The 111,304-nt window shown below is 31.7% G+C and overlaps 8 protein-coding genes across 10 annotated transcripts; 3 read left to right on the top strand and 5 right to left on the bottom strand.

Annotated features, from left to right (window-relative positions):
* Positions 1-3,915: 3,915 nt before the first annotated feature.
* LOC124531173 (integrin beta pat-3-like) lies at positions 3,916-51,542 on the bottom strand. The gene is made up of 7 exons (XM_047105658.1): positions 51,232-51,542; positions 31,834-32,019; positions 29,941-30,245; positions 27,820-27,898; positions 26,928-27,309; positions 23,460-23,672; positions 3,916-6,502 (listed from the first exon to the last, which is right to left on the bottom strand). The coding sequence occupies exons 1-6, from the start codon at positions 51,376-51,378 to the stop codon at positions 23,464-23,466; spliced, it is 1,308 nt and encodes a 435-aa protein (XP_046961614.1). The 5' UTR covers positions 51,379-51,542; the 3' UTR covers positions 3,916-6,502; positions 23,460-23,463.
* A 3,110-nt stretch (positions 51,543-54,652) lies between these two features.
* Positions 54,653-61,096, bottom strand: LOC124531424 (integrin beta-PS-like). The gene is made up of 8 exons (XM_047106009.1): positions 60,923-61,096; positions 59,694-60,091; positions 58,668-59,166; positions 57,990-58,327; positions 57,161-57,277; positions 56,582-56,756; positions 55,781-56,159; positions 54,653-55,024 (listed from the first exon to the last, which is right to left on the bottom strand). The coding sequence occupies exons 1-8, from the start codon at positions 61,049-61,051 to the stop codon at positions 54,810-54,812; spliced, it is 2,250 nt and encodes a 749-aa protein (XP_046961965.1). The 5' UTR covers positions 61,052-61,096; the 3' UTR covers positions 54,653-54,809.
* A 2,000-nt stretch (positions 61,097-63,096) lies between these two features.
* Positions 63,097-67,013, top strand: LOC124531303 (integrin beta pat-3-like). The gene is made up of 8 exons (XM_047105819.1): positions 63,097-63,289; positions 63,393-63,799; positions 64,113-64,611; positions 64,684-65,018; positions 65,404-65,505; positions 65,579-65,786; positions 65,976-66,348; positions 66,728-67,013. Exons 1-8 carry the CDS (start codon positions 63,155-63,157, stop codon positions 66,928-66,930), a joined length of 2,262 nt encoding a protein of 753 aa, XP_046961775.1. The 5' UTR covers positions 63,097-63,154; the 3' UTR covers positions 66,931-67,013.
* Position 67,014: 1 nt separating this feature from the next.
* Positions 67,015-79,391, bottom strand: LOC124531301 (sporulation-specific protein 15-like). Its single transcript, XM_047105818.1, has 21 exons — positions 78,855-79,391; positions 78,542-78,583; positions 78,423-78,455; positions 78,306-78,329; positions 78,213-78,236; positions 78,117-78,137; positions 77,495-77,518; positions 77,330-77,411; positions 76,854-76,939; positions 76,665-76,784; positions 75,717-76,580; positions 75,453-75,642; positions 73,862-75,273; positions 73,662-73,790; positions 73,383-73,581; positions 70,621-73,274; positions 70,285-70,551; positions 69,690-69,837; positions 69,065-69,209; positions 67,950-68,064; positions 67,015-67,339 (listed from the first exon to the last, which is right to left on the bottom strand). The coding sequence occupies exons 1-21, from the start codon at positions 79,200-79,202 to the stop codon at positions 67,220-67,222; spliced, it is 7,047 nt and encodes a 2,348-aa protein (XP_046961774.1). The 5' UTR covers positions 79,203-79,391; the 3' UTR covers positions 67,015-67,219.
* A 349-nt stretch (positions 79,392-79,740) lies between these two features.
* Positions 79,741-83,790, top strand: LOC124531200. The gene is made up of 6 exons (XM_047105689.1): positions 79,741-80,035; positions 80,225-80,344; positions 80,698-81,441; positions 82,847-82,967; positions 83,250-83,419; positions 83,692-83,790. Exons 1-6 carry the CDS (start codon positions 79,820-79,822, stop codon positions 83,713-83,715), a joined length of 1,395 nt encoding a protein of 464 aa, XP_046961645.1. The 5' UTR covers positions 79,741-79,819; the 3' UTR covers positions 83,716-83,790.
* Positions 83,791-83,796: 6 nt separating this feature from the next.
* LOC124530929 (lipase 3-like) lies at positions 83,797-91,281 on the bottom strand. The gene is made up of 5 exons (XM_047105301.1): positions 91,165-91,281; positions 89,924-90,122; positions 89,048-89,409; positions 84,963-85,121; positions 83,797-84,191 (listed from the first exon to the last, which is right to left on the bottom strand). Exons 1-5 carry the CDS (start codon positions 91,279-91,281, stop codon positions 83,811-83,813), a joined length of 1,218 nt encoding a protein of 405 aa, XP_046961257.1. The 3' UTR covers positions 83,797-83,810.
* Positions 91,282-92,644: 1,363 nt separating this feature from the next.
* On the top strand, positions 92,645-96,404 carry LOC124531346 (sex determination protein fruitless-like). Its single transcript, XM_047105879.1, has 6 exons — positions 92,645-92,928; positions 93,017-93,208; positions 93,288-93,437; positions 94,066-94,444; positions 94,874-94,988; positions 95,410-96,404. Exons 1-6 carry the CDS (start codon positions 92,746-92,748, stop codon positions 95,633-95,635), a joined length of 1,245 nt encoding a protein of 414 aa, XP_046961835.1. The 5' UTR covers positions 92,645-92,745; the 3' UTR covers positions 95,636-96,404.
* Positions 96,405-98,654: 2,250 nt separating this feature from the next.
* LOC124531266 (neither inactivation nor afterpotential protein C) lies at positions 98,655-107,872 on the bottom strand. Of its 3 annotated transcripts, none has more exons than XM_047105772.1 (17): positions 107,792-107,872; positions 107,141-107,460; positions 106,941-107,045; positions 105,310-105,689; positions 105,138-105,228; positions 104,780-105,061; positions 104,309-104,697; positions 103,633-104,181; positions 103,264-103,556; positions 102,872-103,176; positions 102,337-102,626; positions 102,106-102,255; positions 101,921-102,024; positions 101,781-101,849; positions 101,518-101,702; positions 101,108-101,307; positions 98,655-100,938 (listed from the first exon to the last, which is right to left on the bottom strand). In XM_047105772.1, the coding sequence occupies exons 2-17, from the start codon at positions 107,429-107,431 to the stop codon at positions 100,092-100,094; spliced, it is 4,530 nt and encodes a 1,509-aa protein (XP_046961728.1). In that variant the 5' UTR covers positions 107,432-107,460; positions 107,792-107,872; the 3' UTR covers positions 98,655-100,091. The 3 variants fall into 3 exon arrangements, with proteins under 3 accessions (XP_046961728.1, XP_046961729.1, XP_046961730.1); XM_047105774.1 differs by lacking the exon at positions 107,792-107,872 and having other exon boundaries at positions 100,308-100,472; positions 100,550-100,938; XM_047105773.1 differs by lacking the exon at positions 107,792-107,872 and having other exon boundaries at positions 98,655-100,869.
* Between the last annotated feature and the right edge of the window lie 3,432 nt (positions 107,873-111,304).

Below are 111,304 nucleotides of genomic sequence, written 5' to 3'. Positions count from 1 at the left end.
TACGGATGTCTGAATTTATTAGTGTTTATAGTTTCTTACTCGCCGAGGAGTGGACCACTGGCCGACTGGCTTCAGTCGGCGTTCTCATTTACGATAAATTTGTTTCGAGGGGAAAGGATTAATGTCTAACTATTTATTAACGCTGGCAATATTATGGTGTTGGTGATGCGAAAAAACTATAAGAAAACGAAATATAATCTTTTATGTTTAAATGCAATAAATGTACGATTATTTTATAATAACATTTTATACCGGTTTTTGAGTATAACTAACGCCATAATTGTGTTTCGAAGATATTGTATGATTAATGTAAATTTTTAAACATAATTCAGTTAAAATGTTTATACTTCAATAAGCGTTAGTCACGCGTTAGTTTGAAATTCGTAACTTTCATTGTAACGTTTATTAAATACATCATATTCTTTGACCACAGCGAAATGTAACCGTCGCAATTTAATTCTAAAAAAAAACATATAATAAGATATATAATATATATATTAAAAGAACAAATTCTATCCACAATCCGTCTTCTAGTGACCTTACTATACCAATCGTTTGCTAAAGTACCACTTATGATATTCGTATCTGTGACGCCAAGTTGCTATGCCATAGATAAAAAATATAAACACTAAAAGTTACGTCTTCAGATAGAATATTCATTTTTCATGTAAATATTACCTTCCTCTAATCGTGAGACTAAATTCTCACACAAATTGTAACAAAAATATTACCTTTTTTTTTTTAGAATTTATTGAGTCGTTTCTGTTAGAAGGAATTCGATAGCGACTGTTTTGTATGCGTGTTCGTTTGTTTGTAATACTTTCACAGTTAATTTATTAATTATCGTTGAGGACTCATTAGCTACACTTGTCCAATATTTTGCCATATTTTTTTTTTGTTTCTAACATGTTTTGTATAGTGGCCTGATAGTATTGGGCGTCGAAATTCTAACGTATTCGTACTAAAGATATGTTGAAATTTGGTAGTGTTTCTTTAGTGTCATTCCAGACAAAAGACAACATTGTCAGCATTTATAGATTTATTTTTCTTCGAACTTGATTTCGTTCTCGCTGCGGAGTTGATCATAGTGTGCACCGTGACCGTTTCGAAAAAGGTTATTAGTTTAGATTTGAAGAACTTAGTTATAAATCTAATTCGGTTACTCACCGACTTTGTAATAAATCTACGACTAATGAAGATGTTTTAAAACATTAATCTAATATTTGTTACAATTTTTTTTATCTTAATTTTATTTCGTTTAGATAATACCGTTGGAGGCGAAGCGAACTTAGTATTCGCGAATGAAAGTATTCCGACGCCGACGAGCGGTGTCGTCACTTGCTTGATATGCGACAATATTTAGCAATCGGAACTATATAGAGTATATTATAATGAAGACTACAAAACAATTATTATTGCTGTGTAAAAATGTAAACCTATTATAAATGTGTAAATTGTGTAGTATAATATAAAGAAAACAGTTTATGAAGTGTTCTTATAAGCGTATGGAGGATAGCTGTGTCCGCGTCCCGGGAGCCGAGCCCGCCAGTTCGTAACCTCTAGTTTAACCTTTCCATTCTTATGCTAAGTTAGGAAGCACTAAATATTGCCTCTAAAACGTAGTCGTAAGGCGGCGGGCTCCGCTCCCGGGTCGCGTCGTGTTCTGCCTTTTATTTTTTGTTTTGCCGTGCGGTTAGCACGGGAGATGTTAAGTTGATTTCGTGAAGAAACAAAAATTATTTTTCCACTCGATGGTATTATATTGTAATGCGTGTAGTGTTAGAGTTGGGCGAAAATTGTTGATTATTGATTAAAATTAGGTGTTTGTGGCATTGGATCGTAGTCGAGGCGCGTCGACCGCGGTCGCGCTAGAGGTTGTAGTTGTTGCCTGCGGGGAGTCGCGGATTGTTCACGATCGCGTCGTTTGGTTCATGGGTAATGTGATCATAATTACATAGTTAATATAATATATATAATTATAATTAAAAAACCGATCGTAGTACTGCGTGAAACGTTGCGAGCCGGTCCGTCGCCTGTGCAAGCAAATAGCATGTCGGTTATGAAACAACGCTTTACTGAGTAACTGTGATATAAATATACGGTGAATCGTCTTGGATGTTAGCGGATAAGGCATGCGGTCGCGTATGTGCGCACATGGCGCACGTGACGCACATGGCGCACATGTGCGCACACGCGCGCCGCGGACGGGCCGGCGCGGTGAGCGCGTAACGAGATGTAACCCACTCATGCACCAGTCGAAGTAACAGCTCACGACGCGTACCATTAGTGCAATGGTCAATTAATGTTACGGCGTCATTCTAACACGTTTATGTAGGAAACAAATTTGACTCTGGAATAAAAGAAGTTATTTAATTTTGGATGTATTCGTTTTATTTATTTCCAAACCCCCCATTAGTATAACTTAGAAATTATTAAAGTGTTTTTGTAATAGTTACAATAATCAATATTGTTAAAAGTATTGCTACTAAAAGATTATTTTAAAAAACAAATGAATAGATTGACAGTTTCTTTTCACATGGATAAAAATAAAAGAACAAATGAATACTTAAAATCGCTCCTTCAGTTGGGGTGTGAATGAAGTACTTTTGAATGAAACAATGTGTTGCGTGTATAAGACAAATTTAATAAAAAAAGGTATTTTATACAAATTGTATAAAAAAGCGATTATAAAACCTTATTTATGAACAATACAATACATGTTTTTCTAGGATGGTAACAATTTTTTTTGTATAGCTTTAAATGTGACATTTCGAAATATTGTTTTAAAATTTAATTACATTCAAGAATTTCGATTCAACTATGAACAGATTAATAATGAAAATTCAAAGAAATATTCCCATATTATTCATTCATACTTTTAAATAAATAATATTAACTAATATACGGAGCAAACAGTACAAATGACGAAATGAAGTCACTAAAATACATATTCCTCTTTCCAATTAATAAGAATATTTTTATGGGATTTAAAAAGCTCTTATATGTTTTAAAAGATGAATTACTCGTCGTGTTTGTAATTGCGTTATTTTTTCAACAAAAGGAAGATGGAGTGCAGAACTTTATAAATATAATACAAAGTCGCTTTCTTTTGCAATTTACCTAATAAGAATCAAATTAGAAATATTTTATACGGAAGGTATTTTTTTCAATAAAGACAACAATCTCATTTTAATAAAGTAGAACTATCTATAGTATTGATAATGTATCAGCCCCGCAATAAAATTACATCCTGGGATGATCTCGTTCTTCAAATTATCGCTGAATATCCTTCCACGTACATCATCAAACCATGGAAGGTATCGATATTCTAGACAGCATAAAACAAAACCATAGATAAGATATAAATATAGTAATTTGCCGGCGGCTACAGTAATTTATCGATGATTGGCTTAAAAAGGTGGTGGTCGTGGAACTATTGACCTCTCACGTGAATCCGCCTCACAGGCGCCTTGTTTACTATATATATGAAACAACCAAGTTGTACGTGAACATTTTATAGACAAGAAGTAAACAGATTAAATTAATTTTGATACTAATTATTACTCAAGTAAAATAAAAAAACATCGTTAGTTAAGGTATATGTTACTTGGCCTACTAAATTATTTATTGTATTACTTGAGAAAGTCATTTTATCCAATCACTGGCTATCGATAACACATAACCACCGAAACTAGTGATATTATCGACAGGTTTTGGTTTAACTGATAGTTTTTGCAATACTATCGATAGTATCAATAATATTGCTCATGGGGAGCTATCGATACTCTCGAAAATACTATCGATATTCTAATTATTGAAAGTTTTCTAACACTGATTTATGTTCCATCTTGTCATAAGTTATAAAGTTTAAAATCCAGATTAAAAAATACACTTAGTATGAATGAAATAAAGAAATACAATCGTCTTTGAAAATTTATTATCTGTTTAGTTTTTACATATAATACTTTCCGGGTACAAAAGTAAACAAATCATTATATTCAACATTATCATTAAGTATATAGTTTTCCACAGAAATCTTTACTATTGTAAAAATAGTATTGACATAAACGGCCAGTCCCAATACACAGTTCCATTTCTTTTTCTTTATTATGTTTCAATAATAAATTATATTTCAAACATGATCAAGTATAGTTAGTCACATTAGGCACAAAACTAAGTATAACAATTCTATAAATATTTACTAAATTAAGTATAAAGAATGGGGTTATTGATATATTTACAAATAACATTATCAAGTACAATGCAGTCGTAACCTACTTTATACAAACACTTACAAAGCTTACTTATAATTACAGTAATCAAAAGACAACTATTTAGTAGTTTAGATTCTGTCATAATTAGGCTTATCTTTATTTGTTGTTGGCAATCCTAATGTATTGAAATAATTATTATCACCCATGTAACAAAACTATATATAGTCTATTCCAATCTATGTAGGAAAAAAGATAAACAAACCTTATTTCATGCGCATTTCAACTCAACTATATGCACTATTACGAGGTATTAGACTATAACTGTTTACTACATTTTTTCTATTTACAATTTTTTTTCCTAAATCTGACAACAATTTCGTCGACGCTCGAAATGCCATTTTTTCACAAATCTTTATTAAGTATCATAGATCAAGCTCTCGACCAATAATATCGCGTCAATTTGCTGGCAAATGATGTTTTTTTGGCTTTTCTCCTACTATGATTGGAATAGAGTATAAGTAAATTTATTTATAATTAATTGTTCTTGCTGTTTTATTATTATGAGTTATCATATTATATTTATATGGAATGACATAACAGAATGTGTATTTATATAACCTTACAATTAAATTAGCATATAAAACATAGACTCGTTTGTGTTTTTATTTCAAATTAAAATGTATTTGTCAAATTATATATATATCCTTTATAGGAACTTTAAAAAAAAGCGATAAAATATACATTCGTAATAAAATTAAAACCAATCTTAAGGCCTATCATCATTTACGGTCAATTACAAAATAATTGAAACGAATTATAGACATCGATGTTTGATTTACAGTTTATAATAATTGTTTCCAGTAAAATTTTCAAGATCACATTTAAATGTTTTGAATTTAAATATTTGTTACGAAAACAAAAACATTTTATACAGAAATTGATGTAAAAAGACATTTTAAATGAATTATAATAATTTAAACTGCATGACTAAACAATAAATCGTTAAGAATATTTCGATAATGATATGCTGGGTTTTTATTGAATTCACGAAACACAAGATGATTCGAATTTTCGATTAGAAATTGTGTGATTATAAACGAGTTGTTTGAATGTGTCAGAGTTCGAACGGAACCCGTTAGTCAACTCGACGCAGTTCCGTTGGAGCTGAGATTCTGCCCACGAGATGTGTACCACACCCACGGGCATTGCACGTAAAAAATCAGTACAATATCCTACTTTCCTTGAACTTTCACTTTGGAAGTAAGATCTATATTGCAATGATATTCTAATAAACAGATATGTTATACCCATACTAAACAACAGAAAAAAGTGTGCTGCGCCGGGGACCGTTTATTTTACATTTCGTTACAAGTAAAAAGGATTGCTTGATAAAAACAATAAGTAAAAGGGATAACTAGATGTTTTAATACCGCAAAACGTATTACTACATAATTATGATGTATTATAACGTATTACTGGCATAATTATGATGAAAACGACTAAAGGCAAACGTCCCAATTAGGACGTTTTCTATTCTTCACCTCTTTCGCGTTAATAACATATCTGTTTACTAGAACATCATTGTCTATATTGGCAGTTCATTTTCAATTGACTACAAATATTTATATATTTTAATTTTAAATAATATCAAAATGGTCGATGTATACTACGATAAATTAATACAACACACGGTATCAGTTCTATATTTATCGACTCTATAATAGTTTTGTAGTATTATTTTTTATATTTCAAATGGAATTTATTGAGATCAATTTAAATGGGCAAAAGTATTTTCCACGTCATGTTCGAGTACACAATTAAAAAAACATGAGATAACGGATAGAGTGAAGTCATTTGTAAACGTCTCCACATTCACAGAAGTCGATAAATAATTTAGGCCCTAGTTATCTACAAAAGCTATTTATATGTTTCTTGTAGCACGGCAGGTGTGAAAACTTAAGGTCACACTCCTTATTCTGGCGTGCGTCAACCGCGAGATTACTAATCAAAACACACGATAGCGCGTGAGTCATCAAAACATATAACACTTATTACTTAATCATCTTAAATATCACAGAGGCATTACATAAAACGCACTATTACTATAAAGATATACATATAGTTACAGATTGCGACGCTGACACCGGACGAATCCAATTTCTTCATCATACCGTGTTGATCACAGGCAGTGTTGGAATGGGTAGCGAAACGGGACATCGGGGCCGATCTGTGTCCCCTTCGTCCCGTTGACCCCATGGTCTCAAGGTTCACGATGATTCAGGTAACATCTATGGGGAAAAAAATACATTTAAGTGAAACGCGTGCCATGGTGAGTCATGTAGGATTTTCGTGACGCAGAATGTGAGTCAGTCGCATTAGCGGTCACAGCCCGAATGCCGATTGACGACTTCTGTTTGCTTGATATTATATAAACCTTACTAAATGACATATACATCAAGACTGCGTATTGGGAATTTAATAAAAACATTTGAATATACACTAAAATATTTACAGGAAAACGTCAAACTTTCGTTTATCTGCTTAACATTGAATACGGGACATTGGACGAGAAGTGTTTAAGGAGCTAAATTAGTAGTAATTGAATCAATAACGGAAGTTGCAATTTTATAGTTGCTGATTACGTAACGTCTAAGAACGTAGATCTTACAAGCTCCGACCGTGAATTCATTCACGTAGCTGGCTATGAATGTGTTTTTGAGATTAATCCTCGTTGTTGATCCAGGATATATCCTATCAATAGGCGGGTTTCATAAACTTGCATCCTGTGCGTTCGGTGGACCACACTGACATCAGACAGACCAAAAGATTCATTTGTTTTTACGTTATTATTAATAATTGCTATATTGGGCGTAATTTAAAGAATACAATATTACATAACGAGTATCAAAAGTGTCCATAAGTGTGTTTATATATATACGGTAAATGATTCAATGCAGAAAAGGTCTTATAGCGAACGCTCACGAAGTATTATTCGTGAAACATATTTGGTAGAAAAACATTTTAGTTTTATTATGATAGCAGAAAACAAACTAATGTATAAATATTTTTTTATATTAAATTATAACAATATATGCATCCCAATAAAAGTAATTACAGAGTACATTTTATTTCCTTTCTTGTCATTTCAATAAATAACAAGTATTTATTTTGTCAGATTTTACGTATAAACACGAGCCGATTACTAATTATTATATAATTAATATTCCGTTGTAAGTAAATTGCTGACGTCACAGAAATACCATCTGTTTATACATTTCAGGTCCGTTGTTATATTATATGAAATTATCCAGTACTATAAAAAAGTAATAAAGTTTGAAGTTCAATGAAATAAAACAACGTCCTTTTATGCAGTACGAGGCTACTCGTTATCAGCGTTTCGAACGTACCGTGACCGTAACGTATCTTCAATTATTTATATGAGTTGTTTCATTGAAACCTTTAAAGGAAAGACATAGAACATAACTATGTTGAATTACGACCAACAATGATACTTAGGTGTAATAAAAACCAGTATTGATAGACAACTTGATAATTCTGACATCCTCGATACTCTGGTCGGAAGGGAGTCGTTTGTGCCTCGCTACAAACATGTCCTTTATGAGACGATATACCAGGCGGAGTCTTGACCTTTTATCGCGGTTCGTATCGACGCTCCTGCACGCATAAATGACCCACGTTCATTCCAATCTAGGGTTGTAATACGAGACATTTTATTTATGCGTGAAGTGCATTTATCTGATATAATTTTCGTACAATATTTATATAACACTTAACTCGTAGAGAAACAGCGTGATGGACTCCGTTCCAATTCCCCACGACTAGTATAAGCTGTCGCAGATAATACGATTGTATTATGACCAGTAGCGCATGGAGTGTAGTACTGCACATTTTAATACGCATTAAACAAATATCTATTAGTTTATAATATAATATTCGTCACTTTCTCTGTCTGTCTGTGTGTCGCTCTTTCACGACCTGAATGAATCGAATTTTATGAAATTTGGTATGAAGCAAACTCGAACTCCAAGAAAGGACGAAGGCTACTCTTTGCCTAACACATAATAACTAACACATTACTTGTTGGTAGGGCTTTGTGCAAGCCCGTCTGGGTAGGTACCACCCACTCATCAGTTATTTTATCGCCAAACAACAGTACTCAGTATTGTTGTGTTCCGGTTTGAAGGGTGAGTGAGCCAGTGTAACTACAGGCACAAGGGACATAATATCTTAGTTCCCAAGGTTGGCGGCACATTGACGATGTAAGGAATAGTTAACGTTTCTTACAGAGTCATTGTCTATGGGTGATGGTGACCACTTACCATTAGGTGGCCCATATGCTCGTCCGCCAAACTATACCATAAAAAAACACTCTAAAACGAGAGCCAAGCCGGTACTAAAATTTATATAAAAATCCTAATTTGATATTAATTGTTTCGTTTTTGGCTATCGGTCGTATTCAAGTGTAATTACTTGTTGTTTAGTTAGTCATTTGAACGTATTGCTTTAGTAACACTCGAACAAATACACTGACGGATGACTCAAATCGGTTGGTCAAATATGTAAATGTTTGTGTCTGCAATCCGTACGTTTAAATCGAACCTTATCTTCGCCTGCTGGAATCGCATTAGAATATCGACCTTGTTCAAATTATTATTAAGAATATTTTCTTGTTATTATTAATTTCGAAGCTATCTCTCTGTCCACACGTCGCTGTTTGTTAATTACGTGTCAGAATGAGTCTTTGTTTGATCGATTTTGAACATCTACGCCTGACTTATTCTGTACGTAATAAAAATATTCGAACGCATAAGGATTTGCTGCAATGTACGTAATAAGATAAATTATTATCATGGTGGTTTATTCATATGCCGAAAGTTAGTGCCAGTGGTCAATATACGTAAAGCTTAATCGATGATAGTCGTTCAGAACACTTCAAACTCAAGCTACCATTAAATTTTCATGTGTCTAATATATATAAATATACAATATATATTATGAAGGGAGATTGAGCCAGTGTAACTATAGGCACAAAAGACATAGCATCTTAGTTCCCAAGGTTGGTGGCGCACTTACCATCAGGTGGCCCATATGCTCGTCCGCAAACCTATTCCATAAATATATATATGTTTGTCTCGTTTTTGGCGTTGAAAGAAAACATCAACAGTAAACCTACTTGTGTCGGATGAAAATCTTCCAAATCTCTATAACTCCAGTATAAGGATTTAGACCAGAAAAGAAAATTGAGACAATAACACGCTATATATATACTAAGTTTAAAAATCACATATATTGAGGTAAATCCGAATGCAATTGTAAGACGTCGTCCAGTAGGTCCTCCTACACACTATCTAACGGGAAGCAGTTACAACATAGCACTGATACAGTTTACTTTCCAAACGATTATGTAAGGAATGTGCTTTACAATTTTATAGTTCAATTAATTTATAATATTACTAGAAACCTATCGACTTCGTGCGGGTGCATTTATGGAGGAATATGTTATGCGATGTAAATATTATTTATACTCTATAACACTGTGATTATTGGCTTCTTTAATTAATAGTTCTACAGATTTTCCATACGTATACACAAATATAATAATAATATCAGCTTAGGTTTGTGTTTATACAATATATAGATTTATAATTCTGTAAATACATTTATTTTTTATTATGAAATAAATAGTAAAAGTTAGATTAAGATTAGAGTTATATTGAAATAAAATGAAAATGCATGAATAATTGATTAGCTTATAAAAAATATATAAAAGTTGACAAATCATTAATGAAATATTTAATATATGCTATTATCTAATTATGAACAAAGTAAACACTTTTTAAGATAACCTTCTAATTGTTTATTTATTTAACAGTAATTTAAGTGAATTATTATCTCCCCAAACATACAAATATATTAAGTAATTACTATTTGTAAAATATATAAATGATTAAAAGTTACTTTCATTTAACAAGATAATTACTGTTTAGATATTTTTGTCGAATGATTTTATATTTTTTGTATTGGGATTAACGTTATATACGTACTTGAACATATCGTTTAGGTTCAAAATACTGTGTTAATATCCTTGTTAAATTTGTGTAGCATCGTTCGATTTCCAAGAAAAATCATCTAATTTGGATTTCCATACTAATTGGGATGATATAATGAACAGATTTTTAGAAGTGATGACACATTGCGGTGACATATTTTTGATACAATTAACATTACTTGGCTTCCTTACATATTATTTAACAAAAATATATATTTGGTCATTAAACTAACAAAAAAAAACTATTTCACGGATAAAAAAGTAACAGCCAAGAACTACCAACATAACAATAAAAAAAATTGCAAATTTATTTTTCAAATGAGGTTTTATTGTTGATAAATTCGAATCTTAAATAAACCAAGACCTTTTCTTTGTACATTGTTTACTTAACTACCGTTATTTTTCATATCGACCGAAACGTTCGAATACCGGTAAATAAACTGTAAAAATTAATGAAATTGAGATGATCGCGGTATGAGATGACAGCGATGAGTATCAACTTGTTTATATGCTATAGGTATAATGCATGTCAACGTAGCGAGCGAGACAAGGGGACTGATATAACAGAGGTCAACAAAGGTCGCACGAACTGGCCTTCGTTTCTTAATCTTAAATCTATCGGTCAGAGGATATCACTAATTAAGCAAATATAATAACAAATTAATTAGAACAAACAGAATTAGATGACGTAATTGCAGTTTAGTACAATATCTGACCGATACAGAATTAAGGACTAACTTACAACAAAATAAAAATTACTTTGTATTATTAGTTAATTGAAAATGAGATAAAGGTTGCGAGTTCAAACTCGGGTAAGCAGAATTTTTATATGCACAACTTGTTGTTAGGAAGGAAAATATCGTGAGGAAACCTGCATGCAGACTGCCACATATTTACTCATCTCTAAGCCTCTACAAAAGGAAATGAGACCTTTGCTTAGAAGTATGACATTTATGGACTATATTAATAAATGTGTATTATTTTTCAGTGTTAGAAGGGCAGACAAGCAAAAAGATTTCGATTCATCCAAATTTTAGGTAACTACAATGAATATAAAACAAATACCTATGCTGTTAATATGTGATAGGGTTATGTGCAAGCCGGCCTTAATCGGAACTATTTTGCACTCATCACTTATTTTAAGCAGCAATATCTTAGTATTGTCGTGTTTCTATTTGAAAGGTGAGTGACCCAGTGTATTTACAGATACAAGGGATAACTTCTAAATTCCTAACATTTGACATTGACAAAGTTAGCAATGGTTTCTCTACCTTTTATTATAAATGAAATAAATGTGCGATTGTGTATGTAATTCCAATATCAAGGATTGGTGATTAAAAATAACGTGTTTTGTTTTTTGTTAATTACACAGAAGCGTATCATTTCTCGTTATTGTTTTAACCGCAAGTTTCAAACATACGAGTTAATGGCACCAATAGGAAATAGGTTGTGGTTGGTTTAGCTTGGGCGGTGACATCAGCCTGTGGTTGTCATTCGACGCATTCCAATCGCAATTATAAGAAATGTTGACAGTTTGCTGACAATTTTACGTTTTTAATGAAACTCCTACGCGACGACAGTAGAATTTCAATGCAAGATTTCCATCGGAAACGTTTCCATTTTAACGTTCGGGTAAAACGTATCTGATAGAAAATAGGTTTTTTTTATGAAATACGTAGGTGAACGACTTAATGGTCCGCCTGATGGTAAGTGGTCACCACCGCCCATAACGCTGTAAGAAATATTAACCACTTACAGCGCCAATGCACCACTAACCTTGGGAACTAAGATGTTATGTCCCTTATGTTTACAGTTACACTGACTCACTCACCCTTCAAACTGGAACTCAACAGTAATAAGTACCGTTATTTGGCGGTAGAATAACTGATGAGTGGTACCAGGCGAGTTGCATAAAGGCCGTGTCATATAAAATCACGTTTCCAGAGTTGCGAGCGATTATTTTTTTTAATTACGGGTTGATGAGAAAAAATAATTTACTACCTGTATTGTCTTTTAGGGTGTTGTAATTATATGAATGGCGGTTTATATTTTCCGTATTACATTTCTGCTTGTGTATGTAATAGTAAATATAATTATAATAATTCTTGTCCATTATCCGTCCGGGAATTACAAACACATCGGAAAAACAATTTTCGTTTAGCACGGTATATAAATATTACACGACCCTACTTCAAAACTTTGTTTAGTTATATTTCTCTCATTCTGATATATTTAATTTGATATCCGAAAGAAGAAGACAAAGTATTATTAAAACACAAAATAAACAGCATTTATCGATAAGTCGATCATAATAATTTTAAAAATTACATTTGAAAATTTCACCCTAGCTTGTTTAACGAAAAATATTTACACAGAAAAAAGGACGCATTACGCGGTTTAAAAATATATGATTTTGTTAGAACCTTTTATTAGTAACTATGTAAAATCTAGTATGCCTTACTAATTTTTCAGGAGATCCTCACAGGTCATGCGAGCCCTAGGCGGCAGTCTGTAGGCTTCAGACATCTATATAAAATCACGCTTCATTTTAATAATTATTAATTGAATTAATTAATTCAAAATATGCCTTTTATTTAAAAACATTTTACAGGATATAAACTTGCTTATATTTAAATGTGATAACTGTTCTCTATGTATGGAATTTGTTTAGGCTAATTTGAATAATCGCGTTATTTTAATGCGCGCAAATTACACGGTATGATGGTGTTATGTATACGGTAGTTAATGATGGTAGTTACAGTGATTTGTTATTCAAGGTTTATCGTATAGCTTAGCCCGCGACGTCGTTTCATTTAGCTTTATACTTTACAGTTTTCGACTACCTAGTCAGCATTGTGTTAACAAAAAGTTTTTATATCGAAAAATTCTCAGCATCTTCCATAATTCGAAATAGTTTGAATTTGGAATTTATTCCGGTTTTTTTTTAAATATTTGTGTCTCTACTTTTTAGTGAGGTAGTAGACTACACATTAATTTACGCCCACACTTGTTAACTGTAATATGTCCTGGGCATTAACTATCTCTTAAAATTGCCTACTGTTGTCGAAATCAGTCAGGACATCACGTACAACTATTGATATGAATAATATGAATACGAATGATATTTACATTCGTTTCTCTTATGCTATTTTCTTTATTTATTAATTTCTATGTTGCATCACTATAGATAGTTGGCCTCCAAAATTATTCAGGGTATCGATTGTAACGATAGCTCTCCGTGAGTGATTTTGGACTATCAATACGCAATACTAATTAATTCTATATACTGAATCTGAGTTGAAATCTTAATCCAATCCTTTGCTATATTATTTCACTTTTGCTGTTTAACAACATGCTTGAGGGGCTTACTACACGATTAATAAATGTCTTTAATAAAACTTGACTCAGTCGAGATGGGGGATTGGGTTTTATACCACTTTGATGGAATCATTTACATAAATTTTGATTAATTTCTATTACTATTATTTATTGGGGAGTTTGTCGTATATAATTTACTTTCGTTTGGTACATAAGTTACCACATATTCTCATCAATTTTTTCACGGATAAAATTAGATATTTTATATAGATGTTTTTTATTTAGAATTTTTTGAGTCTGTAACTTGCTCAATCCACCCTTCAAACCGAAACACTAAAATACAGAATATTGCTGTTTGGTAGAATATGTGATGTACTTCTATCTATTCAGACCAGAACTATTGATATTCCTTTACAAGTAAATATTATATTTCTAAGTATAATAGTCTGTGGCGAAGTGCTAGACAGCTTATGTAATAAATCTATGTGATTTAGACTTCATATACAACAAACTGAACTAATTAATTGTACATATATTATGTTTTAGATTGCGAGACACAATTCAGTGTTTAAATTATAGTCATTGTTGGGTTTCAATTTAATATTGCTCGCAACGGCAATAGGTATTTTAAATACGTCCTTGTCATTATTTCCATGATTACAGTGTTTACAGCTATTTGACGACCTCCATGGTCGAGTGGTGTGTACACCGGTTTTCATGGGTACGCCACTCTGAGGTCCCGGGTTCGATTCCCGGCCGAGTCGATGTAGATTACCATTAGTTTTCTATGTTGTCTTGGGTCTGGGTGTTTGTGGTACCGTCGTTACTTCTGGTTTCCATAACACAAGTGCTTCAGCTACTTACATTGGGATCAGAGTAATGTATGTGATGTTGTCTCATATTTATTATTATTTATTATTATTTGCTATTTATAAATATAACTGTATTTGCTTTTTTTAAACGGTTACCTTGAAATTAATAATACTGTTTTCGAACAATAATGTTAAACGCTTATAAGAGTTAATAGACGATGTTATAATAATAACTAATGTCTTAGAAAATTACTGTATAGTTGTTTCGATAAATGATATCTTCTATGCTTATTTCTGAGATCATTGAATACAAGAACTTTAACAGATACTTGAAACGTCAATTTTGAACAAAAAAATCAATGTTTATGAAAATATGCTTCGACGAATTATATTTTTTTAATAATTACAGATGTAATTATGAATTTAAACTATATTTATTTACAACCTTGGTATTCTTGATTCGGTCCTTTCCCTTTTGAGACTCTACATTTAATGTAGAGCATTTGATATAAACGGCAAGAACGGTTTGAAATAGTAATCCGGAAAGAAACCATTGTAGTTTTAAGCAATTTGAGCGTCTTCATAAATGTGGGCGGTGTAAAAATATAAGTGACCTAACCTGACCGCGTTCTTTGACGGATCTATGTATGTATTTAGTGTACGTGTTTGTAACCTTGATATTACAATATGCCTCTCGCTTGAGGTCAAACCTGGTACTTTCACAATGCCCAATATTTTACTGACTAATAGTGCGTTCATTTGATCATTTTGCTTAAATTTAGACCATCTTTTTCGACATTGATATTTCTGTCACTTTGAACTTTCATTTGAAGTAACTTTTGATAAGTTGTGCGCTGATAGATTCTGAATTACTTCTAAATTTCTGTCTACTAAGTTTTCCATTTATATCATGGATATAGAGTTTAGAAGGGGTAGAAGTAATAATATATATATAATATTACAACAGTTCATTTTTTTTGGTACACCAAAAAACAGGACATATAAAAAAAATCTATTTTACTGATCGATGCATATAGAATATTAAGATATAATTATAAATCTGAATAAAGAAAAAATAATACCATTATAACCCCATTTATCTCTTTATAATTTTTCTACTACATATTTAGTATAGTTATCAATAGGCGTAAGTGGTTTTCAATAATAAATAGCCTCTTGTAATGAGAGAAGAATGTAAATTCTTTAATAAATTAAGTACGATTTGAGTTTGATAAATCTAACTCATTTGTAGTTGTTTGTAACTCACTAATAACATCCGTTGGGTTGTCGAGTAGCTAAAGAGTGCTACTGATAAGCCTATAGTAATTCGGTTCAAATGTGATTTTATCTTACCGGTATTTCAACTAACTGTTCACATAAGATAGAAAAGTAATAAATACCATATAACATCACACCTTCTAATATAAATATTTTATTAATGATATAGATTGATTGCCTACTAATATTATAATTTATAAACCTGGTATGTACGTTTGTTACTTAATCGGCTGGACAGTCCAGCGGATTACGAGAGTACAGTCAGAGTAAAAAAACCTTCATCAGCTTTCAAATTCCCTTATCAAGTCTTCAACTCTTATTACCTTTTGAATCTAATCATCAAATCATTGCGACGCAATATATCGTTCTCGATCGGTAAAGCAGATATATCGCTCAATCTGAGCACACGGAAATAAATCTTAAGGTGACGAATCTTTTCCTACCCGGACTTTACATTGAATGTATGTATTTTATACTTATTTTTACATAAATATTTTCAAATCAAAAATATCTTAATTTTGACTTAAATATAATAAGATTAAGAACATCATCGTGCAATTTCATTAGTTCGCATTTACTCTTCAAAGCTCAAAAGAAAACATGTCGTTATATCTAAATATAACGCAAACAAAGAAACAGCGATCAGACCACGCACGCACAAGTATCTATACGGAAATAAAAAAAAAGTATAAGTTAATAATTCGCGTTAACCATGCGCCAACCGGAAGGCGCCGAGTCTCGACATTTCTGAGGATACGCGCTGATCGGCCGAGTAATAATATACGGATAAATAAACATACTCTACATGTCCTGCTGGACAATAAACTTGTCCAATATGAGCGTATTATTAATAATAATACAATAATAAAACTTTTTATTTCGGAACTAGCCCATATAGAGTTAGTACGATAATGTATTCATAAGAATCTAATATTAAGACAATTACAAAAATTAACAACAAAACAATTACATCTTTAGTTTAAAAACTTTAAAATAAAGTACAATAGTAATTTTTTTATTTTTAAAATTATTTATTTTTTAATGTCAATAATAATTGTACTTAAGATTTGTGATATACTACCATTGTAGAAAGGTAAAGGACTGCCAATGTCCCAATTCTACAAAGGACCCGCTCTTTGATAATCTTTGGAGTTTCTAACAAACTTCTTCAATACTGGTTCATAGAGACACATTAGGTACATCCGTCACCGCTTAATATGAAGTTAATAAGTAAAAATAGTATACGAAACTTGAATTGCAATTGTCCGGATTAGAACTTGTTATCTTTGGTCAAGATTCACTACTTCCTACCCCTGAACCATCACTGCTATCACGGAGTCTAGTCAGGATCGAATATAAAAAGCCATTACGTTTATCTGTAGTGGCCGAATGATTTATTAACGAGATTTATGACCAACGAAATTTGTCATTTCATTTAAAGGAAATTTTGTCTCAAGCGTGATTTATACGTTTAAGTTGTACAGCTTTATGGATAATAATGTTTATCGTTTCAATCGTGACAGTGATCATACGCGTAGTAAATCGATCTATAAATAACATTATATCTTTAATGGATCGCTCTGTGTAAATTAGTTACTTTGAACAGATTACTGAAGTTGTTTTGACATAGTATTTGCTTACGTTACTTTGTGAATTGACAGCGTGCTGATAAGCTCCAAATCTTTGTCCAGTTATAGGCCGTTACTTATTGGAGTACTAGAACTGTTTGTTGCCTTAAGTTAATGTAAGTAATAGATAATAGACCGTAAATTAAATTATTGCAAATATTAAACTATGGATGTGAATTATAATTCACTTCGAGGAAAAATGGTTCACATTTATATTTATGGCAAATTGATTGAATCGATTTTAATTTAACTTGTTATATTGGAACCCGCATTGGAACAGCGTGGTGGAATATGTTCCAAACCTTCTCCTCAAAGAGAGAGGAGGCTTTAGTCCTCTGGAAATTTACAGGCTGTTGTTGTTATTGTTTTTATATACAAAATTTTGTCGTATCGTTTTTATTGTAACATATGTTTATAAAGTAAAGTACAAAATTAAGAGTAAAATGATAATTTCATTAACGTATTATTATATAAATTGAATATGACACCTTGATAATATAATATATTCTGGTTTTGACCGGAACGTACGTGATGTTTTGCAGCTTATGTGCTGAATATTTTCCTTATGTATATTCCTGCACGTAATGCGATCATAAGCCAGAATTGAAAATGAAAAAAAAATAGGTTAGTATGCGGAACAGCGATCATTATTCACAACTAATTTTAATTAAGTGCAGACGTACAGTAAGACACAACTTAGGTATAGCATCGGCAAATTCAATAAAACCGATTACTTCCGATTTATATAACTATAGGAATAGCTCCCTATCGCACCATTCGACGATATTCTCGCGTCAGTTCAACCCTAGAAAGAAAATGTAAATCGACGTGTCAAATTGACGAATATATTAGGTCATAAGTTATTACGTTTGTGTAAAGATTATATTCATATAAGAAGTCAATATTGGTAATTTGGGATAACGTACTTAATTCGGATGTGATCGGTTTTACGAATTTTGCCGATGCTACATCTAAGTTATGTCGTACTATATAGTTGTATATATTTATTAATTATGTAAATTTGTTTTGTGTAAAACTACGGAAAATAAAAACTCGTTTGTAATATATGGTGAGATCGACAAATCATTTGTGGTTTACTCGAAGTCCATGTCGAGAAAATGTGATGTATTAATACAATGGCATTAAGCCCTTATCGGTTCATGCAGTGACGCTATTCCACATTCAGTGATAATTGATTTATAATGCGTAATAAATTACTTGTATCATATGTAGCTTTACTTGGATATGTAGGAACCATCAGTCAATATTTATGTATTTTTTTTAATTTATTGTTTCAAATCATGCACAATTGCAATGAAGTAGGTACACGGTATAGGTAATTATTGTTGTATGACACTGAGTTATTAACTCATATTATATTTAATGCTATAACAACAAATGTACAAATTACGGGCTTAATTGTACAAGTATGATCTACCAAATAACCTTAGAAATAATGTATGCATGTGTGCAAAGCAATATAAATAAATTGAATATAAAGAAATTACTCATCATTTCAAATATGTGTATATTCTTGTATATATGTACATATATAAAAATGTATATTAACAATGATGTGACATCATGGAAATCAAATACTGGATATAAATATTAATATAAAACATTAATACTACATTAAAAGCAAAATATGTTTATTTATTATTTTTACACACTTCGATTATTTGTATTTATATTCAGATTTATATTAAGTTTTATTCATCCGTATTTTTAATAAATCTCTAAACAAATTAAATAAATTACTTAATGAAAATGTTTACATTCAATAAAAAAGAGATTTCATTGTCTTTGAAATCACATTTTGAAGAGTAACGTTGTGTTTTTAAGTATTAAAGTATACTGTTTTTAAATTAAGAATCAATACGAGTATAACCGTTACGTTTTATGACTCAAAAAGAAATACACAATTGACGCTTCGAACATCTAAACGATTACTCACACCGAAATTCCGATGATACATTGATTTAGTATATTCCACATTTCGATCTACTTTTAACTAATACCCGTTCATTCAGTTTAATGACCAATTACTTGAAATTATATAGAAATGTAAAGGTCATTGACGTTGCAACTTGCAGCGTGTGAAAAAAAATCCGACGAGTACTGCAGATGACTGTACTTGATTGTCGGTTAAGGATGTGCCGAAAACAATACAGCGTGTTTGTATTTTTGCTGATTGACAATACAAAAATTGTTACGAACAAATCTTTAGACATTTCATTTATTATAAATTATGTGAACATATTTTATTTTAAAATAGTCAAAGTTCTATCTTTTTTATTTTTGCTGATTGACAAAAAAAAAAAAAAAATTCCGAACTAAGTATTATTTATTATAATGTTAAAATATTTTATTTTAATAATGTCAGACTATAAGTATAAAATAAGTTAATTGAGTAATTTTCAAAGAACTTATATGAATTGAATTAAATTCTAAAAGCCGATATCCAATCAATGTAAAAAAATGAATTTATTATAAGTCGTTCTCAACCCTACTGACGCGCTGCCTGGAGTCACGTAATCCAGTCTGCGCGGGCGCAGGCGGCTACGCGCTAACTGCGAATACGTACCGTTCCAAGTTCTCGTATAAATGACCGACATATCGCAAGGCTGTTGACAATTGCAATAGCTATTTGGATCATGTTTTTATGTTCCTTTGAGTTCTTTAGTTACTCAAGATATTTTGTTAGCAAAAAATGTAAATAAGAATCTGTATAGAAAATCTGACAGTTTGAATTTAATAAAATTGAATTGAATAATAATTCAGGTCGGACAATATACCGGAGAATAAGATTATCAGTAAAAGAATGAGATTTATCTCTTAAATAGTTCATTAAATAAATTAAAAAAAACAACTAGGAAATGACAGTAGGTACCTACATATATCTAAGAATACATACAAGTTTAAGCATCGTTGGGATAATAACTTAATTAGTGTTTAAATCCGGGTCACGAGTGTAGTGACCATTATGCGTAAGTCTGCGCCGAGCTTAAAATATCGCGTTACTTTTAAATGTCAAGAAGATAAAACATGAATCAAGTTACTACCACTTGATAAAATCTTACATTGCTCTTTATGTTAAACTAGCTACCTGAACGCGACTTGGGATATAAATAAGCTTATAATAGCCCTTTTCAGATAAAATTCTGTATTGATCAGAATAGGTAAATAAATATTGGACAACATTACATACATTAGTAAGTAGCTAAAGCACTTGTGTTATGGAAAATCAGAAGTAACGACGGTACCACAAACCAGACCCAAGACAACATAGAAAACTAATGAATTTTTTCTACATCGACTCGGCCGGGAATCGAACCCTCGGAGTGGCGTACCCATAAAAAGTAGTGTACAGCTACTCGACCACGGAGGTCGTCAAAATAAATTATATGTTAATTGAAATCTAAATAAATTAATTATTCAATATATAAAACTATAAACAGTTTCGAAGTTACATGATATTGTTAAAGTATTTTCTTGTTTATAAATTAAAAAAAAAAATATTTTAATTTTTTTGCTATAAGTGTGTATGAATCTTTACTTTTCGGTGTCAACTGTTATTAAAAACTGCCTTCTCGTTTTATATACAGGTGGTAACAATTAGCTTCTTTTAACTGTCGGGGTTTTAACTACTCATATAAATTTTTTGAGACAGATAATATAAGACGTAAATATTTTCTAAGTTAATATTTAGTGTGGAAACATTTGCGTATTAAATTCTCGCTGTAATTCCATAAATTCATGACGCCCATCAATCATTATTCAGTACGTGCTTTGTTCAAAACTATATTGAATTCGATATCGTTCTCGTCCATCTTAAATAGGTTTCAAGTAATTTAATATCATACAAATTTGTCTAAAGTATTTGAATAGCGCTTTCACGAGAAAATATTTGATAACACGAATTAAGAATTACATACTTAGTTTTAGGCAATATCTTTACGATTTACATTATATTCAACATTATAACACGATGAAATAAAGTGTTTTTATTGTATTTAAAGATTTTTAATTTATAAAGATAATATTAAATTGTGAATTTGTTAGTCATTGGTTGTATGAAGATTCAATTTAAGTATTATATATATATTGATTCTATTGTTTTTCCTTGTTGGTAGAGTATTGTATATGAATCTGTTCCAGGAACAAGTGTACATTTCTCATCTCATATTGCTCATTAAAAATATTTATATGATACTAGTTTTCGCCCGCAGCTTCACTTGCGTTTTATGAGTTTGATTGTCATAAAGTAGCCTATGTCCTTTCTTATAGTTCAAATTTGCTTCATACCAAATTTCATCAAATTCAATTCAGCGGTTTGGTAGTGAAAGAGCGACAGAAAGACAGACAGACAAAGTTACTTTCACGTTTATAATTAGTATAGAAGTATAGATTAGAATACAATATATTTTTAGAGTATAATTTATAAAAAGTCTTTCAGTATTTTAAGGCAATTTGTATTTAACGTGGTAATGTTTAGAGTATATTTCGGAAAACAGGAAAACTCTCAAAGGTCAATGCACTCCTATTGAGACCATACGAATACAAAAACAAGAATTCCGAATTATTTTCCTATCATTTATCTGTACTTGAGTGGACAGCGTGTCTCGGAACTTGTACACAAAAATATCTTCCATTTGTTCGTCCAAATGTTATCATATATTTTTAATGTTTAACAGTAATAGTAATCATTAAAGAGAGGGTATGAAACATATTCCACTGTTCCAATGTGGGTTAGTGGAATACACATGTGGCAGAATTTCAATGAAATTAGACACATGCAGGTTTCCTCACGATGTTTTCCTTCATCGCCGAGCACGAGATTAATTATAAAAACAAATTAAGCACACATATATAGTGGTGTTTGCCTGGGTTTGAATCCGAAATCATCGGTAAAGATGCACGCGTTCTAACCAAACGGCCATCTCAGCTCAACTCAGCATTAATGTTTATTGAATTGTTTTTGTAAACCATTTTCGCAGCATCAGCTTAATTTGTTTTCGTCTTTGAAATACAAAGGGAAAACCCGAATTGTTTTCCTTAATGTTAGTCATCTGCGCTTGTATTTTATTTGCACGAATACGGTAAACTCTATCAAAATAAACATTAAACACATAGAAAGTGGAGTATTCGAGAGTATGAGATCATTACACACTTATACCCGCCCGCGCCTTTGCCTTCGCGTGTGTTACTGTTGCAGGTACCTTATGTACAATCAGAGTAAGAAATCCTTCGTCAAATTTCAAATCTTAAACTCTTAGTACCTTTTGTATCTAAACATCAAATAACTGCGACTCAATGTCATTCTCAATCGGTAAAGCGGATTGTCGCTCATACTGAGCACACGAAAATAGATCTTAAGGTGACGAACCTTGTCTTACCCCGACTGTACAAAAGGACTGATGTATAGAGGTAGTTTTTGTAAATATCATGATGATTAATTGAGTAGTTAAGACGTTTTGGCGTAACACAAAAACATACTTTCGCAATTCTAATATTAGTTAGAATGATTATTATAGATTTTACGATTCTTTTATATTCATTCATGTCAATCAGATTGAGTTTGTCTGAAGTGAAAGTTTGACCGATTTCATGTAAGTGCTTTTTTGTTAATTATAAAACAATTATTATTTGCCAATTAATTACTGTTAACTCTACACAGTATAAAACAAAGTTAATTCCGCTGTCCGTATACTTGGATCTTTTAAGCTACGTAACGGATTGATTAAATTTTCTTACGTAAAGAGAAAAAATCTCTTTATATCTTGTTTTGGTTGCAACCGTTACAGCTGGGATGGATAGCTAATACATGTTGTCTTTAATTTTCGCGATTATTACACATTTAAATAAAACTAATTATAACGGATGAATCGCGTATATTAATTATTTTTAAACATCCCGACGTTTCGAGCACTTTGCAGTGTCACGAACACTGCAAAGTGCTCACGGGTAGACTAAGATGACATTTGTCTATTTGTATAATAATAGCTAATACATATATACTGTTCGAAAAGTAAAGTTTATGCTTTAATTACTATATAATAATTAGAGTTAATTATTAAAAAAAATTAACCGTTCAATTCACAGTTACTTAACTGAAGGTAAATTATGTTTAACTGACCTGATTACCACTTGCCGTACGTGGGATTCTTAAAGGAAGACGTGGGTGGCTTGTACAGAGGGTTCTCTCCAGTGCAGTCCTCAGCGTCGATGTTCTGGTACATGGGGTCAGCGAGGGGAACGGGTGGGGGACGGTTCTTCCACATCATGTAACCAACAGTGGCTGCCGCCGCCACCACCAGCGCGATAACTCCGAGGACTATCGGCAGGGTCACTGGAATAACGGGTGCATTTTAGAATGCTTATAATATGATATAAAGCTGAAATCAGCCGATACACGAAAGTTTTCCTAGTAGACATTAAGAACTACGTCTATCTTGCCTACAATTAATATATAAATACCTCGATTAATCTCCTAGATCCTTATCAGGTCACGATAGCAGCTTAATGGTACCATGTAGGTACAAAGCTTTAAATACACGTTTTGAAATGAATGTGTTAACATAAGTGCAAATAGAGAATAATTAAATGCGTTAGTACTATTCAAAACTTTGATTCATTTAAAAAATCTATTCACCTTGGTCTATTTTCAAATACAACTGCGAAGGTATAATGATTACAAAAACAAGTGACGGTTAATATAAAGGAAGATTAGTTAATTACGTAGGATTTTCCGGATTATACTGAGATTTTTTTTTCTATATCTGGGTTGAACCTAGAACCTCCTAACTGTGGCTAAAAACTAAAACTAGGCAGTTCTGAACCTAACATGTATAATCAATGTTAACAATAATATAATATTAGGCATGTCTGTTTCTTCCTTAGAACATCGAGTATTTTGGAAATGGCATCGACTTAAAACTACACTTCAATCATTATAATAAAATGTAGTTTAAGGAAAACATAAGGTTTATTAACTTTGTTTCGTATTTTAGCTGAGAATGCTGCTTAGGGTTATTTTCCTATACAATGCAGTCTGTACTCTTTACGAGGTTATTTTTTTATATAAAACTTTTTTTTTCCGCAAATTACAAATAATGCAAAATTCAATAAATTATATTTAGTTTCAATAAATACATAACAATTTAAGCAACAAGATAAAAGTCTCTATAAACAAAGATATTAAATTAGACCGCTTTACATCCGACTATTATTTATGTTCAATTAATATACTGAGACGAATTTATATAGCACTTAAAGTGTACAGACTTCAATATAATTAATGTTTGAAAGCATTTCAAAATGCAGGTGCAAGATTTCACTAATAAAACCTGTTTATTTGATCTACAAAGTCATTAAGTGCTGTAACTTATATTACGTCATTCGTAGGTATATTAAGCGTGTCATATTTGTAACGTATGCCACTTTCATCGTAGTCCATATTCCGTGTCATTCGAGAGTGAAAAGACCCGTTGAATGATGGCTAATTATTTATTTAGGGGAGAGATAAACATTATGATGTAAAACATATGCTGTATTATGAAGTGGAGTGAATTAATGCAACTGTGTAAACTGGACGGTTTGATGTTTTCATATTATAATAACAGCCACTGTTGTGTCATCGTTAAAATCGTCTGTATTCTATCATGCTGGCTGTAAATATTACTAATTCGGCGTTTTGTTCTGTATTTATTTAAAAAAATGTTTTTTTTAAATTCGAACGGCGAATTCGAATTAATTCTGCTTTGTACCCTACCTATCTATGTATCTGTATCTTTCCTCCACTTTTAAGTTTGCTTGGAAGAAATCGTTTTAGCGATAAGGCTGGCTCTTATGTATCTTTATTTACACTTGACTTAACTATGTGTTGTATTTGTGTACAATAAAGAGTATTTTGATTTTGAATTCGAGTTATAAACTGTTAGTATCTTAGCGCGTTAAATAGGTATAAAAACTCCTCAGGCTTTTTAAAAAAAATATAATAAAGTAATGTAAACCTGATGGTTAATAAGACTTTTTCAGTTGCATCGATCCAATCAGATCAGTCAAGCTTTAATATAAATAGTTATAATGTATTTTAAATATATTAAATAAACAATATATTAAAGTTTTAAATCTACAATATATTTTAAAGTTGGATTAATTAGCTCCTGTATAATAAATGTAGTCATCCGAACTAAGATAAAACCAACCAACATTGTGAATGTACGGACTAATGTTGCATATTCTATTTTAGTATAAACTTCTGAGAAGGAATTGAATACTATACTTATTCCCTTTATTGAATGAGCGAAATCGGGGATTTTGTGTTTGCAGATTGATGCAGTTAATACTGGTAAGAACCGGTTTGTGATGTTATATATATAACTATGTAATACGTTGTATAATAGGTTTAAGATTGTTATTTGAACCAATTATTGTAACACCTCGACTCATTGCCTCCACTGGTGTCAGGAGAGCTGGTTCGATTTTTGTCCAGAGGATCGGAACTGCGATTCAACGGCTAGCATTTTTTTACCATTCCACGCGGTCAAGATTTCTACAGTAACTAGATTTAGTTCATATTTGTATATATTTAAGCATTTAATGTTATTAATTCTTAGGTTATTGTTGTAAAACTAATGTACCCAAAATTTCTACATTTTTTTTTTAGTTGAACAGCAAAGACGGGTTGAGTCTGATTCCGTTCAGTTCATGGTTAATTATATAATAATGAGAGTTTTCATTGGTTTAATTAATTCTATTATTGCTTAAATTGACCAATCAGGAAGTTTGGTTTCCTATTTGCTGCTTGTAGTGGTACACTGTTCTAAATTTGTAATGGAAATAATTTCAATAAATGTACGTATATAGTGCTTCTGAAAAATGGTTTCTGACGTCAGTTTAACTGACATATAAATGTATTCAGGAACAGATAAGAGTCCGCTTTGGGAGCTATGAATAATCCCGTTGCGGAAAAAACATATGTATTTTACTGTCCTTACGTCAACCGGTATTATAAGTATGTATATTGACGTACAAACGTATAACTGGAGCAAATCTTAATGACGTTTTATAAATTTAGTGACGTAAAATCTAGCAATAGTAATTAAAGGATAACCTACTAATATGTCGCACGCAAAACTTTATTCAAAAGATTTTTTAGGAATTTTGGAAGCCACGACGAATTTTATGTTTATTTAATTTCATTGTACACTGTAAGTTACTCATCAAATTTTAACGTCAAATAGATGCATTACTTCAGTTAGAATTGGAGTTTATCGATAACAATTATCATTTTTATGTTTACGTTTTTAATTTTTTACACTTTCTTATACAGCCGTATTATAGCTCTCTAACCAGCCAGTAACTTTTTCCGCTCTCTAATATTAAATCTTTGTTAAATCGTAATAGTTTACTAAAATGAAATCAAGAATCTTCTTTAATTCTGCACTATAATATCTATGGTATACATTTATTTGTCTTGCTAACATGAAATTTAAATGACGTCTACTACGGTTTAAGTATCGAATGCTTATAACGAAATACATTCGCCTCATATTGCATGACGTTATGAGCCTTACGAGTTAAAAAGTAAATTGATACTCACGACTGACGGCACCAGCTTGTCTCTCTTGCACGGGATCACATGACTTGGTGACCATGAAGAAGGTCTCATCGTTTTCATCCCTCATCGCCGCGTATTCGTAGTTACACTCGTTAATGGTGCCATTGCATCTGACCCAGAGGTGTCTATTGAAGTCGTCCTTTAGTGTCATGAAAGTTTCGTTGTAGTTCTGTCTGAACAACGCGAAGTGACACGTGTTACATCTGCCCGGGGCCGGGCTGAGGAAGCAATCGTCGCAATCGTTGATCGTCATGCAAATATCGGCGCAGTAGTTGTCCCTGTCGAAGTATCGGGAACCCTCCCTGTCGGTGAAACACTCGCACTTGTCGCAAGGACCGCACACGCCATTCCCCGAACACTCGATCTGATAAATATTGACCAGTTACAGATGCCTTATGAACGTCATAATTTTGATAGCGAATATCGTTGTTAGTACATTGAGTAAGGAATGCACTGGTGATCATTATGAATACAGATAACTAGTGAATATATAATATATACTTGGATACAGTTTGCCTCGAGTGTCGTGAAAATTAAACCTGTAGTTTCGATATAATTTTATATTTTACCGCTGTACAGGTTTACTTGTAAGTATTTTCGTTCTAATGATAAGTTATAACAATTGAATCTTGTGATATAATTAAAAAATATGTACTAAAAAGCATAACATTATTGTCTGCTCTGTTGATAAGAGCTGGTAGATAATTAGTCAAGATAATTTTGCATGATTACTATAGTTCCGTAGATTGGTAAGTTGCTAAGTTTTAATTTTCATTAGTACAAAACTATCTACGTTATATGTATTGGTTTCTTTATTCAAATGAATTGCACTTTATCAGTTTAGGACAAAAATAAATTACATAGTTATACTTACATTATCTCTACCAGAGTCCGTGCAGGGGACATCTCCACGCTTCACTTCGCATATAGGTGTTTCACAGAATGCTCCTTTCCTATAATATTAGGATTCGTTAAATATTATGAAGTATCAATATAAAACGATATTAACATGTGTCTTCCGTCGTTTTTTAAGACTGAATATTAGTACTAACAGATTGAAAATTTGTCAGTCACCTAAACCTCTACCATAGCTGGTTACGGGCGAACGAATAATTAATAATTATTGTCCTGTTTACATCTGTAACTTTAAACGTTTAAGGAGCATCGTGTGAGTGTCCTTATTAAGTCCTTATTAAAAATGGGACATGCTGGGCGGTTGAAATAGAATAACTTTTTTTTTTTAAATAGTGAAAACAAATAGCATGTCAAATACAAGGATAAAACCTTCAGGATTCAAAGAAGAACCATTCAAACGAATTTGATAAATTATAAAATTCGGTGTAAGTAGTAAAGTAGTTTAGGTTAAAAAATCTGAATACCGTTTGTACAAAACAACGATAAAACATTAATAAAAATTTCGATATATTTTTTATTATAAATAAACTAATCTTAAGGAGACGAAACCGATTAGCACACTTTACTTAATTTATATTCCTCTTACGACTTTTAGTTTATCGAATATTAATGCGTCGATGCGTAAATCTGATAAAATGTTAAACTAAGAATGCATAAAGTTACTTAAGTATCCACTTCAACGTATTTTTCTGTCATCGTCTGTTTCATAAGTATTAAGCAAGTTAGATAAGCTTTCAATGTTACTAAGGCGATTTAAACTAAATGTGTCGAAAACGAAATGTTTTTTTGATAACTTAAGATTACGTTTAATTAATATTTAATGCCCATTAAAATTTTCTTAACTCTAACGGACTATAAACATGTTTTTATGATTATTTGGGTTAATTTCTAGTAGGCTTATGACATTTTCATGTGTTATGATGATAATTAGTTAGGGTAACACGAATAAATAAACACAGTATTTGTATGTATGTGTGTGTTATATACACACCGTTTAATAAAAATTGTATTATTATTTTTTATTTATATCTTAAACAAGAATATTTCGTATAAACTACTTCATTGTCTAATTTTTAAATCGAAGATTACGTTTTGTCTCTTTTGTCGGCTAATCTTTGCAACGGCTGGACCGATTTTGACAGGACTTTCACAGGGACATAGCTCTTGTTATCTATTTTTAAGATAGCTCTTGTAAGTCGTGGGCACAGCTTTTTGTAATATTCTTCCATTCAAACAAAGCATTGACTTTATTTCTATCCCTATTATATTTTAACTTGAAATCCAGCAAAGGTGTAATATTATATTCACATTGAGTAAAAAAAACAACAATTAGAAACAGTAAAGTAATTGTGTCAAGTGTAATGCAAAGCTCAGAACGCCGCCGTCAAGAAAGTAGGGCTCGCAAGTCTATAATTAACTTTGCAGCGCCCGACGCCACGCACAAAGATGTATTTGTTTGGGTGCATTCGTTATTCTGATATATCTAATTGATAATGCAGATACATTAACGAATAATATGATCACGAGTTTTATTAACATACAACCTCCTTCGTTATGAATTATGTAACCCGTCTGTTAAGTAGTGAAGTAAACAAATTAAGACATAGAAACCCAATGAAATGTATGGTTAGTTTTCCTTTACTGTTTAGGATAGATGACTGAAACTATTGTTTTATATATATTGTATAAAAAAGCTTGGAATTAATACCTGTTGACGACTTCCAGGCAGGATACATTACATACATATATTGTGTTTAATTAATATTATTGTATTTTTTAAATGTTGAAAAAGAGTAACTACTGACTTTCTTGCCGGTTCTTCTCGGTAGAATCTACTTTCCGAACCGGTGGTAGCTTCACTTAATTGTTAAATGACGATTCAAAAGTGCTTGTAAAAGCCCACTTGAATGAAGTTTATTTTGGTTTTGATTTTGATTTTTTGACTTATTTCTTTTATTGTTTATGCCTAAATATAACATACTTAAATAATTGTATAGAAGGATTTAAATTATTTATTTTAACAATAAACTTAATTGTATAGTAAACATATGTATATAGATTTATAATATACTGTACTTACCATCCTTCATTACAAGTGCAGACTCCACAGGACAAACTGCCCCTTCCATTGCATACCGGCGATCTTTCCTCAACTTTCGCGCTACATGCGCACGCGCAGGGCACATGGAACTTCGTCACTGCTTCTTCTTTAATACCCTCAACTGACAGTTTGACGTTGAAGTATTCGGATACGCCACCATTAGCGGTGCAGAAGTTTGTTTCTGGGTTTGCTTTGATCGTAGTAGTGCAGGTTGAATCGTAGCAACTTGTCTTATTATCAACTTGGAAGTTTGATGTCTGAGTCGTATTGACGACTATCACAACCTACGGACAATACAAATTGTAGATTTTACATGATCGAACAACGATACATTCTCAGTTTCATTGACAGTTTCATGACAAAAGTGTTATTACGTCACAGTCAATTTACTAAGGAATATAGTAACTAAACTTTCTACGAATCTAAAAAATGCAGCGTTCACCAACGTAAGAGTGTGTACACTGGTTTTCGTGGGAACGCCATTCTGAGGTCCCGTGTTCCATTCCCGGCCGAATCGATGTAGGAAAAGATTATTAGTTTTCTATATCGACTTGGATCTGGCTGGTTGTGGTACTGTCGTTACATCTGATTTGCCATAACAAGTGCTTTAGCTACTTGCTTTGGGATCAGAGTAATGTATGTGATGTTGTCCAATATTTATAATAATTTATTATTGTTATTAAACTAGGCAGAACAGATATATGATCTAAATTGAACGCAGCTAAAACTTTAAACATCACCTAGTATTCGAAGAAGGTTTTTAAACATATCATTTTGAAAACAACGATAGCATGCTTTGAATAATGTGTAACATTTCAATTCTGGTGAGACGTACGTTAGATATAATGATGAACTTATATACATTCACACGTTTAAATTGATAATATTAAGCGAAGCGAACAGATAATGTATTTATGTTATTCAACTGATCGATCGACGTCCTTTGCATATTGTTATTGAAATGTATCACATTGTTTTATTGTCTCGTTATATGCGAAACGCGTACGAGATTGATTTGTTTCAGATTATTACTAAACGATACTATGGATATCTGACAGTTATTCAATGGAACTAAACAATGACAGACTATGCATATGTATGATAATCATAGTTTTTAATGTATTTTTTTTAATCTCTACATATTTAACACGATTATGTCTCCTTTGTCTTGTTATCAATATTTAAAAAAAACGCGGCTGTCATTTTATGTCAATTTCGATATACATAATGGCTTAGTTGTTTGATTGGAATAGATTAATAATTTCATACTAGTGTAACAATTGTATATAAGGGATAAGAAATTGTACACACAAAGTCTGTATAGTAAATACGTTTCTTCGTCTGCGAATAGATCGTCCAAGATTGACGAAATTCAGAATTTCAAAAATTCATTCAGAACATTATTACTAAGAATATGTTACATTAATGATTACGTACTTTTATGATAACGTGAAATCTCTGTTTAATGTAGGCTTGTAAGTTTTTATTGTTAATTACATTTATAATTTCATTTTAATGATGATGAACATCGTCAAAACAAATGCCGAAACCACTTATGATAATACCTCCCATTTCAATATAATCTTAAACACTTGCGTGTTAAGAATGATCCATATTTTATATGCATATTTTTTTAACTAGATTATAAACCGGGTAATAAACTGTGCTTATAAACCGACACATTTAAAACGTCGTCGAATCACTATAAGATTAATAGAGGGAAATGTAGCTCACTTGGAACAGTACTATCAATTTTAGTCAAACTTGTATTGTAACAAGTAAAATTTGACAAGTGAATTCTATAGACATTCAAAAAGAATTATTTCTTAATTTTATCAGGATTTTCTCATCAAATTATTTAGTGTCAAATACCTTCGGTTCCTTAGACTTGGACGGGTAGCTGATGTCAAATCGATCGTCCATCCCGATTGTGAGCGTCCTCAGTCGGTACTTGGGCTGGATGGATGTTCCATCTTCATCCACGTTAGTTAAGAACATTAATTTTTCTTGTTGTCCTGGACACCAGTTGTCGTAACGCATCGCAGTGCAGCGTTTCTCCTGAAATAAAAATATATAAATAAATAAAGTGTTTTAACACTCTATTAAAGAATTAAACTTTAACATCGAAAACAATAGAAAATATGAAAGCAATAAAAAAAACACGCAGATACAATTTAATATTAGAAAAAATCTCCTACTAATATTATCGTAATCAGCGTGGATTACGCTAATATTATATGTCATGCCATGTCAAGGACAAAGAAAAAATAATTTATAGATATTCGCATTTCACGCACACATAAACAATACTGGCTGTATATCAATCAAAAATATATTGAACCTTTATTATTCATATTGTTTTAATCTGTCATGGATATATCTATTGTAGTGTAACTACGAATTAATTTGAATGGTTAATTCAAAATAAATATTAAAATATTTAATTAATTGCATAGAATTAATATTATAATTAATTAATTAAAATACGTTAGTCTATATATGAGCTTTTTGCGTTGGTAGGTAAAACAATTCGCATATTCTATACTGATTGTTTGTTAGAGCGTACTAATATTATATAATACCTGTCTGATTTTTTTTAAATTAGATATCCAATAAATATAGAACGTTTGGAGAATATTCAACATGACGCTAAGATAACTGGGGGACAGTAGGCTGCAACGCGGGTAGAAACGCACGCAGCAACATGTATCCTTAAATCCAAACTAAGATTCATCACGTGATTTCCGAAACCATAAATCAGATTAAAGTCGAAAATATTTTCACAAAATTTTAACTTCAAGCTTTCTGACTTCCGTTTTCCCAAATGGTGGGGGGGGGGGGGAGGTGATATGTAGGGCTCGCCGGAGCCGAAGGCGCCAGAATATCCACTAAAAAATTAGCGGTACCCACTCAGTCTTTTCGGAGGATTTGCGCATACTACCGTGGCTGGGGAGAATGGGATAGGGTAACTTAATATGAATAATATATTAATATGAACATAAGTATATGTCGGTACGGTAGCCAGTAATATACAAGGATGATATTATGTGCATTTATTTTAATGCTCTATAATGATGGTTTATACTTATCCAATTACCAAGCTTCTCTATGATACAAATATGGTAATGTGAGAACTGCATATAGTCTTTATATGGATAAAGTCCGCAGTCTAGTTACCTAGAACCACCTTAATTGCTACGTAGCTTTGCAACTAGGATTGATGAAAAAACAGAGATATATAATAAGGGCATACTTTTCTTGCTGGAAGAGACAATCTGATCATAATTGGCTGACTTGTTTTATTTGTAAATGCATTATTCAATTACCGATTACATTGTAAAACTAAACAAAAAACTATACTTGACTAATGAGGAAAAATAATAAAAACAATAACGCGTGCTATTTATGCAAGTACATATTATATGTGGTTATGAAAAAATTCCATTGATCTTAATTATGATTGTAGAATTTTACATTGGCGCCAAGAAGGAACGTAATTGAATAATAGTGGCACCATGCATACAAAATAGCTGCAAATATTCTCATATTTTATCTTTAAGTGGCATGCAGTCGGAGCCGGATTGAGCCACGTAGAGGCCCCTAGGCGATGCAAGCCTCCGGCCCCTAGTCCACTAGGCATTTAACCGGCATTTATAAAAAAGATATCTACAACTAATCTTAATATATCCGTACTAATGTAATTATTAATGTTAGATGTTTAATTTTCATTTTACAATTACGTAATTGTAATTACAAAAGTAATTTCACGCAAGTGAAGTGAAGTTCTTTATTTCTGAGCTAGACATATAGAATAGAGACCCAAAGTCCGAGATGATGCTGGGCCCTCAGACTTGAGAAAAACTGGCAAGAAATTTGTCTCTTTTCCACCAAAAAATAATAAATCGCTGTTAATATATTGTTTATAATTTATATTGATAATTCTAATGCACGATACAAAAAAAATTTTATGTAATACTTGCGCGTTTCCGTATATTAATATACCTATTAAGTGGTGGCGCCGCAAACGCGTGTATAACTATGTACATTTTGCTTGTAAATTGTGCAACTTTAGTTATAGTTGTACTTAATGTTTCATCATAATACGATTCTGTATGATTGAATTCAACTCTCTATCTTTAATATCAGTTATAACATTTTAGTGTAGGTTTAGAATGTAGCCGAGTTCAGATTATACGCTCGTGTTTGTCACAGGTTCTTCGTTTTATAAATAATACTCGCATTATTTACGTAATGTATAGATACAAGTAGATAGACTGCAATCGCCCAACTGATGGTAATTGATAATAAATATTCATCCCTGTTTACCTTTCAAGCCAAAAATTAAGATAACACTATATGCTATCATCATTATCATTACATATTATAAAGTCGCTTTCTCTGTCCCTATATCCCTATGTATGCTTAAATCTTTAAAACTACGAAGGATTTTGGTGTGTTTTTTTTTAAGACAGTGTGATTCGAGAAGAAGTTTTTTATGTTATATATGGACTATGTAAGAAAGAAACCCTGATAATTTTAGAAGTTTCTACTATAATGTCATCCGTGCGAAGACGGGGCGGGTCGCTAGTCTTTATACATAAACCAGTTTGCGCAGTAAAACGCGTGCGTATGAACGATTAAACAGAAGCTCTATTGCGTAAGTTTACGTTTCTATGCTCTTCTATGAGGAATAATTACTGACACACTCATTGTTAACTATTGTCTAATGTTTAGAAGATAAAAGTTTGTGCGTTTTGACAACGCACACATTGTTTGTTTTAGCTATTCAACTGTATAAATACAAACTATGTGAGTGAGTCATTTTATGTTAAAAAGAGTAATGATTAACTATAAAAATGAAACTATTAAAGCAAAGTATTAAAAACACCATTAAGATATAATTTCTTATGTATACCAATATTGTTGCTTTCAATGGAAACTAATTATACATAACTAAGTAGTATTCGTACGTTAGTTTGTCATGTGCTAGGCAGAAAAGTATTCTATGCCCTTTCTTGGAATTCAAGTTTGCTACATACTAAATTTCATTAAATTTAGTTCAGCGGTTTGATCCTGAAAGAGTAACAGATAGACAGATAGTTACTTTCACATTTATAATATTATAATATAGAAGTATATGTTCTATGTTGATTCCATGAATATACACATCACGATTTAATATGATACTAAATGAAGAAGAAACACAAACAGGTTTAATTTAAAACATTCATTTGTGTTTCAAATGACCATTCAAAAGAGTTATGTAATATACATACATAAATAAGCGATTGAGCTTGTTAAAATCGAATGATTTTCATTCAAATCGACCGGACAGATTTCATAACTACAGAGAGTTAATTCGAAAGGTAATTTTAACGTGATTCAAACAGAGATGGCTCGAGGTCACGTCGTACTTTAATGATACTTTGAATCAAATAATCACATCATAAATATTTACGTACTTACATTTATGTTAAGATAAATTTGGTCCTGATATGAAAATAGTTTATAATGGTTGATGTTTATATTTACTGTTTATTATTGTTATAACAATTTAAAAAAAGAAACGGTTTTATTGAAACGCTAATTTACATTTTTTTTTTATGAATATAATAATGACTGTATTTTATTATTTTCTTTGCTACTGCATTACATGCATGTAAGTCAATTAGGTTTAGTATAATTATAATGACACTGCTATATATATTTATATATAAAGAAGAAGCAACACAATTGTTTAACAATACATTTATAAGTAAGGTATTTGTACAGTTTACAATGAAGAAAATTACACGTAATTTTTTAATATTTGTTATTTAAGTTGTATATTAGCAAATTTCGTAAAACGTAGACACATTAAGTTGCAATTCTTATTTTGATTGTGTTTCAAAACACTTAATAAGAAACCATTTATTAATTTATAATTTTGTTTGATGATGTAAACTTGTAAATTGCATTTATACGAATTGCTAAATGCATCACTTTGTGCCGTAAGTACGATTTGCTGTTATAAGTAAGCTCGTTCTATTTATATCATTTCAACTTGAATTATAAACGACTCAGAGTTCAGACAGCTCTCGATGGATTTATTTTAAAAATACACACATTTATCGGAATGGTTTATTTTATGTTTGTTAAGATTGTGACTCTTGTTTGGACCAGGTTTATAAAAGATACTTGCATTACGTTAACGTTATGTTTTCATAATATTTTAGGGGTTAAAATACATTTGTTTAATAACAGATATATTATATAACTTGAACATTTTTTTGGCACTTTTAATTATTGATTTGTTTCGTTATTAATAATTACGGTTTTCATGGGTACGCCACTCGGAGGTCCCGGGTTCGGGCCGGATTCCCGGCCGATTTAGAAAAAGTTCATTACTTCCTATGTTGTCTGAAGTCTGGGTGTTTGTGGTACTTTCGTTACTTCTGATTTTCCATAACACAAGTGCTTTAGCTACTGACATTGTGATCAGAGTAATGTATGTGATGTTGTCGAATATTTATTTATACCAGAGAAGTACCTTGCCTTGCACAACATTAGGCATTGATGAATTATTGTGAAATGTTCGTAGGTGCATGTGTGTGTGTGTCCAATATAAACCACAGATAAACAGCAAATAAGAAGTAGATGAGAAAGTGTGATAAAACTAATAAAACGTTCCTATTATGAAGCAACAGTTAAAAGGGCAATAAACCCTCGCGGGGTGTGTGGGTTGCTATAATAGCAGAGATGTCGGTGATTATTCTCCCTTATGACTTATTCTGATTTCAAAACATATTATAATGTTTTCATTATTATAATAAACTTTATATTTTTTTATTTATACTATAATAAAGTTTTAAATATTCCCTGTGTGGATATGAAGTTGAATAAATACTTTTTAGTATTTACTCAAGAGCAATTAAAAATTGCTAAGATTTATGTTATTAAAATTTTCGCACATCGATACATAGATAAATATTTATTATGTTTGTGTGTTCTTTATAAATGTTTTATAATTATGAAAACTGATTTTTTTTAAATATAACATTACCTTACAAAGCATTTTCATGTGATACTTTTGGCAGGCAGTTTTTTTTTAATACATTATAATTAATTTATAGTATAAATAACATTATTTAATAAGTAATTCACATACTGAATAATACAATGTATATTTATATTGTTTACATCATATGTGAAGATACAATAAAAAATAATTGTATTTAATTAACGTTACTATGTAATTCAATTAACGGCGATGAGTAACTATTGAGTTACTTGCAAATTCTCGACAGGATCTACATTCCATTACTTGGTATAAATATAATTAATAATAGTAAAATCATCCTTATTCTATCACAGCTTTTAGTTTAACGTAAATTTTATATTAATAATTATAAATTTGAAATTGAATTCATTTTATAGTAAGAATCCACGTTTACGAATGCGTAGGTTGTTTCCATAAAAGCATTCAACGAAGCCTGCAATCAGAATAAGCTCGTTCTAAAGTGTGGGTGGTTGGTACATTAAACTCAATACTTATGTATAGGGGAGATCATTGCGACACCTACTAGTTAGGTGCGAGTAACCGGTCCTACTCGTAGTATTAATATAAAAAAAGTAAATAGAACCGGTACTTCGGTGTTATTATTCGTTTATGGGTTTTTATTATTCGGTATGTATTCGATATTTTTACTACGCCGATTAACGATTGGTTACTTGATATTTATACTTATCTGATGTTGTCTGTGTACATTTCGTTGAATAAAATTAGCTTATCTGTTTAATAACGCAAACGAATTAAAAAATATTAATGTCATGAAATTATATATTATTAAAAATAATCATGCTGTTTTGACATTTAATGTGTAATTTTGTATTCAAATAGTTTTTGGCTGTATATCTTAGGTTCTTAATCAGTTGGTAAGATGCTTTAAAAAAAAAGACAAAAAACATAGATTTAAAACATATGCAATATTAATGACTATAAATCTTTGACTTTAATTGGTTTATATTAATAATGCTAGTATAATAAGACATTAGTTAGTGTTCTTTATGTTTCCAATTTCACTGATTTACCCTTCATACTCGAACAATGAATATCTCTGAGTGGGTAGTACCGCCCATCCGTACCCACAGCCTGCACAAAACAACGGTTTAACTTTATATACGTACATACGTAGTTTGGTCTCGTAAATCTAGCCATAGATATAAAAGCACAACGTCAGCCATCTCGAGGTACTGAGTTGAAACCCCATTTAATTCCGATAAAAAGTTAGTGGGTTTTGTAAATTTTTAAAAATAGTCCAAAGTTTGGACTTTGAATCGTTGTGTATACTTTCATGCCTCGGATAACACGCCGCCTTTTGTGCTCCTGAACTCTCTCTGGTTGGGTCTAATTGGATTATGAGAGTGAAGAAAAATAGTGCATCTGTGTTTGTGTGTGTCTTGTGCAGTTGGATGGTCCCAGGCGACTGCAATCGATAATCCATTTTAATGCAATAAATAACAGTAAATATTTTAATGCCATAAATTACATGAATAATTTTAAGCTCATTGCAAATGTAACGTGAATCGTGAAGATGCATGTGCCACACAAGCTTCATTTTATTTTTAATATATTCTCATTGTTCCGCCCACACTAACAATATCCGAGTGTAAATAAAGCCGATTGTAGAGACGATGTTCTGTTTTCATTTTCTTTTATGATTCGCGTTTATTGTTTAATAACTTTCACACACGATACTTGGGTTGAGCTAAATTATTAACTCCTTCTTACATTATTGAGAAGTTTTTTGTACCTTATTCCAGCAAGTCCCTAAAATTTTGTTTGGTGAATAAACACGTGATAGAACTTCATTCGACTCTCGCTGTTTTTCTGAACCATCGACCATGTGTACTATGAAGGCTCAAGCCGGGAATTTTAAACGATGATCCTAAGTTCAAACTCGGGGCAAACATCACTGAATTCATGTGCTTTATTTGTATTTTATTTTTCGCTCGGTGGGATTGCTAAGAAAATTGTGGTTTAGGAGAATCTTTCTGGTGTATCCACTGACCCTTATAGAGCAACGAGGCGGATTATGCGCCAAATATTCTCCTCAAAAGTGAGGGTGTCCAATGTCCATCAAAAATTAATTTCAAAAGAACTCAATTTTGTAGTAATTCCGACTACAATAACTACTACGTACTACGGGTAGAAAATTTATTTAAGATTCACTATTGGGTCGATTCGTTTAAATGCAATTCCATTATTCCGTAGTCAGCACAATTTAAAATGTTGTTGCCAGGCTTTTAGTGGCTTATTTTAACTGCAGACGATTACGTTTAATATTAAGCCGGATTTGTAAATCCTACTACTATTATAAAGGCGAAAGTTTGTAAGTATGGATGTTTGTTACTCTTTCACGTAAAAACTACTGAATGGATTTGAATGAAACTTTACCACAATATAGCTTATACATCAGAAAAACACATAGGCTACAATTTTTGAGGTTTATAATGTGAGGTCGTAAAAAAAACACATTTTTTGCGCTTACATTGCAAACGCTGACTGAATCCTTCAAGATAGTTCAAAACAATGTACTACAGTATTGTACAACTTAAAAAGGTCTACAAAAAAGTCCGTGATGGTATATGTTTATCTCTTAGGAATAACCCACAATAACCATTTTTTATCCTTTACTTTGTAATGGCTTATTTACGAAGCGATTTTAAGCGATTACTAGACTAGACGGGACGAACCTGAAGTCCACGCGAACGAAGTCGCGGGCAAAAGCTAGTATATAATATTAATTAGATTAAAGTCAAAAACATTTATTAAATAATTAAACAGCGGTTATTTCCCCAGTATTTATATTTAAACAGGATAAAAATGTATGCCTTTGTTTTCCCGAACAATGACATCACCCGCATCTTATGGACATCATGGTAACTCCACACCGTTGACTCAGTAATGTAACAATATTATTAATATAATAATAAGTATATTAAATATTCTTTATTGTTAACCGACAATAAATAATAACATAGTGTATGTCACTATGTTCTGTGTTGTTATGTATTTGTTTATTGACAAATGTATTCAAAATAATATAATTAAATATTAATAGTTACTAAAATTTAAAGGTAAATAATGATTTCTTTACTACATATAATTTAGTGATTAATAATTTATTAATAGAAGAATTGATAACATTAAACGCTCAAATATAGAAAAATATGAACAAAAAATAGTTACTGTACAAATCTTGACCGCATGAAATGGTGGCAAGACCATAGCATTTCCCGTTGAAAAAAAAACAAAAGTCTATGTGTATATATAATCTACGTGTAAGTTCTTGGCGATAGCTTCATACTCGTAGAATTTTGACACTGATTATTACGGATACTTTAAAAATGTTAATATAAAATTCAAGAGGTCATTGTCCCATGTCTCAAACAACAGACAGTTGAAATGGTCCGTAGAAAAATCTATACGACGTTGGCGTGCCTCCAAACGATTTTAAGTACAGTTAAAAGTTTGATCGTATGGAAGTGAGTGTTCAAACTTTGCCAAAGTTTATTTGTTAATTCAGCACCCGTAACAGTAGTTTGTAAAATGTTATTATCAATTCTGAATTTACGTTTAGAAAAAATATTATTAATCAGATATGATTAGTAATATTGATAAATAAATAAAATATATACATAAAATAAGTTGTTCTTCCTTATAATAAACACAAAACGTTTAAAAAAATAATAGTTATAATGCATTAGAAACTTCTAAAATTGTCAGCATTTCTTTACTACATTGTCCATATATTATATACATAGACCTTCCTCTCGAATCACACTATTGAAAAAACTGCATGAAAATCCGTTGTCTAATTTTAAAGATTACAGTATACATATAGCACACACAGATAGCGGTAATCGACTTTGTTTTATGCTACATAATGATAATAATGATTATAATTGTGATTTTAAAATATCAGAATAACTATTTTCTTTAATTAACAAATAATACAGTATAAAATGACATTTTAGTATACTATATCGAAATACATACAATTTATTTTAACTTAGTAATAATAATACTTTTTTTTTGCCAATTTGGCTGATCTCCACAGTATTTATAAAAATGTAAATAGAAACAGGTCAAGAAACTTTAAAAAGATATTTTCAAGTCATAAATACCCTGAATTTAGTAGACCATGTTACACTGGTTATATAAAGATTTGTCGTTGCATGGTCTATTATTCTTGATACTTTTACGAATAGAGCGGACGAGTCACAAAAGTTCGACTGAAAAATTGTCTGCCAACTTCCGGTAGTTGATCGCATTCCGCCAAATAAAAGTAAAACGTTTTATTTTCTGATGAATCATACCTAGACCACAGATATACCGTCTTATTTTAATCTCACCTTTGTTAATCGAGAGTCGAGATGGCCCAGTGGTTAGAACGCGTGCATCTTAACCGATGATTGCGGGTTCAAACTCGGGCTAGCACCACTGTATATTGTGTGTTTATAACTCATCTCGTGCTTAGTGGTGAAAGAAAACATCGTGAGGAAACCTGCACGTGTCTAATTTAATTGAAATTCTGTCACATGTGTATTCCACCAATCCGCATTGAAACAGTGTAGAGGAATATGTTCGTAATCTTCTCCTTAAAGGGACATCTTAGCCCAGCAGTGGAAAATTTACAGGCTGTTGTTGTTGTTTGTTAATCTCTATATTAGTAATAAGCTACTTAATGTTAAAGATCAATATAGAGCAGGTCAGAAAAGGTTTCCCTGCGAGAAAAAAGGTCAGATTATGTAATGTACCTTAAGCGAGCTAATGAAATATTATACCCTTTTTACATATAATTACCAATTTTTTAAAGTTCATCTTGCGTAACAGCACTTTATGTGTTATTAATGTTTTGCAGTGCGGATATGTAGAGCAACGATAATTACGCTAATTTATAGTACAGCCTGACATTTTTTTATCTTTTAAGGTCAACATTGATCTACACATAAATATCTGCAGCGGGACCTCGTTTGTCATAAATTATCTTTTGGAAAGATTTATCTTAACCTATATGACATTTTTACCAATAGAGATCAGAATAACTGAGAACTGGATCTATACTTTAATCCTGAGTAATAGCGTAGTATTGTAGGTTGGAGAGTATTCAAAATGTAGCATGACATCACAATATTTCAAGATTTCTTAATAAAAAAGTTCGTTTTTCACTCATATGCTATAATATGCGAGTTAATGTTTTTTAAAGTACATTTCAAATGTCGTTTCAACTTGATTACGAGTTGTCAGTGTCAAATTCAGTCAGTCAGACATTTTGAACTTTGCCATTTAGTAAATTCAAATCGTTTGTAAAAAATATATTGGTAGAAAAAGCATATTATTCAATACAAGATTCATAGATGGAGCTAATATCTGTTGACTTCCACGCAGGATATATTAATTTAAATAATTGTATTTAACTAACATGACTTTGTATTTTTAAATGTTAAAAAAGAGTAACTACTGAGTTTCTTGCCGGTTCTTCTCGGTAGAATCTGTGTTCCGAACCGATGGTAGCTTTACTTGGTTGTAAAATGACGATTCAAAAGTGCTTGTAAAAGCCTATTTGAATAAAGTTTATTTTGATTTGATTTGAAATTTTAAAGTAAATTAATACGCATAGGCAAACGAGATTTGATTAGATTTAATAAATAATTGTCTTGTAGTTTTTATATGAAAAAAAATCTTAAGACGACTTTAGACGTAAGTTTTTTATAGCGTTCTTCAAAACGTATTTAATGAGGCACGATAGTAATTGCGAAATTATTTCAATCTCGACCAACGGTTCAGTGTCGGTCAATGCCGTTTTAAGCATGACCACTTTTTCATGCACGCATAATATAATCTGACCAAATCAATGACTACGTCTTCATTGCTTTGTAAATTACCATAGTTAATTTTGTTTGGTATCTACGAAAATACGTATTATATATTCATAAGAATTTATACTTTTTGTACTAAATGCCTTTCATCTACTTTTAAGAGTAAAATTATAATATTATGTTTTATATAGCTACATTTAATTTGTAATAATAATTATTCATGTAATATTATTATCATAATAAAATCGATCTGATTCTACAGTAGCGAATATACATATATTATGATAACGCTGCTAATTCTTATCAATTTGTAAATTTTGTTATGGTTATTTAATGCAAATTTTAGGAACATATAAACGCAAGCGTCGATACAATTTCATCGATAAAATGTTTGTAAATAAACCTTTTGATTCCGATAAAATCAGCTACATATTAATGTTCAAGCTTTGTACAAGTTTATAGAAGCAAATATTTTCCGCTTCCGTCTGTAATAAGGTCAAAATAAGGCAAAAATATATTAACATATATCAATTAATAGTCAAACCAACATTAAAAACAGCGTATGTACAAAACATTATCACGTAGAATGGTGGAAATATTGCTAGCAACCAATCCTCGGGGCGACAAAGGGTATACCTCTTATCTTCAGAGGTAATACGATTAGGTTGGTGGTAGGGCTTTGGCTGTGCCTATCTGGTAAGGTATAACGCATTCATAAGTATTATTTCGATTTTAAGTGTGCGCGAGCCAGTAGTACAGGCACAACGGACATTGCATTTTAGTTACATTATATCTTAGTAGACCCAAAGCTGGTGGCCTTTTTGCTCGTTCGCCTACAAATATCATGAAAAAACTACTAATAAGAAATTATATATCATCAACATTTATATACTAATAAATTCAATAGCAAAATCCATTTTTATGTAAAGTTTTATTTTAGAGTACGTGTGGAGTATTATCATTAATGTATTGCTTGGCCGAGCCGGTTGAATGTCCGGATTTTATTGGCTTCCAGACACACTCAAATCGAAATACGGATTGTAAATTGGATTAAGTCTACGTATCGGCTTAGAACTCTAGCTGTGTAAATAATATGTTGCAACCAACATTCTATATGTTTTTTCTTTTAAACAATTAAGAAATGTCTACTAGTATGGTGCACAGATTTATTTGTATGTAACGAATACTTAAATTTTTAACTTACTGTATCTAATTAAATAATATGCATAATCGATTTTTTCTAATCGATTAATTTTAGGAAGAATAAAGTTAGGTCGTTGCCATTAAAAAATGTTTAATGATTAATGAAACCAACCATTTCATTCATTAAGATTATATTAGTGAAAGGTTACGACCCTTTATAAATACCAACAAGCTGACACAGCCCTTAAGCAAGTCCAGCCCACACGATCAATCATATAACATGAGCTTTATCATTATCCTCAATTACTACACACAGATATATTTGTTTCGAAACATTGAGAAGTTCACGTAAATGTCTTGTTGGAAATCACTAATTTAAAATGTTGACTCAAAAGTAATTGCATCGGATTCCCGTGTAAATCAGTGTTACTTAACCGATTAAACGGTTGATTAATTGTACGGTCGTTGTTGCTTGTGACTCTTGTAATTATTATTGAAGCGAATATATATTGTCATTACGTGTTGTGGTCAGTGTACCCGCCTTTTTTATTTTGGAGTTTTCCATTCAAGCTCGTTCCTACTAAGACACTTTAGTCGCAGATACTTATTTTACAATAGGTGGCGTCTGCGGTTTCATAGTTACTTTCGTATTAATAATATTAGATACATTAAGAATCCTTGAGCTAATGAAATAATTTTTTTAGGCGTATAAATAAAATATACAGTAGAGATACTATTATCTCTTAAAGTCCATAATGTAATTTGTTTTATCATATGATAAAGATTATTTTTACATCAGATCATTATTAATAATACTCTTAACTAACGTACATATTTCGTATCGTCGATTACTTCGGTCAAGAGATTCAAGATAGTAATTAAGGTTATATATAATACGTTCAACAGTCCTGCGATTACACCGCACCGTATTAAAATTGTGCAATATTTTATTACCAAAACAGGATTCGATATAGGTCAGCGGGTTATATTTATAATTTCTCGGTAACGGTGTGATTGTGCGGATGTTTTGAATCGCACACTTTGCCGCACACGATGCTAACTTATTTACCCGTTAACTGGAAGTCTATACATGACGGATTACTTTGTAAATCATGCGCGAGTAACTGTTTTGTAAATCAATGCTAATTGTAAACGAAAATGTTTATAATTATCTTGGGAAGTTTGAGAAGCGTATACATTTCATAACAAATGAACGTTCTAATCTCTGATGATGTTTGTGTAAGATCGAATGAGATATGCCTATTTGTTTTTAGTTATTCCGGAATGTTGAAAGTGTATTAAGGGCCTATTATTCTATCTTAGTTTTTGATGATAAGAGAAACTTTAATCTATGGTTTTATAAAGATTTATATTTTTGTTTTGTTGTGAGAAGGCATTGTGAATGGACCTTTAAGTAAATAAAACAGGAATAAACAAAATTCAACAGTTTAGAAAATATTTTACATTGCAAGAATATGTACGTGTTTCGATACGTAGTTTTAGAATACGAAATTTACCTAGTTTCTTGTTTAATGTTATTTAAATTTTATAAAACGTCAAACCGTGAATGTTTAATAAACATTTGGCACGTGACTTTCGTATATGAAACTAAATGACAAATGAATATTCGAGTCAGATGCGACTTGTTCAAACAAATCAATAGTCGATTTAAGTATTCAGATGTAAAACGAGATAGAACATGCAACGTGGCGTTAATATGCTTAAACGTCCAATTATTTTATGCAAATACTAACAACAAACAAACTGGCATAATCGAATGAGAATGGCACAGAGCCAGCAATTTATCCTCTTATGATTCACCACATCCTTGTCAGGAATGAAATCACATAATTCTTAAAGCTCGACGACATTAAAAAAGGGTGAAATTGCGTTATAGCTGTGAAAGTCGGTATTCTTCGTTGGCTACAAAGAGAAAAATTGAATGAGCGGCTATTTACGAGACGTCGAGGGTCATAGGCCTTCTCCTGAAAATAAACGTGATCTACACGTTTGATTTTGCTTCAATTTTGTATTTGTCAAATACAAGTTAGTGCTTAGAAGTTTGCATTTTCATTATGTTTTTTTTTAAAGATTACCACAACTACTAACTGCTAAAGTATAAATATACTTCTTATTTCTTTACTACATTGTCCATGTATTATATACAATCTTTTTCTCTCGAATCACTCTATACTACTATATATTAAAAAACTGCATCAAAATGCATTGGACATCATACAAATGGACTTACAGCGGTAAGCGACTTTGTTCACTACCATGTAATGATTGCAAGAATAGACTATAAGATGATAGGAATGGACTATTCGTTATATTACGTTTTATTATTGTATGTTGATTTTCAAATTCCTCATAATTTCCCCTCAGCAAAATTCTATTCAGCTGATTTGTTTAGCTGCACCGGATATTGGGAATTAGGGGTAGCTCAGGAAATTCGTTCATCGACCCACTCCCCTGTGTTCCACGACCACTTCAGCTGATTGTGTAGAATAATCAAAATATAGAATCGTGAAAAAATATAAAATCAGCTTAACGGTATTCTGGCCTAACGGAAGGCGAGATTGCCTAGTGGTTAGGACGTATGTATTTTAAACGGTGATTACGGGTTTAATCTTAGGTAACCATTGAATTTTAATTGGTGTTTACTTTTCATCAACTTGGCGATGTAGGAAAAATGTATATGTCTTATTTTTAATATAATATTTCGACTTGGGCAGAATTAGCTCTAAATCTTACTTTAAGGAGAAAAACGAAATCATTGCCAATTGTTTTGCCGTCAGTATTTCTCTTGACACTGTTCTCGCCGTCCTTTAACCCTGACAAATAATAAGCGACATTTCGACATTATTGAGTAATAACATCCTAATTTTACCCATTTATACGAGTTACGTGAAAATTAGACTCGGAATTAGCGAAGGGCAATTAGCTGGTCAGGTTCATATGTAACCAAACGCGGGAAGCTAAACGAATTCGTTTAAAGGAATATAAACTTTATTGCTCATGTACATAATTTTTAAAATGGAATAACAGTGAGGCTTGAGTTTACGGTATTAATGAAAAATGGTTAGAAGAGGGTCAAATAAGGCAATTCGGTTCAATTATTAGCGAAAATGTAACCTTTCACAATAGACAATAGTAGAGATGTATGTTTTTATGCATCTGCCCATAATTCGCATCCATTTTTGTGTAAATATTAAGAAATATTATACAATTGGATTGATGTCTCATTGTGATGTTAAAATCACCGTTTTTAGTAAATGCATATATATGTTTGTTCCGGCTAATCTCTGGAACGTCTCGACCGATTTTGACGGGACTTTCACTGGTAAAACGCTGATATAATAACGAGTAACTTAGACTACAACACAGCAATATATTTTTTTAAAAATTGAAACGCGAACGTAGACGCGGGCACTGCTAGTTTGTAATATGCATAAGCATAGTTACCTTAATTTTAAGACTAGAAGGTGATACAAGACTCTTCTTGAGACGGATTTGAATCTATGGCATCATACTGTCCCAATAGGAATCTGTCAATTGACAATATTGTGACAACTTTTTTCTCATTGTCGATTACTAAAGACATAATAACAACATAGCTATTGTGTCTCATGTGTACAATACGTATATTTGATTGAGATGTTTGACTTTGTATGATAGCTGTCGATGATACTTTCGTGACGTAGTACATGGTACGTAACATCAAAGTATTATATTATTTTTTGTTATAGTCATATATTTATTTTCTAAAAATTCTAAATACATTTCACAGGCTACTGTCCCAAAATGGGCGATATTACAAGCCGAAAAAGTTCAAATAATTTCTAGCTAGTTTTCACAATTTAGACCCTAAAGTCGAGGAAATAGAACAGAAATTTGTACGATAAGAATTAACTGCAAACGCATCCTTCGAAGTCACTCGTATACTTGATAAGTACTTATCATAGGAAATGCATATCAGCGCGCCTAATGGAAGTCTATTATTAAAAGTTGACTGTCCAAGGCAGGACATACTAACGTGTGAAGACCTCTACATATACATATATCATTTCAATGATATTTAATTTCTACCCGTGACCACGAACGCTGTAAAGTGCTCGAAACGTCGGGATGTCCAAAATAATTAATGTACGCGATTAAAATCCGTTATAACTAGTTTTATTTAAAAGATTTAATTTATTTATAAAATATGACAAAATGTGAAAACTGTTTAGATGTGCCCGCGACCTCGTATGCGTTTAAATTTAACAAAAAAAACATTATTGTAGCCTATGCTACTCCTTATATCAGTTATCTGCCAGTGATAATCCCGTGAAAATCGGTCCAGCCGTTCTAAAGATTAGCCGTAACAAACAGACAGACAGACAAAAATTGTAAAAAAATAATATTTTGGTATATGTACCGTGTATACATACGTACCTATGCATTGGGTAAAAAGGGACGATTTTAATATTACAAACAGACAATCCAATATTATTATATGTATAGATGAAAACCTTGGGATAAGGCTTGTTTAATACTATAAAGGGTTTCTCTGGCTTTCATGGTTCAACGCCTGAATCAATCATCGTGAAATTTAGCACACGGATAGTTTGAGATACGAAGATATTTGCTGAAATAGAAATATAATACTAGTGCGAATAAGTACTAATTGTATGACAAAAAATTCGCTTCCTTAATACAGAGAGTCGAGATGGCCCAGTGGTTAGAACGCGTGCATCTTAGCCGATGATTGCAGGTTCAAACCCAGGCAAGCACCGCTGATTCATGTACTTAATTTGTCTTTATAATTCATCTCGTGCTCAGCGTTGAAGGAAAATATCGTGAGGAAACCTACATGTGACAAATTTCATAGAAATTCTGCCACATGTGTATTCCATCAACCCGCATTGGAACAGCGTGGTGGAATATGTTCCAAACTTTACAGGCTGTTTTTGTTATTGTTCCCTAATACATATGTATATATGTGTTGTAGATGATTATGTCTTAATTAAGGGTTAAGTTATTGACCCGGTGACCAGGACATGCAGTCAATAAAGTTCACGGCTGACAGGATCAAAAATAGATACGAATGTACATCAGCCGTTATTGACTAAATTGTTTCCTTCCGTTTGTGGTCTTGCTTTTTCTTTAATGACGGCACAATTTATTTGTTCAATAAGTGTCCTGGGGTTTTCCGTTATTCATGTATTCCTATATCACATGTTAAATGGAAATAATTCAATATCAAGGTAATTAATTCATATAATGTATTATGTTTATCATTTATTTGTAAGTTATGTGCAATAGTTAGGATTTTCCTAAATGTTGAAAGATGTGAACATTACGAAGAATTCAATTCTATGTTTTATCGTATGTATGTATTTTTAACTATGTCTTTGAGGTCGCAGGTTCAATTTCGGGATGCTCATAAATATTCAGTAGTAGCCTACTAGAAAGTTGACAGTGTGATGCTACCTCGAAGAAGTCTTTGATCATTTTCAGTCGTGTCTTGTTACTAGCTCGTTTGATTATAAGTGTGCATATGTATTCGGACGCATAGCTATGAAACTATAACGATAATTGTCTGTAACCGGTCAGAAGTGTGATCATAATATAGTCATGGCTATAAGTGTATGTCGTTTGAGGAATATTGATATAATTCACTATTTACATATTATATAATTTGTCACGTTTTATCTATATGTTTTTGTTTCTGATTATAACAATACGTTATTCTAATATAGTAACTAGGGTGACCTAATGTGTTAGAAAAATGTTAGGACACGGTCGGGATGGTAGATACACTGACCAAAGTGTTAGAAACAATATTGTTGTTATAGAATAATTGGTTTTTGAGTAATATCAATGAAAACAGTTCGCTAGAGATTTAATACAATTATTAATTAAACGTTAATCTAAACTATAATTCGGACCTCAAAATTCGAGGCAAGTGCAATTGATTCAATTATAAATTCATCTCGCGTTCGGCGGTGAAGGAAAACACCGTGAGGAAACCTATAAGGGGCGAATGAGAATCTACCAGAGAATTTACAAGAATCTCGAAAGGGAGAGAAAGCCTTAGTCCTCAAGTGGAAGATGTTACTTTATTTTACTTTATAGCAATGAAGTAGAATATATGGTATACGCACACAAAGCAATAGAGACTGGCATAGTGGAGAGTGGATATGAAGGCATTAGCGAGTGACATGAGCCGTTTGTTCGGTCTAACCCCTAAGTCGCCTCAATAGCGGTCTCATATCAAAAGAATGAAGAAAGAAACAATACCCTATGCATTGTTCAAAATATAATGAAACAATCCATTTATTTACATAACATAATGTATCTACACATTAATAGCAAGGCACAAGTTTTGAAGTCGAAGTTGATCGCAACTTTGTAGTATTATATGAAATAAGCTATCCGACTAAAATTATCATCATCATTGTTTTTTTTAAATTTGACAATAAGGCAACACATTAAAACATAATAAACAGTCCGAGTGACTACCGTGCACCTGGTAACCCTGGTATTGGCACGTGCTTTAAAATGATATTAGTTAGAATACATTATAAAGTTTCCATTGATAAACGTTCGATATGCCCCTTGTATATGCTGAGTAGAGTTAAACAGTACGATAGACAGCATATGTCATGTACAACTAAGAAACAAATAGAAAACATTTAAGAACCATAATTATCGTCTATAAAGATCGATTTTTAATTGTTACATTCTTTTTTTGAATTTTATATATTGCTAGATTTATTTCATTAAAATTAATTGGCATTTTATTAATAGTCAAAAAAGTTCCTTATAGCGTCAGTCACGTTTTTTATTAAATAAATAAACGATATTATCTTTATGTTGAAACGTGATGCAAAAAATCTATCAATATTCAATACCGTATCTGTTGTGAAATGTTAAATTATTATCTATAATTTTAGTATTTAATCGCATGGTTCGATTTTTAAAATCTTAATTAATCATTAAAATAGAAATTTACGACATGAATCACACAACAATGTCCTTAAAACAGGAAAGCGTACATTAATTGGGAGATGACAAAGCATACTATACTTTTTTGTATGTTTTTTTGTTTATTTTATTAATGACGATGCATTTTCTTTTCCCCTAACAAAGGCATTTTAAGTTCAATGTTTTTTTTTTGACAAATATAAAAATAATTATGTATTAATAAGCCTCTACTTGTCTACCCGCTAACTTATATTTTATATGTTATAATTTGCAGTTAATATTAATTCATACCTCATTCGGATCGTTGCACCAGTGTCCCCCGCATCGTATGCATTCGTTGCAATTTTTTAAACTATCAAAATCCGAACAATCGCGATAAACTGCGAAAACTTGCTGGACCAAAAGCAAAACTATCACCGAAAACCTCACTACCGCCATTTTATCAAAGAGTATTTTATCAAATATAATTTAACGTAAAAAACATTAATAATATAATTTGTCACAATCACTATTTATTTAAGTAGCGTAAAATTCGAATGTAGAAGAGAACGCGTTCGAAATTCAAATTATGGATACGCGCGCACGTCCACACGACCAGGCACAGACTGTATGAACGACCTCTCTCGCTCACTTGATCAGACAGTTCACGAGATGAATCATCGCTCTGAGGAAATTCGCGGAAATAGAAAATTTTTTTTTCCGAGAATTTTTTATATTTGAATAAATTATTATTACTTTTTTAAGACATCCTTGTAATGATTATTAGGCTTAAAAGATATATGATCATATTTTTTTTTCTGGTCCAAAAATCTTTGACATATATGTATATTATGTAGCAAATAAATTTATAAATATATAATATACACAATTAAGTTAAGGAAGTTCTCAGTTATATAGGTTGTGCATATGTTTTCCACATATATAGATACGATGCCTCTTTCATTAAAATATTATTTTACAAGAATTAATGAGTTACATTACACTTTTAAATAATATGTTTACATGGAATTGAATGCTTTGTACAAAGTAACTGTAGATAGGTTCACGAAGAGAATTTCTTTTTTAATTTATAATAATGAGTTTATGTGACATACATATATGAATAAGCGTTGTCGGAACAGCCGTTTGAGTCTTATACTCGAGAAGGTTTGAAGTTTTGTTATAAATAAATAAATATGAGACTACATCACATACATTACTCTGATCCCAATGTAAGTAGCTGAAGCACTTGTGTTATGGATATCAGAAGTAACGACGGTACCACACACACCCAGACCCAAGACAACATAGAAAACTAATGGTAATCTACATCGACTCGGCCGGGAATCGAAACCGGGACCTCAGAGTGGCGTACCCATGAAAACCGGTGTACATACCACTCGACCATGGAGGTCGTCAAATGTTATCAATGGTCCATTGGAGAAATGCCAAAGAGTTATGACTATAGTAGCCCGCTTGAAGGACACGCGGATTTGTCATATTTATTTAGTTTCTTTCGTAATCTTATAACGGCCAAGTCCGTTTGGTTTTGGATTCACGACTAAACAAAGAGTATATATGAGCTACTATGAAACAGATATAGGATTTTCTTTATTGTTTTTGGCTTGTATAGCTCGTGCATTTACGAACAAACTTAATCTAAATATTATATGCATAGGAGTTAAAATTATTTAACTTTAATAAAAGGATAAAATTAAAAAATAACGACAAGACGTATTTTACATAGAAATTTTATATAAATACAAATTATAACAGTGTTATGTAAGAAGTTGTACAAAGTAGTTTTTTATTTTAATTTAATAAATTAAATATTCAGGAACATACATTTAATGAATGCCGAATCGAAAGCGAGATGTGACATTATTAATAGAGTCAGTAGCTCCATCTAGTGACGACGTGTAACATTCAAGATCCTTCATTGTTATAGATAGCACGGGTAGCGTTGGTTTTTGACGATGATGTTATAATGCTTGTTTTTTTTTATTTATAGTTTAATTGACAAAGAGATAAGACAATTAAATTTTTATTTCCAGACCAACGGATTTCAGCTATTCGTGTTACTATATAAAAAATCATATCGCAAACACTATATTCGTTTCGCCTAAAAACTTACAAATTTCAAATTTGAGTTTAAATTATACTCATAGTAATACAATAAGTAAGATGCGTCAACAATTATGGTTTGTTGTTACATATGTGATATGAGTAACTCATTATATAATGAAAAATACTTTTAACTATGCTTAAGCATCGTAGGTCAAATCAAATATTTATAAATAAAATAAACAAATGACATATTATGAAGCACAAGATAAGTATGGTTATTGGCATCTTTTTAATAAAGTTTAAAATTTTCGCAAGATACAAGAACATATACAAATAGTTTCACATCCGTTATTTATCCGCCATGTTTAATTAATCAACCTATGATTGCGTCCCAACGACCAGCGTAGCAATGGTCACATTTTCGTGGGTCATTATTTCCATTTCATTACTATAATTCAATCTGTAGAAGATCGTGATACTTGTAACAAATGACTTGGAATTATCCGCCACTATCCTCTGGTCTATTTATATCAAGCATTCGTAATTGTTGACATTAGGATAAGTACATAGTAAGAGGGTGGTCCCTAACGACCTTTAATGATTACAGTAAGATTGAAATTCCTAATGTTCAGACTTTTACTAGTATCAGCGTCGAATTGAACAGTTATATCATTTACTATATAAGTATCGTCCGCAGCTTCGCTTGTGATAAAAGAGTTGGTCATCATGTGTTTGACATAAAAAAAACCTATTTCCTGGTTAAAGTTCAATCTTGCTTCATACCAAATTTCAATTAAATTCAATGGTTTGGTCTTGAAAGAACAACAGAGAGACCGGAGTTACTTTCGATTTTTTCATAGTAGTAATAGATTATGCAGTGTTTCACTAACGCCTGTATAAAAATTTTAGCAATTGTATAACGAAATACAAATTTGCCATTTTTTTAGAATGATAAAACAGCTCAACTAACACAACTTGATCGCATACACATACAGCGTTAATAATGGAATTTGGAAGATGGTGAAAATAAAAAATATTATTTACTCTATATTTCTTCAGTTTCTGATTACCAAAAATGTTTTTTTATTTTTTTTTTATGTTTGAAACACACAAGTTTTAAACTAAACATAATAAACAGTTACGTTTTTATAAAAGTGAAAAATAGATTAGTAAAATACTCAGAATGAATACAAGTTGCGAAATGCTGCAAAATATAACTGATATTTTTAAATGAAAACCCAAAAAATTGAGAGGTGTAGAACACTCAGTTGCTTTTCAACCGACTTCAAAAAGGAGGAGGTTATCAATTCGTCTGTACTTTTTTTTTATGTTTGTTACCTATAACTTTTTACTGGGTGGACCGATTTTGATAATTTTTTTTATTTGAAAGGTAGTGCTTCCCGACCCCACGGGAAGCACTACCTTTCATTTACATTATTACACCGGCTCCAAATATACCAATAACTATAACTACGTTATATAATCGTAAATCAACTTTTAAGTAGTCTAATACTTTTCATTTCATTTTACTTAGTAGGACTCTAAAAAATATGTTAAATACGCAATTATTTTTATTACTTTTTAGCGCATATTCATTTGTTTTGAAATAGTGTTTTGTTAGAAGTCGGTTTTTCTTTTTGTTAAAATTTTTATTTATTATATTGTTATTTAAAATAATTTTAAAATAAAACTGTACATAATTTAAAGATATAGAGAAAAAAAGAGTCAAAAGTTGCTTCGCTGGATTACGCTTTTTTATTCCGTGACGACTTCTACCACTTAACTAACTGTTATACATATATTTAATTTAAAAAAAAATGACATTATGAGACAAATGATCTCTTTCTAAACGCTGGATTGTGAAACGTTGTAGTTGCTGGCTCGTAAATGGGGTTGTCGCATGGCGATAGCTGGGCGGCTGCTTCTTTAACGAAACGCTCATATTCCCGACGGTCTCGTTTGTCCGTGAGGTACTTCCAAGCTATGATGGTCGCCAGGCCGATTAGAATTAGCAACGCTAAACATGTCCCACCAATTACTGTGAACAGAAATAAGATTCAGATTAACATACTTAATTACAGACAAGATATAATCATTACATAGTATAAAACAAAGACGCTTAGCGCTGTCTGTCAATATGTATGCTTAGATCTTTAAAATTACGCAAATAATTTTGATCCATTTTTTTATTTTTTTTATTTCAGAGCTGAGATAGCCCAATGGTTAGAACGTGTGCATCTTAACCAATGATTTCGGGTTCAAACCCAGGCAAACACCACTATATGTATGTGCTTAATTTGTGCTTATAATTCATCTCGTGCTCGGCGGTGAAGGAAAACATCGTAAGGAAACCTGCATGTGTATAATTTCATCGAAATTCAGCCACATGTGCATTTTACCAACCCCTTGAGAGGAGGCCTTAGCCCAGCAGTGGGAAATTTACCAGGCTGTTACTTTATTTAATTTTTTATAATTGGTAGAGTAATTCGAGAGGAAGGTTTTTGAATATAATACATATAGGTAATATAGTAAAGAAACACTGATAAATAATTTTAGAAGTAATTTAAAGAATTTTCTAGTATATTTAGTATCAGTATAGCAACCGCGGGAACCCGGGCGGGTTGCTAGTACTTCTTAAGTTGAATAATAATTATTAATAAATTTATCACGAATGTCATAATATATAATTTTTTTTTAATTGTTACAAATATTTTTGTTTCAGTGTTTCCTTTTTGTCTGTTTTTTAATTTATGTTTAGTAAAAAATTTATTGAACTTTTATGTTATATACGCACCATAATATGTCTCAGCGTAATCAAATTCCGATTGAATTTTCATCTCAAGTTCGTATTTATCTTTGCTGTAGCGATATATGAATCTCGTGTAACACCCTACATCGATGCGTAGCTTTGGGCATTGATACCAATCGTCGCTCTCATTATACGCTGTTAGATTCTTCTCAGTGGTAATTATAACATTTTCATAGTTCTTGCAATACGATTTTTGTAAATAACACAATGCTAGCGGTTCAAGATTAAGACACTGGCGTTCGTGGCAGGACTTTTCGCCACAAGTGAGTTTACAATATTTGCTAATGACAGTTCTAGCATCCCAGTCGGCTATGTCCTGGCATTGACAGGCGCCACATTCGCATATACCACGATTGTTGCATATCTGAAATGAAAATACATTATTGATAAACGTTATTTGAAATTCTGCAACTGCATATAAGTAAGTAATAGTTATGTATCTGTAACTAACATTGTCTCAAATTGAAAACGGAAAAACTATTAATTATTATGTCATGCAAATAACACTGAATTCTTAGTCGAATGTTACCTTACCGGAATTTATGAAAAAAAACTCAGGAAACAAAATGTAAATGTCAATATGAAAGTATTATATTAAATTGATTGGCTTTAAATATTTAAAGCAATATATTGAGGTTTTACAATTCAGTCATTCTCTACCCGAATATCTTTGGGTTAAGTAGACAAAAGAAACGAAATATTGATATACTGCTCGTAGCTTAATCTTTAAAAGGAGAGGAGCTTATGACTGTTACTATTTTTTAACTATAAGATACAAAAACTTACGTTATTTCCATCCGTACAGTCTGTTGCATTTGGACAAGCACACACATCTCCGACCCAGCCTGGGCTACATTTGCACACGCCACAGTCGCATTTCCCATTGGGGTAAGAGCACAAAATGCCATTAGCGTCTTTCAAGCAGCTATCTCGAATGCATTCGCAGTATTCACGTTCATATCTAGAATTGAAATTACGAATTTGTATTTAGTTTAAATAATCTCATACTTCATATCTATAATTTTGGTACTACTTGCTGGTAGGGCTTTGTGCAAGTCCGTCTGGGTAGTTACCACCCACTCATCAGATATTCTACCGCCAAACACAGTACTTGGTATTGTTGTATTCCGGTTTGAAGGGTGAGTGAGCAAGTGTAACTACAGGCACTAGGGACATACAATTTTAGTTCCCAAGGTTGGTGACCTATTGGATCGCACTTATTGGATATGAGAAATGGGTAATATTTCTAACAGTGCCAATGTCTGTGGTCTATATACCCATGTGGTCAATGATGTGTGGTGGCCCATATGATCATCCGTAAACCTATAGCTTAAAGAAATGGACGTTATAAAGTGATATACTTACCCGTCTCTGCACAAGCATTTCCCACGTATGCAAGAGCCGTGACCACTACATATAACATCGTCATCAGGCGCTATGCAAGTCGAATTGTCATTCGGGTTGCTACATTTATCACCATATCTAAAAAAATTGATGAAATAATTCAAAAAAAGAACGATGGTTAAAATACTAACTCAAGAATAGCAAAAACGTAGAGATGTAAAATCGATTTCTCGTTCTCCAACCATATTACCTACGTCAAACTTAAACTCAAATTCCTTTATTCAATATATAAGCATTACAATTACTTATTAATGGTCAAATTAAACACTACCACCGGTTCGGAAAAAGGAACACCCTGACCTGAGAAGAACCGACGAAAGAAATTCAGCGGGTCTTTTTTTGTCAAATTATTCAATTGTATTTATTATAACTCGAGATTTTATTACATAATCTAAATTAAAAATCATTACTGGTATCGCCATCCGATTTCCGGTTAAATTATATCTCAACGGATGGCAACACCGTGCAAGCAACGTGAAGTTCCTAGGAGCTAACTTCAGGTATACGCTAACTGAATCTTTTAACTTGGAAAAACTGTATTGGACATCGTACTCATCTTTCGTTACCACAGTTATTGTAATAGAAGATATATTTTTTATGACATAGGTGACAAACGAGCAGGAGGCTCACCTGATGGAAAGTGACTACCACCGCCCATGGGCATCTGCAACACCAGGGGGCTTGCAGGTGCGTTGCCGCATAGGTATAATAAGTCATAAATGTATATCGTGTTATATTGTGTTCCATAATAAAGTAGTTAATATAACCATTATAATTTATTTAACTTTACCTATCCTGGTAGCATTCACAAATACCACATCGCCGTGTCCCGCCATAGTTACAAAGCGACGAATTATGTTTTGTCTCACAATCGCAAGAGCTCAACACATTTATGTTTATTTTCAAGTTCTCTTTGATCCCTTCAAATACAACAACTATATTGATATTCTCAGTGCCAAAGTATCGCAAGAGTTTGACGGTACCAGTGATTTTCTTTTCTTCGCTTCCCATTACACGACAATTACGATTTTCGCTGTGTTTATAGCAATCAGGATTAAATGATATTTGTATATCGTCACGTTGATCGCTCTTCATGTGCACTTTCAACTTTAAGCTGCGAATCATTTGCTGTAACAATTGAGGATTGCTTATTTAAGACTACATGTGACCCGAATACGTTCGCGTTTACAACAACGACAACAACAACAGCCTGTCAACTTCCCAAAGCTGAGCTAAGGCTAAATCCTCTTCTCCCTTTGAGGAGGAAGTTTAGAGCATGTTAAACCAATCTGAAATGCGTTCCAGCTATTCCAGAGATAAGCCGGAACAAACAGCCAGATAGACAGACAAAAATTGGTAATTTTTTTTTAAATTTTAATATAACAAGCAGACACTCCAATTTTATAATATGTATAGATTTCTAGAATGTATGAATAGCTATATAGATAGATAGATAGTTATTGGTTACCTTGTAGATCGATTTCAATATGACAGCCATTTCTCTTCCCTTGTAAGTCGTCATTTTAGAGCCGCTTATTCTTTGACTTAAAGACTCATATATGTTTTGTACGTCATTTCCAACTGCAAATATTATTGTTATCTCGTCTTCAGCTGCTAGTTTATTTATTATGCCAACTGAGGGATAATCCATTTCAAGTTCCTTTGTGTAAACACCATTTACTGTGTAACATTTGCCATCGTAAGGTTGAAAGATACCAGCCCATTTACCATCACCGGCTGCATGATAAGATTGATCAGTTAAAACTATTATTATCTTTCTGGATTCGTTTCTCCATCCTATTTCGTCTTTACAGACTATAACCTGCGCAAGAGCATCTAAAGTTCCTTCTTGTACATCATAGTTTGATCCAAAAGCAGAGTCCTTTACTATATTCTTAAAAGTCTCAAAATTATCAGTCAATTTTAGTCTGTTACGAAAAGAGTAAGTCAGTGTACTATTTTTGAATCTGAAATAATTAAATTTTTTAACATTAAGAAATATTGTACATCACATACATTATTCTGATTCCAATGTAGTAGCTAAAGTACTTGTTATGGAAAATCACAAAACAAAACACCCTAACCCAAGATAATATAGAAAACTAAAGAACTTTTTCTACATCGACTCGGCCGGGAATCGAACCCGGGACGAGATCTCTCTAATCTCAGAAAGGCGTACTCATAAAAACCGGTGTACACACTATTCTACCTCGGAGGTCGTCAAAGGTCAATAGGTGTGTTGTCAATGCTTTTTTACTAGCTAGTACCAGCTTAGAGTAAAAAATGCCTTCTGTCATCGTCGCCCTGTAAGCGTCGGAGATATCTATGCTAGCACCATAATGATCCGCATATCCATTCACATTTTGACAAAACATATAGGCTACAAATTTAAACTACATTAAAAAATTTCGTACTCTATTTAAAAAGTCTAAATTAGCTTTAGTAGTTATAGCATTTGATGTTATTAAAAAAGTAATTATAAGGAGATATTTACTGTGTGTATGGTAGTGCATTTTTATCTACAAAAGTTCCCATTCCCAAAAATACATTGTTGGTCATATTCTGCATCATTCTGTATATATCCTCACTTTTACTGGCAGTTTTATTCTTAATCTGTTCCATTGAAGAAGATCCATCGAAAAGGAAATATAGATCGACGGGATAGTTGTCGGCTTTTTTAAATGAGAATGAAAAATTAACCGTTTCACCGGGTCTCATATCGATATTTATTTTCTGCGGTTTTATTTGTACAACTTTACCGATTTCAGAATTGAAATCAAGATTTTCCGTTATGGTAACATTATGTTTTGGATTTATTATATGATCAGCTAAACACCAACTATCTAGATTTTCTTTTTCCGACGTGCACCTGTTAGTGCCAGTGAAATTGTCCTGAAAATAAAATTTTGTTTTGTTATAATGTAACTTATCACTAACTGAACTCTGATAATTTTACCAAATGGTTCGTGTAAAATTACACACGGTGCTACTCGCCAGTTCTGTTACCTGAACTTGGCTGACACGCTACCGTGTGTCTCGATTCGATAACTAGAGGCCCGTCCCGACTTCACACGGGTAGACATAACATTTTTTTTAATATTTTTACATTGTTTTTGTTGCTTTTTTCTGACAATTTTAATAATTGTCGTTCTATTTCAACTTATTTACACGAAAACCGTAATAAATTATAAAACCAAAACTTCCTTATGAATCCTTCGGTCTGTTAGAGAAAACCTCGTGAATATCTGTTTAGTAGTTTAGGAGTTTACCGCGAACGTACCGACAGATAGACCCGGTCTTCCCCTACCCCAGTTCCCCACTTTGTTTTATAATATAAAGTGATAGTGATGGATGCGAAAACGTTTGCTGTCTTAATAAGCTTTTAGCTCTCGCGTAATAAGCATAAGTATAAATCAATTTAAGTCACTCTATATTTAAATTTTATAATGACAGTATTTAATTACAACACAAGTTTTAATAATTCACAGCCGACATTTATTTTAAAATAAGGTACACTAAGGGCAAAACAAGCGTGAAATACTCGTCGGTATTTCCTCCAAATACCCATTTTTTTAAGAAACCTATTAAGCATTATTTACTAACATATGCATAACACACCATAATTTATATGATAGTGATAAATACCTCAGTATTTTTTATTAAGTTTTACTCACTTATTAAATTAGTGTATTATTTTAAGTATCCAATGAAATGTTCACTTACCATAGAACACCACGAACATATACTGGTATCTCTAATACATTCATTACAAGTTTTATGCTGTTTACACGAGTTTGAAGTTAACACAATTGGAATGAAAATAAACAAAATTGAATACGAAATAATTATCATTGTGATCTGAAAATGTTCCGTCGTATTAAAAAACGTTTAAATATTCAGAACATTACTCGTATTAAAATGTTAAATTAAGGAAAAATGTGCACGTGCTGTGTGGCATTTAAGGGAAGGATACAATAGTGTCTTATCATTATTAAAGTTATTGTTATTTAATGATATTCAAATACCCTTAACCTATTACAATACAATTGCGTATTTTTCGGTGATCTGTATTAAGTACAGAAACATAGGCAACTTTGAAGATAAGCGAAAAAATTGTTAACTTCTGCTCATAACAAATCTGAACATATTACGTTGTCGAAGATATCATAGATTCGTTCTAAATAATTGCAGTTTTGGAAACAAAAAGCAAGTAAGCTTTATTTTAAAAAATATTACTGTAAAACTCAGAGAACTCATTAATTTTCTTTCTTTAGCGCTTCGAATGTTTTAATAAAAAACCATAATTACTGAATGACAGAATTATTAGGTGTGAGCTGTTTTGTCACGACATGATTGCTTATCAGGTACTTGAAATCTTTTTTAACAATTTTTTGTTGCCTATTCGTAAATTTATTTTTTAGTCTATAAATTTACGCTTTTTAAAAATATTATAATATGAACTGCCCCTTTACATGAGGATAACTCAACCAGGAAAATATAAATGTCTAATTACGTTGAAGCCGGTATTTAAATATCCAGACTTCATTTTGTTATTTTATGATTATATTTTTAAATTAATAAAAATATACCTCCTTTATTAATCTCATATACATTATTAAGATCAACTGTTTTAAAGATAACGCAGTATTATAACAAACATGGTATATATGGTTTTATGTCTTTTTTTATTGTTTGGCATATATTTTACCGTAAGCTGTGCATATCATCAAATTAATATGTAAATTCTCCGCTGTATTCTATTAAAAAAACTTCGTCAACCTTTGAATGTATGAGAAGATTTTGCTCAAAAATATTGTTTGTGAACTTCGAAATCAATACATGAAATCCGAGATAGTAGAGCTTAAATTAATTTTCCGTCATTAGTTATTCATAATACAGTCGATTATAGTAGCGTTAAGCTCCCTTTCCACTATGGGATATAAAATATCAAGATATAAAATATATCCTAAAATTGACACTTTATGTAATTAAGAAATATATTTATATCCAAGATAGAAAAAGTGTTGTGTATTGTTGACAAAAAAAAAATGTTATTTGGAATTTGTCTATATCCTTAAATAAAATTTTAATCAGACTATACCAATATACATAAATATTAGATCATTAACGCTTTTCAGAGAACGATTTTGTATAAATGTATGCGAAATATCACTGACTGATTGATCATAAGATCTCCGAAACTATAGGTCTTACCTACTCCTTTCGCAACATATTTTGGAAACTTCTTCAACTTTAACTGTGATAACATGTGCTGGGATGGACTGCTTGTACATAACACATACATATATGCATACACACAAACCCACATGTATAATTTGTATATTGCCCAAAGCTTGGCTAAGGCCTCCTCTCCCTAATCCGGGAATCCTCCCTAGGTGTTGGAGGCCCGTATAGGCGGGCCGACCGTCAGGGCGTCACGGTAGCATGCGTAAGCGATCCCGTGGCGCCCGCCGAAAGATGGAGAGGGTACCGCTGGTTTTTTAGTGGGTAAACCAGGTGGATCTGGGCGCAGTCGGCGTCCAGGGAACCGGGGAGTCCCACACCCTAACCCCCACTTTCCATCACGTGAGGGAGCGCGTAAAGCGTTTTCCCAGCGAGAAAAAGCCCTCCTCTCCCTGGGAGAAAAGCTTAAGAGCATATAATTTCCTTGAAATTGGACACATGATAATTCAGTGGTGCAGTGTTTGACCTCCGCATTCATCGTTTATGATGTACATATTCTAACCACTGGGCTATCTCACTTGGCTACACGTGAGAGGTCTATTAAAAATTATACGATATTAATTTAAATCGTCTGATGTTATTTTATATTACATCCCACAGTGAAAAACCTTCCTAAAATGACACTTCATTTTCCTTATAAACATTACACAGAATTTATTAATACACCATGAATCAATCATTTCTTACGCCCTACGTCTATGAGTTATAATAATGTGCTTAAAATTTATATTATTTTTATTATGCATGAAAATATGTGTAGTTTTTTGTGAAACAGGCTGCAGTGATTTTGAAACATGTGGTTCTTGCATTGGCTATGCGTTTGATCGTTGTGTTTGGTGCTCTGCCGTAAGGAAACTTCGTTTTACTTAAAATATATATCAATTTCTATATATAAAACACTATGTATAGTAAATAAAAAATATTCTGTTCAATGCCAAAAACATTTCAGGAAGAGCACGAAGGCTCAAGATGCAAGTCCAGAATTCAGGCAGACGAGAGCAAACATTGGTGTAAAGGAACCCCTATATATGATCCAGAATCAGAAAAGAATGTAACGTTAAACAAAGATTTCAATGCAGGGGAAAAAGGAGAACCGGTCATTCAATTCAGACCGCAGTCTTTGAATATTAAGGCGAGACCCGGAATACCGGTAAAAATTTCGATGTCATATAAACCAGCAAAAGATTATCCGTTAGATGTATATTACTTGATGGATTACTCCCATACGATGACGAAACATGCGGAAACACTTAAAAATCAAGGATTCAATATATACAACGAACTAATTAAGCTCACAAATAACGTGCGCTTAGGTGTTGGAAGTTTCGTCGAGAAAAACTCTTTGCCATATGTTGAGTAAGTAAATAATAACATACTTAGATTCTGAACAACAACAAAAACAGACTGTAAATTTACCACTGCTAGGCTAAAGCCTCGTCTCCCTTTTTGGGGAGAAGAGGCCTAACACGTTCAAACACACTGTTCCAATTGGGGTTGGTGGAATACACATGTGGTAGAATTTCTATAAAATTAGACACATACAGGTTTCCTCAAGATATATCTCTTCCCCGCTGAACATGAGATGAATTATAAACAATTAAGCACATTAACATTCAATGGTGCTTGCCTGGATTGAAATTATACATTAATTACAAACTCTTAATTTTAGTGACACTCAACAAAACTCATATTCGTTTAAAAATCATTTGTCATTGACTGACAACATGAACGAATTCGCAGAAGCTTTAAAAGAAAAACCAAATGGTTCCAATTATGATGATCCCGAAGCCAGTCTAGATGGTTTAATGCAAGCAATGGTTTGCAAAAAGGAAGTGGGTTGGAGAGATAACGCACGACGAATTATTGTTTTAAGTACAGATTCTACGTACCACAGCGCGGGAGATGGAAAATTTGTCGGAGCTGCTAGTCCACATGATATGAAATGTTATGTGGTTAATAACACGTACCAAATGGAGCTAGAATTAGACTATCCATCTGTAAGTCAAATAAATAAAGTAGCAGCAGAAAATAACATCATGATTATATTTTCTGCTGATAAAAAAGTCGAACCACACTACAAGGCTTTAGAGAAAAAAGTATTAGGTTCGAAATATGTTCCATTGAAAGCAGATTCAACTCTTGTAAATGTTATTAAAACAGAATACCTGGTAAGCTATTCTATTTTTGATTTCTAATCCAAGTTACTTAATCAACTACAACAATTTATCTTTTATTTTTAGAGTTTAATTAGGAAAGTTTATCTAGACTTTAAGATTCCATCTTTTATGCAATTGATACTTGATCAAGACTGTAGCAGAGATAATGAATGTGAGCTCAAACATAATCAATCAGTTGAATTAACTGGTACACTAACAATAACATCGTGTCCTCCAAAAAATGACTACAAATACAATGTGGAAATTGGACCCCGAATGTTAAATGAAAAATTGAAAATAGAGGTTGATATATATTGTCAGTGTGACTGTGAAAAACCAGGAAGAGGGATAGATAATTCGGATATGTGTAACAATGCTGGGACTTACCAATGTGGAATTTGCAATTGCGATAGTGATAGGTAGTCTTTTTATTTTATTTACATTTATAATGATGCTATATATTTTACAATGAATATCCAAATAGCTTCTAATTACGGCGTCACCAGCGTGATCGCACGGCACTCGTACTTAACTAATTTTGATAAAGAGTTCTGTTCGATCTTTACATTATTTTTGTCTATTTCTATTGAATACGCTTTTTATAACCTCAACTTAACTCAATTTTTGCTATTGTTTTAATTCATACCGAATTTTTCATTTTAAAACACAATTTTCACCCCGATTATCCTCAAACGTTGTTAATTTATTTATATTGCACCTTTATTTAATATTCACAATGTTATATATACAGTGATAGCAGCTTCGTTCCAAGACACCTATCATTTTTATTATGAATTATTTCAGGTATGGATCTACTTGTCAATGTAACGGAATTTCCACAGACGACGAAGACCAATGTAAAAAGAATAACCAAACCCTACCCTGTAGCGGACGTGGCACTTGCAGGTAATTAAGGAACTTGTTATAAAATCTGTCTTGTACAGTGTGAGATTAATGAGAGCTCTTTTTATTGATATAGCTGCGGGAAATGTGACCCATGCTTATCAGGTTTCTCGGGTCCATACTGTGAATATGACGACACAGCATGCCCCAGCCCTGAAGGTTTACTTTGTGCTGATCATGGTATATGCAAATATGGACAGTGCCAATGTTCTCCCAATTGGATCGGTGAAGATTGCAGGTGTCCTATTAATAATGAAAGCTGCAAAGCTCCTTATTCTAAAGAGGTAACGTACAAATATTTTTTACTTCAAAATGAGAACAGTTAAACGAAACACTAATTCTCTGATGAATACTATATGAATTAATTGTTGAAAATATATCTGAAAACATTAAGTCCACACTATAGTTACAAGTAAAGTATTATAATTTCTATAGCAATTACACTTGATAGTAAATGTGAAATTGCGTATCAGGTATGTTCGGGCAATGGTGAATGTTCGTGTGGGAAATGCGAATGTAAAGTTTGTTCTGGTCAATTTTGTGACGATTGTGAAGAAGTAGCAATGAAACGTTGCAAGGAGTTGGAAGATTTTGCATATTGTAATTTCAACGAAAATAAAAAAGATTGCGATTTGAAATTCAATCAAACAAACACCGAGGTTACTCTTGTTAACAAGACAGAAATAAATTCACCAGACTGGTACATGGCTAAGTACTGGTGTAGGAAAGTCTTGGAAGATGAACAAATTTTTGTGTTTAAGTATTATTATTCAACGTCTTCGAACAGCAAATTGCATCTTATTATTCAGAACGAGTTAGAGAAGCCACCAATTGCTAATGTGTGGAGTAAGTACATTCATTCAGAATCCACCACTAACCAAAGATATGTTAAAAATGTTTTTTTCATCAAGAGGAGTTTTCATATACATTATTTTAATTGTGTATTATAATGATACTTTTTTTAATTTTACAGTACATAAGATGTATCAAGGATAAATCAAGTATTTTATTTTTGTGCTTATGTTTTTATTTCCGATTATAAGATCATAATATTGTAAAAATATTTTAAATACCGTTAAAACCTCATGACTCCTCTCATTGTAGTAGTTCAATATATTCCTCTTATCTTACAATATAACCGTTATACTAAAACATTCTCCAAGACTACAAAACTAACTAAATGTGGGACCTGTATACATCGCTTTACTGTTTTTTTCTTTTATAGTTGCTGTTGGAAGTGTCATAGGTGCGGTATTGTTGATTGGATTGATAACTCTCATTGCTTGGAAAATTCTAGTGGACTTACACGATAAAAGGGAATATGACAAATTTGCAAATGAGTCTGCTGCTGCAGGATTCGATACGTCTATAAATCCTTTGTATCAATCACCAGCTACAAACTTCCAGAATCCCGCCTATGACGGCTGATCATATACAAAAATATGTATAATGTAAATGACGAATTAACGAAACTTAATTTTTAAATGGTAATAAAGTTAAAACACATTTAATTTTCGTTTTTTATTTTTTTCGTCACATAAAATTTAATTAATACACAATACGTATATAAATTAGTATAAAACATTTGTAAAAATAAATACAAAAACAACACCGACATCGACTTTTACACTGGTTTTAATAATTTCGTCATATTGAAGGATTCGTGTAGTTAAATTATTTTTGGGTATTTTATTGGAATCCATTTTCAGATTGTCAACTATTTTTTGGCCGCCCGAGTATTTTGGCGATCTTGCGAACGTTTGAGACGTGTCGGTGTCTCGTCATTGTAAATTTTCTTTTCTCGACGTTGCTCAGTATCAAGCTTAGCGAGGACTGCCTATAATAAAAAAAAATATATATATTGGACAACATCACATACAATACTCTGATCCCAATGTAAATAACTGAAGCACTTGTATGATGGAAAAATCAGAAGTAACGACGGTACCACAAACTCCCAGACACAAGACAACATAGAAAACTAATCAACATTTACTACATCGACTCGTCCAGAAAACCGATGTACACACTACTGGACCACGGAGGTCGTCTAAATTATATTGATATAACTAAAGATATTCATTTGACTATCACAGACACTAATATGAATCTTGTAGCGCTGGTCCCAGGATAGAGCGAAGGGAGCGACAAATTTATGGGTTCTAATGACAAGTTTAAGCAATAGCTATATGTTGTAGTACACTATTTTGAGATACGTAGGGCTATGGGGTGGGGCTTACAATAGCCTGACTATACATAAGAGCTTTTTACTACGGTGACAATGTTATTTATAAAGTATGTTATTTAGACATGCATGACTGCAAGGATCTCTTAATCGTAAATCGTAGATAACTGAGGAGCACCAGAAGATAATGCTGATTTTCATATTATATAAAGTATACTTACAAAGTAAATTACTTAAATATGTTAGTAGAAACCATACTAACTCTATGTGTCTCCAATTTTCCACGCTTAGATCTAGTGCATGTTTGTTTGGGCTCTAGATCTCCAGCGGAACGCCTTTCGCCAACAGCCATCTTGCTTAACGAATTGCAGTGACAACTAATAAAATTAAAGTTTTGATTAATACATTTTATTAGTATTATTATTGTCTTTATTTATAATTGGTGGTAGGGCTTTGTGCAAGCCCGTCTGGGTAGGTACCACCCACTTATCAGTAATTATACCGCCAAACAACAGTACTCAGTATTGTTGTGTTCCCGTTTGAAGGGTTAGTGAGCCAGTGTAACTACAGGCACAAGGGACATAAAATCTTAGTTCCCAAGGTTGATGGCGCATTGACGATGTAAGGAATAGTTAATATTTATAACAGCGTCATTGTCTATGAGTGATGGTGACCACTTACCATCAGGTGGCCCATATGCTCGTCCGCCTATTCCATTAAAAAAAAACTTTTTTTAGGTTAGGTTCGGCTAATGAAAATTCTATCATCATTATTATTCTCCATAGAATATATGAAGCTGGTTAAATATACAGGAACAATTGAGGTAACTATGTATCTCCTTATAATGAAAATAATAATGACTCCAAAAAATATGTCAGGTAAATATGAAGATATATTTACAAGGGTTACAAAAATTGTACACATTAGTAGACGTGTATACAAATATATAGTATTGATTATAATTATTAATTTTGACGTTTTTGCACGACCAGATTTTTTTATTATATACTTTTAAGAAATTGACTTTCTTCACTAATCATTTGTGTCTCTTAACAAGCCATTTTTAGAATATTTTAAACTAAAAAGTTTAGTGCGATTAATTGGTTTCAAATTTTTTGATTAAAACGCCCAGTTTTAAGGGTAGTACCTAATTCACAGAAATTGAAGATTTTATTACACCTGTCGACTAGTCAACAAATCATTACTAATTTCATAAAAAAGTGACATAGTATATATTGCATAGTATCAAAGCCTTACATTAAAAAATTAATAAGATATTTACGGGGTGTAGACTTTGGTGTTCTGAAGTGCGTTTCGATTTTTTCCTAACAGATTATTTAATTTAATTTTAAAGATAGTGAAAGCACTTATACGTACACGTCCTTCTCGGCAATAGCTGGTGTTTTCTTTGTTAACTCTGGACTATTATCACGAGTTGGGTTTGGAGTACTTCTGCAAACCGCTTCCCTCACTTCTTGTAGGCGACGCCATTCTTCTGCTACCTTACGATCTAGGTCAGCCACTACAAACAAATAAAATTTTTGTGATTAAACTTCCTCTTATCATTTACGACAACAATAACAGCTTGTAAATTCCCACTGCTGGGCTAAAGGCCTCCTCTCCCTTTGAGGAGAAGGTTTTGGAACATATTCCACCACGCTGTTCCAATGCGGGTTGGTGGAATGCACATGTGGCAGAATTTCTATGAAATTTGTCACATGCAGGTTTCCTCACGATGTTTTCCTTCACCGCTTAGCACGAGATGAATTATAAAGGCAAATTAAGCACATGAAACAGCGGTGCTTGCCTGGGTTTGAACCCGTAATCATCGGTTAACATGCACGCGTTCTAACCACTGGGCCATCTCGACTCGATTTACGAACACGAACAAAATGATTTAAAGAGGTAACACGTGATTCAATTTTTAAAATACTCTGATTATTTTTTATTAAATTCAGTAGGTTGTCATATAGTTACTCCGTTATACGTAATAATAACTAACTATTTTTCTGTGTTTGCCGCTGTTTATTCATTAATTCGCTCTCTAAAGAGTCAATTCTTTTCTGAAGAGTTTCTTCCTTGCTTAGTCTCGCTTTCCATGTACGACATACTTTCAAATGCAAAAAAGATAGCTCCTGAGCGTCCAACACCTAGAATCAACATGCTATAAATTATGACAATATCAATAAATTTGTTACTCTATTTTTTTAAGATCAACTCATTCTGAAATCTATTGAAAATAAATTATTTTTAAAAAACGAGATAGGTATAGTACGACATAACTTAGATGTAGCATCGGCAAATTCAATAAAACCGATAACTGCCGATTCACACAACCATTCGAAATACCTCCCTATCGCGGCATTCAATGCTATTCGTCGCAATAGATTCTCGCGTCAGGGACGTGTCAAATTGACATATATAATGTCATATGATAATTCAAGCCATAAGGTATGTTTAAAGATCATATTCACATAAGAAATAAATTTTGATAATTTGGGATAGCGTACTTAATTCGGAGGTGATCGGTTTTACAAATTTTGCCGATGCTACATCAAAGTTGTGTCGTAGTATATATGAAAAGTGACTTTGCTTACTTCAACATTATCGTTTAATATTTTGTTAGCAATATACTTTAAATATGCCATCTCGGCCATTTTTCGTTGATCAACATCAACTTGTTCGAATATTTTATGTATAGTATCAGAAATATTCATGTCTAGTGAACAAGTACAGGGTCCGTGTGATCTCTTTTTGGGCTTCACATTAAAAGCGTCTACGATTGTTTTTGTTAACGTTTTATTTTCTGATCGAGATCTACCTTTTTTCTTTTTCAATTCTGGCGTTAGAATCTTAACTGGAATCTACGATAATAATTAAATTAATTTTATTTCGTTGACATAGAAATATTTTTTTGCATATATTTTTCTTACCTCATCCAAAGTCATATTATTATTATTAAGCTTTGATTTCAAACAACGATTTTCATTTCCAAGTTTTTCTGCTTTACGCATAGCTTCTATACTCATAGATCTAAGGTTTTCTATTTCATTTCCATGTTTATTTATTATTTCATGTACGGCTTCTTCGTGAAGATATTGAATATTTTCAACTCCTTGGTTATGTTCACTTATAATATGCTTGATGTTATTTTCGTATTGCGTTTTAACAGCATCTAATTTATTTTTGTAATGTTTTTCTAAAACTTTCAAAGTATCAGTAAGTTGCTGTATTTTATTTTGATAATCTACTTCAGCAACATCTAATTTTACTAGTATACCACGATCAATGGCATTGACATTCAACTTTGTTGATATAGATTCATCAGGTGTGGTTTTTAATAAGCTAGATTTTTCAGATTGAGAGGATCCATTTTTAACGAAAATACTTTTTTCGCTATAACTTTTCTGCAATGATTTAACATTATCTAAATCAAGATTATTAAAATCGATATCATTTTTTACGAAGTTCATTACGTAGTTTATTCCATAACTATTATTTTCACGAAGTTTCGGTTTATTTATGTCATTACGAACAATATCTTTTATAACAGCAGTATTAGCGTTAATACGAGATAAATTAGGATTTGAATTACTATTATAAACCGATTCGACGGTTGATTGTATTTCTCCTTTTTGAGTATCTGTAGTGTCGACATCATTAGATCTATATTGCTTTTTTTTAAAGCTTTTAGTTGGTACTTTTTTAAAGTCTTTCTTGAAAGGAACATGATTTTTAGAAATTTTCTGATTCCGATCGATAACTTGATCATCACTTACATTCAAATTTGTAGAAGTGATGTTAGAATTATCTGCGATTTTAGAGCTAGTACTATTTATCTTGGTATCTGAATATATTACCCATCTAGAAGAATCATTTATTGTTCTACTATATGAATCTAAAGACTTCGTATCCGCATCTGATATAGTGGTAGTTGAGAGATCTTTAAAAACTCTAGGTAATTTAATTTTGAGTTTCGGTTTAATACTTTCATCGTCTCTCTCTCCATCAGCTGATTGTTTATTCATATCTCTTATAATTTTATGTCTTCTTTGCAGTGGGTCTTCATTCGTGTGAATAATTGCTCGTTCTACTATCATATTTGTCAAACCGTTTTGAGACCAAGGTTTGTTGTCATTGTTACCCTGGTCATCAAAGATGCTTTGGCTTTCTTTATAAATTAAAAACATATCTTTATCTGTTGACGTAGGTGAATCATCAAATGCAATATTTTCTTTAAAGCTATTATTGCTATCAAAATCATTTTCTATGTTTTTGTGTTTTTTATCAATGCTGCATGATTTTACACTTTCAGTTTGGTCTTTGCTTGTGAAATTATCATTCTCACAAGTATTTTTAGTTGTACTAGTTAGCATTTGTGTACTGCAAATGTCTATAACACTATTATTGTTAATCGATGAATTTAAATTATTGAAAACAGGGGGCTTTACATAAACAACGTTATCTAATATTTTGCGGTCTTTATCATTCAAAATTTCGTAATTATGTAAATCAGTTATAGAATATTGTTCAAGTCTGCCAAGACTAAGATTTTTTACTTTGTAGTTCATATAGATATATTTCACGCAATCAACAGTAAGCTTTCCGTCTTCAGTTTTAAAAAAGTCAGTAAGATTTAAATTCCCCTTTTCTTTATTTAATTTTAGTAAATCGGATGCGTTTTCTATGGACCTTGTTAAAATATTATAATTACTTTCTTCTTTATATTCGTTTAAATTGGTTTGGGTTTCAGTTTGAGAGTAAACATCTTGACTAATTGAAAGTACATCTGTCTGAGTCGTAAAATTTGTGGTTGGTTTATTTTTTATTTCTTCTAAACACCTTTGAAGCTTAGAAATTTCTTGGCACTTTTCTTCTAGGACAGATTTTGACTTTTCGAAGTGTTCTAGGTAGGTATTTTTGTCTCTACTTTCAGTATCAAGTTTTTCTTCTAATCCCCTGATAACGTTTAGAGAATTATTGTATTGATCTTGAAGAGATGTATTTTGTTCTCTTAATTTCACAATATCACTTTCATTTAATTTTTTAACTCTATTAAAAATTAATTTTTGATTCATAATTTCTCCTTCTAAATCTTTTATAACCTTTTCATAATTAATTTTCTCGTTTTTGACGTTCTCTAAATGTTCTTCGAGTTTTTTTCTTCCTCTATATATTTCTTCTTTTTCATTAATTATATTTTGCCTTTCTTTTTCTGCAATAATTTTAGCTTCATGGGCTTTGGATTTAAGTAATTGATAAGAAGCTTGTACATTTGATATAGTTTTCTCTAAAGAAGAATTTTTTTCACTAATATATTTATTTATTCGATCCAGCGATATAATAATATCTTTGACTGTGCTGTTAATCTTAGATAAGTTAGTATCTCCAAGGTATCTTAGCTCTAATTCTTTTATTTTGGAAATAATTTCTAGTCTTTCTTCTCTGAGGTCGTTTATTAGTGTAAGGTTCTTGTTTTCATCTTCTAATGAGTTGTCCATAGTTAGCCTGGAAGAAGTTAGCTGGCTTCTATTTTCATTTTGTAGTTTTGCCTGTTCCATTTTCATATTATGTGTTGCTTTTGAGTCTGGAATAAAATTTGGTAAAATTGCAAAAATATTACTACAGTAAATTACTTACTTAGTAAGTAAATAATTTCTATAAATATAATTTAATAAAAATATATAGATATTACGATGGGCCTCAATCGTCCTAAAAGATTCAATTCGTTCATAGCTAAGCTGTCTTATTTGTTCTCCAGATTCAATTACTTCATTCAAATTGTATTGTAGTTTTCTTATTTCATCTTCTAAATCGTTTATATGATTTTCTAAAGTACATATTTTTTTGTCTTTACTAAGAATTTGTTCCGAAAGTTCGCTTGTAAGAAACTCCTAAAAGTATTAATGTGTTATAAAGAATTAAGTAGTTGTAATATAATTATAATAATAGCAAATCAATTTAAGACTTTTACCGATTCCTCTAATTTATCAAGTAACTCGGTTATCTTTTTATGGTAAGATATTTTTTCGTCTCGAAGACAATCTATTTCTTTTTTAATATCCTGATAGCAGACATGTAGAGATTCAGATTTCGTTGAATTCTAAAAATAGTTACATTAATTTATCATTACTGACCTCATAATTAATCTAATATCAAATATTATTTATTAACCTCAACACGGGCTTGTATCAAAGCATTTTCTAAGTCTTCATTATGAACTAAAAGACTTTTGCTTTCATTATTTAAACTGAGATTTTCTTGTTCTAATTTATTCAAAATTTCTAGTTGCTTTTGTAATTCTTTTTCCAACATTTCTTTCTCTAATTTCAGTTTTTCGTGAGATTCGGTCAATTCTTTAAAGTTTCTTTCCAAGAATCCATAATCATTTGTTAACGCATTTAATTTTAATTTCATATGTGAATTTTTAGTTTTTAAAGAATTTATACTAGAAGACGCTTGTTGATCTTGAACCTCCAGGGATTTTATTTTTTCATTTAACTGCTCATTTTCCTTACTTTTGTTTTCTAAGGTGTTATATAAGTCAATAATTTCGGCAGTTTTGTCGTTAAAGTCTCTTTGTAAATTATTGCTAATATCTTTTAATTTTTTATAATTTTCTTTAAGATTGGAAAATGATTCCTCTACATTTATTTTATCCTTCAAGTTTACCTGTAATGCTTCGTTTTCTTCTCTCATATTTCTATAAGCATTAAGTGAATCTTCTAATTCTTTTTCTATTTGTGACATTTTGCTTTGTAATAAATTTCTTTCGGTTATCAGTTTTTGGTAAGCATCATTTAACTTGATATACTCTTCTTGGAAATATTCAGATTTATTTAACTGGTCCATCAATGATTCACTTTCTTTTTTCGTTAGTTGAAAAGCATGTAGCACGTTATCGAGCTCAAATGTTTTGTTTTTTAAATCGTCTTGTAATCTTGCTTTTTCATTTAAAAGTTTTTCGTGGCTTTCTTTTAATTTATTAAATTTTTGTATGAAATCTTCTTGTTTCAATAGTGCGTTTTTTAATTTTTCTGTTTCGTGATTGACTTCTTCGAAAGATCTTTTAAGCTGTTCATTTTCATTTTGTAAAAAATGAACACTTTCTAGGTTTATTTCACGTAATAATTGAATTTCTTTTAAGAAATATACGTTATCACTTTCCAAACTTCCATCGGTTAATCTTCTCGGACTATGGTTTCCTGTTTGATCTTTAATTTCTATACTTTCACTACTTTCCTCAATGTTGGTGTTTTCGTAATTTTTGACGTTTTGAAGGATTTCTAAACTTTCTTTTTTTGCGGAATGGATCGAGCTTATTGCAATTTTCTTTTCACTTTCTAGTAATGTCACTTTATTTTCCAAATCGTCGTATATACTTTTTACTTGTTTTACAAGATTTTCGTTTTCAACATTTTTGCGATCAAGTTCGTCAGTTAATGCATTTATTTCTTGAGATTTACTATTTATGATATAATTTAAATTTTCTACGGCACTATTATTGCTATCTTGTAATTCATTTATTCGCACTTGGTATTTCTCTAAATAATTTTCTAAATATTGACTAGTATCTTCATATTTACCTTAAAATAAGTTAATTTAGCTAAAATTAATATTAAGAAATAGTTGAAAATATATTAAGCAATGTTCATAAAAAATATATATAAATTTAATTGCATCAGTTTAACTAAGTATGTTTGACATGTTAATTATAATATCGTATTTAATAACCTAATAATATTTTAAATGACTGATGTATTACTTTTCCAAGCCTCTATTTCTAGCTTCAATTCGTTGATGACATCCTGTTTTTTCTCAAGCTCCTCTTGAAAGTATTGTTTCTCCTCTTCACTACAACACAACGCATCCTTTAGATTTATTATTTGTTCCTTTTGTGATTTTATTTCATCCATTAGTTCCATAGTTTGTGTATCATCTTCATTTTGAAGAATCTAATAATACAAAATAAATATCTGAACAAAATTAAAAGTATGAAAACAATAATATTTTGTTATCAGTTTCTAACATTGGTGCTATCTCCATTTAAAATACTATCAATTTGATTTGTGAGGCTTTTTATTTGTTGTTCCTGGCACATTATTTTACACTCACATTCTTTCAATTTACAAATTAAAACATTTCTTTGTTTTTCGTATGACAAACAAATTTCACTTATTTTGTTTTCAAGCTTGATATTTTCATTTCTTAGTTCATCAATGGTAGCAGATTTATTTTTGTTAATTTCCTTCTCAGCCTTTAATTTCGTTTCAATAGTCGCTGTTTCTTCAGAAAGTACATAATAATTTTCTTTCAATGCATCGAGATCTTCCGAACGCTTGCGATAATATTCTCTGTCTTTCCATAGCTCATTATATTCCCTGAGTTTATTTTGTAAGCATTCCAATTCATTTTCTAATTCAAAGTATTTTTGACAGCGTACAACAAGGCTATCTCTCTCGTGTTTCAGATTATCATAACAATTCAATAGGTCATCGTAATTCAATTGTAAATTTTTCAAACGTTTAATGTTTTTAATATTAATACCGTCGTCTTCCACCACAAAACATTCATCTAATTGATCGTCTTCAATCTTTTGGAATACGCTCTCTTTGCTGAGTATCTCTTTCATATCTTCATTTTGCATAATGTCAGCAATAAGATGTGCTCGTTTCGTATCTAAACTAGGTATTTTGCTCTCAGCAGACGTTAATGCAAAAGTATTTTCTACACGTGTTACGATCTCAGCTCGATAACATGAGCAATCATTTTTTACTGAATTAGAATCCTGTGTGCAAGGAGCAATTAGAGCAAGGCTGAATTTCTCTAAAACTTTAATTTTAAATATTATTTTTCCCTGAATATTTATGCCCCTGATGTCTTTCCCATTAGTCTGTAAAGGATTTAAAAATGGCATAAATAAAACATTAAAAAAACCTATACGTATACACGTGTAGCATCTCAATTAGCAACTCACCAATAAATCCAAATATTGTTTATATTTATCATTTTGGCACAACGTACCGAATATTTTCTCTAATGCTGTATAAATATGTGCGTAAATGCAATATGGTTCACAAACATCATTTTCCAAAACCTGTATACAATACATGTCATATCAATTATATTTTTTCTATATTTCACTAAAATAAAATTAAAAACTCACCGCAATAGTATTTTGCATGGCATTTAATTTGGCATCTTTGCAAATTATAGTCTCTTGTAATTCATCAATTCTGTTATCATGGGCAGCTAATAATATGAAATTGATGTTTTAAATAAAAAGCTTGATTAGTATTAGTTATACACTATAAAATCTACAGTATTGAAAAAAGAAAGTCGGAAAACGGGTAATACAGTTAGTTAGCTTATGATACCAGGCTGACATGACAGATACTAAAATCTGTCATATCAGCCTGGTAAGAAACAGCCTTAGCCTCTCGGAAAATAAGTTGGTACAATCTTATGGCCAACTGTAACACAGCACACTCATTGGTCAAATCAAATAGCTTGCTTCCCCGACTTTCAGCTACAGAATGCCATCCCTTTCAAGATACTTTTACAATAAGATGTTGTAGAGGAAAGATGTTATATACCAATGAATATTATATATTATTAATATGCAGAAACAATCTGCCTTACATGTACTTTCATCCATTTTAGGTATTTCAATTTGATTGGCTTTCGTTTCCATTCTGGGTGTTGATGCTTTACCCATCGTCCACTGAAAAGATTTATTAATTCAAAAACACTTACTTAAAAAAAATAAAATAATAATCATATTATTTTTATCTTTTTATGTCTCACCTCATCACCACGTGATTTACCAGTCTGCAAAAATAATACTTATTGTGAATTAAAACATATATTATTTATCGAGGAATGTTCCATCAATTTCAGGAGAAATATATTTTCCGTAAACAATCATGTCGTTTTAATTTGACCTAGTTAAAAATTACATATTATGTCTCATATAGCCGGCTATTCGGCTAGAAGACCAAAATCTTAATCGAAGAACGTGGAATCAAATTTGAACCTCGGTTTCAAATAAGAGCAACATGTGTTTTTATGTGTTTCATTTATACAAATATATAAAACTGAAGTATCTGTCAAATGTATGTCTTACTTCAAGTTTAAACGTCTAATCTATTTCCACCAAAGCAAATACATCTCTTTTTTCAATTTCGTCTGTCTGGCACTGTGAATGTCTTCCAATCGGCAAAATATTGCATGTACAAATAATTCTCTTCGAAAACATCGAAAAATCAATATTCAGAATACAGACTTACTGTCTCATAAAAATATACCAGCTGTATTTCCACCAACTCGCATTAGATCAGCGTGGTAATATAATCTTTGAGATCTCCCCCAAAAAGTTGAAAATATACGACCATCAGACTGTTACTTATGTAATATTTAATTTACTAACCTCGGCGGTGTATCGACTGGGCTGTAACAAATAATGTTATTTTTAAAATTGCCTAAACATTATATTCAATAAAAAAATTAAAAACTAAAAGTATACCTCGTCCCCTCTTGATTTGCCAGTCTGAAAAAATAATAATTTATGTCATATATTATACTGAACAAAAAATGTATATAATATAAAAAAACATACCTCAAACGCTTCCGAATCAATTCCCTAAAAACAAAAAATAGATAGAATAAAAGTATTAATTAATATATTTATATGTATAATTTTCTGTTTTAATATAATTGTTTATTAACTTTTTACCTCAGTGAAACCAGAAAGATCCAAATCAAGGCACTGTAATAATATAACATAATAATTAGTACTATCAATATCCAGGTTAATTATTCGTTATTGGTTTTTATAACGACTGTTTTTCTTACCATTTCGTCCAGTTCTTTATTGGCTGCTTTAATAGCTGCATGCTAAAAAACATAAGGTACTTATTTTCCATGTAATTAAGTAGATCGAGAATTTAACAAAACTGAAGATTGTGTATGATTTATCAGTTTGATATATATAATTAATTTTATATCCGATAGTACAAATCCAAATTTAACGTGATTTAAGCCTTTGGAACAGCTTATATTGAATAAACGGTACATTTTCAATGTCTTCTCACCTTTAAGGCAACTCTACTCTTCTTTATCTGATCATTTTATAAATCATATTATAATAATTTTAAGATATACTTACAGCATTAGCTATATCACATTTCTGTTCACACGTTAGATCCAAGTCATCGTAAGCAGCCAACATTTGTTCAAATTCACCTATCTTGCGTTTCAATCGAGCGATCTCTGCATTCTTGGACGTCATTAGAGTATTTACAATCACGTCGGTCGGTATATATTTGGGGCGATGAGTTTCATTATTCCTTTTTATGATCTCGACTAAATGTTCTGTTTTGTCTGAACAAAAGTGAGACCATGCCCTCGCATCCGTGCATGATGAGTAGGCCTTAAGTTTACCTTCATTTCGTGCCGGAAGGTCAAATAGATCATATTCATTAAACACGCGTTCTCTTTTCGTTATAAATGACATTGCCGAAAACTTTGTTCACAGTAAGTAAATGTAATTTGTTCAAACATATAGGCGTTTCTAGTTTTTACGTTTTATAGTCATCGGTTATCATTTTACGCATAATAACATTATTTTCAAAAATATTTTGCAACCTTATTACGTACGGTAAAATGTAAATAAGAAATATATAAAATATTATTAATTGTCATCAGTAATCAAGACGGAATGGTGACTTATAATTATAGAATGTCAAATTTGAATTAATGTACTTTTAATTGTTATTATAAAAAAGGTTTTAAGATTATACTCTTGAGGTTGAAGTAGAGGTTATAAGATACGCACATGTCTATTATATATGAATAATACAGAGAATAATTTATGATTAGGATGGGGATAGCGATTCAATTGAGAAATGCTGCTAGCATTTATTTTTCGTATAGAAATATTCTAATTATGAAATTAAATATAGGTACCACCACAGGTAATATACCTATGTAAATGTGTAAATACATTTTACAGTAGTCACTAGTGACATAAGTCAATTTTTAAACACAAAATTATAAAGTATATTCTAAAGTAAATTTCAAATATGTTAAATATTAGTTTTAAGTGTATTTATAACAATTTTGTTTTGTTCAATGTTTAGCCATAGTAAATTAAATCTGTTAGCACGTAACGAAGGCAAAATTAAATCATACGAGTCATGCTTTGATATTCGAGCATGGAGTCATGATACAGATACTCGAGTTAGGTACCTTAGGGATTGGATAAAATCTGATATGCCGATTTGTGTAATTCCTGTGTCCACGGTAACTAACTCACTAAGAATGATGTCTTGGAGGCGACGTGGGAAGGTAATTTTTCTGTTATATACTTATTTACATAGTGTATTATAATGAATTCTTAAAAACAAAAACAACACCCTGTAAATTTCCCACTGCTGAGCTAAGATCTTCTTCCTTTGAGGAGAAGGTTTGGACATATTCCACCGCGCTGTTCCAATGCGGGTTAATGGATGATCCTTAAAAAGGTTACGTTTTCAGGTTACGCCAAGATGTCACCCGGATTGTAAGTCCAAAGTGGTTCTTGATAGCATCTGCAACTCTTGTCATGTCATTAAAAACTGTTTTAAGGACGAAATTTTTCAAAAATATTTCGAGGAGGTTAGTCATTATTTCCAAAATTTAAAAATATTTTAGTAAAAATTCTTTTGGACTATTATCTTAAAATTTCATATATCTATCTATCTATATGGTATGGGCATGTAATGCGGAGGAATGAGGAACATATTGTGAGGAAGGCCTTGAGCATGAATGTGGATGGATATAGAGGTAGAGGACGACCCGATAACGATGGATGGATTGTGTGAAAGACGATATGGTTAGAAATAAAGTTACTTGTGAGATGACGTCTCACAGAGAAGTATGGAAGGAGAAGACATGCTGCGCAGACCCCAAATAAAATTGGGATAAGGGCAGAAGAATGATGATGTTGAAAATATTTTAAACTTTCACAGGAGGAATTCGAAACGTCTTACTGGCCTTGCGAACGATGTTTGGAAGCTTTAAAAAGTATTAAAATGTTCTGGAAGATAATTTTGGAGAGAGTATTGAAAATAAATTTTCCTAAAAGCAGTGATAGCGATGGAAGCCAGTACAACAATGAAAGTGTGAAAGGTATCGCTAAAATATGGCAACAGGAGGTTGTAGAACAGGCAATTTTTGTGAAGAGCTTAACCCCTTTTATAAAAGAAGAGCTCAGTCAAAATTCTTTGACACCGCGATCAAAACACAGAAGCGCTGAAACTTCGTCACACAAGGTTATGAAAAAAGATGCCTCTACGATCACTAATTTTATAACACATTGTTATGGTGTAAGCAAACGAAACTCGCCAACTCTATGTAAAAAATTAAGCACATGTACTTTATTTAAATACAAGACTGTTGACGTCTGTTGTGGTATAGACAGCGTTAATAAAGAAGAAAATGTTTTATATAAACACAATTTAGATTATTTGCAACAACGATTCAATCAGCAAAGCGATGAATTAAGACAATTGAAAAGGGAGAATATTTCACTAAAACTTGAACTTAGTAATATGCGCCAAAATGTTGCACCATCGTATAAACCTGTGTTCGTTTCTGATAGTAATGCCGTAGTGCCCAAACCTTATGAATCCAATTTCGACGATATCGACACTGAACCTGTCAAAAATATTGACTCAGAAATGATTATAACTATGAAAAATTGCAAAAATAAGGTAATCTAAGTTATTGATATTGCTATTCTATTTGTATAGCTATTTCTGTTTTTTTTTTTATTATTATTTTGATAGTTAGTATTACTATAAGTTAGTAGGTATTATTTCAGCTTTAAGTGTGTAGTTGGTAAAAAAAATTATTTCTAACAGTGGAGTTATACTCCATTTTCTTTTAGATTATATTATGCAGGTTGGTGTAGCAGATTAGCTTTTCACGCGGCAGATTTTCATCCAACACAATTATGGTTTCTTAATATGTCTTTCTTGAATACCGATATTAATAATAAACTCATTACTCGTTTCTAGGTCTTACTGTAAGTTTGTCTGTATTCGTAAAACCCATATATCGCTTATTCTATCGCTAGACAGTGAGCCAGAGTAAGTACTATCACTAGTGAAACCGAATGAAACTTATATTTTACAAGGTTGGTGGAAAGTAGAGATTGATTTTTGAACATTTTTCAGTCTACCTAGTTATTATAAATTAAGTAAATGCCATAAAATTTTCAAACATACGAGTTAAAGAATCTTATAGGAAATAGATCGTTGGGCAGTGTTTCATTCCTGTATTTTAACTCGTACCTTCAATTGGGATGAATATTCTAATCACTACATATACTTATCAGTTTAAATTATAATTTGTATTTTTTTCGCCTTATATTGTCTTAAATAAACGACAGTACTTGGAGAATTCTGCGACAGTACTTGGTGTATCTGATAAAAGTTATTGGGGCTTTCTGTCGATAAGTTCTCGGTAGCAGCCTGGAGTTGGGAAGTTAGACGGGTGAATGCTTCTCTGCTTTGGAATGTATGCAAAGCGCTTTGACTTGTGTTTCAATCTTTTTTGATTTTGTCGACTCATCAGATTATCAGAGTGTAGTAATGGAGACTACAATAAATCTATTGTAATACGCGAGATACATATTCTAGCTGTGTAACTAGAATATGTATCTCGCGGATGGTTAGTTTAGATAAGGTCTGAATTAAGTCATTAATGTAACAGAGAGAAAACACGTGTTATATCTGTCTGTTTGCCTCCCTTTTTTCAAACAACATTATTTGTATATGTATTTAATTAAGGCGAAGCTCAATTTTTGTTTCTCTGATCTATCTATCGCTATAAAATATCTCCATTTGCACTCAAAAACATTACAATATTTTGTCATGAAAATTGTACCAATATATTCAGCGTGTTTAGCAGATGGTTTTTGACTAAACATTAGCATAGAATATAATTTAACATACAAGTAATGTAGCCAACGTGTGGCCGGATTGTTTAGTATCTGAATAAAAGTCTACATCACGTAGAGGCTCTTTTGAAATCTATTTGTACCTAAATATTTTGTTACTGCTCATCAAAATATTTATTACAAATAATCTAAGTTGAACTCTGTTATTTTTAAAGAATTTCAGACACGTGTCAATGCTGCAAGTACTACATAAAACAAATGACGTAATAGCAAAGGAGAGCATGAATGAGAATTATCTCAGGAAGAACGAAGATCCTATTGAAGTTTTGACGAAAGGTGACGATAAACTTTAATCCAAATTTTATTTGTATGGACAAATTAATATGTTTGAAAATATTTTATAGGCTATACGAATAAAAAGTAATTATGTAAGCCTGTCAGACTGCCTTTGTTGTTTTTGACGGTCAAACAACAACCCAGTTTGATAAAATTTCGTATAAGCTTGAACTCCAAGGAAGAATTTCATTTGTTATGCCTAAAATATGTCGATCAACCCCCAAAACACGAGTGGAGTCGCGAACGACAACTATTTTTCTATGTATCACGTTATTTTTTCAGTTCACGATACATTTGGTGCGATCGTAAAAAGGGAGCTAACAATAGCAAATAAAAATAAATCACATAGAAAAGATGTAAACGTTAATTCTTATCACAGAGTAAATACTTATAAATATGACAAGACTGTATCTGCGAGGTCATCGTATTCCGATCTTTCTGATGGGATTTTTGTAAGTTTTCCATTACCCGAAGTAAATATTTATGTAGGGTTGAATCTAGAAGTAGTATTTGTATAAGAGTAGTAGTAATCAAGTAGTGTATTTTATTTATTTAAAATTTTCCGCCGACATAAACAGCTTAGCATGAAGGTAGCAGGAAAGTTGGATCGGAATAGTATCTTAACCATTATTTGTTAGTAGAATAATCCCCCATATTTATCCCCTACCCCAGCAGATAAATAAGAAGTAAATAAATAAAAACAAACAATTAATTTTATTTTCAGGTCTCAACAACAGACGTTTTATGATATCGAAAATATGTAATTCGAATTGTTGTAAATTTGTATGTGTTTGGATGAAATAAACATAGATGTGGTCCAATATTTTTATCATTAAAAGTAAATCAGATGAAACGAGACATAATCTTCATCATACGTCTGTACAGAAGTTTGTCAGCGTCGATTGCGAATATAAAATCTAAATGATTGAATTTATTTAGCGGTACTCTGTATTTTCCGACCACCGAGTCAATTCCAAGTAATAATTTATCTATGTCATTCGAACTCGATAGCCAATCATTATCGCCATAGTGTAGATAAATGGGCGCGGTTATTGCACTTAAGTTATACGCGGGTGGTGTAAAAGTACCATATGTTAGTTTATTAGATATCCAACCATGGTCGAAATTGGTAAACTGCTTCGACTTGTATAGTTGACCGAAGTGGATCATTTGTCTCGTCGACGCACCGGCTGGTGTGTGGCCAAGGATCACTGGGAGCATTGTCTGGAATAAAAACTTATCATCATCACTACATTGTATAAAACAAAGACGCTTTCTCTGTCCCTATATCCCTTTTTGCATACAAAGGGAAAATGCTTTTTTTTAATAGATAGAGTGATTAGAGAGGTTTTTGTTAATACATGGACAATATAGTAAAGAAACACTAATTTTAGAAGTTTGTTATGTGATGTCGTAAATAAATAAATTCTGTAGTATATTTCGTATCAGCATTGACCCGTGCATATACCGGTGTGGTCGCTACTTATAGATATATAAATTAGTTACATGTTTTTGCGTATATTTTTGGTATGTACTTCTCTTCTTATGTAAATTGTTCATCGTGGTTTCCTCCGCTTTAAATTTTACGCCTCCTGTTTTTGGTAGCACGATGTAAACTGTATATATGTACATAAATGTATGTATGGAATGTATCTTTCTCAAAAATATAACTCAGTTTGGTTCATATTATAAGATATTATAATATATATTTCCGCTTGGAAAAACTTAAATCTTATAGAAGTTTCGGCATTTGAGGAATTCCCCACTGATTTAATTTGGGAGTTTAATTAATAGAAATCCTTTTTTCTATTTTTCATAGGTGACATTTAATGTTGCGTTGAAAATTGTTGTTGTCTCTTTCTTTCGCATTTCAAATCAACAATGACAGAAAGAGAATATTTAGTGTTTCACTGACCGACTGCTAATCAAAGTTTATCATTAAGGCGGTTAATGTTTTTTATAGTTTGACCATTATAAAATATTATGATATCTCACCTTATTGAGTTGCGCTTCATTATATCCACAAAGAAGAAATAAGATATTGGTGCATAGACTCTGCGTTATAGCTTCCTCGAGACAAAATCTTTTACCAGCTAATTCATTTATCTTGCCGTTCGCTAAGAATTCGTTTTGGCCTAATAACATTAATATTCTCTGAAAGTGATTTAATGTATTAAGTATGTATAGGCACTGTTTTGTCTATGAAACAAAAGTAAAAAGTAAAAAGTAAAATAATAGCCTGTAAATTACCCACAGCTGGGCTAAGGCCTCCCCTTCCAATAGGGAGAGGGTTTGGAACCTATTCCACCACGCTGTTCCAATGCGGGTTGGTGGAATACACATGTGGCAGATTTCGATGAAATTAGAAATACGCAGGTTTCCTTATGATGTTTTCCTTCACCGCCGAGCACGAGATGAATTATAAACACAAATTAAGCACATATACATATATACTGGTGCTTGCCTGGGTTTGGACCCGAAATCATCGATTAAGATGCATGCGGTCTAACCACTGGGCCATCTCAGCTTATGAAACAAATATCTATATTATATAGTAACTCTGTCATTTATTATTTTGATGGATTTTGGCTGAAATTTGATACGAAGCAAGCTTAACATATAGGCTACTTTTTTTATACTAAACGACTAGTTGCAAAGCCGCCGGCTGCAACAAGTTCATAATAAACTTACAAATAACATATGTATTACCAAATTATTTACTTATCATTGTCTATTGGCTGTAATTGCTATTTGACCTAATAAATCAAAATGATAGTGAAATCTTAATGGACACAGAATTAGTAATAGTTATTATATAAATGGTGTGTTTAAACAGACGTACTAATGACAATTTAATTTTGATTTTTCAATATCAGCTATATTTAAAAGACATGATTAGTAGGTTTTTAGTATTTTGGCGAATGAGATGCCCGTTTTTTTTATAAATTTTTACCGAATTCATGTCACAGGACTAAATAAAATATTTATTAGTTTTATTAAAATTTAAAATTACAACAAATAAAAATTACGCCTCATACAATATAAAAATCAAGTATTAAAAGTCATTATAATTTGACAAAGAGTTTATTGCCAAGGATTTATACAACTCTGTGCTTTGCCGCTTGGCGTAAATTCAATTAAAAAAAAAACAAGTCCTCTCTATCCTATTCAACAGCAAAACCTTGATCTCTGCCAAATTTAATTTTAACTCCTTAAATCTTTTGTTCGTGCGATACACATTTGTTTTACTGAACTTATTTTTGTTATTATGCTTACATATAATATACTCTAGATAATATTAGGATACCGGTTTTCTATACTAAATAATCTATCCCATCTAACAAAATAATTGTCATTAGACCATAAATCATAGATAATAAGTGTCAAATCTCATTTTACATTTCCATGAACATCTAAGTCTAATATTTATATATTTTTATTACGAGCTGGGATCGGCGGTTACATGTGACTGACGTAATTATATTATGCATGGAATATTAAACAATACTATACTATACATACTAACACGGGAGATTTTTTAAAATCTTGATCTCTAATCAAAGACTGTAAGATTTACGTAGACAATTTGACTTCTTTTTACGAATTTATGAATATTTCTACCAAATTGCTTGACTGGTTATTATAAAGTATAATAAAATAGTAATTTTGTATTGTAACTATAATAGCGACAAATAAATGATTGTAGACGTAATTGATTTATCGAACTAGATGATATGAAGACTAAAGATGCCTTTATGTTCCCTATAATAATAGCATAGTCAGTATTTATTAATTCCGAGATTACTCCGAACATACAGAAAGACAGAAAAATCGAAATAATTCTTGATGCCATTTTCAAAACTTGCAAACTCGTTTAAAATTACCGATAAACACTTAATTTTATTTATTTGTTTTACCGATTAAGATAAGTGCCATGCTCGTTACAAGTAGAACTCAAAATATCCTTATGAAAGTAAAACCCCTTTGAAATATTAGAAAGGAAAGTTATCTGTTCTTATCAATACAGAAGTGTTGATATAATTGTTACTGTTATATAATCGAAATGAAAACAAGATAACAAAACATTTAATCCATCAATATTTTGATGTTAAGTAATTTCTGATCATATAGGTATATTTTTTTGATTAATTATAAAACGAATCCAAGTGGTTTAGTCGATTCAGTCAACAGCGCGACTATTACTCAATAAATTAGCTGATATAAATGAATTAAAACATGTAGTAATTGTCAATGCAGATCAAATATATCGTCGTGAAATAATCTTAAAATGAATAAGAGAAGTTTATCGTATCAATTACACTTGAAGCTTTTTTAGTATTAGGTTGGGGAAAAAATCTTTTCGCATATAGTATGTATGAACTTGTAATAAAATCTCTTTGGCTATACCATTTGTATCTGGCTGGTTTTGGTATCATTAAAAAGTTTTAATTTTAAAGAAGGCACTTCCAAATTCAAATTAGGAATTTGTGTGATTTTCATTTGTTTTTGTTGTTGTTAAAATGAGTGAATCTAAAGAAGAAATTCGATACATTTTAAAATTTTACTATAAAAAAGGTAAAAATGCAACTCAAGCCGCGAAAAAAAATTGTGCTGTTTATGGAGCTAATGCAGTATCTGTGAGAGTAGCGCAAGTTTGGTTTAAGCGTTTTCAAGCCGGAAATTTTGATATCAAAGATGCATCTCGCTCTGGTCGCCCTGTTACGGACAAAATTGATGCCATTTTTGAAAAAGTGGAGCAAGATCGGCATATTAGTAGTTACGATGTAGCTGAAGAACTGGCAATTGACCACAAGACGGTTTTGACTCATTTGAATAAAGGTGGGTACACAAAAAGCTCGATATATGGGTGCCTCATGAACTCACTGAAAGAAACCTAATGAACCGTGTACTCATTTGTGATTCTTTATTACGACGTAATGAAACCGAACCATTTTTGAAGAAGCTGATAACCGGTGATGAAAAGTGGATCACATACGACAAGAACGTGCGAAAAAGATCGTGGTCAAAGGCCGGTCAAGCTTCACAGACTGTGGCAAAACCCGGATTAACTCGCAACAAGGTAATGCTGTGTGTATGGTGGGATTGGAAGGGCATCATTCATTATGAGCTGTTACCGCCCGACAGGACCATCGATTCAGAACTGTATTGCGGACAATTGATGAGATTGAAGCAAGAAATTGAGAGAAAGCAGCCAGAATTGATCAACAGAAGGGGTGTGGTTTTTCACCATGACAACGCTAAACCTCACACATCTTTAGCCACTCAACAAAAATTACGAGAGTTTGGCTGGGAGGTATTAATGCATTCGCCGTATAGTTCTGACCTTGCACCTTCAGATTTTCATCTGTTTCGGTCTCTGCAGAATTCCTTAGGCAGTGTCAGGTTAACATCACGAGAGGACTGCCAAAACCACTTGTCACAGTTTTTCGATCAGAAGCCCCAAAATTTTTACAGCAATGGGATCATGTCACTACCAACAAGATGGCAAAAAGTTATGGAACAAAATGGCACCTACATACTTTAGTCAAATGTAAATAAACTATAAAAAAAAACTTTTTGAATTTTCATATAAAATACGAAGAAACTTTTTCCCCACCTATTATATCCCTACGTATAGTACGACACAACTTATATGTAGCATCGGCAAAATTCGTAAAGCCCATTACTACACAACCTACAGAAATAGATCCCTATCGCGCCATTCGTCACTATAGATTCTCGCGTCATTTTAACCCGATAAATCAAGTGCATGTCAATCGACGTGTCAAATTGACGAATATATTAAGGTCATATGATATTACGCGTTATTACGTTTGTGTGAAGATCATATTCACATAAGAAATAAGTATTGATACTTTGGGAGAGCGTATTTAATTCGTATGTGATCGGCTTTACGAAATTTGCCGATGCTACATCTAAGTTGTGTCGTACTATACATTTATATTTTTAATCAAAGTGGTACGATTTGTACAGAACACAATGATAGTCTTTCTAATCATGTTGTTTAAAGAGCGCTCAGTTTTTGCCATTCTTATTCCGAGTAATCGTAAATCTCTTACCTCCAAGGAATTCGTAAAAGGCGCGATGGCTCTCACTAGAGGACTCCTCATATTTCCGACAAACGCAACGGGTGCTAGTGCTTGCATCGCTTTAATTTTATCGTTATATTCCGGCCTGGTCGAAGTCATTACAAAGAACGCTGTAGTTCCCTGCGAAAATCCAACATACTGTATCTTGGTGACGTTTCTCTCGTTTAAAACGTAGTCGATCATAGCTGGTAGATCGTAGTAGCCTATTTCGTGCCAGCTGAACTTCCAAAACGATGAGGAAGATGGATTCATTGAGACGTGCTTCCGGGAGTACGTATTGCCTCTAGCGTTGCCCATCCAGACATCATAACCAGCGTCTGCTAATATATAAGCTGAAAACGACGAATTATTTAACATTTATTTCATATATAGTTTAAATGTTTTAATACTATCAAAATTAATTGTTTTAGTCAATTATCCGAGATGGTTGATTAGCGCCGATATGGCTTAGTGGTTACAATGCGTGCATCTTTTCCGATTATTGCGGGTTCAATCCCAGGCAAGCACCTCTGAAAATTAATGTGCTTAATTTGTGTTTAAAATTCATCTCGGCGGTGAAGGAAAACATCGTGAGGGAACCTGCATGTGTCTAATTTCATATAAATTCTGTCACATGTGTATTCCATCAACCCGCAATGGGTGATGTTCCAAACCTTCTCAAAGGAAGAGGAGGCCTTAACCCAGCAATGGGAAATTTACAGGCATGTTGTTAAGTCGATTATTATTACACTCATTCTACGTAGGAAATAAATTGATTGGATGGCTAAAGCCATCAATTAAAATTGATGATTTCAAGTAAACTAAACTGACGGTTTTTTTTATTATTGTAACACTGGAGAGTCTTACCCAATCCTTTTCCCGGTCCCATCAGTACCCATTCCGCAGACGACGACAGAAGACCGTGTTGTAGAAATACAACAGGTCTATTTTCTTGCGAGAAATTTTCTCTTCCAAAAGGTATCCTGTGCAATTCCAAGACGTATTGGTCTTCCGTATACGTTCGATGAATTTCACATGGATAACCGTACTTTCTTATGAGGCTAAACTGAAATATTATGCAATTATAACATTGTGTATAAGATTGGGGTTTTTTATGTGTATTATAATTTCCTAACAAACCTACTGTCTCTGACGTTGTTATATCATACAAGCTGAAGCCACGGCTTTATCTGCGCGATGTTTATAAACTTTTATACCACACAAATCGTTACCCCAATTTTACCAAAAAAAGTATCTTATGAACTCAAACTATCAACAAACGCAATTTCATTTAAATCTCTTCAGCGGTTAAAGCGTCAAGAGGTAACAGAGTTATTTTTGCATTTATAATATTAGTACGGATTATTTGCACGAGTATAATAGATTAGATTATAAGGTTTACTTTCAGGCTATCTAGGATTTTCGTATTTTGATTTTATTTTTAATAATAACATTCTAAGAACAAATAAATTTGTTTTATAGGAGGATTATTGTATGGTTCTTTGATATATCTATATACACAAAACACCACTCATTGATTAATCACGAAATCTCAGAAACTATATTACCTACAAACTTTAAATTTGGTGGTTAGGTTCCTAGTAATTTGCTTAAAATTTTACGGATTTCACTAAACATGAAAAAGCGTTGGAATTTTATGTTTTATAAATTTCGTGCGGGTAAAACCGCAGGTCAGGTTCAGCACCCGCTGATTTTCCAAAGCAAATATTTATTATGGCTTTTTACTCCACATTTTGGGGACCAGACTGAAGCACGAATGTCGTAGACGTTTCTACAATGTTCTCCAAATACTTCAAGGGCAAAAAAAACACCTTCGCATGAAAGAGTTAAGGCATCAATTAATAATTTTAATAAGTTATACTATCTATTATGTTAGGCTGTTAGGTAATCAAATGCTATTGTACATTGTATACTTTAAACAAGTAGGTACTTCATTTATTCACAATAATTGTTAATACCTATAATTCGATATCAATCTATATAATCACTAATAAAACATTTGCTTAATAGAAAAAAAATAGTAAAAAGTTAAGCTTTATTTTTGTTTCGAGTTTAAGGGTTTTAGAAAGCGTGATAGGCATACATACAGTATCCAATGAAGCATCTTCATCGACATCATTTTTAAGAATTTCTTCATCAGCATACACGAAATATGTTAAACAAATTATTACACAAATTTTGGACATTGGGAAACTAATAGACATTTTGTTAAACTATCAAAATGATCACTTGTACAAGAAACTACACTGAAATGGTAGCTGAATTTGACGACAGTCTTCATAAGGATTAACTGATAAGGCTAATACTGTATCTATTAAGGTAAATTCGTTTGTTTGTGTAATTGTTTGTCTTGAACTACATAATTTTATGGGTGTACATTTTCAATTAGCTTTAAAAAATTTATAGTCTGCATTCGATATAAAAACTTTTTTCACTGCCTATACGCCACAAGTTATGGTAACTTAGCTTTTGAATCTGTAATTAATCAGGCACCATTCAAACCGGAATGCAACAGTACAAAATATTGCTGTTTGGCAATAGAGTATCTGGTGGTAGGTAGAGCTGGTGTTTACTCATACAGACCTTTTCTACCACCTGTAAAGTTAGACACTGGTATTTAATGTGTTTTTTCCTAACTTGTTCGAATGAACATTAAAATGACCTTTATTTATCTTTTATCACTGGAAAAGGGGTCAAACTCATCAACAATAATTAAATCCACGCATGACATACAACAATTACGAAATAAGTGGTCTCAAGGTTTATGATTATATGAGATAAAACTAATATCAAAATATTTGACGATTAAGGTATTTTGTTAGTTTGTTTGTTTTGATTTCACGTCGTACTGCTGTTTTTTTCCATCTTAAATATTTTTTTATTTAATATTATTAACTTATGCACATTATGTATGACATATGTACACTTATGTACCTATGTCTTTTACGATCGATTAACATTTATATTATAAAGACATGGCTTATTTTAGTTTTTATGTGTTAAGCACTATAACATAACTTTTTTTTTATATAATCTACATCAAAGTAAAGTAGGTTATTTTTAAATATACACATTTGAAGAGTAAGGACAATATCATTACTATGCTCTATTCGATTATGTTATCTATATCTACGCATTTTTTTTCATCAGAAACAACCGCTGTAGCATGATTCTAGCCATCCAAAATCACAAACACTATGTATGGTACCATTAACTTATGGTAATACATATGAAGTCCGTGTATAGATATCATAAGTTATAATAAACAACAATTTTTATTTTGTTAAATTATTAAATTGTGCTCCCTCATAACTGATTACGCTCAAATAACATGTCACAATATTAAGTAAATTTATTTTCGTAATAATTTAAAATTTCCGCGTTCCACCTACTGTCATTTTCATATAATCTGTAATATATACTTATAAAATTGTTAAAAATAGTTATTACATTTGATAAAATAAAACAATTTTTAAATTATTATCGAATATAAATTAATGTTAAATAAATATTTTATTGATTGAAACTTTTATATTAATATTTTTGATCTGCCAACACTCAGATTGTTTTCTTTCGCATTCGCAGTGATCATTCATACATGCATCTTAATTTGTTTGTTTTTACATTATATTTCTTTTATAAACAATTGAGCTTTATGAAGACGCGAAATGGCAAATCAGGAAATCAGTTTAAAATGGAATGGATACCAGAATAATATATTATCAAATGTGAAGGAGTTATTTAAAGACGAAGGTTTATCTGATGTGACACTAGTATCGGAAGGGCAAAGTTTTAAGGCTCATAAAGTTATTCTTTCTGCGAATAGTTCAGTGTTTAGAACGATATTTCAGGTAAGAAACCATGGATATTAATGTAACAAGGTCAATATTTTAAGGCTGCTAAAATCATCTGTAAGACGCCCACACGTTTTTTTCACAGCAAAACCCCCAGAAAGATCCAATTATAGTACTTCATGACATCAATACAGATTCTTTACAAACTCTGTTAAGATTTATGTACAATGGTGAAGTTAATGTAACAGAGGAATTTTTGCCAATACTTTTAAAAACTGCTGAAGCCCTAAGAATATGTGGCTTATCTACTGGCAATGATGCTGTTAAAGACGACGAGGTAAGCTTGTAGCAACTTATTAAATAAGTATGATTTATTTAAATAAGTTTTTAAAACAAATGATAATATATGTTTCTAGAAAACTGCATCATCCACACAAGCTCTACCTAAAAAAAGAAAGAAAAGCGAGCAGGATGACAGTAATAAGAGCAATAAAAAACCTGTGCCATGTCCTGTGAAACTAGATAATGCTATCACCATCTCAAACTCTGATGTCCACAAAAACCTAGTAAGTATTCAATCAAATAATTCAAATATCATTTTTTAAATTATATTTTAATATATATAACATTATTTAAGCCAAAATCCTGTAAGAGATATGGCTTGTACAAAAGTTTGTGAGGTCAAATCTGGGGAAGAAATACAGTGAGTGCTAAGTTTGTGCTCATAATAAATATATATCAAAATAACCGTGTTAACTTAAGATCTAGATTATGTTTATCTACATTTACACAATGGTTTGTTTTTACGGTTTGTATAGTGTAGTCGTACAAGTAAGTTCACTTCAAGGTGTAGTATAGAATACAGCTTAATAAATTACCTGCTTACCTACTTGAATTTCACAATGATGATCTGTACTTAATTTTTAATTGGTTTTTACAATGGTATATATGTACCACTTTAATCTAATCCATGCAGTAGTAAGAAAAACATTCTCTTGATTCTATGAAATTATTTTGTCTTGCTTTCCATTTTTAATATATATATATGTATATAAATTAAGTATTTGATACAGACCATAAATTTCCAATTCAATTGTTATATTTAATACAAAGCAAGTGACTATAGTAATAAACTTAGTTGTCACTATGTAACAATTTGTTATCAATCTCTAATAAATTCTATGTTTTTTACAGAACATTGTTCCCAAAGTAGAGCCAGTCGATTCACCACTGACTGATTATTCAGGGGAAAACACTAACGATACAGATATTGCCGTTCTAGATGATACGATTGAGAAGAAATACTCAGTTAGTCCTGAAAGTGTTTCAAATAAATCTATATGTAATTCTGCTTCTGATCGTTGTGTTAAGAAGTGGATTAATGAAGTCAGCAGTACACAGCCGTGTTTAAATATGATTAATGAAAAAAATATGATAGAGCAAGATGATGACAAGGAAATAGAGATTGATAAAGAAGTAGAGACAGTATTACAGAGTGGTACTATAGTAGAGTCGTTAAGTATAACAACTGAGAATTTGAATTTCGTGTCCAGTGAAGCACAGAGCGTAAAAGGTATGTTGTTATCTATTTTACTTTTTAGTGTTTATGCTTCAACTTCTAATTCTATCCTGCTAATATTATAAATGCGAAAGTTTGTGAGGATGGATGGATGTATATATGTTTGTTATTCTTTCACGTAAAAACTGCTGAAAGGATTTGGATGAAATTTCACAGTAATATAGTTTATACAACAGAATACATAGGATATAATTTATAATAAAATTGTGTTAATGGGTCATAATATAACTAAACATGTCAAGTACAAACAGTGTGAAGCCCATGTGGGTCGCTAGTGATTATATAAGTCTATTAAATATGTGCGTTTACAAAATATATTATTTTTATTACATTCTTTGTTAGTCATTTATTTGTGTATATACAAAATCAAATCTATTAAATATCTTTTATAGTTATTTGATATGCCTTAATGTTGTATTTCAGACAAAACTACTACATGCTATGCAAATCCATCATTCCCATGCCCATTCTGCCCCAGAGTTTACAATAGCTGGGGTTATAGACGGAGGCATGTAAAATCTAGACACATGACTAACAGGTAAGTTAAATTAAGTATGTGCCAACAATTACATCGTTTGAGAACTATCAGAGAGTCTGTCAAACTTTTATAGGTCTGTTATATATATTCTTACCATTATAAGGAGAGGGTATGAAGTTTACTTCATCACACTGCTCCAATATATGGGTATGGGTATGCTTGGCAGATTCTCATCCATAACATGTTTGCCTTTAACACTGAGTATGAAAATAATTATAAATACCAATTAGGTTCAAATTCAGTTGTTCTTTACCCTGGCTTGATCTCAATATCATTGAGTATAATTCACATCTTGTAACTACAAGACCATCAAGATTAAATAATCAACTGCTTTGCCAAATATTATTGGCAATTCGGTTAAAAACTCAAACATTTCATATTCCATTTATTTATGTACTAAGGTTATTGTTTTTTATTACAGATTGTCATGCAAATGGTGCGTTTCAGTACTACCCTCTACTGGAGCATGGTATTCTCACGCCACCAGAGCTCATGGTGTCCCACATGAGGAAGCAAGAAACTCCCTCGTTGTCATGGTTGAAGCACATGCAGTACTTACTCTGAATGAACCAAGTGTAGCCCAGTTATTGGGCCAAGTCGGTATATCTGACAATAATGGTACTAGTGTCAACGACAAAACCGCCTAGGGTATGTCTTTTTCCATACTTCTAGATCATTTGTATACACTTAAACAAGAAATCTTTTATATATATAATATGAACTCAAGCACTAAGTACCTTGAATGATGAAGAAACTATTTTTAACCAAGTTTATAAAATTATATTTTAAAAGTAGTGTCAGCAAAAAAAGGTTTCCATCTTTTCAGTACTTGAACGACTCATATCATTTATCAAAATAAATTGTTTGCTTGTTTAATTATAATGGTAATCAAATGGTTAAATGACCAACCACAAATTTATCCGAGTTAATATTTAAATGATATTTAGTCTATGCAATTAAAATTTTTTTTTTTTTTATAATATGAAAGATGAACCAAAATATTTGGAATGCCACTGCGACTATTAAATTGAATATTTTATAATACAATCACACTAGTCTCCGAAATTAAAAACAACTAGCAATTTATTTTTCTCTAATTCTATATTTATGTAAAAGAAATCAATCGTAAATCATGGACTGATGACTTTGATGAAAAATCATATTTAACCCAAACATTGGGCCAAATGGGAAATTACTAATGCCAGTAACAATTAATTCTCCAGGGTATAAAATTTTCTCTTATCAAAAATTTATTTTATATACAAAACTGCCAATCTTTGAGAGCTTATTTTTAAGTATTCTCAATGAAAGCATTTTGAGAAATATTTTGATTATATATTTATATTTTATATGTATGTATCGAGAGGTAGAGGTATATGAAAAAACACATATATATTTTAAATAGTCTATAAGGTTAAATATTATAAGATTTATAATATAGTTCAGAAAAACAATTGTCGATATAGACAAAGTGAGTTTATCTGGTCTTTAGTATGTTTAAGCTGAGGTCTTTTGATTTTATAATATAAAAAAAAAACAGTACTATAAATTATTCCACATTTATCAAATTTATATTTTTATAAATTCCCTATACAGTAATCAAATTTCATTTTTCTAACAATGCTTTAAGCAAATTCAAATTAACCTCGGTATGTAGTCATTTTAGAAGTATATTAACAGTGATAATAAACATTTAAAATCAAATACCAGCCAGTCGATAATTTAGGCAATAATAATCAAATATGTGGTATATTTATATAAATTGATTAAAACAAGCATTATGACTGGAATCATTTTTCCATAACTTTATATTTCTTGCGAAACTGGTAATCTATTATAGTAACTATTTACTTAAAATAAAAGATGATGCTTTAAAAATAATCAAGTCAATTTGCATTGTCACAAGCCATTTAATTAAAACTTATTATAATTTTAGATTTTTTATTTTATTACTATGGTAACACTTTTCTAGTGATGGTAACAAATTAATAATGGTCAGTAACATTTTTTTTATATCACATTTCATACTAAAAATATGGTGATAATTATAATAATATTAGTGTTATTTCGATATAATTTAGTGATGATGATCTCAACTCAAACAAGTCAGATGTTTAGAAGTTAAGATTCGTAATATTAGTTTGTTTAAATATCTATAAAATAAACGAATATGACGATTGAGAGTTTTAAAAAACTTTATTAAGTAAATAAAATCATTTGGCTAGTCCATTCATCCACCTAAAAATATTTATGCCTTATTTTTATGATGCTCATATCATTCAATCTATAGTTGATTTCAATAGAATTAATGCAAGTAAGCAAAGTAATGTCACAGTGTAAAACATACTTGACTGAATAACAACTGAGCAACATTGTAATCGTTTTATTATATATTCGATTAGTATATATCATCGTAAGATTTAGTATATTACTCTATAATCTATCAATAAAATACATACAATTTCGATCATTCATAATATTTCGGTTGGCTTAGAGTTTTTATAGTTTAATTGAAATTTAATTCAATAGAATGTAAACTATCGAATAATAACGGTGGCATATGATTGGTCGATCTTACAACAAGACCGGCCAATCAGGAAGACCTTTTGACAGTTGACAATTTGACGCGTGATTTAAATCTAACAGTTTAACTTAGATAGATTACAATATAGCGAAAAATAATAGGTTAAATTGCAATCATATTTCACGGCTCACAATAATTCGACACATAACAATCTCCCTCGTCAGATTGTAATCTAACATATTTTGTAATCTTACAGTGACATATAAAAGTCAAGTTTGCTATGTGTTATTTTTACATAACTATAAGAGTTAGTGCGCACTGGTGATTTTTGTAAAATGTTTCTCATTGTCACGTCACGTTTCCAAAGTGGAGTGAGCTCATTAATAGAGACAGTGACAAAACATTTTCGAAATCGAAGTGTCATTTGCCACTATGGATTTCGAAGAGACGGTCGTTCTCTGTGAACTCGTGAGACTCGGGAAAAAAATAAAGCGAAGAGAATACTGGGTACTAATTTCTTACCACGCTTTAATTTTCACGTGAATATCTGAATACTGTGACAAATATTACCGGTGCGCGCTAGCTCTAAATTTTGTGATTTGACAGTAGATTGTTTTTTTGTTTTTGTAATAATTCTATTGAGATTTGTGCATACATATTTTGTACTCATTATTAACTTTTTTCTTTAATGTAAATTACATTCAATCGATATATAAATTAGTTACGACTGAACAAATAGAGAGCTTATCGTAAAAATATACCCTTTCTTGTATAAGAAGATATTTTTATAATGTACTTTTTGATATTCGTAGATGTAAGTCAATTAGAAATCTTGGCAATAACTATGGAATGTGATTTCTGTGGCGGAAAATACGTATTTAGATTTTAGATGTACTTTTAAGGCCTTTGGAAATTTGTATTTTTGAGCACAATCCACATTATGAGTGTTATTGTGATTATACTATGTGGTATATAAAATAGCGTTTCAACGTAGCCTGTGAAAGAATGACCTAATTTTTGTACGAAAATGTATCAATTTTATCCAATATATTTAAAGCCTTATTCACATTAAACGCATAAAATGCTGGTATTACAAAGTAAGTAATAGTAATTCAACAAATATATTTGCATAATTATGATGTTTAAAAAATTTTTTGCAAGTATTCAATTTTTTTTAAAGTCGTTCTTTTGACTACCACACTATGGTCGATGGAATTTTTGTCTCAGCTACATAGTGGAAAATATAAATTTCACCAACAATACATATAACTGTGAATAAGGACTTTATTTTTGAGAATTGTAATAAATTTAAGATAATTAATTAAAATAAAATTATTCTTTATCTAACTATATAAATTGTTAGAAGCAGAGACCATAGACACGATACTTAAATAGAATTCAATATGGAAGAAAGAATATAAAGAGTAATTCAGCAGAAGGCATAATATTTAATTTAATATAATTCTCTTAATCGACACAATATATTTTATTGTCAATCATTTAAACAGGGTTGAATATTTTTTATAATTCTAAATTTTTTAATATTATATTATGTGTCTGTAACCTGAATATGTTTTCAATGTAAGCGGCCTGTCATGTTCCTTTCAGAGTTCTATAAAGCTATTCTTTATATCTGAAGAAATGTCAAAAATTATCTGTAATTATATTCTCTCGTATATGTACGTAAAAACGTACATAATAATTTGTGTAATTGAATTAAAACTAAAGTTTTCCTAAAATATATGTTCTATATAAATACATTTAGCATTGAAGAGAAATTATGTAATCATAACTATGGGTGTAACTTTAAAGTCTTATGAAGAACATATCAGTGTTTACTATATATGATTTATGTGTGTATTTATTTGTGAGATCAATGAAATTATTTGTTTAGAATCGATAAAATATGCTGTTCTTATAACGTCTTCATATACTTTTATACAAAAATAATTTGGATACATCAGGGGAATATTTAGTAACACAGTTTTTCCATAGTAATTTTATTATATTTTCCGATACAATTTTAGATGAAATAATAATATTTGCAACACGAGTGATATTTTAATCTCATACGTAATAAACTAGTATAAGTTATATGTTATGATTAATAATTATGTACTTTTTCCACGTTAAAGTCAGACAATAGCCGGTTAAGAAGGACCACACGCTTTATTTTATTAATTCAATAATATAATTGATATTATTTTGTTTAGATGTATAAGTAAATAATAAGTTACCAAAGCAATTTCGATTAAGCTATATTATTATTATGTAAGGAAATTAAAAATGACATATTTTTCTATGATGTGTATGAGAATATAGGTTGACAAAATTATGATACCATAATGACTCGCTTTAAGTTTTGAAAATTCGTATTTAATATACTTAACTCTATTGAGAAAAATATATTTTACTTAAGCATAACGATAAGCTTTATGTACTAAACAACAAGTAATAAGTGGCTTTAATATCAAATTCAAAAATATTAATAGAGTAACGCCATAATGTAAGAGGAATGTATGCTTCGATGGAAAATGAGAATAAATATATTTTTTACAAAACATATTTTGGTTTTGCATTTACAAATCAGCCACAGAACCCTCGACGGTTATACCCGGCGCTATTTCAATCGTTTCGGTGTCGTCTTTGTTGTCGCCGTAACGACGATTTTGTTGAGAAGACCTTTTTTCAAATCCGGAGTCATCGAAATCATGAGAAACTCTATCAAAGTCATGCTTTGGTGGCATTTTATTAGAAGCAATTGAATGGGTAGGTGATAGAACTACAGATGACGCCTCATTAGGTGAAATAATATGCTTTCTCGAAACCGGTGCCCCGTAAGAAGTGTTCACGTAACGTGAGTTGGCCGAGAATCTAGTAGAGTTGTCTTGTGGATCATCATACATTTCACCGTGTCTCTTCATGGAGGCTCTATTCTTCGGAGTTTTTTTCAGCATTGCCTGAAAATTAAACGGGGGCTCATCATCATCTTCGTCTCTCGAGTTCCTTGAAGATTTAGCCAGGGCCTGTAACTCACTGATTGGGTCTGGTAGATCGCTCTTGTCAACGGTAAAGCCGCCACGTGCGTTGCTCGATCTTCGACCGGCGCTGTTTTCTAAAATATCAGTATCGTCGCCGCCGCTGGACCAAGGAGCGGGTGGGTGGTAAAAGCTTTGGGGGGATAGGTTTGGTGGCTTCTTATAGATGACGGGTTTGCTGAAACTTTCTCTTCTCGAATAAATGTCTGGTTCGTCTGGAGGTAAAGTTGGCACAGGTTTGGATGGGTCTCTGCAGAACGGCACGGTTATAAGCGTTTGCGTGCTCGTTGAGGCTTTGAAAGGTTCCGTTTGTACTGAACTGCAACGACGTTTCAAAGGTTCATCCCACTGTTCGCTGTCAGAATCATATGGACTTGCAAATGTGTCTCTACAATGGAAAACCAATTATCATTTTAGATATTTTTTTTTAATATTTCCATTATGTTAATCATTTTATAAATAATCGGTAAAGGTGCAGGTCACACATGATTATTAAAATTTATACAACTTTATAAAAATCGGGCGTTATAAGTGCCCAAACTTGGTTTTATACTTACGTGCTCTTCATAGAAGGATCGCACATATGCGAAGTATCGAAGAATTGGATTTCATCCATTCGGAATGGAAGTTTCCAGACGGTTGGTGGTCCAGAACCAAGGAAAGTTTTTTGTTTAGCATGAGGGTCAACGCGGTCAAGACTTATTGGTGAATTTGTATTATTAAGTGCCTCGACTACAGCTTGGTTATATATATGTACCTAAAATATAAATTGGTTGTATACTTTACCCTAAATACCCTGAGAAAATTACTAAGAACCAGGTTAATTATGTGTATTATTGTTGATTCTTTAACCTCTCAAAATGTGTAAATAAGTTGTCAAAAGAATTAGAAGTAGGAAATTTATAACGAAATCTTTTCTTCTGAAAAATGTTAGTTTGCTTTAGATATTTTTTTATATTTTATATACCTGCTGTGAATAATGAACCAAATCCTGATAGCGGAGCGCTCTGTACTGCAGGAGTACTTGGAACATCGATCGGCTCTTCCATTTCATAGCGAACCGTTTTAGGAACGAAGATGTCTCTTCATCTATTTGATCAGTTGATTTGTTGACTAGAGGATATGCTTTGCGAACTATGTATCCTCTATAAGCTGTTTAAGATGTAGGAAATTAGGAAACATAATTGATACAAAAAAGTTTTTAATTAATTGTCGTTTATTTTAACTGACCTTTTTGAATGACTAAAGCTGCTTCTTCATCGGATACACTTAGGGATTTTTGTTTCTTCAATTCCTGAACTGAGAACAAAGCAAGGCGTAAGAATAAAAGATTACTTATTTATTTTAGGTTAGATGATTATATTACTTACTGTGCAAATTCTTTGATTTATTTTTGACAGCATTTCTTTTCGCTAAAAACGTTCGCATCATACTTTGCACTTTTACAATTTTCTTAACTTGGATTTCATACAACCTGTACAAATAAATTAAAAAAAAAAGAAAACATAATTATCAATTAATGACAAATAATGAATGTAATGATTATTTTATTTACCTAGATAGAAATTCCTCGTTGTAATATTTCAAAAATACTTTGGATTTACCAAGTTCCCACCCTTCCATTTTCAAACGAATCAACAGTAGTCTACAATTATCAGCTGTTTCGTCGACGGTTTCATCGAAATCAAATGCTAGGAAGCGATATCTGCGAAAATGTATGTTTATTATTTTAAATATTTCATGACAAAAAAAATCTTATATTCTAAATTATTGCTGTGTCACAGACCTTCGAATAAATTCTGCAAATGGTACTCTGCAAGGAAAACCATTTTGACGAGCTTTAGCTGTATCTAAAACTGCTAACGCTCTTAATTGTTGTCTTATAAGTTCTGTCTGAAAACCACGAGGGTTATCATTTAGGTCTGTCCTTACACATCTCACGTAATGTGTACCACCGCTACCAGGGCCTGAAGAGAGTTGCTTCAGCAGCTCCAAGCTAGTGGCTCGATATGTCGTAGCCGCTGTTCTCATTCTTCGTATTTGTGAATACTGGCCTTTAGAAACCGTGTTAAACTTCTGTAAATAAATATTTAGATTATGACGTATTTATGTGCAAATATATTTTTTTTATAAAAATTAAAACAATACAATTCTTGATTGATAAAAATATATTGCGGATTTGCTGATTATCTTAGCCTACAATGATGGTTAATCATACATCTGATATTACTTACGGTTTTACTATTTTCCTATATTCTCTTTATTCAAAGTATATTCATATTATATATGTTAAAACATGTACCTGTTTAATGTGAACTTACTCTAGCTTTGATGTTTTCCATTTCCTTTTCAGACTTTGACCGCCCAGCTGGTGCTGTGGTTGGGCTTTGATTGGATGCAGCTGTTAGATTTCCAGATTTAGTTAACTTATTCTTGAACAGCTGTTGCAGGTTCAGATTTGTCGAAGCTCTCATGGTTTCAATCATTTCAGGAGGGAGGAAATCTCTATTCTTATCGGCCATTTCCCTTGCATCGTAATTCACTTTGCCAGTATAATGTGCTACACTGAACTCATGATTTCCTGAGATTTTGACATATGGGCCCTTACATTTCGTTTTAATTGTACCTGATACAAAAAAAAAAAAACATTAAATTAAATGGGTCATGTACCGTTGATCATTGACATATACAGCTTTTAGGAAGTTATCCTTACTCATTATAAGTTCATGGCCGCTGCTAGCGCGACTTGCTTCGTCTAATATATGAAAAATACCAAGTGGTTTTCCCATTAACTGATCGACAGAGTTTTTATTGTCGTAAAATCTTAAAGTTGTAGTTTGAATTTCTTCTTCCGCCGCTTCTTGCATTTCCCAAACGAACATTCTTTGATTGTATAAAAATTGGATTTGCTCATTTGTTGTGTTAACAATTAACTGTTCCAATCGATTCCGATGGTAACACTCGAAACCAAACATATCTATTAAGCTTACGGAGTATTTGTCACCACTGGAAAATAATTAGCAATAAGTAATGCGAAAATTATTATATCTGAAACTATCAGAATTCACGTGAACATACTTACAATACAGATCTCATGAATGATAGTTTTGCATTGATTACGTTGATTAACCAATCCACGAGCCTCTTATAAAGTGCACTTGCAAGAGTATCTCGTGCATCTCTAGCTTCATTCGTTGCATGTTTTCTTTTAACAGCAGTACCATTCTCAATGAGGCAGTAATTAAGAAGCGCCCAAAGAAACTTAACTTCTTCGAGAGATAATAATTTTGCGACTTTTTTTGCTTCTTCCAGATTCTCTATCTCAGCTGATCCATTTCTTCCATCTCTGAATCTCACATTACCTAAGACAAGTATAGCAGCTAAAACCGTCTCCAGGAACTTTATATCCTCTTCTTCCCAGTCTAGTATTTTTAAATTTTCCACAAACTCATTGTAGTACTTAACATTTTCTCGGGGTGATTCTCGTGCGCTTTTTGCGCCTCTTGTGGGCTCGTCTAGAACTCGTAGATAGCGGTGATTTCTATTTCTTTCTAAATAAAATTCATCTAACCTGTTGTTTGCTTCAAGAGCGTCATAAAAATAATAAAGAAGATTAAAGTTTGCGTGATTCCTGCAAAAAAGGGTTATGATTAGCCTAACTTATTTGTACCAACCAAATTTGAATGTGTATACCAAACTGAAACACTTAATGTGTTTGTCAAAGTGAACATAATTTAATATTAATACATATATATTACATGTCTGTAGACGACACACGCCACTTTTCGAGCTGGTATAGCCAAAAGATTGCTCCACTTAATTTCCCTGAAGTACCATAAGTCACTTGAACTTGTAATATTCCACGCGTGGAATTTGAATTAATAGGCGTTGCTGAACTTATACACGCTTGAATAACCTTCGTAGCTTTTTGTATTCTTTCTCCGGTATTATTCTTCATGGCACCCAAAAATGTAAGATGAGAGAGTGCATGCATCATGTAAGTTGATTTGCCTGATTTACTTTCGCCAGAAAATATGATATATTGAGGTTCGTTATGGTGCGTCGCATCTTGATGTGCACTATCGGCTACAGCAAAAATGTGAGGTTCGTTATCAGACCGCGATTTGCATTCGTATTTCTTGTGATGCTGAAAGATTAATAAAATTATAAATTAATGTCAAATAGTGCTATATGTATAATAATTAAATAGTTATGAAAAGAATGATTGCCTCTTCAGTGTAAATGTCTTCATGTGTATTTGGATTAAGTATTAATAACACATCGCCGATAAATGACATAAACGACCCTTTCTGATATTTTATTTGAAGTTCGCAAATAATGTTATCCTCTGATAAATGTTCTAGAGCAGCAAGATCTTCGACTTGCATAGTTTCGGGGTCCTTTTTGCCTTCGGTAGTGAGAAGACCATTTTTAATAATCCTGTCTGTTGGTTTGTAAGGAGCTTCTTTTTCCACTAAATCAGCTGCAAGCATTTTTAGCTCAGTAGACAGCTGGAAATTAGATAGATGTTAATTCAATAACAATAAAAAATTCAGAATATGCTAATTATTTAATTAGTTGCCTTACATGAAAATCATTTTCTGGGACAGTTTGAATGAATGGATGTTCTTCCAATTCGACCATAAAAGGTCTATGCTCAGGATTTTTTTCAAGACATCTGAAATTATTTAAGTATAGCATTTAATATCTAATTTCGTACTTAAATATAAACATATAATAAAGAGTAAATTTAACCTACTCTGTTATAAAATCGTTAATGTCATTAGATGACATTGAGGGCTTAGCAACGGATGGTGGAGGATTTCTCACTATTTGAAAAAGAGCTCTCGTGGGATGCATATTCTCAAAGGGCGCTTTGCCATCAACCATTTCGATGGTGCTTATTCCCAAAGCCCACACGTCAGCTCTATTGTCGTACCCTTCATCACCACCCGTCACCACTTCTGGCGCTATCCAACTTGGTGACCCAATGCTTGTTCTGGTTTTATCGTGAGTTCCATTTAATTTGCATGACAAACCAAAGTCTGTGAGTTTTATTTCACCATCCTTGTTAATTAAGATATTACTACATCGTATATTTCTGTGTATTATTTTATTTTCGTGTAAATAAACGATTGCCTGCAAAATAAATATGATATATCATTCGCAATAAATATGAAAACAGATACATATATTATATTAGATAACATCTAAAATGAACCAATTGAGAACCGAGTATTGATTGGACCAATCAGGATACTCAACACTTAAAATTGACAATAAATGATAGAACGACCGCCCTTACGAAAGGTTTCCCTGAGATGAACCGACGATTCTGATGTCAGCGTCAATCAAGTGGTCCACGCCCCTGAGATTCATTGGGAGCTATTTGCATACGTATCGGGACCCAGACCTGTCGCGACTTGTCTGCGCTCTACTGCCTGATATATCATTTGGTTAATGCGTTCGTTACAATCGAGTTCGTTATAGGGTTGCAAATTTTAAAAGGTTTCGTTACCGATTTAAATTTTTTAAAAGATTGTAACGTTTACATAATTATAGTGCGTCATTATTAAAGACTGTCAATATTATCATTACTATATTTATTTTAGTTTTTAAATATAATTATAATTATGAAAACTTATATTCATACATCTCTTACGATTGAGATGTGATATGTACATTTATAGTAAAATGACATATTATTTTTTTTTGTTTAAAGAGATACAACATTAAATGCAACCGTACCTAACAAGAGATACCTTATCGGTAGATTTGCATGGAAAATGTATCCAACAGAAAGGACGCACTGGTATTGTGAACCAAGTGGCTTGCATAAAGATAATATGCATTTAACGGGTTCTAATTTCTTTTGAGCTTAACACATCAATATGTGTTCTGAACTTAGGGCTTTAATGTGAAGGGTGTAAGGAATATTCTTTATCGATGGAAACGAGGGCAAAGGATCATTGACTACCGCGATTGAGGTCCGTATATCTTGTGTGTGCGAGCATTATTTACGATAATTGAGCGATGCGCCGCGATGGGGGGCCATCATGGTGTTGTCGGACGCGCACCGACATTCACATCGACAAGTTCGACTGTTCCGTCGCGAATCACATCAAATAAAGCGGCATGCATTTTAAGTAATGGCCCTAGATAGTATTTCAACGTACGTGGACATTCGCCCGGCAATATTTTATTCGACGTCACGCCGCAAGAAGGAATCGCCCGGACACAGATCGGAGAACAATTGAGTTTGCATTCAAAGTACCTACCAATTGATTCAGCCGTTGAAAGTTGGACTGGCAGGCCCTTTGTTTTATAAACAGCCATCTTGACTCGAATGTGACGAACGACATGTTTATAGTCAGTCGAATATGGACTTACCTTGATCGTATATTTGAGGATGTAAGCGATGTGTTCCTCGGACATTTTTTTGTCCGCTGCCTTAAGTTTTCTGACAATATCAATAACAGATCCATATTCGCATAACTGGAAAATAGACAAGGTGAATGTTTTTTTTTTTTCTTTTATCGCTTACATATAATAAAACAAATTTACGCTTTCATATTCCATTTCGTATTTACCTCAACGACAAACCAAATTCTCGTTGTATATTCGGACTTATCACAGAACACGCCGTAGAAATCTATGAGATTGGGATGTTTGGTGAAGTCTCGCAAGATTTTGTATTCCTCTTGAATGTGTGGTTCATTCTCTTCGCTGTTTATTTGTATTTTAACAGCGACAGCTTTTCCAGCCGCTTGATTATCTTTGGCTCGATGGACTTCGCCGAAGACACCAGAACCGATTTTCTTCTCAAGAGTATACCGGTCTTGGGGACTTGGAAGAGACGGTATATTAAGACCGTCCTTCATTTTGTTTAGTTGGTCATGTGTCACTGAAACTAGATGACGAACAAGTACGATCGATTAATAATAAAATCCGAATAAGAATTTGAAATTGCAATAAATTTAAGTTTTACATAAAATATTGAGCTACACTTGACTATAATAGTTAGAATATAAAAATAATTATACGCTACTATCAAATAATATCAAAAGAAGCAAATTAATACGCATTTAATTTTACTTATTTTATATTCAAAGGAGATTTATAACGTAAAATCAATCTACTGCTAAATTTGCTAGTCGTGGAGGGGTCCTATATTGGAAGAAAATTAAATTTATTAACAAAAAAAACATTGAATAATAAAATAACTCTCTCAAAGTGCTTACCGTGTGTTCTGCAACGAGACACAAGCTGAACTAAATTCTAGGAACGTGAGGTCTAACAAGTGCTGGGGCTTCAGGTATTAAATCCTCACTAATCCGCTATAACAGACTTAGGTTGCGACTACATTTCATCGCGACTTTGTATGCCGAACTAAAAACGTAATAACATTATATGAGTCGTTATATTATAACTATAACTGATCATAAAGACATAAGACCTTTATTAAATGTTTGCAAAAAAAATGCGTTCGAATAATTTATGAAAATAATTTATCAAAAATTTTATTTAAATGAAATTATTTACTAAGTGTAAATAGTTTAATATAAATAAAAAGAACTTTCTATTATTCATTTATTTAGTTTGATATTTGATGTTCGATCCATCACAAATAGCTGGAAGGATTTTTTTAAAAGTCGATGTGTTTCCAAATCTATAGTTAGCAAATATTTTTTGGAGTTTAAACATCTAAGTGTGCTTAGTAATTCGTCTCCTATTCATTACGTCCCATATAAATTGTTGTGTAGTGGAATAATCTCCAAAACTAAACATTAACAATAAATTGAAACAGAAATTCTAGTTACAAATTATGGATAGTATGTTTTCTATTTTTCTGATTCATTATACACATAATCTAATTAATAGTTTCAACACACTTTCTATATTACTAAAACGATTTACATTTCGGTTCTAGTACTAACATTTGATTGTAGTTTACGTTTTTATGTTAAGTATTGAGAGAAATACTCAAAATGAATTGTGTGTTATTGTGTACCTACTTTAATAGGCTTAAATTCTATCAAGTCAGATTATCCTTAATCAATAATTTATATCCAATAATTAAAGACTAAATCGCATTCTACGTAGGTATATAGAAATTGGAGATCCTTAAACATTGAGTTGAGAGTATGTTGAGCTAAGCGTCCTCCATTACGCTGCCTCAACGTGAGCTAGAGAATACATATTAGAAAAGTTTTATCTAACACAGTCAGGTTTCCTCACATACCTATCACAATATATAGGCATATAAAATTTTAATGGCGCTTGACCGGGTCCGAATCAAGTGTTCAAGCAATCTCTTGCATTTAATTATATTACATAAAATTGAATTATGTAAATAAATGTAATTTTTTTTTTACGTATGTAGTAACTATTTTGTTTTTATAACAATCTTGTTTCCTGCATCTCAAAAGTTTCAGTCACGCCATTATGTTATTGATACACAATGTTATTGATAGCCGATCCTTAATAATCTCAAAAGCGATCCGTCATACGAGAGTATTCCGTGAAGCGTATGCAACATTGAGAGTCGGAACAAAACGTTGCAGAATACAAAGCAAACAGTTACCTTAATACTTGAGATGTCCTGTGTACCGTAAACCTGTCAATAAGGCTACATCTCGACTTCTCTACAGGCATTGTGTTAAATCTTGGATTTTTAGAAACTTGCTTAATACGAGAGAAAATTATTATTGATTACTGTACACGACTCAGAGGTTTATGCCGTGCAAAGACAGGAAACTTACAGACAATACGTTGCTGTGTCCAGTTAAGTTATAATAATCCTAAATTACAAGATTTTGTGACTAAAAATCATACAGACGCATTAAAGTAATTTAAAATTATTAGTATGATTTAGACAGAAAGTTTACAAACTCGAAATTAGGAAGTGTTACTATAAGTATATAAAAGGGGTATTTGTTGTTGTTCTCGTGAACAAGACATTCGTAGATAATGTCGTAATATCGAGCTCCAAATAAAAATAGAAAATATTATAAATATCTCGTTTTAAATACTAGTAGTAATAAAAAAAATAATCATGTTAGTTAAAAACTTATTATGAAGTATTTTTAACATGACAAAATTTCCTTTGTAAATATTTATTAATTAATTATTCTTATGTGTAGGTACGTATTGGGCAAACAAAATACTTACACATACACAACAAAATACAATCGTTTTCTTTCTAAGAGGGTTCTATAAGACGTCAAACAAAAACAACGACAAAAAAATCAATCTGATACATTTCGCCAAGCATTGTAATTGAGCTTCAGATTTTCGAGTTTTTGTTGAATATGTCAGTCCTGAAAGTGTCGGACCAGCACAAGAGCCGCTCTTGATGTTAAAGGGCCAAATTAAACGAAAATAACAGAATAATTGCACGCGCGCCATTGAGACGTCGTTCTGACAAAATACTATGGCTCCGAAATGGATGAAATTCTAAGGGATTTTGACAGCATTCTCTTCGTTAATTGCCCTCAATGTTTAGGACTGTTTTGAGTTTTTGAAGTGTTTATTTATAGATTATGCTTCGCTTTTAATTGTTTCTTAGAAAGGCTTCTTGAAACTGTCATCGCTGTAGGTAATATTTTATCGCTGGATTAAATAAGCAAATCCAGTGCAAGCAATTGTCAATAATAGATAAATTCAGAAGAAATAAAGACACGATTAATTCAATGATTTTTATTTAAAGACAATAAAATGTTACAATATTGAATTAAATAAAAATAAATATTAAAAATAAAATAAATATCACTATATTGGAAATGTTGGCAACTGAATAACGTGATAGGAATTATTTACAACTTACGGAATGTATATTGGTATAACTATCATATTTCTGCGTTATAAGTTATGCGTGTCGTAAGTTAAATATTTATGCATTTAATTTAACTAATATTTACAAAACATTGAATTACAATATATGATTAATTAAGAATTAATTACAAATTAATATTAATTAAGTCTAAGATTTGTCTAATACTGATATTTTAACAAATATAACCTGTATTTTTTATCTATTACAACCATTTCATAATCTTATGCTAAAATAATTTATTATTAGTCGATTAATAAAATAAAGTATAAAAAAAATCTAAAGGTAGGTACAGATAAAATAATACGTTTATTTTAATACTTGATTTAATTCAATAAAACCGATTACTGCCAATTTATACAACCAATAGAAATAGCTCCCTATCGCGCCATTTGACACTATTCGCCGCTATACATTCTCGCGTCAGTTCAACCCGAGAAAGCAAGTGCATGTAAATCGACGTGTCAAATTGACGAATATATTAGGATATTACGAATTATTATGTTTATATAAAGATCATATTCACATAAGAAATAAATATTGATTATTAGGGATAGCGTACTAAAATCGGATATGATCGGTTTTACGAATTTTGCCGATGCTAAATCTAAGTAGTGTCGTAGTATCGACCAATGCATGACTTATATACAGCATGGTTATCAATCCTTCCGTCACATACTGGATTTAAATCAATACGACAATGCGTATTAATTATTTAAAGCTAGTAAAGTAATATAAAAGAAATATTCATCATCCTCTTGCCCTTATTCCAATTTTATTTGGGGTCGGCGCAGCATGTCTTTTCTCTCCATACTTCTCTATCAGACGTCATCTCATAAGTAACATTCTTTCTAACCATATCGTCTTTCACACAATCCATCCATCATTTCCTTGGTCGTCCTCTATCTCTATATCCATCCAC

This window comes from Vanessa cardui, chromosome 7 (genome assembly GCF_905220365.1).
Source record: "Vanessa cardui chromosome 7, ilVanCard2.1, whole genome shotgun sequence".
In the NCBI taxonomy this organism is placed as follows: Eukaryota; Metazoa; Arthropoda; class Insecta; order Lepidoptera; family Nymphalidae; genus Vanessa; species Vanessa cardui.
The sequence above is the reverse complement of the archived record's forward strand: the minus strand, read 5'-3'. Positions and strand labels throughout refer to the sequence as shown.

What these genes read in the sequence shown, in the direction of transcription:
- LOC124531173 (XM_047105658.1), bottom strand. Translation starts at nt 51,378, where the DNA reads ATGGCGGTAGTGAGGTTTTCGGTGATAGTTTTGCTTTTGGTCCAGCAA. An exon ending in CCAAGTCTAAGGAACCGAAG is followed by an intron (nt 30,246 to 31,833) that starts GTATTTGACACT and finishes TATTGTCCGTAG; the next exon opens with GTTGTGATAGTCGTCAATAC. An exon ending in CGGACTCTGGTAGAGATAAT is followed by an intron (nt 27,310 to 27,819) that starts GTAAGTATAACT and finishes AATATTTATCAG; the next exon opens with ATCGAGTGTTCGGGGAATGG.
- LOC124531424 (XM_047106009.1), bottom strand. Translation starts at nt 61,051, where the DNA reads ATGATAATTATTTCGTATTCAATTTTGTTTATTTTCATTCCAATTGTG. An exon ending in TATTGAAATCGATCTACAAG is followed by an intron (nt 58,328 to 58,667) that starts GTAACCAATAAC and finishes CAATTGTTACAG; the next exon opens with CAAATGATTCGCAGCTTAAA. An exon ending in ACTGTACGGATGGAAATAAC is followed by an intron (nt 56,160 to 56,581) that starts GTAAGTTTTTGT and finishes TTTTCATTTCAG; the next exon opens with ATATGCAACAATCGTGGTAT.
- LOC124531303 (XM_047105819.1), top strand. Translation starts at nt 63,155, where the DNA reads ATGTGCTTAAAATTTATATTATTTTTATTATGCATGAAAATATGTGTA. An exon ending in TTATTAAAACAGAATACCTG is followed by an intron (nt 64,612 to 64,683) that starts GTAAGCTATTCT and finishes TTTTATTTTTAG; the next exon opens with AGTTTAATTAGGAAAGTTTA. An exon ending in ACCAATTGCTAATGTGTGGA is followed by an intron (nt 66,349 to 66,727) that starts GTAAGTACATTC and finishes TTTCTTTTATAG; the next exon opens with TTGCTGTTGGAAGTGTCATA.
- LOC124531301 (XM_047105818.1), bottom strand. Translation starts at nt 79,202, where the DNA reads ATGTCATTTATAACGAAAAGAGAACGCGTGTTTAATGAATATGATCTA. An exon ending in TGATACAAGCCCGTGTTGAG is followed by an intron (nt 73,791 to 73,861) that starts GTTAATAAATAA and finishes AACTATTTTTAG; the next exon opens with AATTCAACGAAATCTGAATC. An exon ending in GAAAATTGGAGACACATAGA is followed by an intron (nt 67,340 to 67,949) that starts GTTAGTATGGTT and finishes TTTTTATTATAG; the next exon opens with GCAGTCCTCGCTAAGCTTGA.
- LOC124531200 (XM_047105689.1), top strand. Translation starts at nt 79,820, where the DNA reads ATGTTTAGCCATAGTAAATTAAATCTGTTAGCACGTAACGAAGGCAAA. An exon ending in TGAAAAATTGCAAAAATAAG is followed by an intron (nt 81,442 to 82,846) that starts GTAATCTAAGTT and finishes TTATTTTTAAAG; the next exon opens with AATTTCAGACACGTGTCAAT. An exon ending in ATCTTTCTGATGGGATTTTT is followed by an intron (nt 83,420 to 83,691) that starts GTAAGTTTTCCA and finishes TTTTATTTTCAG; the next exon opens with GTCTCAACAACAGACGTTTT.
- LOC124530929 (XM_047105301.1), bottom strand. Translation starts at nt 91,281, where the DNA reads ATGTCTATTAGTTTCCCAATGTCCAAAATTTGTGTAATAATTTGTTTA. An exon ending in CTTTTACGAATTCCTTGGAG is followed by an intron (nt 85,122 to 89,047) that starts GTAAGAGATTTA and finishes AATCACTTTCAG; the next exon opens with AGAATATTAATGTTATTAGG. An exon ending in ATGAAGCGCAACTCAATAAG is followed by an intron (nt 84,192 to 84,962) that starts GTGAGATATCAT and finishes TTTTTATTCCAG; the next exon opens with ACAATGCTCCCAGTGATCCT.
- LOC124531346 (XM_047105879.1), top strand. Translation starts at nt 92,746, where the DNA reads ATGGCAAATCAGGAAATCAGTTTAAAATGGAATGGATACCAGAATAAT. An exon ending in ATGCTGTTAAAGACGACGAG is followed by an intron (nt 93,209 to 93,287) that starts GTAAGCTTGTAG and finishes ATATGTTTCTAG; the next exon opens with AAAACTGCATCATCCACACA. An exon ending in TCTAGACACATGACTAACAG is followed by an intron (nt 94,989 to 95,409) that starts GTAAGTTAAATT and finishes TTTTTATTACAG; the next exon opens with ATTGTCATGCAAATGGTGCG.
- LOC124531266 (XM_047105772.1), bottom strand. Translation starts at nt 107,431, where the DNA reads ATGAAGGACGGTCTTAATATACCGTCTCTTCCAAGTCCCCAAGACCGG. An exon ending in AAGACATTTACACTGAAGAG is followed by an intron (nt 104,698 to 104,779) that starts GCAATCATTCTT and finishes TTAATCTTTCAG; the next exon opens with CATCACAAGAAATACGAATG. An exon ending in AGCTTTAGTCATTCAAAAAG is followed by an intron (nt 101,703 to 101,780) that starts GTCAGTTAAAAT and finishes CATCTTAAACAG; the next exon opens with CTTATAGAGGATACATAGTT.